At 37.8% G+C, this 144,179-nt stretch overlaps 1 protein-coding gene across 2 annotated transcripts; it reads right to left on the bottom strand.

Annotated features, from left to right (window-relative positions):
* Window positions 1-51,976: 51,976 nt before the first annotated feature.
* On the bottom strand, window positions 51,977-131,424 carry GABRG2 (gamma-aminobutyric acid type A receptor subunit gamma2). 2 transcript variants are annotated; one of them, XM_066273202.1, is made up of 10 exons: window positions 130,981-131,424; window positions 107,320-107,471; window positions 105,743-105,810; window positions 102,880-103,100; window positions 99,205-99,287; window positions 96,252-96,389; window positions 59,882-60,034; window positions 57,483-57,688; window positions 55,013-55,036; window positions 51,977-53,582 (listed from the first exon to the last, which is right to left on the bottom strand). In XM_066273202.1, the coding sequence occupies exons 1-10, from the start codon at window positions 131,085-131,087 to the stop codon at window positions 53,307-53,309; spliced, it is 1,428 nt and encodes a 475-aa protein (XP_066129299.1). In that variant the 5' UTR covers window positions 131,088-131,424; the 3' UTR covers window positions 51,977-53,306. The 2 variants fall into 2 exon arrangements, with proteins under 2 accessions (XP_066129299.1, XP_066129300.1); XM_066273203.1 differs by lacking the exon at window positions 55,013-55,036.
* Window positions 131,425-144,179: the final 12,755 nt, after the last annotated feature.

The following is a 144,179-nucleotide window of genomic DNA, read 5'->3' as shown; positions in this document are numbered from 1 at the left end:
TTTTGAGAAGAAACAAGTATGTAGAGTTGAACTAAAAGGTTGAAAATGAGTTACTTTCTCTTTGTGTCTGGGAGAAAGTAATTTGTTTAGATTGGACAAACAATAATAGTTTAAGAACATAAATGTTATCCTTAAACGCTTCTTATGGTGTTAATTTTTATAATGTGTTGACCTTGTAGTACCTAAGTTTTCTAATATGTTTTTATGTTTTTAAATCTTGTTCTAACCTGCATTTTTTTTTAAAAGGTACTTAATATTTTGTTTGTCATTTCATTGCATAGTGTTAAACAGAAAGTGATTTACCGTAATTATAAGCAACAAGTTAAGATTGACGTACATGAATATTATTTCTATTTCAATTCAAACCATTAAACCATACCTGGGCACCAACATTCTCTAGTTGTCAGCTTGACCAAATTACACTAATAGTATGCAGGAGAAAATGAACAATTGCCTTACAGGTGCCAAACTATTAAGTGATGGCAACAACCAGGATCATAGTGGTTAGGTATTTTCTTTATGAATTTCAGTGATATAAAATCTTAACAATTTTTTTCTGATTTAATTAAGTGTTGCTTATTATAAGATTTGCTTTTAATGAAAATAGGCTTGCTGTTTGGGGTGTAGGAGTCATGTTTATTAGAAACTAAACTATGGTAACAAGGAAACAAGATTGCTTTTTCTCTGCTCTTCTTTGACTCAAATATTTGGCAATGTCTTGATAACCATGTTTGGTTCCAATTTGTTAAAAGATTACAAATACCATATATCAACAAATGCAACAATCTGAATTAAACATACCTAGGAAGAACAGGGTAAAGGTCAGAATTGCATTCCTTCTAATCATTAATTAAATCTAGTTATGTGAAATTCAAGGAAACACAACTTGTCTTTCCAAGCAAAGGAGACTACGGAATGACTCCATCGGTGATGTTTCTCTGAGTGTATTTTATTCATTTTCTTTACTTGATGTCACAGGACCAGTCTGTTGTTTTTGCAGGATTTGTGAATAAGACTTGACTTGTTTGTGATTGCCCTACAATTGTTCTGTTTGTTTGTGTTTTTTTTTAAAAAAAAAACATTTTTCTTCTTTTCTTAAGCTACTCAAGTTTGACTACTGGGCTTTCGGGGTTTGATTGTTACTGTGAGCAGCACTGTAAAATAATCTGTATATATTTGTTGCAGCAGTTCAAAGTTTTTCTTCATTACCTTCCAATACTCCTTTTGTGATGCAGTTTGTACTGAAATCTCTCAGAGGGCAGAGTTAGGAAAGAATTCACAAAGGTCAGGTCTCTCCTGGGCTCGGTGGCTCAGCAGTGATGCACTGGGCACACGATGTAGAGTAGTGCTTGGCCAGCTTTGTGATCTGTTTTGCTTACTTCCAACACGGTGGGTGGAGTGTGATAAGGCCATTAAGAAAGAGACCTGATTCTATTTTATTTTTTATTTATTTATTTTTGTATTTTTCTGAAGCTGGAAACAGGGAGAGATAGTCAGACAGACTCCCGCATGCGCCCGACCGGGATCCACCCGGCACGCCCACCAGGGGCTACGCTCTGCCCACCAGGGGGCGATGCTCTGCCACTCCGGGGTGTCGCTCTGTTGCAACCAGAGCCACTCTAGCGCCTGGGGCAGAGGCCAAGGAGCCATCCCCAGCGCCAGGGGCCATCTTTGCTCCAATGGAGCCTTGGCTGCGGGAGGGGAAGAGAGAGACAGAGAGGAAGGAGAGGGGGAGGGGTGGAGAAGCAGATGGGTGCTTCTCCTGTGTGCCCTGGCTGGGAATCGAACCCGGGACTCCTGCACGCCAGGCCGGCGCTCTACCACTGAGCCAACCGGCCAAGACCGAAAGAGACCTGATTCTAGCCCGTAAATAACTTACTAAAGATAAGGTTTCCACTTTAAATCTCCTTTGAACTACATCCTTCTGAAATGTACCATTAAAGACTTCTAAAATAATCACCTTCTTAACTGCTAATAATAGTCAGTTTATTGATTGTCTTGGTGAAGAGCACAGCTTACTGGTTGTGTTTTCTGCCGCGACGGTCGTTCTTCCTGGTTAACTATAATTGAAGTTGTAAATTGTCATTTTGCCACCAGGAATAGGAGTTTAATCTCAGAGTTTATTAGGAATCAACTCCTCTAGGCCCCAGGATGCACTGAACAAGAGGCAGTGGAATCAATCATTCAATGTCTATGGAGCTGCACTTGATAACTTACCATCCACTTGAGTCTTTCTGGTTAGGAGGGTTGTGCTTAGGGATGCTCCTGTTTCCAAATCCAGCCCTTTTCCTCAAGTAGATGACCTCAAAGGCTGCCCCCTCCTCTGAAAGAACATCTTCCTGGTTTAGACATGTAATCCACCATTCAGTTGTCCCTGATTTATTGTTTCTGAGGGTCATTGTCATCGATATCCTCAAACTTTAATTTTCTCAGATTTTTACTGACAAAAATATACCATGATTGCAAAAGAAAGCTTGAGTTCAAAACATGCCTTAATTAATTGTAGTTACACAAAGTTGTCTCCTAAGAATTCCAGCAGAGTGCTCCAACTGGTAATTATCTGTACTAGCATTGTACAGTCCTATATGCAAAGTTGTGGAATACCAGTTATTCACAGAATTTTTCCCCACTGAGGATAGTAAGATGGAGTTGCTAGCCCGAAGTCACTAGGATAAGAACCCACATCCTGAAGATCTTCCACTGAACTCCAAAATAACAACCATGCCAGACTCAAACTCACCCAGTGCTGTACTTTCCACATTTATGCAGCTCATACAGATCGGGGCTGATTTGGGGTTTCTTCTTATGTCTTCTTGTGCTTAGCTTTTCTAGTCCTTATATTTCTAGCCTAGAAACTCCTCCTGCACCTAGAAAACTCGTGTTACTGATTCTAACTAGGGAAGGAAAATTAGGTTATGCATAATCTTTATCTCTCTGGGAACAGCTTAATATTCTGCCTATCTCTAAAATCCTAAAACTACTGGTTAATGATTGCCTATAAGATGAGTTAATTGGGAGTGACTTGTTCACTATGGTAGAAATAGTGCCAGTGACCTCCCAAGACAAGGGCAAGAAAGGGTTTAGAGAAGGCAGAGTATTGAAAGAAAGAAAACTCTCATTTAATTAAATAAAAAATGTTATCTGTAATTTGTATTTTTAATCGTTTTAATTATTTTTGGAAAATGAAGTGCTTTGGGCAAGTAAATTAGAGTGCTCTCAGATAATGATAAGGATGATGATCCAAACTGAATATTTAAATTGATCTTTTATTATATTTTAAGGTTTACTTATTTCCTTCCTCCCTCTCTCCCTCCCTCCTTTCCTGTTTAAATTCTGGAAGTGGGTGACATTCCAAACACTGTATGGAAAAGTGAGGGAAAATGGAATCTTAAAAATATTTTTCACTGAAGGAAATAACAACCCTGAAGATGAAAATTTCTTTATGGCAAATTTTATTGTTCTTTAGTATAAAATTGTGGGTGGAGCACAGAGCACATTCCTAGCAGCTGTGGCTGATGCAATGCTGTGAGAATACTCCAGCTCCCAGAAGCCTCCTGGGCATACCCAGGAAGGGAGCTCGCCTGCTATAAGGAAGTGACTTAGTGCCAACCACACAGCTCCCTGATCTTTTCAGCCATTGGCTATGAAGGACACGCTGTAACATCCTATTGGCTGAACCCACATATATAAGCTAGCTTACTTCCTGAATAAAATGGATCTGCATTACTGAACCTGGTCCCCTGAGTCGGGTCTTTGCGTCTCCGTCATCCTCACCCCTGGCAGGACTTGTCCACATAAAATAAAATTTAAAAAAATCAGTGAGGTCTCATAGTGATCTCATAAACTCCATTTGTAGTTAGGTAAGACCTATTAATTTGGCCTGCCATTATGCTGACTTATCTCTTGGAAGGAAAATTATCCAAAATTTAAAATAAAACAAATGTTAATTATGTGACTTCAGTATGGGACTAGATAGTTTTCTAGAAAGTGCATCTGAATAATACCTGATGCTCCCAGAAAATATTACTTTGCCCAATGGTTGGTGCTTGGATGTTGTAGAAACTGGTATAAAATGATTATTTTCCCCCTCTCCACTAGAGATGTGTTTACTGTTTGGCAAGATAGGAATTGTTTTCTAATACAGCAATCTTATTTGATTGATACCTTTCCCAATGACACATATACCCGTTTCTCAATTCCCTTTCCCACTGTCTCTTACATTATAGTGATTTTCTTATTAATAACTCAAGTACAACTTTGGTACATGCTTACATATTTATATGAAAGTTATTATGTTTAACAATTTAAAAATTATCCTTTACTATTTAATATTTTTAAATGTCTTTTTGAATACACATTATTTCTTTTTTTTATTTAAGAATATAACCAGTACATGTAAAAGACGAAGTCTGCATGTTTATACTCTTATACATTCACTTGGAATGTAAGCTATGAAAGAAGGGTTAAGCATGATTTTTTTTTAATTGTCTCAGGATATGAATTTAGTATATTGAAGAGTCTGTTTATTCAGATCTTTGGTCTTATTTGGGTATTTAGTTCAAAATTCTCCTGCTTCTAGATCACTTAGAGACAGACAACAGTACCATTACATATTGAGAAGCACACTTATCACCACCTGGCACCTTACCATAGTAGATAACTTTCAAACATTATAGGTTTTTTAAAAAAATTATGAGATAGTGGTAAAAAGTACCTATAGTATTCTTATTCTATGATCTCTCTACTATTTTAATTGTGAGAACAGTTTATTCTACTTTTAAAGTCTGCCATGAAACAAATGACTATCTCAATTTGAAGGGCGTGGAAGTCCCAGTGCTGTCGAACTGGCGGGGTCTAAGGTGTTGGGCTCACACAAAGCACTTCTTTCCGTCTTTCTTTGTCTCCCTGTACCCACATAGGCCACCTTGTTAAGTCACTTTTGCATTATGAGATAAGTGAGCTCATTAATCATCATTACACTTTCTGTGGAGAGGAGCTGTTGCTAGGCACATTCCTGTCTAAACTAACTCAAGCACTGGGATAAATAGGGTCCCTGATTACAGATACTAGATCCCAAGGGAGGAAAATCAACTAAAGCAGCACAAGTAAGCCATGGCAGCGTAGTCAGAGACAGGAAAGTTATGAAGTCAAATGGGCAATTGAGACAGAAATATTGCCATTTACCCTCCAGTCAGTTCTGCAGTTATTTGAAGGGTGTAAAGTTTTAACTTCTATTTTTAGGATTCTGTTTATTTTTAATATTGTTTTTACTTTGTTACTCAACAGTCTTTTAATTTAATGTTACAGTAATCCATCTCAAAGCAATTTAAACCAAAAATGAAATCCATGTGCCCCATTGAACAGATAGTCCAAAGTCAAGTTCATTAGACATACCCAGATTAATATGTTCAAACAGGGTCAACAGAGTTCTCTTTCTTTGTCTCTTAGCTATGCTTTTTCTACTTGTCTTTCTCATATCATATGTGATCACAGAGCACTGCAGACCCCCTTTATCTGTATGGATCCTGATCTGGAAAAGATACCATCTTTACTGATAGTGGTAGCAAAAGTTTCAGGAAGAACTCTAATTGATCCACTGTGAGATACATGGCCATTCTAGAAGCTTTAACTGTGGCCTGAGTGCTGGAACTCTTTGGAAAGCCAGAACTGTGCACCTCACCCAAAACCTACCTATGGAGAATGAAAATTTTTTTTTTCTGTATTGTTTATACAATTTGGTAAAACTGAAACATTTACTTTGAAGAACAATACAAACTAAAGAATCAAAATATTCCTTCACTGTCACTTATTATAGGCCTTGTTTTTCTAGCGTTTTTAGGAGAAGTGTTATGCTAAATGTTTCCAAGTAAACAATGTACTCTTTCAATCATAAAAGCTTACATCATTTATAAACATCTTGAGTCCTGGAAATCTATTTAAAATTTATCATTCCTTGTTTCATAGAACAGTGAATATAGAATACAATCAAGTATTTTTCCTAAAGTGTCATTTTAATAGTAATAATTAAAACTATTATTGGTTGAGGACTACTTTATGCCAGAGAGAGAGAGAGAGAGAGAGAGAGAGACTCTGAGTGAGTTTTGGAGAAAGAGAGAGAAAAACTGCACCAGAAAAATAAACAAACAGACAAAGACCCTGTAGCCCTTAGTGTTTAACAAGGTAGACCCTGGGGTCAGGGACATCCAAGTTGACGTAGGTTTACATCCACGTTCCTTCTGCTGATAATCTGACCATAGTCAGATCTCCTTCACCACTCAGACATATTTTAAGACTTGGGAGATCTAATCCATATAAAGTGCTTTAGCAGAACTCCTGGAGAACGGAATTTTAGAGAACAAACAGTCCACGCATACTGTAGTGGACACCATCAAAGAGATTTCACTAGGGCTTTAAATTTGAAAGGATAGAACATTAAATCTTCATTCAAAGACATTTTTGAGACAGCATTTTCTAGCTTAAAATAAATTTTGTATGTTACACAGACACACATATACCTCACACTACCTGGTGAATAGTAGGCATTTTTTAAAATTTCAGATTAATTTTAAAAAGGAAATTTGAAATCATGTTCTAAGTAGCAATAGCATTCTTACTCTCAGAATGAACAAGCTCTTTTACTTATTAGCTGTGTGACCTTGGATAAGTCATATAGCATCCATAAGCCACCATTTCCTCATTTGTAAAATGGAAATAATCATATCTGCCATATCTTTGTAACATGGTTGTCTTTTTCAACTGTAAATAATTTTATAAATGTTAGGTGACATTTTCTTTTTAATTTTTCAGCGTCCTGCTAATCCCTTTTAATGCCCTGAGACATTTCTATGGGGCAGAGTTGATGTTTGTAATCCTTCTTTTAAATTCATTTTTTAATCCTTTTATTTTAAAATCCTTGCTCACGTGAGACTGGATAAAGACAATAAGTTTGTGAGCACACAAACACATAGAAATGATAATAGGAGATGAAGTTTAAGAAGAAAAAAATGATTTATATTTATATAGTGTCTTATATATAGTTGTTCTGAAAAATCTCTAAGAGTTTTTCATCTTATTCTAGGGAGACTAAAGATGTTTGACTTTCTGGAAGAACCCAAGGGTCCCTGGGAAATTGAAGGGACTGAATTAAAAGGGAGATCAGAGAGAAGGGGCAGGCTGATAGCCATCTGAGCAGACTCTGCATGGACTGAAACGATGTAAGCCCTGTTTTCACACTCTCTAGACTACTTTAGGCAAGGCTGCCTCTCACATACCCAACACCCCTGTGAGGACTTGATCTGCCTCCTTAGTGCATCTGCCTTAGAAAAAGGTGCCTGCTCTTGGTTTATACAGGATCTTGAAATACAGGTTGGCCAAGGGTGTGAGGTCTGAATTTCATCCCTCATTCAGTCCCTTTGCCACGCCAGTGGTAAATCTGCAGAGTTCGTGTGAGTGTGTCTAACACAGTATTGTCTTCTTCACACTAAGGATCTACGCCTGTGGGCCCTCCTAGATATCACAGGCACACCAGAGGGGGTAGGGAAGCTGGTAATTCAACTACCACTGCGGCTTCCATATCTCTCCCTTTGTTGTTTTTCTTTCCTGATTCCTTACATTCTTCCCATTCCCCCACCTCAGGTGCCACCAGCTCTCCTGACAATGAAACCCAGCATTACCATTCATATTTGCTGTACTCAGCACAGCACTGGAAAACCAGTGTGAAATGCCAGCTGCCCTCCACTCTCTCTCTCTGCGTTTCCCACTTCTGTCTCCCTTGGCAGATCTGGGGAAAACTCTGAATTCTGGTGAGAAAAGTTTCTGGTGGAAAATGCTACTTCCCATTTCTGACTTCTAGAAGATCCTAAGTACCTAGCTCTGGAGCCACAGCAGAATAATTCCAAATGCAAAAGAATGCAACCGCACAGTTCCCTAGAGAGAAAGGGGAATATTATTATGCCTAGTCTATCATCATTATCATCACCAAGTACTGTTTGCTAAGCCTGCAGGAGCACGAGGCAGTGGGGTGGTTAAATTGGCATCTCTTCCTCCTCCCAAGAGCTTGCAGCTTAAATAGAAACAGAGCATCAAAGACAAGCACACACAAGGTCAGGCTGGGATCCACACTAACACATTACCATACTCATTAAAACAGAGTGGAGCTCATTATAATTCAATAAGAAGGGGAGGCAGTAAGATACAATATACAAAGGTGCTAAACTAGGAGCCAGGGGACTTTGCAGCCTGCTGGGTACAGGACTCTGGGCAAGTCACCTCCCCACCCTCCAGGTTAAAATGCTAGAGCAGATTTGGAGAGGGTAGTCTGGGAAGGTGAACCTAACACAGTGCCTGGAGTCCGAAAGAGCCAAGTGGGCAGACTGCTCTGCCTGGGTCTTCTTCCCTAGGCTGGGGGACCCTTGGGCTCATGCTTTAAAAAGTGTTTAATATATTCAGCAAATATTTATTAGAGCACCTACTATGTGCCAAACACACTTATGTGTACTTGGGGTCCCCTGGTGTACATGAGTGTAGGGGAAGCCCTGACAGTTGGGTTTTCTCAATTTTGTAGGGCAAGTGCCTGACTTCAGCTTTGATTTCACCCACCTCAAAGTGGTTCCACCTCACAAAAGGTCATCTTGGATAAACACGCTGCCAGCCACGTGTGACTAAAGAGCCAGGCCAGGCCAGGCATCTCCCCCTGCACTCCTACCACACACACACACACACACACACACACACACACACACATACACACATACACATACACACACATACACACACATACACACACATGCATACACACACATACACACACAAACACACACATACACACATACATACACACACATACACACATACACACATACACACATACATATACACACATACACACACATACACACATACACATACACACACACACACACACACCCCCCACCGGTATAGGTCCTTGGTTTTAAAGATCTTGGTTGGTTCCTGTAACTGACCATGTGAGCCAATTTTTGCTATTTTGTTGTTGTTGTTGCTGTTTCCAAGCTTTAAATTCATCAATAAAGAGCGAGCCCACAAAACCCAAAGCCTAACCCTTGACCCAGTAAAAGTAGAGTCCCAGCCCCACATTCCCTCTCTCTGTTTTTTATCTCTCTCTCCCTCTCTCTCCTCACAACCTTGTTATATGGCTCCAGGAATGCTGTGTAATTTCCAGGACCTGGAGGAAATAAATCTTTAGTTTTCAAAGTTCCGTGATGGCTATTGCTGAAAGGTGTCTTGCAATCGCAATAAGAACCACAAGGGCTGGTCCCAGCTAACCACACTTCTGCAGGCTGAGACAGGCACAGACAGTGAACAATAAGGGTTCCACTTTTCATGGAGCTGCTGTTTCAGGAAATGGGGAGAGAGGACGATATCCAGACCAACACACAAAAGATCAACTGCAAGAGAGTATCAAACAGAATTAAAATAGGATTCTATAATGGTGAGTTATTAGATTACTTCTTATATTCAAGAGTCGGGAACAACCTCTTTGTATATATAATACTTAAGATAAGAGCTAAATAGAGAAAGGGAGAAGTTGAAGACTTGGGAGAAATAGAAGTCAATTGGGAATAAAATCCCTGCAATAAGGGAGTTCCTCCTTTCCGCAAAGCAACAGCCCTAGAAGGTTCTTTGTTTGTGCCCCAGTATACTACACTACCTGATTGGCTAATCCATGTCTCCTTTCCAAATTAGAAAATAAAATAGTCCATTGGGTCCAATCCAGATTGGCTCCATATGGTATAGCAGGGTATAGACCATCAACACAACTATTGTAAAAAATGTGGCTTCTTACTTTTGATCTGTAACCTATCTGCACTTTGTCTAGCACTCACCTCCTAGTTAGTGAAGAGCATGGAGCCAACTAAAAGACACCATGTTAGTACAGCCAGGACAGTCTGTTTTGTGTAATGGTGGATATACAATATGTTAAATAAGAGATCCTTGTTTGTTGGACCTAGGCCCAGTTCAGCTTGAACACTAGCTATAAGAATTATGCAATATATTCATCAATAATGTGTGACATTTCCCCTCCCCAACTCCTTGAACAAATAATAGAAGTATGAATAAATAATACGAATCCTCAGGTAATTCATCTCTTGAGAAGGTCGGCATGTCCTCGAGTTAGGACTGTTCTGTTATTTCCTTTGACCACTAATTTTAAGAGATCCTCCATGCGTTACTCAAAACCCATTCCCCTCTGTGCGTGGTCACCACCTGTGATGGCTTTCTGTATCTTCGGATATCTGTGGAGATCACCATGTTTGGGGGCTGATTATGGCATGTGATCAGAAACTGTCTCTAAGGAACAGTAGGCTCAAAATTTCATCCGCCCCGTCTTAACATCAGAAGCAAAATGTTATCTATTTCTCCTTTTATTATTGTGACTCTTGTTATAATAATTTAATTCCTTACCATCAACCTGACCCTACTCTGAGATAGCTGGGTGCCTTGGACTCACCTGGGAGGGCGTCAACTGCAGGCAAATGTTAAAGAGAAACGCAAATAATATATTTTACAATGCCATCTCTCTTATAGAGTAACATTCTTATTTCTATCAGGAATGGCCTAAAATTGAGGGAAATTAGTATATAAGGTTTACTCTTCCCAGGCATTACACAAGCTGGTCTTTAATAAGAAAAGAAGACACATTTGGGGACAGCATGGTGAGCATAGGGAGGTCACTATGTATTTTTATCTAATATGGTCTAATATTAGAAAATCTATAACCCCAGAAATCATCACATCTTGTGCTAGATTTTGCTCTTAAATTTGAATTCCCACAAGAAAATGTTGTCAAACAATGAGAAAGCTGGGCTTATCCCTAATGTTTATTTATATAAAATTATATGTAATCACGAAGTTTTCAGGGCAGGATCAGTGTGGAAGGAAAAGAAGGCTTTGTTGAAAGGGGCCAGGTATCCATGAGAAGGACAGAAGCCAAACAGCTGACATTCAGACAGTTTAAGAACTTTGCTTACTTCACAATTGGGAACCAAGCCAACTCTGCAACAAACTCTGAGATTTTGAGCAGTAACCTTCCCGGTCGGTCATTGTAAAAAAGTTATCAGGAGCAAGATTCTTCCTCCCAAAGAAATTGGAGCCAAGGGACCATCAGATAAGAACTGGCGAAGGCAAGTAAGTCCCTTGGGTTAGCAGTAGCAGATCAATTAGCATCTCATTTCCTACCAGGGCTAATTAAGCTACAGCTTGCTGCATTCTGTCTCAGCACCGTTCTGTCTCAGAATCATAGTGCCCGCCTGTTGAGCCCGAGTGCCCTGTGCTTTACTCTCTGCTTCTCTTCGGCTAGAAGTCACTTTCCCCCTTGAAATTAACGACAGGGTGAGATAGGTTCCGGAAGTGCTAGGAACTTGTGTGTGAGGAAACCGTTTCCTGGGTGCTGGTTCACACAGAGGGACAGCAGTTCAACTGAGAATGGGCAAGAGGAAATGAGAAAGGCAAAGTTGATGTTTCATTTCGGGAGACCTCGTCATCCTCTGCCTCCTAACCTATCCCGCCCAGTGCTTCCTTCCGTGGCCTCCTGTGGTATGGCATGTCCATTCTCATGGGATCTTTGCACATAGCAAACTGTATGTTTTCAACAGCAGTTGTCTCATGATACCTAAATAACGCTAAACCATATATTTTAATCCTTTGAGTAGTACAAACGTTCATGTATGTCCTCATGCCTCCTGACCATCCAGAGTACAATTGTATGAAAATTCTTATTTTAAAAATGTGTAAGGCAACATTAAAAAGAGGCAAATATATTATATATGTTCTTTTTGCTTCCATAAATTGGTTATCAAGCAAACATGATTTTAGGTTAATAAAACTGTAACTGGAATTAATTGCATTAAAAAAACTCACAGGGGTCAGCAAGCATGAAAAATCTCACTACTCAAAGTGTTAAAGCAATGAGTAATTCCATTTAAGTAACAACTCTAGCTGTCTCTTCCATTTGAGTGTAGGGACCTTGAGTACAGGGACCATGTCTGTGCTAACCAAATAATGCTTAGTCAATATGTGTTGAATGAATGGATTGATTGCATATCTAAAATACACAGACACATATCCTTATTTAAAGGAACTCTGCATTTTTTAAGTTGAATAAATATATGCATGCATGTTTTATGTCCCCTAGCTTGTTCCGTACAGGTAATGGTGTGGTTATTTAAAGGTATATAAACATGCTAATTATATATATGAATGGGGGAAACATGTCCCAGAGGAAAAGGAGAATCCTGGAATTTTGGAAAATCACTAAAGCAGGTCAAAGAAAGGGTTCAAGGTTAAATGTCCTTAACTTTTTATGGAGGACAGAAAGTTACATCATATTCTATCAGCAGTCTAATGCTATTGGCGTGCTTCCTGAGGCTTCTTTTTAGTAAGGTGTGATTGTCTTTTCTCCAACAATTTGCATGCTGTGAGAAACCTCTTTGGCAAAAGGCAAGTACTGTATTCCAGATGAATCCTCAACTCAAGAAGTACCAAGGATTTTAGGAGAGGGTGGAACTGCTGTTTCTGGAGGAGCAAACAATATGGAAATAGCTTTCATACCAGTTTTTGGGAATGACCACAAGGGGATCTTTGAAATATTAGACACAAAATTCAATATGTCTTTCTCTTTATGAAACATCTGTTCTGCCGGGCTGAAAGTAATGTTGAATGAACTTATTTTGCCCAGGCTAATTCTGTTCCTTCTTTGAAGAAACTTGTACTAAATAAATATATATGTTAACACATGAATCTATCTTCGGATGTTAAAAAGAACATCCAGTTCTTTCATATATATATAATTTTAATATGTTTAATATATAACATTATATATTCAATATATATATTATTTTAAGCTAGTTATTTCCAAGAAACAAAGACTCAGGGAGAACCATTGACCTTCCCCCAACTGCTTAAAGGACTTGGATAGAGACCTGCTCTGGGAAGGGAGCTATCCTTATAGATCACTGTGCTTTAATATGAATCAGTGTGATAAGGAAGAACCTAACAGAGCTAGGATCAAAGTCCTTTCTGTGTCGTGTGGTTAAAGCTAGCCCCACAAACATTTGTTGACCAAACGCTGGCTTTTTTCCTTTCTTTGTGAATTACCTCCCTCCCCTCTGAAGTCCCACAATCACTAACACAGCCCTTTCTTCTCTGCTCAAGATGGCATATAAGCCTCAACTGCGCAATTTGTCCCCTGACTCCATATTCTTACGGAACCCCGGTACTCATGTACACAATAAAATTTGGTTATTCTCTCCTGTTGATCTGTCTCATGCCAATTTGAGTAGTAGTCCAGCCAGAAGACTAAGAGGGAGAAGAGAGGAACTTTTCCCCTTCCTTCAGGTCCACTTCTTCTAGTCAAGTCAACAACAACAGCAAAAAATCCTAGATGCATTTATGTTTTTTGTTAAGAAATTAAAATGTTTCTGAGGAAGCCAAACATATTAAAATCCATTTCTAAAAAACATCTTAAGTGCATGGGGATCATGGGGATGTTTCTATAAAATGATAAGTTTCATTTAAAATTAGATTATCTTAGATAAGGGCAGATTAGATTTGGGTAAGTAATATGATGTAGACTAGAGAAACCTATAAAGGAGGAATTCAAACAACTGTATTAACCATCTCTGCGCTATCATTAACTGTGTCATGCTGGTCACATCCAGCTCTCTGGCCTCAATTTCCCCACTTAAAAAATGGAGATGATGAAAATAATATCTGATGCATTTGGATTAAGTAAAATAATACATATACTTGAAAAATTAGATTCTAATATCAGGGGGAAAATTGTGGAAGACTTTGAATGGACCAAAAAATTATTGAGTGTCCTGTCTAGTATTCCTCTCCAGATTAAATCGAGCTTTTTATTATTTTTGAACTGTTTTTGCAGGTGTGTGCATTGTAGGAGACTGATAATTGTGCAAGGACTCCTGTCCATAACAATGCAAATTTCTCCAATGGAAGTTCAGTCGATTGAATCCCTGCGGAGACTGACCAGTGTTGCCCATTCTATGCCTATTTGAGCACTTTAAATTCAGCATTCCTATGGCCAATACAGCCACCTTCCCTTCGGATTTTTCTTTGAGAAGCTAAAGTAGCATCTTACTGCTTCTCTTTTTAATTAGTTATGTACAAGCATTGACGGGTGTTTATTTTATATCTACACGATCATACCCTGTTTTGAAAATGTATCTTTTATTTTTTTTTAATTTAATTTTATCTTTTTTACTTTTTCCGAAGCTGGAAACCGGGAGGCAGTCAGACAGACTCCCGCATGCGCCCAACCGGGATCCACCCGGCACACCCACCAGGGGGCGAGGCTCTGCCCATCCAGGGCGTTGCTCTGTTGCGACCAGAGCCACTCTAGCGCCTGGGGCAGAGGCCAAGGAGTCATCCCCAGCACCCGGGCCATCTTTTTGCCCCAATGGAGCCTCGGCTGCAGGAGGGGAGAGAGAGACAGAGGGAAAGGAGGGGGGATGGAGAAGCAGATGGGCGCCTCTCCTGTGTGCCCTGGCTGGGAATCAAACCCGGGACTTCTGCACGCCAGGCCGACGCTCTACCACTGAGCCAACCGGCAGGGCCGAAAATGTAGCTTTAAACACGAGTGCTGTAGAAAAAGAAAAGGGAACTAAGTCGCTGGAGAGGAGACTAGATAAATAACAAAGGCCTGTCCGCCAAGTGCTCATGCCTGTCTGAATGACAAACGTGGTGGAGGCGCTGGCTCTCCTAAGGCTCCACTCAGGAGTATTTCTTATTACTAGATAGTGAAGCTTTTTCATTCTTCCAAGGGAAGTTAATTATTTCCTCAAAACGGTTTCTTTTTAAAGGACTCCCTAGAGCTGAGCCCCTACATACAGTTTCGAGGCTGCAGCGGTTTCTTTGGTGCCCCTTGAATCACTTCCTTCCAACCATTTTAATAATTTCTGCAATTACCTTGCAGTTAGAGGATCCCATCTAAAAATAATAATAATAATAATAATAATAATAATAATAATATACCGCCTTATTTGCTTTGTGCACAACACCCTTAGACTTCCGCAGGTCAGGCAACAATTACCAAATCAATTCCTCCAGCACATTCATTTTGGAGATGGAGCCCAGTGGTTTTGTATCTGCTTTTCACAGAGTCTTTTAAACTGCTGTTGCATTATTGCACTCAATTGTGCTCATGAGGGCCTATGACGATCTTTAATGCTTTATGAAGTGGCGCATTATTTGTTCAATACAATTCAAAATCTGTCCTAAACAACTTTAAATCTGAGGTACCTGATTGCCTGCAACACTAACATATATATTCCTGCCCTCAGCTGGGTAAGTGGGTAGTGAGCTGGACAGCCACCTCTGGGCAGGGTAAGCTACATTTCTCTAAAATACAATGTGGTTTTGCCTTAAATGGACTCAGATAATTGAAAGAAATTAAAACTGACCAGGCTAACAGGGAGAAGTGACAGCCGAAATGACATCTTGAATACTGTAATATGTTTACTCATCAGATTCTCCATCTGTAAAGTTAGTATAACATTATGAAATTCATGAAGTTTTATAAGGATGAATTTAAATAAGGCATGGAAATACTTAACACAAGTGTTGATATATACTAAATGTACAATAAGCCCTATTTTTATTTGATGTATTAATGAAAAACTCAGATCCTAATGTCTCTGATTAGGTATCTCCATTGATTTCCAGTGCCCCATGCAATGTCTCTGCATAGTTGACAATCAGTAGTGTTTCTTGGGTGAATAAATGATTGACTCTGTTCTTGAATATCAGAATACATTTTATTCCTGAGTATAAGAGGTCAAGCACTGATGGTAAATGACATTGAAAAAGGAAAGTGAGAGAAAATGAAGCAAAGGACCCAGTAAGTCCTGGCTGTTCTGCCACTTTAAAAAGAATGAAACCTATTTTACTATAGGCTAATTGATATAAATAAGAGTTAATTTCCTATGGGTATCTCATTACTTTATGACAAAACAAGTAGGATGAAACTTTATTCGAGGACTTGCTGTACAAGTGTGAAAAGCAAAAACAACAGGTTCCTTTGGGGCCAAGGACTGAGTTTCCCAAATTATCATCTAAGCGTCATTGCATGTCAGAAAGAGTCCCTTCAAATAAAGGACATAAATGTAAGTAAGAAGTGGGCGAAAGAGACAGGAAAGAATAAAAGACAAAGCATTTCTATTGTGGAGGGTGAAACAGACAGAAAAGGATTAATTAGATAAATTATTTTGGGCTATAATTAGAGCAAACTTCATGATTTAGAAATTTGTTCATTGGGTAAATGAGTCCTACACATTTGAGCTGACAGAGTTAACAACTACCTGAAAATCCTTTTTCTGCTTTTTTGGGTTTGTTTAGTCATTGCCTTATTTTCCTATCCTCATCAGAACACACAAGTAGGACTTTAAACAGAATGTTAACGAAGTAAAAGGTGAAAAAGAAAAGAGAAAATCACTTAGATGTACAGGAATCAGAAGTTTGTGTCATGAGAAAAAGTTGATAAAAATAACAGCTATTTAGCTTGGAGAAGGAAAGACCCAAGGTGATAAAAAGTATTTGTAAATACTCAAGGTTCTTAATGAGTAAAATTTGATTGTACTTGTTCAGTGAGACTCTTGAGAGGTAATTGAGAACATGGATGCTATTTATGAACAGTTGAATTTCTTAGACTGAATGCTATTCAGCACTATAATAAATCTACTTAAGGCTTAATGGATTTCTTCCCATCAGGGAAATTCAAACAGAAGCTGGAATATCATACTTTAGGGCTGTTACAGAGTTGGAATGGAGCATCTGGGGAAGGGGCAATAGCAGAGCGAGCGACCCCTTGCTCAAGACAGCGAGCGACCTTGGGTTCAAGCCAGAGACCTTGGGCTTCAAGCCAGCGACCTTTGGGCTCAAGCCAGCAACCATGGGGTCATGTCTATGCTCCCACACTCAAGCCAGTGACTCCATGCTTAATTAAGCTGATGAACCCATGCTCAAGCTGGCAACCTTGGGGTTTTGAACCTGGGTCCTTAGCTTCCCAGTCTGACATTCTATCCACTGCTCCACTGCCTGGAATGAATAATTTTTGAAGGTCCTTTCAACTCTAAAGTTCTGTGTTCTGCGATTGCTTAGTTCTGGCAAAGGTTATCAAATTCTCAGACTCCAGGCTGATTCTGCAGACATCTGTTCAAATTTTCTTTTATTGGTTATTCAATGAAACAACAGAATGTGTGACCCCAATATATATTCTTCTCACTTGCTTCATCTTTCATGATTAAAGTCAAATTGGGAGAAATTATTTGCCTGTTACATTGTCTGGATCCTTTTTGGGAAATTCTCACCCCACTTGGATCCTTTATGAAGAGGGACAATCTTACTCTTTTTGTGAAAAACTGAATTATTCTTTCTCTGTCCACCCAGACCACAGTGATTTTGTTCCCGTAATTACTACTGGTTCTTCCAGAGAGATTCACTCGGCCTGTTCCCATGAGGCCCTTTCCATTTCCCCCATGTGTGCTGCTACTCTATTTTTATACTTTGACACATTCCACACTACATCATAGAAGTTTCTGAGCTCTGGTAACAAGAGGAAGAGGCATGAACAGATGACGAGGAACAAGAGACAAATTGAGAGCGATTGATAAAATCGGGAGTAGTAGATGCAAGAGAAAGCCCTCAGCCTAGCTATCTGAGGAAACTTCGTGCCAGACACTTCAGTTTTCAGACTTTAGCCTCTTTCTCTATTACATGGAATTATTCATTGCCTTTTCCCTGCTTGAGTAGTTTTGATGCTTAAATAAGCCAGTATATTTGAAAACTTCCTATAAAGTATACATTATTACTTTAGATGTGCTGGTCCTTTGGATTTCTCTTCTCTCTCTCTCTCTGTAAAGGGGCAGATAGTCAAACTAAGCAGCCTACTTGGTTCTCCATTATATTTCCATTGCCCATATCTGGGCCCTAGTTGAAATGCAGTTTTTATTGAATAAATGAATTGAACGACTAAAATGGCAGTGCTTTGTCTCAAAGCAGATGCTGCAACAAGCAAAACACCTGTTCCCAGGGGGCTTCGATAGCTACTATTTGTTCACAATAAGTTCAGTATTACTGAATGGAGCTTCCTGTCAGATTCTTACAATAGAAGAAAGGCACGGGGTCTACGCAAAATATTTACTACAGCCCACAAAAAAAGAAGAAAAAAAAGAGAGAGAGAGAGAGAAATTGTGAAGACTCAGAGGAAAATTTTTATCTGAAAATGATTTTCTTCAAAAATGAAAAGGGATTGTAGATGATGTCTAATCTTTGAAAATAAAGCAAGTAGATGTGTAGGGGAAATATAAAATTATAAAAATACATTTGATAAATGACATGACTACTAAATTTCAAATGAAGTAAAAGTCAAGCAAGGATTGATGACAAAACTGAGATATTTACTGAGATCCACAGGCCAAGAATAAAGTGATATAATAGTTGAAAGACATTAATAGATACAGGAGTTCCAGTATCGACGTATGAGGGTTACTTGATTTGGGGTGGGGCCAGTGTTGGAAAGAATGCACAGAGAAGGGGAAATACTCAATAAAATAGTAATTAATAGTATGAATAATAATTAAATTTATCCTAACAGGAAGATTTGAATGCTGATCAAGAAAAATTCACAAAGTTAAAAAGAATTGAGAATCAAGTATTAAATTCAAGAGTAAAGAAATGTAACCTTTACATATCAACACATGGGGGGAAGCCATATATATATATTTATATAGATAAATAGATATAGATATATATAGATATATTGATATATAGGTATATGGAAAATAGCTCTCTTAGACTTTTTCTCTATGGTATGAAACTCCAGAAAGCAATGCAATGATGTTGACAGTTTGAGGAAAAATGAATTGTAACTCAAGAAGTCTATACTGATATAAGTTGTCATATATATGCAAACATAAAGACACATATATATATGTATCAGTGTAAAGCATGTGTCTGTTTAGTTGCAGAAAGCTTAGAAATAACTAAACAAAACCCTGTATCTGTTATAAATCCTTTATAATGGAAATACACACACATGCATACACAGCTGTCTAAAAAAATGAATTAAAAAATTCAAGATTAGGTGAGAGTGTAAAATAATGGTAATGTTTAATGAAGCAGTTATTCAAAGTGTAATGTTGCAAATCTGAATCTTCTCTAGACACAACTGTTTTACACTCAGGAGGGGAACGAAGGAGGAAGCCTCATTGCAACTTCAGGCTGAAGCCACCTTCTCCAACGTTCAGGACCCCTTTGTTTACTGAGCAAGAAAGTACCGTTCCAAAGTAATAAGGTGAAATTCTATTTCTCATGTGGATAGCCATCCTTGGTTATAGTCTCTCTAATTTAACAGGTCTGGAGAGCAGGAGCTTTGAGGGTTGGCCCTCTTAACTGCAAACATGCAACTGATATGGGACTATTGCTCTTAGAAATATAGGCACTCTGTCATTATTGGATCAAGCTCCTCTCCATTTCATTTTCAATGTTAAAAATAAACCAACTTAAAAAAAAGAGCTTTAAATTATGCATTTTTAAAATGTAGCCTTCTCAGTTTCCCTGAAACTCTAGGAGCTGTGTTCTGAAACTCTTACGGTGGGCAGGAGACATTGAAAATCCTGCCTTGGCTCTGTTCTGGGAGCTCTGTGCAAAGAGAATTAGCCACAACAGGACTATAGAGAAAGGACTTCAAGCGTTTTTTTTTTAAGTAAGTGATTGCTATGAAATAGATCTTGTTCAATATACTTCTTAACGGGGACATTTGTTGCAAAACTTAGCCCAACAGCTTTTCTAAATGTTTTGCATTCGTGGTGACACCGTATCAGGCTACAGAGTCTGAGATTCCAGTCTTCCTTGGTTGTGTAAAGGAATTTTGTTTCTTTTCAAAGAGGTCAATAAACAAGGAGAGGCCTATTAATTTCAGAATCCTGAAGAAGCAATTCCTGCACAGCTTCCGGCTTGTAAGAGAATTGCTCTTTGATGAAGAAGGTAGGAAGATGCTGGGGGGAAAGGACAGAAAGAAGGAGAGGGAAAACAAAACAAAGATGTTAAGAAGATTATGACGAGTCTTGTTGGTAAAGGTGTATATCTCTTTAATGTACTACCAAGCTATGCTTGGTCAAAATCCAAAGGGAAAATTTTAAAGCTGGGTTTTACCTAACAGTATGAAAATCAAAATTTACTGTAACAGAAGCAACTAAAAATTGTGAGTGGAGGATAATTACACTTCATTTCACGTAATTAATCTTGTTAAAGGCAATCCTGAGAATCTTCTTCGTAAGTCTTCTCATAAACAAGAAGATGATAGCTTTCCAGTATTTTTTTTTTGCATCTGCTAGATTTAATTACCGTTGGGCAACACTTAACTCATTGGCAAATGATGTCGGTATATCATGTGACATATCGAATGATGATATTGACCTTCAACCTTGGAGATCCGTGAAGTTTATTCTGTGTGTGTGTATGTGCTCATGTGGTGACCTTTACAAATCACCTATTAATGGGAGCTGGTGGCCAGGAGAACCAACCATGTAATTAGAGGGTGAAAATTTTCAGTCCCTACCGTACCTCCCAGTTCTGGGGAGAGAAGATCAGGAGATTGAGTTCAATTGCCAATGGCCAATGATTTCATCAGTGGTGCCTATGTGATGAAGCTCAATTAAAAACTCAGCAGGACAGGGTTCAGAGAGCTCTGGGTTGGTGAGCACATGAAGATGTGGGGAGAGAGGTTTCCCTGTTTACCTGAAGAGGGCACAGAAGCTCCCTGCCCTCTCACCATACCTTGCCCTCTGCATCTCTTCCTTCTGGCTGTTCCTGGGTTATATCCTTTTATAATAAACTAGTAGTACAGTGTTTCTCGAGTTCTGTGAGCTGCTCGAGAAAATTAATCAAATCAGAGAAGAGAATAGAGGGGACTTTTGATTTATAGCGAATTGGTCAGAAACACAAGTGGCAAGCCTGGGCTTGCAACTGGCATCTGAACTGGGCGCGGGAGACAGGTGTGCAGCCTTGTAGGACGGAATCCTTAGCCTGTGGAATCTGATGCTACCTCTCTGTAGATAGTGTTCAAATTGAGTTGAGTCCTTGGACACTCAGCTGGTGTCCAAGAATTGTTTGGTGGTTGGGGGCAACCCCTCTCCCACATTGAAATTTAGTGATCCAGAACCTGAAAGACTCCCCAACAAAATAAAGAGAACACCCCTGACCTAGGATAAACTTTACTTACTTTATCATGGTGGGAAGAAGACACAATATGGTAAAGACATAAGAATAGAAGATGAACAGAATATGTATAAAAAGATACAAATTTGAAACTTGCTATATAATAACAATAAATAATGTTTATTTTGTGTTTATTATATGTCAAGGATAATACACTGAGCTCACCTTATGGCCTAGACAGAACTAATTCATTAGTCTGGACAATGGAAAATGTTGGCCACTTTCTATTACAGTAGCCAGAATGTACCTTCAAAGTCAGTTCTCATGATTAGTATTTCCTAGAACCAAAGGGAGATCATCTGACCTGTTTGTTGAAATCTATCAATGGCTATTTAATGTGGGACTGGCATGATGGACCTTGACATTGAACTAGGAATCAATAGATGAAGTTCAAATTTATAACCTCAGATTTATCCAATAGAAAATTGTTCCTGGCTCTACTCCTAGTATTTTTCTTGGCATCTATTATTTTTCAACCATAGAATAGCTCCATTTAAAGCTGCCTGGTTTTAGTCCTCAACATAGATTGTGAATATGTAATATCCAGCAATAATCCTAGCTGTGGTAGATCAGTTTTATAGGGCTATAAAACATTTCCTGGTGGTTAATTTTATTGTTTGGTGAAGCCTACAGTATTTTTGCTAAAACATGATAATCCTACCAGAAGAGGAGATTAAAATTGACTCAGCTCATTCAGTGATGTTCCTGGTGGTGATGAATAGGTCAACTGACAGGCCTGTAATAAATAATCAGAAGAATCAGAAAGACATAATTGAGTCCTCCTCTTGACACACACACACACACACACACACACACACACTCACACACACAAAGAACATGGAGAGTCAGAGAGTTCTTTAAAAATTGCAATCACTTCATAGCACATTTTGTAAAGAATTTCACAAGCAGCGCAGTATGAAAGGCTGGAAAATAATTAAGTGGATGCATGTGAATCAGTCCCCTTTCTGATTCATAAAGTGCATTGTGCCCAGTGGCTCTCTCATGCCCTCCGGATCGTCTTTCCCTATTGCCCTGCTCTCTGCCTCCCAAAGGCGGACCTTTGTGGATCCCTTGCCCTTCTCCATTGGGTTGACAACTGAAAAAGGAGAGACAAGTCATTCGGCTATTTATTTTCCCAGCTCAATGGTTTCTCCTTGGCCTGGCTGCATCCTTTAACTAAAGGTCAGATCTCCACTCCAGGTGGCCATCTCCACATGACTCTCTTTAAGAATGTCTATAAATGCTCTGCCTACTCACCCCTTCAGGGTACACACAGCCCTGGTGTTGACCTGACCACATCTTCGTAAATAGTCCCTTTAGTAAGCTGCCTTGAGTTAGCCTCATTTGAATGTGCCATCTGTTTCTTGCTGGCACAAGTCCAGTTCTCAAAAACTAGTAACACTAGGTAGCTTCTGGGTGAAAAAAGGTGAAGGGATTTAAAAACAACCCCACAAAAACAAACAAACAGAAAAACAACCTCATAGACACAGACAACAGTATGGTGATTAGCAGAGGGAAAGAGGGATAGGGTAGAGAAGAGAGTAAATGGGGTAAATGGTCATGGAAGGAGACTTGACTTAGGGTGGGGAACATACGATATAATATGCAGATGATATATCATAAAATTCTACACCTGACACCATTATAATCTTATTAACCAGTGTCACCCAATAAATTCAATAAAAATAAAACTGTATTTAATGTAGTTATGTGTTAAAGGATAAAAAATAAAGGCTACATTAATATGCATTTTCTTCTGGGTGAGAAAAGCACTTCATAAATAAATAGATGTATTTATGTCTCCAAAAAAAAAAAAAAGATTGAGTAGCTATGTTTGAATAATTCATCAACTCAACTGCAAGAAGTTCCCTCTGTTTCATAAGTCACAGCTAGTACAGCAAGGCTCTGCTAGAACTACTGGATTGCATCCCTAGTTGCATACTAACGTCATAGTCCCTTTATATTGGTTTTACAAGATTTCTAAAAGTACTCTTTTTGAAATGAAAAATGCTTGAATAGTCTACTTCATGGTCTTCTTATATGCCATCTGCCGGTTCCAAACACCAACCTTCACAATTTAACTTTTTCTGTTTCATAGACAGAGAGAGGGATAGATAGGACAGACAGACAAGAAGGAAGAGAGATAAGAAGTATCAGTTCTTTGTTGTGGCACCTTCGTTTTTCTTTGATTGCTTTCTCATATGTGCCTTGATCGGGAGGGCTACGGCAAACCAAGTGCCCCCTTGCTCAAGTCAAGCCAGCGACCTTGAGTTCATGCTGGTGAGCTGTGCTTTAACCAAATGAGCCTGCACTCAAGCTGGCGACCTCAGGGTTTTGAACCTGGGTTGTCTGCGTCCTAGTCTGACACTCTATCCACTGCACCACTGCCTGGTCAGGTCACAGTTTAATTTTCCTTCTTTCTCTTCTTCCTTTAGAATTGGTTTCAATATTCCCACCAATGAAAAAATCATGCCAGATAATACAATATTGAGCCCAGTGCAACTTTTCTGTGATTCTTTAATACCTGATATTTACTCTACTGCCTGGCACATAGCCGGCACTCAATATTGTGCGATGAAGCCATGAACCTAGTAAGTTTGGATTGGGTTCACCTAGCATTATGCCTACAACCCAAACTATTTCCCTCAGTTTGAGAAGACACAATGGGGATTATAGAACATCCCAACTCTTATTAAGTGACCTCTCAGACTCCTCATGCCTTATAGAATTTTCAAATATTAAACAGTGTGATGACCATGTGTGGAGGGTTCAAGGCTAATATCATGAATCCAGTGCATTGAGCTATTGTTGAAGAAACAGGGAAAGTATAAAGATTAAATAATTTTTTATAAGATGGTAATTCTGTTACTGTTCCAAAAGGTATATCAGGCTCTTGTATTTTTCCTACACCAGTATCTCATCGGGGCCATATTTTATTTTTAATCTCTTCATAAATATTAAGATATATGTACTTCTTAATGGAAGTTCTTTATTTAATGTTTATTTTATTAGTTTTAGAAAGAGGAGGGGAGAGAGTGAGCTAGAGACAGGAATACAGATCTATTCCTGTGTGTGCTCTGACTGGGAATCGAACCCATAACCTCTGTGCTTGGGGACAATGCTCTAAACAATCAAGCTATCTGGCTACAGCTGGAAGTTCTTCTTTTAATAGCTCAATAGTTCATTCAGCATGCACTTGTAAAATCTCTTTCTGTAATTTAGTTAACTTCAGGAGAGAGCAAAATAGCATGTGTTTTTAGAACAATAATATTTTACATTTAGATAATCTATTTAAAGAAATAGCACATAATTTTGACTTTGATATTACCTCACGACATAAGCCCTTATGTACCTAAGAAATACTTTAAAAATATATAAGTATATAAATTCAGTGAACCAAAACATGTAAGTGTAATGAATTAATGTATGGATGTATAAATTGAGTTTACAGGTGAAAAATTGAAGCAGCAAAACCACAATAAGTTGACATCATGTAATTTGCCAGGTCATATAGTAATAGAGTGAGACAGTAAAATGCTCTCTTCCATGAATGTTCAGATACCTCTTAAGTTGGCTAAACTATGAACTATGATAATTCCATATCTTCTAGATAGTTCCAGCTTAAGAAAAGTAACCCGAGAGAAAGCTTGAAACTTCTAGTGTTTTCTAAGATGCTAGATACTTTAACAGTGCTATATTCACATTTATAAACATTTAGTAAAGACACAGGAGTGTATCAGGCATTGTGTGATAGAAAGATAAAAAGGTACTCCTACTCTTCAAGTGGAATAATCATACCTGACACATAACAGCATTCCAGTAAGTACTTTTTGAATAAATGAATAAAATTGCAAAGAATGATCATTAATAACTAAAATGTATGAATCATACCTATGGGCATAGCATTATATATGTTTGTTTCATTTGTATTCTTAGAACTTTAAGTAGGAATTATTATTTCAGTTTCACCCTTTAGGAAGCTAGAATGAAGGAGTTTAATAATTCTATTCATGGCCTAAGGATTGGGAGCCACAATACCGTGGTTTGAACCTGGCCCATCAGAGTGCTCGAGCCTGTCTGTGGTGCTTTTTCCATGATCTAAACTGCCTCTAGGGTGCTAGAAAGGGGCCATGTAAAACTGAGAGGTTATAATACCTAGAAAAACAATAAATACACATAATTGTTATCCAAAGGACAGATTTTCTGCTATTTAACAGTTTAGTGTAATGAGTGGTCAGGGCCTCAGAGGTTTAAAAATGAGAATAATGATGAAAACCAGCTAATTGCCTCTCACTATCTTATTATCTCCAAGATATTAGGTTCGCTGATGAGAATTCAGCTTGATCACAGTTATAAAAATAGAACCAACGACGATGATCAATGCTACCCATGCTTTTCTAGCTGAGGACTGCATAGGAGATTGAGGATTAAAGGAAGAGAGTCGGCATTAATTTTAATGTGTCTTCACTTATTTTAGCAGAAACGTATCTTCCTTTCATAATACAGAGTAGTGCAAGAAGCCATCGATGTGGGTGATGCCCCAGGGCAGTTAGGTTGGCGATAGGGGGCAGATGAGTATCAGTCAGCAAGAAGGGGTCTCAGAAGGACCCCAAGATAATACTATATAGCCGAAAAATCTGCAGGAGAGGTTGTTGTTAAATGTTTTTTCTCATCTTTGTGCATTTTGCTAAGATGAATCTTTTAAAATTAAATTTATTGGGGTGACATTGGTTAATAACATATAAGTTTCAGGTGTATAATTCTCTAATATATCTTTTATACATTGCCTTGTGTGCTCACCACCCAAAGTCTAGACTCCTTGTGTCACCCCGTATCTGACCCTCTTTCCTCCCTTCACCTTACCTTCTCCATTCTTCTCCTCTGGTGTCTACCGTATTGTTGTCTGTGTCTGTGGGTTTTTATTTGGTTGGTTTGTTGCTTTCTCTTTTATATCCCAAATATGAGTGAAATTATATGATTCTTGTTCTTTTCTGTCTGATTTATTGCACTCGTCATGATACTCTTAAGATCCATGAATGTCCTCAAAAAAGGCAACGTGTCATTGTTTTTTATGACTGAGTGGTATTCCATTGTATCACACCTTTCTCCACTCATCTGCTGAAGGACACTTAGGCTGTTTCCAAGTCTTAGCTATTGTGAATTATGTTGCAATAAACTTTATTATATCTTTACAAATAAACTTCTTTGCTGAAAGCAGCTAACTAGTTTAAAAGACACAATATGGCAATCACCTTTGAATAAAAGGAGCCTTGAAGTCCTACATATATATAATGTCGAGCCAATCATGGGTACAACTGGCTAAGAAATGATTTAGGAAACTTTGGTAGGTTGCCCAGCTGGAGTTCAGGGATTGGAAGTCATTGCTGAGGTAGAACAACATTTGAGTACCTGCTGAAAAACTTAGCAGAAAAAGCTAAGTATACTTGGGAGGCATGCCTGCTGGTTGAGACTTCTTCTTACAATATCTATAGGTGGATAACAGTGCAGTAGGAGGTGTGGCAACAAAATTGCAGGTCAGAAAACTGGGTTAACGGTGTGGTGGTTATAACCTGATAATGGTGACAGTTAATATAAATGCCGATTTAATTGTATTAGAAATTGCCTTCTTAAGGGCCAAATAAATAATATTGTTGACCACTCAAGTAAGTTCTTAACATTAAACTTACCTTTTGAAAAAGTTTTAAGGTCAGTAAATTATTAGATTTGAGGATGTTCTCCTTTTTCCTGGAAAATAACATTTTGTATGTATTACCACCAATACTGCCTCTAATCAACATTAATACTTACATAGTTCTGGCCACTGTTCTGAGCATTTATTTCTATTAACAACTTTAATTCTCATATAATCCTATAGGTAAATAATATTATCTTTATTTTATACATAAACAAGCTCAGGCTCAAAGAAGTTAAGTGGTTGAGCTGGAATCTATTTGGTTTCTACTTAGAAATTAAATTTAATGGAGTGCCAGAGTGAGAATTTAAACTGAAATCTGACCCCAGAGTTTGAGTTCTTAAATATTATATGATATTACTTCTCAGTATTATCAAATTACTAAATACTTCTCTTAAGTAGGTTCACTATGCATCCATTTATTTTTTAAGTATTATTCTCTGTTATTATAAATACTAATATGTTTTCCTAATACTTCTTAAAAAAGTATTTATTGGCAGAAATTTTAAAAAATTATGCTATCTAAATACCAGCTGAGTTAGAACTAATAGAACACGTACCATGTTTTATAGTCATTTGCTTCATGGAAAACATTGGCTTCTGAATCCTAAGACCTTTTTATTCTGGATCAAAAGCACATGAATATGTATTGCCAGAATGCTAACATGCCTCCAGCAGACACCAACTAATTTGTTACAAATCTCTTTTCCAGTGAGCCCACATAAGACAGTGATTTTTTTTAAAGATTCCTAACTCTGAGAACTTACTATACCTATAATAAAATTTGTATAAAAGATGAAACATAACACCATCCACATTTTAGATCTAACTCTGCTACAATCACTATGTAACTTTAGGCTAGATTTTAAATTCTTACAGTGTCAGATTTTCCTGCTGCCCAGCGGTGTGTTTGGTTAAGCTATCGTCATTTTGGCCTCTAGAAATTTGTTCTGTATCCTTTTAGGTGATAGTCACAAGAGAGGACACAGGAGAGGCTCAGAAGTAAATAGTTTATTATACTAACAGGTCACGAAGAGATAAGATTCAATCACTGCAGGCCAAGAGGGTGACACTGGAGTAGTGTGATGGGAGGTGGCTCAACCAGTAAGGGGGAGAGCAAAGAGCAAGGACCTGTGAGCAAGTTCCTTTACTGGGTTCAGCGTGGAGAACACAAAAGCAGTCATGTGAGAATTTCATTGATGTGTTTTCATGTCAGTAGATCATGGACAGAAGAGGGTAGGAAGAGAACTCATGGCTGGGGTCAACTTTACCACACTAGTGTACCTCCTCACCTGGGCAGCATGCTCAAGCCTGTTTGTAGGGATGTGGAGGCCTCAGGAAAAATAAAAGAAAAAAATATTAATTGTACAATATATATAATCTATACTTCACCACTTTGCTTTACTAATCCCTCTCACATATTTTCCCCCAATTCTTGCCACAAATTCTGAGAAGAAAAAGGAGGCCAGATAAAATTACATCTGCAGGCCCTGGTTGGTTGGCTCAGCGGTAGAGCATTGGCTCAGTGTGTAGAAGTCCTGGTTTCAATTCCTGGCCAGGGCACAGAGGAGAAGCCCCCATCTGCTTCTCTACCCCTCCCCTTCTCCTTTCTGTCTCTCTCTTCCTCTCCCAGAGCCAAGACTCCACTGGAGCAAAGTTGGCCTGGGTGCTGAGGATGGCTCAATGGCCTCTGCCTCAGGTGCTATGGTTGCAATGGAGCAATGCCCCAAATGGGCAGAGCATTGCCCCCTAGTGGATATGTCAGGTGGATCCAGGTTGGGTGCATGTGTGAGTCTGTCTCTCTGCCTCCCCCCACATCTCACTTTGGGAAAAAATAAAATAAATAAATAAAATAAAATTACATCTGCACTGTAAAATATTAGAAGTAGATTTTAGTTTTCCACTTTCAATAGCAGAGAGCACATCCAAACAGAAGCTGAATAAGGGAATAGAGGACTTACAAAACACAATAGACAAAATGAGCCTAATAGACATAATCAGAACACTCGACCCAACAATAGCAGAATAACTACTTTTTTGTAGTGAACATGATGCTTTCTCTGGGACAAACCATGTGTTAGGCATAGAACATATCTTAACAAATTTAAGAAGATGGAAATTGTAGTAAGTATCATTTTTTATCTTAATAGAAGGAAAATTGAAATTCATCACCAAAGAAAAACTGGAAAATAGACAAATATGTAAAATTTATACACTGCATTTTTAGTCGACCATTGGGTCAAAGAATAAATTACAAGGTAAACCAGAAAATATCTTGAGACAAATGAAAATGAACACATCCCATGTTGAAATTTGTGGGATGCAGCAAAAGCAGTGGCAAGAGGGAAATTTATTTAGCTGTAATTATTTATATTAACTATGATCTCACCCTGACTGAATGGCTCAGTTAGAGTGCCATTCCGATATGCCTGGTTGCAGGTTCAATCACTGGTTAGAGCACACACAAGAATCAACCAATGAATGCATAACTATGTAAAACAATAAATAGATGTTTCTCTCTCTCTCTGTCTGTCTCTCTCCCTTTCTCTCTCTCCCTCTCCCTTCTCCTTTCTCTAAAAATAAATAAATAATAATTTTAAAAATTAATAGAAGATCTCGTATCAACAATCTGACTTTAAACGTTAAAAAGAACTAGAAAAGAATAACAAATTGAATCCCAGGCTAGCAGAAAGAAGAAAAATAAAGCTTAGAGCAGAGATGAACAAAACAGAGAACAGAAAACCAATAAAGAAAATCAATAAACCCAGAGTTGGATTTTTGAACAGATCAACAAAATTGAAAAAACTTTAGCTAAGATAACTAAGAAGAGGCAGTATTAATATTACTAAAATCAGAAATGAAAGAGATGGTGCAGTGGATAAAGCGTTGACCTGGAATGCTGAGGTTGCTGGTTCGAAACCCCAGGCTTGCTGGGGTCAAGGCACATGTGGGAGTTGATACTTCCTGCTCCTCCCCCTTTTCTCTCTCTCTCTTTCTCTCTCTCTCTCCCTTTCTTTTCCCTCTCTAAAATGAATAAATAAAAAAAATTTAAAGAAAGAGGGGAGATTACTATTGATTTTACGTATATAAAAATGATTATAAGAACCCTGGCCAGGTAGCTCAGTTGGTTAGAGCATCAACCCAATACACCAGGTTGCAGGTTTGATCCCCAGTCAGGGCACATACAAGATTCAACCGGTGAATGCATGAATAAGTGGAACAATAAATAGATGTTTGTCTCTTTCTCTCTCTCTCTCTCTTCCTTTCTTACTCTCTAAAATAAAAAAATAAAAATACTTTAAAAAGTAATATAAGAGAGTACCATCATGTTGACAAAGCCTCCCCATGAGCGTAGAGATGAAGTATTTATCACTGTTTACCAAGTATACAGTTAGTATGTATATTCTATGAAGTCTAGTTATTTATTTATAGAAGTTATAGTAGCAATTTCAGTAGTTGTCATAGATCAAGTGGTAGTGTGGTATGCAACAATTAGGAGCCTCTATCATAGACAATTAATTGGAAAAAATAGTCATTGTGGTTGTTTCAATAATAGTAATAAGGATAACTCCTATTCATTGAATGTTTATTATGTATGCCACAGTTTGGGTTCTAGGAAGCAACTCCAAGACAAGAGAGCAGTGTGCCAAACATCCGCTGGTATTAGTACTACGGAAAGGAAAACAGCATTGTGGGTAGATGAGGAAGCGGTGATACGACCTAGGTAGTCTCAGCAAATGTCTCAGCCAACCCTGGATGCCCCCTGAGAGCTGGGCTGGCCCTTTGGAGCTGCCCCTGTATTGGTTAAGGGGTTGGCCCATGTATCCTGCATTGATCAGTCACTGATGGAGTCTGCCCTCGGCTGAGACATGACCTTGGGTGAGGCAGCCTGCTTTCACTGAGCCAACCTCCCAAGAGGCCGGAAACCCCTCTTGGCTTCTCCAGTCAACAGCTGAGGGAGTAAATTCATTCTGTTCTCTTGAAGACCCGCCTCAGAGAATCTATCACACTATAGCAGGGTATGGGCCTAACCATTAATGAGCGTTTTCTCACTTACGTTCTTACAGTAAAGTAAGAGGGAGGTGCTATTTTCCCAACTTTACAAATGAAGTAATTAGAGCCTAGAGAAGTTTCATAAATTGCCCAGGAAAAACTGACCACGATTCACTTTTATACACAAATACATTTATTAAAAATAAACATATAGATGTTAAATATATATAGCAGTGATACTAGGCCTTGGAACATAGATCACTGCTTTGGCTCAGTTCTGTACATAATTTACATAGTTCTTCGTTTATCCAGATAATCCCTGTGTAGTTATTAACTAGTGTTTCGTTCACCCTGAGAAGTGTCCCAGTTTGCATGATAAAATAAATAGTCACCCTCGGTAGGGCCCGCACTGAAGACATCAGCAGGTGATACACAGATGCTGGATAGGGAGCTGGAGCCAGTGCCAGTGCCGGGTGCCAAGGCCAGAAGAGAACTCCAGGAATGGAGAAACTAAAGGAGTGGGCTAGGGCTTCTCAAGTCAGATTCCCCAACCACCAGCCTCGGCATCCCCTAAGAACCTGTCAGAAGGGCAAAGGGCTGGGCTTTCCCCACCAGCCCTGGAATCACACAGCCTGGCGCTGGGGGCCTCCCCGCCACCCTTTTGTGTTTTAAGGAGCTCTTTGGGTAATTCTATGCTCCCTTTCTCTAGTTTGAAAATTACCGGGATAGACTGATAGGCTGCTTTGATCAAAGCCTTTCTAAGGGCCCTGGCCGGTTGGCTCAGCGGTAGAGCGTCGGCCTAGCGTGCGGAGGACCCGGGTTCGATTCCCGGCCAGGGCACACAGGAGAAGCGCCCATTTGCTTCTCCACCCCTCCGCCGCACTTTCCTCTCTGTCTCTCTCTTCCCCTCCCGCAGCCAAGGCTCCACTGGAGCAAAGATGGCCCGGGCGCTGGGGATGGCTCTGTGGCCTCTGCCTCAGGCGCTAGAGTGGCTCTAGTCGCAACATGGCGACGCCCAGGATGGGCAGAGCATCGCCCCCTGGTGGGCAGAGCCTCGCCCCATGGTGGGCGTGCCGGGTGGATCCCGGTCGGGCGCATGCGGGAGTCTGTCTGACTGTCTCTCCCTGTTTCCAGCTTCAGAAAAATGAAAAAAAAAAAAAAAAAAAAAAAAAGCCTTTCTAAGTAATTTGTGTTTGCTCTGTAAAACCTTTGATGGTAGTCAAGAAGGAGTGGTTTCCCAGAAAATAGAGAAGTATCTCAGGAAGAAATGTAAGTGGGAAAGCTCAGAATTTTCCACAGCGCTATGACTCACTCACCAGGCCTAAAACATCTTCAATTTCTTCTTCTTGTTTCAAGGAGGAGCTTTGCATTCACTTGGCGAGTCAGCTGTGTGGCTTCAGAAGCCGGGGTTCAGGTACGGGCTCCCTCTGGTCATCAGGTCCCTGCCATGACATGGGAGTTGTTTTTAGTCTCTCTCTCTCTCTCCCTCTCTCTATCGCCCTACCTCTTTCCCTCCTTTCTTCCATCTTCCCACTCTCTATCCCTTAATCTCTCTCTCTGAATACTAACCTATCCTAAAAGATCTTTTCATTTGTCACTTAAATGACTTGAGTTCTCACAAAGCATCTACTTGTCCCCGTTTGTGTGGTCAATGGAAGGATTAGGACTATTTAACCTGGGCCATCCTCTTCCACGAAATTGAAATAAAATCGCATATGCAAAGTTATTTATAAACTGTGAAGAGCTATGCAATGGGAACAATGATAGTAGGGTTTGTAACTAGATTTGAGCTTCCAGAAAGCACAATTTTGCTGGGTCAACCCATGAGTCCTATTGATAGGGCGACCTCACTGAAATAACATTCTCTTTTGAATGTTTTCATATATTCAAGCAAGAGAACAACATATTGCAAAAGAGGGGGCATTCTCTTCTTATTTAATCAATTTAGTTTCCCCTCTGGCTCTGAAAACAGGAGCAGAAACTGTAACAAGTATTTAACTGGGAAAAAAGGTTTCTGGTTTCAGTTTCTTCCTGGATGCAATATCAGTTTCCTCTGGGACATCCAAACCACACCAGTTGGGAGAAGCTAGAATGAACAGATAAAGGGCTGGAAAATAATCTAATCATATTTTTTATATTGCATGAGTGTTAGTGAAACCATCCAAGAAAATGAAAAGTGATCTCTGTGGACTCTTAAATCCACCTTGGTACTCACAGGACCTTCACAGAGGTATACTCTGCCGTTGGGTATTGGGACATAGATTTCAACAACATTAACTGAGTCAGAATAGAACTGTACCCGGCCCTGGCAAGGGAATGAATAAGGGACAGTTCGTTACTGCCAGAGGCAAAACCGTGACCCCGACAATCCACCCTCCCAGAATCCAGCCCATCTATGATAGTTTAAAAATATGTTATCTATTCTAACTCATCTAGCTTGCTCATGTTATTTTGGAAACCAAAGTGTCATTTCACCCACAGCTGATCAAAGTCCGGGGCCAGCTGGAAGTGACAAAGGGAGAAAGACCACAGCATTCCAATCAGTGAAAAGTGTAGCTTCTGGGAAAATAGGCTTTTCATTTCCAAAGTGTTGTCTGCATACAGCATAGAGCAGAAAAAACTTTGACTTTTTAATATTTCCTTGACAACAAAAAGCTATTTCACAAATCATCTCGATGCTGCTTGCTCAGTCAGTCATTCGCACCGGGCAGAAATTGTGTCAGAACTTGTCACTTTTATTTAAGCAAGACCCTGGGATAGAGCAACTTTATTCTAATCATGCTCACATTCAATTTGACAGTTTCAGAATATCTTCTGTGTCTGTTGTACATGCTCAGATAGATAATTTATCACCAAACATTTCTCTTTTGGCAAATCTGATAGATTCTCACCTTCTTTTAGCTCAATTTCTGGAGAGCAAGAAAGCCTGTATTAAAAAATATCACTGTTTTCTATTTCTCTGTGGATGGTGTGAGAAGACAGAGACAAACACAATTTATTTGTTAGAAGTGGGAAAAAAAGCCAACGGGAAGTAGCATAATGTAGTACTCCCAGGGAACCGAATCCTGAACTTTTTGATTTTCACATTGAATCTAATTTATCCAAAAGAATGGATTAAATTCACCCAGTTGGTTATTTGGAGTTTACAAAACACCCTAAACTGTAATTTTAAATGTTCTATTAATAATTTTATGTAAACTGAATCTTCTAATCATACCTGGCACACTAAAAACTAAAGGTCAGAGAAGGACGTTACTGAATTGTTTGTTTAATTGGTGTTCCATGGAAAACTTTGTCATGATAATGCTATTACCACTTCTCATTTCTTACATGGGTACATGGGTACCAAGCGTTCCATTTGTTTTAGATTCGTTATTTCATACATTCCTTACATCACCCTGGGAGGCATTATCTCTCTCTGGAGAAGAGGACAATGAGCCCCAGAGAAATCAAACCTCTCTATGTGACAGTATTTGAAGATGTGGCATTGAAGTGGTGACTAGGGCATGGGAATGGAGCCCTCAAGAATGGGGCTAATGCCTTATGGCAAGCATGCCTATAAGTTGTGTTTTAACCGTACTTTACCAATGACTAACTTTGCCACTTACTTAAACCAGGTTACATAAGTCTGTGGGTTTCCATCTCTTCTTCTGTAATAAACAGACGTGATATAAGGAAGAACAAATCACAGCAGAACTCAAGGAATTAGAACTGTTTATTAGAAAAGTCACTTTGTTTCTGTGGTTCTATTTGTTCTTTACAAACAACAAATTTGCTTGGTGAGGTCACAATTACCTTAAATCTCAAAACCATTCTAGACAATTACTCCTTGCTCAATTATATAAAAACAAAACAAAGTCAAAAATTTATTTGAGAAACATGACTTTCAGTCATGTCACTATTTACATCTACTCATTGGTGACATTTACAGATCTTTCTATTGCTCCCCACCATTCACTGGAGAATTGGACACCTCACTTACACTCTTGCTCCTCATGCTACGTCCTAAAAAAAAGTCTCAGTTTCTTCAGCTGTATAAATCACACATAGTCTTAGTCCTTTGACCATATTAATTCTAATAACCTTTGACTTCAGACAATACCAATACTCGGGACCTAATGATTAATTATCTGGCTCTATTTCCTCTAATCTTTCATGTCTATGATTTTCATTTCTTTCTCAAACCTATTCATTAATGCCAACTAGGTGACTGCCTCCCAAATGCTTCTTCATGAATTCAGTCTAGTACTTTCTCTTCATAAAAATTACTTGGGAGTTTGATACAAGCACAATCTTGGGTCCGATATTCAGAGATGCTGATTCTATAGGTCTGGATCGGTGTCTGGGAATCAGTCTAAGTTAGATTCATGCTGTGACCTTTCCCTGTAATCATTTCCATCAGTATTTACTGCCTTCGCTCTCCTTCCTAGATCCATCAATTAATGCTATTTTCTTCTTGACAAACTACCTTCACATCTCATCACAGCTGCACTAATTTCTTTTTACTCCTTGAGTTATGGTAGCCGAGGCGTTTTGTCATCACCTGGGCACCGATTGCAGTCTCCTTAACAGTCTGGATCATTAGCGAAAACACCTTATTTTCTTTATCTTCACTATTTTTTTTTTCTCTGACTCCTTCCCAACTGCACTTAAACCTGTGAAATTCTCTCCCATCTTTAAAAGATAAATATTTCCCTTCACCTCTTCTAGAACTCCTGGAGCTATTTTCTTATCTCTCTTCTTTCCCTTCAATGCCAAGTGACTCAAAGGACTTGTCCACAATTATCTGCATTTTTTCACCTTCCATTTGTACTTCAGACAACTCCAGTCTGCCTCCCCCTGCCACCTTCACTTGGCCGCAGTTGCAGATAAAATCACCATTGACTTTGCTACTAAATTCAGCGGAAACTTCTCAATCCTAGTTTTAGTCACCCTTTGTGCAGAATCTGATCTGTTCATTAACTTCTCCTTGCACTGCACTCTAGTTCAGAGGAGGTGGGGGCGGGTTGTGGTGACACTGTCCCCTCCGCTGGGTCTTTCTGACCCTCCTTATTGGAATTTCCTCTTGTTTTCCTCATAGTTACATTCTCTCTCTCTCTCTCTCTCTAAACACTTCCTCCCAGTAACCCCATCCATTTTCTGATCTTCATGTACTATTTTATATCCTAATAATTGTGGGTGACAAGTAGGTTCTGAGAGTAACCGCACAGGGCGATCTGATTATAAATTCCTATAGGACTGGGCAGGTCAAGATGGGCAGTCACACCCTAGGCAAAAAGGTTCATCTTGTGAACTGTGCTATAATCTAATCCCCACCTAGCTTCCTCCCACTCCAGCTCACCTTCCTTTTGTCGCCTCCTTCATTCCAAATGTATACAAGGAGCAGCAAAACTCTTCTTCCTAGAAGCATTGGGGATCTGGCTTCCAGGTAATTTCTATCGGTTTAGCTCAAATAAAATCTTATGAAAATCCTTTACAGGTTTGGATGTTTCTTATATCAACATAATTCAGATGATATTTTCTGTCTATATTTCTCTCTTTGACCCCATGCTGAGTAGCCAAGGATCTACCGCATGTCACCACCTGGGTGGTAACAGTGCTGTTAAATGTAAGGATCGCAATCTTTGAGAAACACCTGCAGGCCAGCCTCTCTGCTAAACCCATTTCGTGAATTAGCTCAACCTTAAAAAAACAGGTTCAAATATTGTCCTCATTTGAAGAAGAGTCCACTGAGGCTTGGAGATATTTAATAAATTACTTGACACATACAACTAGAATCCAGATGTGCTTGATTCCTAATCCTCCACTGTTAACTTTGTCTAATCCCACTTCTAATGATTTACATGCAGGGGCTTCCCTACAAAAACTCAAATCCAACAGGCCCTAACCGGAAATCTTTTATTTGACTATCGCAATGCTTCTCAAATTCTGAATTAATTTGCATGTCTAGGAAAACTGGACTTTATGTCTTACAGACCATATCTAATAAATTACAAAGTTTTGTAATTTGTTACAAAATACCTTCTGCTCTGACTTCCTCAGTAACTTAAAAGTACAGCACTCTCTACCTACACCCAGTGTTCAGATACCACGAATTTTCCCTGAATCATTGCGGCTGCTTTCTGACTGCTGCCCCGCTTTGGGTCCTGACCCCTCCAATCCATTTCTTTACGATGCAGTCTGAATGATTTTCTGAAGTCACATCTGATCATGTCATTTCCTTGCTGCCTGACAGCCTGCCAATGCCATTCTCCTGCCCCCAGGATAAAGTCCAAACGCCTTTCTGGGCCATGCAAGGTCATCTGTGACCAAGCCTTTCCCCGTCTCTGCCTTCCCCCATCCAAACCACTCCTGTCACTCTCAGCTCCAGCATTGGAGAGACATTATCTGTAGCTCTCTGAGCAGGCTGTGCTTTTATTCTAGTTCTATGATTTTAAAAATTATATTGTGTCCTGCCAAATATATCTTTCTTTCCCCGCTCAGTGAGTTAACTGCACCTCATCCTTCACAATTCTGCTCAGTTGGAAGTTCCTCTTCAAAGGAAGGCATCTCACTTCCACCGGGACCCCCATGTCCTCCCAGAGCACACAGGCATCATCACTTCCTGCTCTTGATCATGAAACTCATCACACTGCATCGTCATTACCCATTTGGGGAGGTGATCTCAGTAAACACGGGATGCAGAGGAAAGAAGCGGGGGCAGGGAAGAACAGGAAGTCAGAGAAGAGCTCAAGTGCATTACCGCCATGGGACAGCGGAGCCGAATATCTCAGTGTTAATCATATTCTGTGCTTCAGCGTCACCCCCACCCCGCCCCAGGGGAGAGTTCACGTATCACACAGTACCCTGGTCCATTGAAAGTTACAGCTGGTGCCCTGGGTAACCCCTGAGTCCCAGACAAACCAGAGTAGTTAATCATCCTACCACCAGCTCTTGTCAGTTACTGGTCGGAAGCAGCTAAGGGGAGAGCAGGTGAGCGGAAGAGAGGGTATTGATTCTCTGACACTCCTAGCCTGCTGAGTAGACAGCACAGTGCACTCCGGTGACATAAAAGCCCCCAAGTAAAGAAACATAAGAGCTGGCAGCTGAAGGTTGGGCTAGTGTACACTGGGTATGACTGCCAAGTCTCCTTGGCACTTGCTACAGCCTTCTTTACTGTCCTAGACTTAATGCCTCACAGTGCCTGCTACGTAGCAGGTACTCAAAAATATTTATTAAATCAGTGATTTTTTTTTCAAAAAAAAAAAAAAAGGAAGTTTCCGCGACCTGTTCATGATTTCGTGATTTAATCCTCAGTGTGTAGCATCAATTATAGCACTTAGTAAGCTTAATAAATGTCTCGAATGAATGCATAATTAAAGAAAGTTCTCACTGAATGAAGTAGATGATTTTATGGTTCTTGTGCACTGAGATTTTATAAAATTAAAACAAATATATATGTAGTGTGTACCTTGTGTAGTGTCCTCCTGAAACATATCACTTGATAATCTTGGGGTGGGCACTGTGGAGAGCCAAGTGGGCACACTATTTAATCATCCTTAGCTTGTCCACCTTAGGGAAGACGAACGCGGCAAAATTCTTCCATCATCCGCATAGCAGAGTGGCTGTGACTAATTGGGGGAGGGCCACCATGACCCAGCTTTGGGGTCTGTCACTTGAGAAACATTTAAAAACCAACCCATGGGCTGGTGGAGCATAGATTGATAATTACCACCTGAGCTCCACTAATGACAGAAATGTAAGGAGCACTTTAGTCTCCAGATCTGTTATTCTGACACTCCCTGGGAACATCTTCTGTGTTTATAAAGATGGATAGAAAGTGAAGATCTGAGTATGGGGGAGGCTGAGTCTTCAAACAGCTTCCTGAACTGTATCGGTAACACAAGGGCTTGCAGGAGAGGACAATGGGGATGCCTTTAAACAATAGAAAGTGAATACACTCTATTTATAGTTCTTAGAACATTTCACTTTTTTTTTTTTTGGTGAATTGTGTATATGTGTGTGTGTGTGTGTGTGTGTATATATATATATATATATATATATATATTATATTTACCATTGAGGTCTGTCGTGCTGGTAGTAATTTTTTTAGGTGGAATTTCTTGTTCTTTAATTTCTTTCATATACTGACTACATATGAGGTAATTTAAAAATTCAGATTTTTATCACAGCAACTTTCTAATTTAATAACAGAAAGTTTTTCGGATTACTCAATTAATTTATGTTCACAACTGAGGGTTTTAGGAAACAATGGAAATTTTTTCAATGAAAAGCACCAATAATTTCTAATGCTCCAAGCAGCATAAATATATTAGCATTTTTCTCATATCTATCTATCTATCTATCTATCTATCTATCTTTCTATCTTTCATTCATCAAATCTATCTATGTACCAAATTTGAAATTTAGCTTTAAGGTTTTCTGATTTAAAATATACCAGGTGGCATAATTAAAATGTACTTCAGGAAGTCCAGGGTTAGACACCCAGAGAGGTGAAAGTCATGATTGGCTTCAAACATGAGTGACTTTTGTAGCTCGTTCTCAGATGGGTGGTAAAAGACTTCATGATTCTCATTGGAGAGATTTTTTTGGAAGCTTGCTTTAAAAGCAGCTGAGATCTATGCAGAGCTAGAGAGCCATGGACTCTGGTCAGGGGAGACAAGCCCAGAGGTACTGAGACTACAAACAGAGAAAACAGTCATTTCAGGTTACCTGTCAGAAGGACAATTAATTCTTATGTACCAAAATCCCACTTGGTAAATGTACATCAGGATAAGTATCATTAAGGATTTCTTTATTTGCTTAGGTTTCTCCAGCTAAGAAATGAAGGCCATTGTATGGGTATGAATGAATGAATGAATGAATATATGTATATTTTTCACAATTGGATTATTCTGTTTATACATCTTACAGAATATTTTCCTCCTACTAAAATATCTTTTTAATTTTCTCTGCTTGGTTGCATAGTTAAAACTTGTGATCAACCTACAAAAAGCATTTTGTCAAGTGAACTAGTATAAACCTAAATAAACATAATAATGGGTCTACTGATTCTCAACAAACTATATTCTCTTCATCCTTTATCAGAGGTTTGGGATGTTTATTTTATACATAGCTTATATAAGATATAAAAAATAGATAAATCTGGAGTCAATGTGGTCCAAATCCCTCATGAGAAAATTCTGAGCCTGCTGTTTCTCCCCTGAGGTTACAATGCTGGTTAGTTGCAAAAACAGAGCTAGATGAAAAGTGATTTAATTTTCTAACAACATCCTTTGTATTGTACCCCATGGCTTCACAGCCAAAGGGTGTATTTTATTCCATGGCAGATGGATAGTGTTTGTGGATAGATATAAGTGAAAATAGAACATGTATATGTGTAAATATATCCTTTGAAGGGTTTTCAAGTTTTCATTGAAAATATGTATATACTGACAAGTGCTCTGATAAAATAATTTTTACACAGTCACCTGCCCATGCTCCCAGGATCCAGGTCATGAAACAGTATTGCCATTGTCCCAGAAGCCTCTCTTGTGCCCAAGCATCCTCTCCTCCCACACCCCCAACTGCCACCCCCACACACAGAGAATCATAAGAATGCTCCCTATTCTGCACCATAGATTCATTTCTATTCTTTTTGAGTTTTCTTTGTGTGTGTGTGTGTGTGTTTCAGAGACAGAGAGTCAGAGAGAGGGACAGATAGGGACAGACAGACAGGAAGGGAGAGAGATGAGAAACATCAATTCTTTGTTGTGGTTCCTTAGTTGTTCATTGATTGATTTCTTATATGTGCCTTGACTGGGGGGCTACAGCAGACCGAGTGACCCCTTGCTCGAGCCAGCGACCTTGGGCTTAAGCTGGTGAGCCTGGCTCAAACCTGATGAGCCTGCACTCAGCTGGCAATCTTGGGGTCTTGAACCTGGGTCCTCCGCGTCTCAGTCTGACACTCTATCCACTGTGCCACCACCTGGTCAGGCTCTTTTTGAGTTTTATATACATTGAATCTTACAGATGTTCTCATTTGAGTTTGTCATTTTGCTCTGCATCACAGATGTGGATTATCCAGTTTGTTGCTGGTAGCTTTTCTGATTCCCATGAATTCTGCGGTGTGGAATATGCTGTTATAAGAATATACCACAGGTGTTTTATTATTTTTGTTTTGTATATCTGTTTTGCCATTGATAGTCATTTGAGTGGTTTCAAGATATATACTATTTAAAAAACAGAGCTTTGACAAATATTCTTCTGTCCATTTTTGTTTTGATGAACATGTTAATACTTTTAGCATCAGATAAACCTCTACAAGGGATAATTAGTTAGGGGGGAAATGGAATAATCTGGGAATGTGCAGAGATCTAAAGTATCGATGTCTGTGAAGTAAACTATGTATCAACAATGTGCATTGAAACATAGAAACACATTTTTCTTGCTCTGTAAACCTTTGTCTTTATCGTTGTTAAAGCAGGGATTTATTGAGTACCAGCTATGAGCAGCATACTGTGATTAAACTTTATGTCGTAAACAGCAGAACATTTTGAAAAATTGGGTAGTATTTTCCATTAAATACACAAATAAAAATGTAAGTGCTTAAATTATTATAATGGTAATATGAAGGTTCATGTAAATTTTAATAACAAAAAATCAAATTACAATAAACCAGAATTATTACCTTAGAATTCTACTTAAATTACTTCTAACATTAGTGGATAACAAAATGTAACATCTTTCTCTGTATTGTTATTTACTCTCTCTAGCTTGCTATTGGTCTTGTTCTTACTGTTACTCATTCAGAAGACATAAAAATGACCTATTTTTTATATTTTATGTATAGTGTATCATGTACCAGAATAATCCTTTGAAGGCTGTAGAAGTTATGTAAAATAACTGTAAAATAGTCATCTCTTTATTTTCCTATTTTTGACTAATTAGAACATTTTGTATGAAAAACAGGAAGCAGACAAAATTGACTTCATGATCACTAAAAAAAGTTAATTGAGAAAAATATAAATAATAGCTAACTAATCATAAAGGAAAGTATTTCTAGTCTTGTCCTTTGTTGGACACATTCTTCCTCACATTTAATCTAAGGGAATTCTTTTTTTATTTTTCCCCAAAACTAATTGAGTCTATTTGTTGTCATTAATGGATAATAAGTAAATAACAAATCTCATTATGCTTTCTGAAATTTTATTGCCTTTTGCTGTTGGTTTAAGGCAAAAATCTGAAAATGACTTTTGATCTCATTCAAGTGAGGGGTGTGGGAGGAGTGCCTTGCAAGATTGTGGAGATATATAAATGCAAACATAAATGTATATATAAATCTATAAATGTACGTATCCATTCTGAATAACCTGTTTAAAAACTATCATGAGTGTTTTCAGTGAAAATTTCACAAATAATAGCAAGCAGCAATCATTTTACAGATTTTGTTTTATAAACTCTCCATCTCTCAGGTGCCTGTTATGGGAAAGGACTTGGCTGGGAAGTCAAGATTCAGAGGTGAAAACCACAGCCCCCACTTTTTTTTTAAATTCTTTTTTTAGATTTTATTTAGTCATATTTAGAGAGAATGAAAGAAGAGGGGGAGGAGCAGAAAGCATCCACTCCCCTATGTGCCTTGACCAGGCAAGCTCAGGGTTTTGAACCAGCGACCTTAGCATTCCAGTTGACACTTCGTCCACTGCACCTGCAGCCCCCCCACTGTTAAGGATCTTATAGCTTTACATGAAACCTTAAGGTGCTTTATAAGAAAGCTTTACATGAGAAGCTTTTACAGAACATTATGTGTGTGTGTGTGTGTGTGTGTGTGTTAGATACACATCCGGTATTCATTTTGCAAATCTGGAGAAGGGTAAGGATTTTGTATTCAGATCTTCGCTTCTGAGTTAATAATTCTAACTTCTTACCATAGGTCAGCACAAATTGGCCAGCCCCAGCTGTCATGGTAGCAGCAGGACTTTTTTACTTTAATAATTATTACCGATTCTCCAGCACCAAACTGGGGAGGTCAGCAACTTAATGTAAAACGCTGTTCAGGGCACTTCAAGATTCTCTATTGCTTATTTCCTAAGACCCCCGCCCACCCCATGCCTGAAAACCAAAACAAATGCACGTTCGCTGTGTAACTTCCTACATAATCCAGAAGAGGATTCGTACTGTTTAAACACTGGAAAAGATTCTCTCCTTGACTAATCTTTACCCACACTCCTCCGAGCTCCTTGCTCAACGAGGGCCATACTGTGGACATCTGTACTCATCTTTGCATTGCCCAGTCTCAGCAACCATCCCGCTATCAGCTTAGCAAACCTCCCACTAGCCTTGATGAGTCCCCCTTGTATTTTTTCATCCATGCACTGACCTCCACCATGCTCTTAGCTACAAATGCCCATTTATCCCATGTTTGTAGCTGAGTCTACTCTCCCCCCTACTGCAAAACTCCCGGTGCAGTAATCCCTCTTAAATAAGATATTGCTTAATGTCTTTAACAAGCGTCATGAATAATTATATTATAGTGATATTTTTAAAATAAAAAAAAAGTATTATTAGCCTGAGCAGGTGGTGGCACAGTGGATAGAGCATCGGACTGGGACGTGGAGGATCCAGGTTCAAAACCTCAAGGTCGCCAGCTTGAGTGCAGGCTCATCTGGTTTGAGCAAGGCTCACCAGCTTGAGTCCAAGGTCGCTGGCTTGAGCAAGGGGTCACTTGGTTTGCTGTAGCCCCCATCCCCCCTGGTTAAGGCATATAGGAGAAAGCAATTAATGAGAAATTAAGGTGTCACAATGAAGAATTGATGCTTCTCATCTCTCTCTTCTGGTCTGTCTGTCCCTATCTGTCCCTCCCTTTGCCTCCCTCTGTCTCTGTCACAAAAATAAATAAATAAATAAATAAATAAATAAAGTATTATTATAGGGAAACCCAATGATCTACAAATTTCTAAGCTTTTTTTTATTTGTAAGATATAAATATATTAAAATTGATGAAAGAATGCCAGTTTAAGGCAACTTCCCTAAATATATAGGATTGGGCAGCAACTATTTTGTGATCATATCTTTACTTATTATAGCAAATAATTTACTTACGTAGTAATAATTCTCACCGCCTACTGAATTTCAAATTTAATACTTTTTTGGCATTATTTTGTAAACTCTGTAAGGGCAGGGCCTGTACCAAGAGTTTTTATCATTATATTTCTAAAGCTTAATGCAGTGGTTGGCATATGGTTGGTGCTCAGTATACTTAATTGAATGGAATCGCGTCTTCATTACCTTACAAAGGCATCAAGATTTTGAAGGGAGAAAAAAAAAAAAAAAGAAAGTGAAAGGGGAGAGACAGAGTCAGCAGAGTCATGGAAGAGGAAAGGAACTAAATTTAAGTTCCAAGTAGAATTGTCTTACTCTTCTGTTCAACAGAGTTCATTTCTGGTCCTAATGAGGACTTGGTTCTTCCTATGGCTTTTAAGGGAGTGGGGACTAGTCAATGGGAAGTTCTAGTCTTGTATTGTATTGGATTCTGGGTTCAGAGAGTTTACTGAGCTGATCTGTTCTCCAAATGGTCCAGCTATCGTTAGTTTAGGTTGTGGTACCAGTTCAGTTTTAATTGTCCCTATAGTCACTTTGGTTACAAAAACAGGACTCTGACTTTGGTATTTTTAGCCTTAAACCCGGAGCAGAATTGTACCCACAGGCTCCCACTGACTCAGAAGCCCTGTCTTTTTTTAAACTGAGAAATATTGGCTCAGAAAGTCCCCGCTTTGTTAAAAACAACTCCAGGCTGCTTTGGATTACAAATCACTAACTGACTTGGCACCCTTGCATGGGGCTCACCAGAGGGCCATGGTTATTAACCCACATTAACTCCCGGGAAGAGGTTTTCTGGAGGCAGTTGCTTGACCATTATAAAGCCGATTGGAAAGTTGTGCATGTTGACCAGAATACCGTACATGGTATAAAATATATAGTTCACTACTGTACCAATGTGATTAAACACTGCATTTTTCATGGAATAGGAATCAATGGAAAAGACCTAAATTTGACCTTTCTCATCAGAATTATGATGACTAGCATACAAATAAAGAGGCTCTGTCATGCACTACGTGTGTTAACTTTTGGAGAGATATTATTGGGTAATTTTCATCTATTTCTCTAGGTTTATTCTCTGTACTCCCCCCCCCCCATATAGTATGCTCCATGAGGCTGACCTTTCTGGCCCACACTAACTAAAGGGATTCCTTGCCCTTTAATTTCCATTTGTTTTGACCAATGGTATACTTTAGATAGGAGAAAAAAAGAATTCTTGGTACTTGGTCTCATCCTCCCTTCCTGCCTAGCCACTATTTGGCAATGGCTGTATCAACCAGCTAAAGCAGGGGTAATTTCGGGAGAGCCACACAATGACCCATGTATGTTACAAATTATCCAATAAAAATTTGGTGTTGTCTCGGAGGACAGCTGTGACTGGCTCCAGCCACCTGCAACCATGAACATGAGCAGTAGGAAATGAATGGATTATAATACATGAGAATGTTTTATATTTTTAACATTATTTTTTTTATTAAAGATTTGTCTGCGAGCCAGATGCAGCCATCAAAAGAGCCATATCTGGCTCGTGAGCTATAGGTTCCTCGACCCCTGAGCTAAGGCCACAGTTCCTTTGGGGGCGCTTCTATCTTTTGTTGTTGTTGTTGTTTTTGTCTTTTAGCAAGAGAAAGAGGGGAGGAACAGATAGGAACAGACAGACAGGAAGGAAGAGAGATGAGAAGCATCAACTTATAGTTGTGGCACTTTAGTAGTTCATTAGTTGTTTTCTCATATGTGCCTTGCCTGGGGGGGGTGCTCCAGCTGAGCCAGTGACCCTTTGCTCAAGCCAGCAACCTTGGGCTCAAGCCAGCAACCATGGGGTCATGTCTATGATCCTACGCTCAAGCCAGCGACCTTGGGGTTTTGAACTGGGTCCTCAGCATCCTAGGTCAACACTCAGTCCACTGTGCCATCACCTGATCAGGCTTCTATTGGGAGACTTCTTGTTTTACAGCATTTTCTAGATCCCAATATTGCTATTTCTTCTTGCATTTTTACCACTGGAGTGGGGTCATAAACAGAATAATGGTCCTGAAAGGTGCCCATGTTCTAATCTCTGTAACCTGTGAATATGATACCTTATTTAGTAAAGAGATTTTGTAGACATAATCAAGTTATGAATCAGGAGATGAGTTGATTATCCTGGAGTAAGTGGGTGGGCCCAATGTAATCACAAGGGTTCTTAAAAGTGGGATGCAGGAGGTCTGAGCTAGAGTTGGAGATATGAGGAAGGAAACAGGTTGCACTTTGAAGATGGAAGGGGGCCACTAGCCAAGGAATGCAGGAGGCCTCCAGGACCTGGAAAGAGAGAAGAGCCAATAGATTCTTAGAGCCACCAGAAGGGACTCAGACCTGGGGACACCTTTAGTTTAGCCAGTGGACTTTCCATTTTCAGATATGATTATAAATGTGTGCATTTCTAAGTCACTAAGTTTGTGGCAATTTGATACAGTGGCAATAGGAAGCTAGTTAGTTTATCGGACTTTCCACTGTTGCTAGACCCATGGCACTACACTGTCCCCTTATTGTCCACATCTTTGTAAATAACTCCTTCGCTAATTTTTCATTTCCTCTTTGAATCTACCATCGAATTTCTGCCAGGACTCTGTTAAATGTCTGAACCTTTTCAGTCAGCAAAGCCAGTTTTAGAGACTTATTCTATGTGTGGGGCTGGAGACATAAACAAATATTCATTGTAGCATTATTTAAACAACAGTAAGAAATAATGCCAATGTTAAAATAGGGACTGGCTAAATAAATTATGGTGTAGCTGTATGATATTATAATAGAATGCTAGAAAATATTTATATTACTATAAATATACACATATGCATTATGGTATGAAAAATCAGGCTACCAAACAGATTTATATCTGTACCTATATCTATCTATGTATCTAAATATATACAGAAAGAAAAAGGAAAAAAATAAATGATACTTTTAGTGGTAAACTTCTACTAGTGAATGAAGGATATTTTTTTTCTTTCTAGTCTTTTATTTTTAAAAAATTTCTATAAGGTTTTCATTAATAGAAAGAAGGTTTTTTTAATATTTGTTTTTTATTAATTTTTAATTTATTGTGTTTACATCGATTCAAGTGTCCCACTGAATATAACTCGTTCACCCCCCAGAAAGAAAGCTTTAAAGCAGGAATAGAAACTTTTTACATATAGTGGAAAACTTTGTGTGCCAGAAAAAAATATTTTCTGATATCACCCATGGTTAGAATGATGATTTCTTCTTCCTACAACTATTTTTATGCAGCTCCATTGTAGTATTTGTATTCTTACCTGACTCCTTTATCACATTATGGGCATTTTTAAGCACAGAATGCCCTAAAATTTATTTTGTACCTGCGTTCATAGCACCCTATGTGAGAGTTGCAATATGTGTTTATGGAAGCTTTATGTTGAATTGAATTCATAGATGGTTAATCAAAACTTCTTTGACTAGGGGCTTATTTTCTAGACCATTAAAATTACAAATAACAGAAAGAATTATGAAGCAAATTTATAAAGCCAGGAGATACACAGCAGATCGTTAAGATGCAAATGGATAGTGAATTATTTATGTCATATTCTTGTCACAGAATTCTTCATTTAAAATATGTTTACTAAGAGGACTGGATAAATGTGAGCACTTAGCTGAGGCAAACATTAGAATGAGGCTTTTCAGAAATCACATCCGGTACTGGAGGAGATGAAAGGAAATAGTCTATGGCACTTTAGTGAAAATGGAAAGTCTTCATGGACCAGGTAGAGTCTCTCATTAGTGAGTGTCTGTTCAGTGTGTTGGGCAGAGAATGGCATTCTAGGAGTTTGGCCCTCTTTTGGAGAAGACTCAAGGAGCCAACAGGACCAGTGGGTGGAGATAGCTGTGTGAAGAAGGAGCCAACAGGACAAATGGGTGAAGATAGCTGTGTGAAGAAGGAGCCAACAGGACAAGTGGGTGAAGATAGCTGTGTGAAGAAGAAGGAGCCAACAGGACAAATGGGTGGAGATAGCTGTGTGAAGAAGAGTTTTGGAGAGTCTGAATGTTAGATAATAATAACTAACATCACACCATGATAAAACAGCAAAGGGGTGATAGAATTCAGGTTTGTCAGAAGACATGACCAAATATCCTCATTTACATATGGGGATGTTTAGAGAAAGCCCCAGGTATGACTTTAATTCTCTTTCTCTGGTCCAGTGACATTATTGCTTATTTTTAATGGGTAGAGTCTTCAGTAATTATTAGTAAGGATCCTCATGGTCATTCACTAAGGATTTTGTAAACTTAGCTACAAGATTATTTATTGGCTTAGTTATATAACTAAAAAAAATACTATATTAAAATAGAACTACATATTTATTCCTAATGTTACTTATGTTTACTTAGTAATTCAACTAGGCATTTTTATATTTTTAAGGGAAATCATAATTTTTTTGTGTTAAAAAATATCTACTTTTGTATCTTCATCTGTATCCCATATACTGACTTAAATGGTACACTGTTTCACTTGGAAACAGTTACTTAGCTCTATGATTTCCTTTACATCCATGAATTTCTCAAGTATGGCATGATATCAGTCAAGATATTTATTGAAATGCACTCATACAAAATGGAAAAGTATAGTAATCAACTTCATAAATAATACTTAACCTTAAGCAAGATAGACTATGATTCTTGTGCCCTTTCTTTTCTAACACTTCATATCTGTGCTGAAGAAAATTGCAATCATCCATGCATCCCTTAGTATTAACACAGTTATTTTTTACAATAAAAACTATGGGTTATGAGACATCATTATCCCCCTTTTACAGATGAAGAAACTGAGGCAGAATAAAGTTGGATACGAGGTCCTAACAGTGCCAAGATTTGAACTTAAGTAATACAGGGCAAACACCTCTGCTTTTTTACTTTGTTATACAAACAATAACAGGGGATAACTTTTCTTTATTATCCCAAATATTGCAAAGGTAAGTTACACCTGGATTTTGTAATTAGGTTATAATTTCTAATGTCAGAACGAATGCTATACATCACTCCCCCAGTTTTCCTGAAATAACAGAAAGAATGAACCTACAGATTAACCAAAGAAAACTGTATGGTTGTCTCTTGTGTCCATCCCTGAAGGACAAAGGCCAACTCTAGTCCTGAAATTTTTCAGATATTTGGAGATCACTTCTTTTAAAGAGAATTTGGAAAGCAGTGGGTAGTATTAAATATTGGGGGGTTATTATATTAGAGAATAAAAGAAATGCAAACTCTTATCAACATATCCCTGTTACCACATATTCGAAAATCTATCTCCTTGAAATTAAAATAATTAAAGTGAAGTCAAGAGCAAAAAAGGCACCGTCCTCAAGTTTGGCAAATCCTAAAGCATTAGCAGAATGATGAAGTGTTTCAAAACTCTATTTCCATATCCTGAAACGTTGTGAGGTTCAGTAGAAAGAGCAATGCTCAGGTGGCTTTTCCAGGTTTGCCGTGAACGGGCTGTGCGACCTTTTAGAAGCTCAGCGAGCATTAAAAAAACGGAGCAGAGTCGTTGGTCTAGTAGGTCAGTCCGCCTTTCTCCTTACACACTGGAGAAAAATTCATAGCGACAAAGCATAGAGACAGCAATTTTTTTGATATAATCCCCAAAGGCCCCTTCATTTGGTTAATTTAATTTGACCTTAAACACAGAGAAAAATTGTTGCTCCTTGTCAGACTAATATTGTGACTTTAAAAGAGGGATGAGGAGTGTGAAGGCCATACAATGAATATCAACTCAGCTAAAGATAAGGGCCTACAGTAGAGAGCAGACAAGATGTAGGTGACAACTGCTTTTATGCATGTCTGGAAGGTGAGAAATAGATGTTTAAATTGGCTGCAGGAAGGAAGCCATGAACAGCCAAGAGAATGACCCACAGAGGACCTTTAGGTCAGCTGTGTTTATAAAGGGCTAAGCTACTTTTTTCTTTTGAAAATTTCAGAGGCCCCCAGGGAAACATGACACGGTTTCTGGGGTATAGCTCCCTATGTTCTTAAGTTTTGGGAGCATGCAGAGAAGGGTTCTTTGGCCTCAAAAATAACAAATGTAAAATTTCTTTTTCTAACAGGAGACTTAAATTTTCAACCTAGATTTTAAAGAAAGTTTGCAATGCACATCTCTTTAAAAATGAAACATGGTGACAGAGAATCAGTCACACTATAAGGCTGGATTCTTCAGGATGGATTGATGGGCGTACACCATCAGCAGAGCACTGCCAGCACTAGAAGTGAGAGAGGAGGCTTTCATCCCTTTGTTGAGTATCACTGAATGGGGTGGCATTATCACACCTAACATATAGCTGGTAAACTGGAGGTTTATTAAGGCAGAATTGACAATTGTCAAACAACTGATAAATGTGGAGTCGGGACCTCAATTGTGTCTGACAGTATATCCATATTCTTTTTTTTTTTTTCTTTTTGAAGTGAGAAGCGGGGAGGCAAGGAGACAGACTCCTGCCTGTGCCCGACCGGGATCCACACGGCATACCCACCAGGGGGCGATGTTCTGCCCATCTGAGTAGTTGCTCCGTTGCAACCAGAGCCATTCTAGCGCCTGAAGTGGAGGTCATGGAGTTGTCCTCAGTGCCCGGGCCAATGTTGCTCCAATGGAGCATTGGCTGCAGGAGAGGAAGAGAGAGACAGAGAGGAAGGAGAGGGGGAAGGGTGGAGAAGCAGATGGGTACCTTTCCTGTGTGCCCTGGCCAGGATTCAAACCCAGGATTTCCACACACTGGGCTGAGCCAACCGGCCAGGGACTTTATATACATATTCTTCACCACCCCTCAAGTTTTGAGGTGCAGAAGGCTTGAACTTTATTACTTCATGATGTTTCTACCTTCTGTCTGTACTGCGTACCCCAAATGGCTGTGTTAATTCTTTTGAAGTGAGGAGCATCATGACACAAAATGTGATCACACTGCTCACAAGTAAAGCCCCCAGACAGGGAAGGCAGGGCTGGGGATAAGCCAGGAAAGAAAGGTCATGATCTTTAAAACAAACGAGTCCAACCAGACCACTGCGATGCCACCGTGGATTAGAATGCAGCATTTTTATTGTAAAAGTCCACATATTAGGCAATTCCCCTTGCAAAAAAGTTTTCAAATACATAGACAAGGAGCAGCTGATCATTAAGAATTAGATTATATATTATATATATTGATATTGCCAATACTATGCACACATTGGAAAGCTAGTTTTTTATTTTTTATTTTTTTTTTAGTATCCCCATTATGGAATACATTTCAAAGTGACAATGATAGTATGTTTTTCACCATTGAAAATTTGCCAACAACTCTCCCAAAAGTCAACATTTAATATGTTAACAATTCAAAACAAGAAAATAATTTATCCTATTTACATGGGTTTGAGGTTATGTACTAGAGCACTGATATATTAAAGGTTTGCAAAAATCGGCAGCTAAATGTGTTTCAAGATTTATCCAGATGCCTTCTTGATGACCTTACATGGATTTCTATGAACAAAGTCACTGTCCCTCCTTTTCTACTTTATTTTTTTTAGGGTATCTCTAAAGTCTCACTAGCTGCGACTGAGTTCTGACTTAGAGTAACGATTGCCATAAAGAAGTACTGACAAAAGGTGCTAATTTAGAAAGAAAATAAGGATTCAGGATGAGAACACGAACACGGAGCTCTACTCCTGATGTTTCACCATCTGGGACAATCACTTCATGTGATCACAGTCTAGCTGAATGAGGCCACAGCATAGGCTCAAACTTCTTGTAAGTCATTCACTTGTTATTTCATATCTCAAATTTAATCTTCAGGGCATTAAATTTTTTTTTTCTCACAGAGTATAGAATACTATACTCTGAACACTAACTAGTCAGATGTGAATCTTGCTTATGCTTGTCATGTGTCCGCTAGCACAGTTGTGAATAGATCAAGGCTGACTCATCCCCAAGCATGGAAAAATAGTACACAATCTTTCATTCTTCCCTAGTAGACTCATTTTTGTATACAAATGTAGGGCGTGAATACTGTTTTAAAGCAGTATGGGCATTGACAAAAAAAGACATTTTCAAGCGTGAATACGAATAGCTAGAGTTCTTGGATCCTTTTGTTTATCTCTATGAGATCAAATATCACTGGACAAGGCTGATGTGAAAAGATGAGTCACTGGATTCAGACCAGCACAGAGAGAGTCACTGGAAGCACATGGGGCCAGTTCACTCCCAACACAGTAATTGTTGAGCACCAACCGAATGCCATGTACTATGCAAGGTGCTGATGACTCAAAGAGACAATGATAAAGATGTTGCCCACAAGGCACTCACGATCACTAGAAGCAGATCTTGAGATGGAGAATAAGTTCTGTTAAGATCTATAGTCCTAAAAGGAAGAAAAAAATAGCAGCAAGCACATACAATCTCTTTATATTCTATGAAATTGGGCATATTTTGAGGTGGCAAATATCGAATAGTTGATCTATATTTTATTTAGAGTGTTTTAATATGTTATACAAGGAAAAATATAAGCTGTTTCGATCTTCATGCATGAGGGAAAAGATAGTGAAAATTTTCCCTTTAATTCCAATCCCAAATCCTTATAATTATATTCATGATTCTTTTATAGCCCAAAGACACAACGAATAAAAGACAATACTTTATGATGTTAACTTTAACCCATGTATTTTGGCTCTAAAGAGATGCATGCATTAAACTTGAAGCATTCTATGTTCTTGAAATATTTACATCACTGTACATGTGATATGGAGGAAATTTTCTTGCTATCTTGGGATAGAGATATAATAGATTTCTTGTCTAGGTTCTTATATTTAAAATGAGTTGTGATTTTTCTTAAATGAGGGACTGTTCTCTTGGGATCAAATTTAACACAACTTGACCCCAAACGAACTTAGGGTACAGTTTGGGATGATTTGCATCTAATTTAATTTTGAATTGAATAAGGACACCACCACTGGTAAATAATCACTGCTTTTACTCTTTCAGTTCTGTAGCTGGAAATATTTTGTTTGGCTTCAATGTTCTCGCTCTAATTTCACTTTGCCCTGCAGGTTTTGTGACACAGAAACATTATAGTTTAAATTACATTTAACCAAAGGAGAGTTGGGCGCTGACGATATGACATGAATACAATTTACCAGGTTAGAACAGAGAGACAAAAATCAAGTCATTATAAACCACACAGAGGATAATTTAAGTGGATCTAGAAAGGACATCTTTCCGTGAGATTTAGTGCATAAGACCCATGTCAATAACACCCATACCTCTTCACAGGTAAAGGTAAGAGACCCAGTAAACCAGATTGAACAAGCAGAAGGCGGTGGGGAAGAAGATCCTGGCGTATGAGTCCATTTTGGCGATACGGATATGTATCCTCCCGTGCCGCCACGCTCCCGTTCGGCAGTCTTCAAAACAGCAGAAAAAGCTGGCGCAGTCCTTGCCGTCCAGGCACTCATACCCGTATTCTTCATCCCTCTCTTGAAGGTGCGTGGCATTGTTCATTTGAATGGTTGCTGATCTTGGGCGAATATCAATAGTAGGGGCCTGAGACAGGGGGTGGGGACAAAGGGGATCAGAGTTCGTTACACTTGATCCATCCTAGGCCATTTCTCCAACAATGTTACCAATGTGAAGGATGAATCTGAAAAATGAGTACTTGGGAAATTGCTATGACATTGTGATCTACAATGGTAAAATTGAGCTTAGAAAAGATAGCACACTTGCAGATTTCAGATGTTGAGCTTAAGCAGTGCAGCTGAAAATAATACCATCAAGCTAATAGCTAGAGCAAGAAGATTAAATGCCAAAAGAACTCAAAGTTCAAAGATTTAAATCAAACAACTACATGGAATCTTACCCTAGTAAGTATTAGATGTGCGGTTGGTTACATAAAGGCAGTTAATGGTTTTTACATGTGAGTACAGCAGAGAAATAAAAATGCATCAATTTTCAAATCAAGTTTTGTGTCATGCTTACCTAAAGGCATATAGTAAACCCCATTATACTGAGCAAATGTATTAAATGCTTTTTAATATAAAATGGTGAAGTATATATAAATATAGAAGTACCTTGAGTTTATATCACAATGGTATGGCTTATGTTTTAAAGGAATATATAATACTTGGTGTAACATTCACCCTCTAGAAGCTAAAGTTTACCTGTTTGAGAGTAAAAGTTCAGAAAAAAAAATTTTACTGCCTGTCAAACATTACTTAGCGTTGGAAGAAGAAACTATTGTCGATGAACTGAATGCTAATCTGATTTCTGCTTCAGGACAAATGATCAAATTGCTATAAGACTCAGGAGTCTATTTGTTAATTTGGATGAGTTAGTTTTAGGATAATATAAATATAAAAGCCAGTGTCTCTAAAACAGCTGTCAGCACTCAACTGGGAACAGACATTTTGTAATACTGCATGACAAAGCAGAAGGCCCTTGGATTACCACAGAAGGCAAGGAAAGATGGGTTCTGTAACAAAAGTATCTTAAAGAGGGTATTATTTTCACAGAACTGACAGTCAAGTTCAGACCATTGGCGATTATGAAATTTACGTATTGAAAAACGATTCTGCTTTGCATTAAGATTTACAGAGTTAAAATTTAAGGACATATGGGTTGAGCGTGGTGTGTGGTGGATCCAGGTAGTGAAATTGAATTTCATTTTCATCTGAGAGGGTAAGTTTTGGCTTTGATGTTTAAAGAGTCCCTCTTTGCTAATGACATCTCATAGTGCTTACAGCTTTTTAGCTTCATGTAAGGTAAAAAAAAAAAAAAAAAAAGCAAAACCTCTGTGAATTAGTGTAGGCTTGCTGAACCAACTCTAGAAATCTATAGAATTTTCTCATCTTAAATGTGTCATCTTTAGTAGAATGCCTAAATGTCTACTCATAAAAACAAAACAAAACACCATGTAAGCGTTAATACTTAAATTCAGCAGTTGCATGCAGTGAATTTCCATTCCAAAAACATTATACCTTGAAGGAAAACATCCGAAGAAGCTTTGGGTTTGTAGACAGAAAAGAGAATTGCATTGTTTTTAATTAAAAGAAGGAAAAAAAGAAAAGGAAAAAAAAGAGACAAAATAAGATAAATTAAAAATGCATTTTGAAACCATAGTAAGTGAAATGAACTAAAATTATAAACACGGAAGGACAATTCTGAACATGGAACAGAGTATACACCAGGGGGTGGAGAAGGGAATTTGGTGATTAGTTGTGAAATCTCCAGTAAATTAACCCACTGCAAAAGCCAGTGTTCTTCATTCATGAGACTCTTTCTATTATCTTATTTTCTAATTATCATGAAGAAGGTCTTAATGGGTGAATCTTGGCCTAATAAAGCAAAGGACATATTAAATGGGAAAATGAAAATTCAGTCTCTCATTCACACCTGAGGATCTTGCATTTTCTGATACATCCTCTAATTGACTGAAAAGGGGGCAGTGCATGAAATTCTCAGGTAACTTTTCTCTCCTAGTTTCTTTAATCCCTTTTCTCTTCAGCCTTCTGCTCTCCTGTCATCTTCCCGACCCTGTATGGAGGTATTCCTGTGTTTCTATTTGTGCACCCAAGTGCTCTCTGCAGGGACCTAGCTGCTGCAGAGGGCCCGAGGGCTCCGCAGACTCGTTTGAAAGCCAGTCCTCTCGGATCCTTGTTACTGTTGGCAGGTAACAAGGCTGAGAATCAACAGGCCCATCTTCTCAGGGGGAAACAAAACGGAAAACGAGGGAGAGGGAGGAAACCAAAAACCCCACGCGACAAGGAAACTGAAATAAGGACAGAGCAACTGCAAAGGCAAGGAGAGCAGACAGACCAGGAAGGGGAGGACTGCGTGAAGCGTGTCAATATTTGGAAAATGAAAGAGCAGCATTTATTGTCTTAGTAATCATCAAGACTAGTAATGCTTCTTTCTTTACCTGTTATAAATTCTCATATTCAAACAAAGATGCACCATTTAGAGCAGGGGTCCCCAAACTACGGCCCACGGGCCACATGTGGCCCCCTGAGGCCATTTATCCGGCCCCCGCCACACTTCCAGAAGGGGCACCTCTTTCATTGGTGGTCAGTGAGAGGAGCATAGTTTCCATTGAAATACTGGCCAGTTTGTTGATTTAAATTTACTTGTTCTTTATTTTAAATATTGTATTTGTTCCCATTTTGTGTTTTTACTTTAAAATAAGATATGTGCAGTATGCATAGGGATTTGTTCATAGTTTTTTTTTATAGTCCGGCCCTCCAACGGTCTGAGGGACAGTGAACTGGCCCCCTGTGTAAAAAGTTTGGGGACCCCTGATTTAGAGAATTTTACTGCTGTTCTTGGAGCTGCATCAGGATACAACTTAGACTCAGCTAGATCTCCTCGTTGTCATTCAGCCCCGCCCCCAACGTCCATGGATCAGACAGCTAGCCACTATCATAGCCCTCATGGCCCCCGGAGCGGAAGACCAGGAACGGCTATAAATTGGGTGAATTCCTTCATCAATGTCTTGGAAGTTAATGGACCTTTACTCCTGCGGGGCTTCCTATGAGCCAGACATTGTGTTTACGTGGTAAATGGGTAGCTACGTGCTCTCTTCAGCATTAATAATAAAAGACAATGGCTTTAGGCACTCAAATTTGTGCTTCATCATCTCTATTGAAAGTTTGGTGGAAAAGCGAAGTCGTTCTCCCTGTTCCCAAATCACTGAAATCAATCCAGGTTGGTGATACCTGTATAAATCATCAGCACTAATCAGCATCAACTATGTAATAATGATAAGAACATTCTTGTCTAAGGTACTATGTAATGCTTTTTACCCCTATTTCCATGTCTCTCCCAGCAGCCCCATAAGATATATTTTTTTATAATATTCATTTTATATATGAGGAAAAAAAGACATGGGGAGGCTAAATATCTTGCCCGAATAATAGATGAGATATTTCTTTTAAAACAAAAGATACATTGAATATGAAACCAATAGTCCACTGGTGGCAACACACACACACACACACACACACACACGCACAGACATATTAAATTATTTGCAGAACTATGGTGATCCTTGATATTTCAAGAATCTTGTGACTTCCTAGTAGAAAGCTTTGGATAAAAACATTTAAATTCAAAACACTAATAATTTAAAAATATTATAGTAAAGATCAGAGAAGTGAAAATCAATGAAACCTAGAATAATAGCACCTAGAAAATAAATGGATTTCTTAGCAATGGTTATACTCCCCATGAAATAAAGAGAGCAAGATTCTGCCTTAAGAAATAGGTCTCTGTACACAAATGACCATAATGAATCCTTATGTCCTAGTCAACATCACTCATTCAGTTTCCATCTTGGAGCCCACGGTGTTGAGGCTTACCATGCAAGTCGGCTAAGCAAGACAAAACCACAACAAAACCAAATGCTCTTTCTGCTTAAAAATTTTAGTGGTCCCAGTGGGACACGATACCTACAGGGTTTTTCTTCTTTTTGTCTTTGTCCTTGCTGGGTTTCCGGTTGCTGACAAAATAGTGCAGGGTGCCATATTCCACCAAAGCCGAGAAGACAAATATGAAGCAGACGGATACAAAGAGATCCATTGCTGTGACATAGGAGACCTTGGGGAGTGACTTCCGGGCAATGGTGCTGAGGGTTGTCATTGTCAGGACGGTCGTGATACCTGAAGAGAGGCACGGCAAGAAAGGTCAGCTGACCACATCCTCAAGGATGTGGGTGACTTAGTCACTTCTGAAGCTAAACTGGCTTTGTGACTTCTGATAAGCAACTTCGGCAACGGAAAAGGAAGGATCATTGGAATCAATCCCTGTGCCCACAAATTATTATTATTGCCTTAAATGGCATTTAGCCTTGCAGCATTTCTGCTTCCTTAGCTCTAATTTTTAAAAATCATTGTAACAACTTCTACACGCTGGAGTTGTAAAGAGTGGAAAAGGCCTGGGGACCATATTGAACACAGCTGACTCGCAGTCAGTGATTAGCAAACAGGACATGCACCTGCTGTTTGCTCTGGGATCTCTCCCTTCTTCCCCATTGCTCAGCTCACTCACCTTGATCCCTTTTCCTACCATGTCTGTCAATGAGCCCGCATTTAATGAGTGGCTCCAATGGAAACCGGAGTGGCTATTAGAGGGCTTTTAACCAGCAGAAGTTGACTTCAAAAGAAGTGGATTTGAAAACTTCTTGAAATATTTGTGAGATGGATAAATTAGAATGTACCAGTCCATGGTTCCATATATTCATTAGTGCACATACCTTACTGAAACAATCATTGAGCCACCAGCTACATGCTAGGCACAATACTGGGAATAAAAAAGATATTTATGTGCTGGTGTGAAAGACCAACATAGCATGTCACACAACACATTTCACTCACAGTGACAATTAGTCATCCTCAAGTAATAGGCTCAACATATTTTGGGTTTGTTTCAGCATGTAGCATTGTGCACTATAATTGTTGAATAGGACTTATGACATAAAGTAACACATATTACAGGAAAAATAAAAATAACTTTATTTTGAAACAGATGAGAAACTAAATTAAGTTTGGAAGAGGACAACTATGCAAATGATACCTTTAAAGAAAAAAATTTTTTTTCCCAGTAATCACTTCTGCCCACTGGTTTAGTAGCCTGGCACAGATCATTTTGTCAGAAAATGATGGTAGTTGGTAACACTTCTAAAGTCTTATTATGGTTTATGCTCTTTGTGTGGAATACTTTGTTTAAACTAATAGAACCGCACAAGTTAGGTAAAGGAAATGACATGCGTTTTGCATGGGAAGAAACTGTGATTTATAAGAATTAAAGGGCATTCACAAGGCCGTGCTGTAATTGCAGGTTGAAATTCAGATTTGTACTGCAAAACCCCAGCTCTTATCTATTGCAGGATACTGCATCTCTAGAACATTCTAAGCAAATGACGTGGTTCTAACTTTCATATAGCTGATGAAAGGGATTATATTTAATTATTTAGCTTTCATTAGCTTTATTATTAAGTCTTTAGGGCATTTTATATAGTATGAACATTTTATTCACGGTCCTAGACTCCAATGTCCTTGTGAGTCTATGGCTTTGTTATAATCTCTGCACACCTTCTTCTGTATGTGAGAAAAATGATATGAAAATCTGAGACACCATTATATTTATCACCATTGTACAGCAGATTGAGCAAACTGTAAATAATCTTAAAAGTGGGGCGATGGGGTTTCCGAAATGTCACAGGTGATTGTGTTTTCCTAAAAACCATCTCTTTAGTGACTCTACTGTAAGTAGCCAATGAATATGCTTGTATGTCTTTAAATATCATCATAATTATACACATTGGAACTAATCAGTAGCCAGAGATGTACTGGTAGAGGTGTAACAAATGACTCTAGAAAAGAAATGAATGGCATAGTTATTAGAGTTTGCCTTTTTCTGTGGCAGTAATACTTTCTCCTTGGCTGATGGCCAGCTGCCAACATGGCATCCTTGGACACACCATTGGGAAAGGATGGGTGATCAACTCTCATGAGCTGATGTGTGTAGCTCCAGAATATAGAACTACCCAGAGACCAAAACAAAAAATCTATTGAAATAAGAAGGTTCTTTTTTTCTAGTTAACTAACATTTATTATGATAATTTACTAAAACAAAAGCCTATTAAGGTTATTAAAGAAAACAGAATGAGGAAACTTTAAACACTTTTTTCTTTTTAATACACTAGTTTTCTTTAAAATGAAACAAAATAGCCTTTCCATGTAATTGCTGACTGAATTAAAAGCATATCAACTTAGAAAGAGGACTACAGATTGCTTGCATTGGGTACTTGCCTTGGGTAAGGACTACAATACAACGTACGGAATGTATCTCACCTAATGACGTTCTGGCCGGAACAGCATCCTTATTGATCCAGAAAGACACCCAGGAGAGGACAACAATGAGTGTGCAGGGGATGTAGGTCTGGATGGTGAAGTATCCCATTCTTCTGCTCAGGTCAAAGTAGACAGACATGACCACGTAATCTCCTGGAACAGAACAAAGGCAGCACCGTGCCAACCCTGATCAAAATCTAGACAGCATTAGGAGAAAAAGCATTTGTTCAGTTCTCACACATTGAAACGTAGGGTTCTAGACAAGGGTATGTTGAAAGCCATCTTCTACCTACTTGGGTTCAATTAAAAAATAAAAACAAAAACAAAAAGCAAAATCCAAATGAAACTGAAAGCTGATTCTTTTAGAAGCAATATGACTATAAGATGGAAGGAAACATTTTTTTTTTAGCATATTGATCATATTTTCTTCTCTCAAGTGATTTTTGGTGATGCCTTTTCTGCCTACCTGATGCACACAATGTACATTTTACTCTTTTGGTTTGGTGGGGGGGGGGGGGAACAGTGTTTTTACATTGTGCCTCTCTTGTCTAAAATGAAGCCAAAGATTTGAAACAATTTCCTCCTGTTTTCAGGATCCATCTGCATCTGCGTACAAACCAGAGAGTATTGTGCTGGTGATTCACACTAGTGAATGACTAGTTGGTTTATGTTGTAATGGCGTTCCTATACTGAGACATTTTTCTCATGTTTTCATTGACACATATGGTTTTTCTTCACCACAGTCACTTCAATTTGTAATTTCTCATTTATGTGTGTGTTTATTTTTGTAATGTCTGTCTCCCCTGTCAGAGTATATCTGCGTGAGTCCACAAACTGCCTGTTTTAGCCCATCATTGCACTAGTAGTAATTAGCATCCTGCTTGATTCTAAATAGGCATTTCATAACATTTGTTGAATAAATGATCCAGTGAGTGAATACACTCATAAATTTAAACATAAAGAAAAAAAATAAGAATTCAAGAGGCTGTATTTTGAAACATTTGGGTTTTTTAAAAAAGGGAGTTTATGTAAATAATCCAGGGTAGAGCAATGAAGGGACCAAGGAATAGCCATATATTTATAGCTCTGCATGGCAACAATTTAATATGACACAATTTGAGGTCTCTGATCGTTGACAGCGAAGATCCATGCATTGCTTTCAGAATTGCATGTCCTTCATTTTGTTATGGTTCCAAGTGAGATTTGGGGAATTTTAATTTTTGAATTTAGAAAATGTACTATGGTGACAACTCCCAGTGATTATATATTTATACTTCTGTGTTCTTTATACTCTTAGAGAACATCAGTTTCAAAGACCATGTCTGCTCTCGCAACGGGAGGTGAATGCATGAGAGACCAGTTTTCAAATATTGCTTCTTTTCTTTTTCTTTACTAAATTGTAATCTGTTCTAAAATGCGCGGAGAATGGACTCTAAATCGTACGCTTCATTTGAATGATTTGGCTCTCTGCCCGTGTTTCTGTGCTTGCGTGGCTGCTTTAGACCTGGCTTGAAAACAGCGTACTTCAGAAGCATCATGCAGGGAAGACTGACTTAGCAGGGTGAGATATTTTGATTCAGTCCAGTCCTTCTGCCCGCTCTCAAGCTTTACTCTGCACCCTTCCAGGCTGCGGAGACAGAAAACCCTCCCTGGCTCCTCTTCAAGGAAGTAAAGACTTTCCCAAAAAATGTTCCCTAAGGGTGTTTCTGAGTAACTTTTATCACTGCCCTTTGGTAGGTTAATGTACTAATTCTTGTCTGAGTTGGTCTTGGAGAAGGCTGTGACAATGGATTGGACACTGGGGAATGTGGCTCCCATTGCAACATCAGTTCCCTCTCAGAGATCAATAAGCAACAGTTATTTAATGTTTATCTCTCAAAACTTGAAGGTACGAATTTCTTATTGATGTTAACTAGATATTGTTTAGTTCCCTGAGGTTATGTTTCTCTGTGTTGATTTATCTGGACTTAAACTCTTTAACGTCAAAGCAATTTATAAATTAGTTAGGCCTCTGCTTTTGTTTTAATTTAGAATATAATATACATAGGCTGTGATTGAGGATTAAAGACATTTAATTTGAGGTCGTCCCTACTAAACGCGTTTTTATTTCCTGTTTCTCTGATTTGAATTACCAGAGGCAAATGCAAGCTAGAAGAACACAGAGAGGTTTTCTTTTAAAATGATAATATTCAAGGGTTACTTTTTCTCCGTTTTCCAAGTCCTTGAGAGCTTTCTGCCTATTTTAAATGTACTACATGACACTTTACAAATTATAATATTTCCATAAATCTGGACAATTTTAGTAACTTCCTCTTACTCCTTATCATGGAAATGAATGAGAATCTATACTTTGGCATTAATGATCTGACTCTCTTAAAGGTGAACTTTAATTTTGCCTCAAGTTAACAAGATAATTATCTTGATTCAATTCTCTTCATCCCTTTAGGTCAGATTCTAAACTTCCATAGCTTTTAATCTATCGATTTCTATTTTAAGATAATAGCATCTGAGTATCTTTCATCTTTACCCACAAATACAAAGCGCTTTTACCACTAGAATTCAGATTCAAACTTGGGAACGGGACATTGTAAAGCAAAACAGCTTCACAGTGACAGCCTGCGCTGGTCTTATCTCTAAAATCATATCGCTTTTTGTATTTTTAAAAACTCTTGGGCCGAGGAGCCGCTGAAATTAATTCCCCTGAAGGTGCCGCATCAGTGATTCCCTGAGCCCAAAGGGTTCAATGTCAACCCAGTCAAAGGTGGTTATTTCAGCTACTTCAAGTTTATTCTTTCTATGGACTTATTTTAAGATAAATATTTAAAGTCACAGTATTTTATAAGTTAATTTGTGCCCTGCTTTTGTCCAAATCTGGAACATAATAGAGAGGCTGTGATTGAGGGAAGAAAACATAAGACTTGAATAACACCCATTTTTTGTTTTTTTTCTTGTAAGTTCCTTATGTGTAGTTTCAGGAAAAGACTATCAACATTAGTGAACAATGACCTCGACTTATTATTTCTTTAGTGTGATGTCAATCATATGAAAGCTATAAAATTCTTATAATTTTAGAGCCTTCAGGCTCCATTTCATGCATAAAACTCTCCTCTTAAAAATTTGAGGATTCCATCATAGAGAAGTTTGCCTCTCCATTGAACATTCAAAATTATAAAATAATTACCTTTTAATTACCAGAAATGTGGCCCTACTATTTGTGCAGGCATTGGTTTGTATATATTATCTCTAAGCATCCTAATCATTTTGTCAGAATGGTAAAGTAAAAACAAAAGAAAACAAAAACTAAGACTTCACTTTGGTCCTCTCTCATTCTTTCATGATTTTCCTCCGCTTAAATATAGTGACTAGGGCATATATGATCCTACCAGCCTAACTTTGAAGGCATAATACTGTTAGGTTTTTCTTTATGTTCCTTTCTCTAGTCTTATCTTTAAGTCAACAAACTTTTCATCTCTGCTATGCATAGAGCACTGTATTAGGTAATGTGGAGATCAAGAGCTCAAGAATCTCAGAGCTAATTCTAAATTAAATGAGAACAAAGTTATTTTCTCTCTGATTACAACTCAGACAGAGAGATATGCTGAGACAATGCATTCTGTCCATCTGTAGTATTCCTTACTGAACTCTTGAATGTGAGCATAATTCCTTGAGGTTCATTTTGACCGCAGGCAAGCGGGATAAGTGATTGGTTGTTTTTCCATTTGGGGAAATGGTTCTCTAAAATTAGATCTTTACCTCACCTAACACACACACACAATTTAAAATGGACTAAAGACCCAAATGTAACTGTGACTATAAGGACTACGTTTGGGGAAAATGTAGGAACGTAGCTGTATAGTATTAGTGTGGAAAAGGCTTTGTCAAGCACACAAAATATAAAGGTTCAAAGGGGGAAAAAATTACAGGTTCACCATGTAAAACTTAGAACTTCTGCATTATAAATAATTCACTTTAAATAATTTTAGAAGGTAGACTACCACACTTGAATAAAGTACTTTGAAAATAAATAAAATATCAAAGGTTAATGTTACTGATCTATAAAGAATTCTCATTAATTATTGAGGAAAAAAAGCCCACATTTTTAAGTAGGCTAAACTTTATAAACAATTCAGGGGTAGAAAGCCTAAGAAAAGAGTCTAACCTTCTGTAAGGATCTGTCAGATAATATGTTAGTGTTTCATTTTTGGCCTATCTGATTGGGGGTGCATAAACTGGTCATTTTCAGCACTGACAAGATATGGACCAGGAGGAGAACTACACCCTCTTGGTAGTGGTATGCACTCATGTAAACTTTTCAGATGGTAATCTGAAAATATATTAAAAAAAGACAACATATTTTACTCCTAGATATCTGGACTAAACACTGCAGAAAAACAAACAGGAAACACTTTTCTAAAATACTGCCTTTCAATAGCCACCAAGCTTTTTAAAAAAGTTTGCTCTATGCCCAAAAGAAAGGGTAGAACATCCAGTCCTTAGGCAGAGTCCTGGTCCCCAAGCTTAAGGACTAAGTAGCTGTCCCTACTTGGCTCACTGATTTTACTGTCAATGCCTAGTACAGTGCCCGATACAGAGGAGGAATTCAGTCATTCTGTATTTAATGTGTTAAAAGAATATATTTAGCTAAGAAAGCCATGAAGAAAATCCTGGGGGAACGATGCACCAAAAGCATTTAAGACCAAGGCAGGGAAACAACATGGATTTTTAAAATATTAATCTTTTACTTTAGAAATTATTGCTTCTGGAAATAATTTTACTGGATACTTTGCCGAAACCTGGAGTAGGGGATTAAGGTCACAGAGAGCTTTTAGCGAACTGAACTAACTGCTTGCCAAGAAGAGAAAAAGGGACGAGAAATCAGCTGCATCAGAGTGGCTGCATTATGCTGATGAAAGAATCGATGGGCGATTTCAGCTTCTCAGCCAGATCCAATTAGTGAGAGACAGGAACAAGGGCTTGGCCGCTGAGACAGAACCATCCGTCTGCCACGTCCAGCCTAATGGGTGTTTGCATCCCTCAACTGCGCCATGTCTGTTTCATCTGTTGACTGTTTAAGCTCATTTGGGAAAAAGAACAAAATAATAATTGGGGAAAATACAGTGAAAAATAAAAAAAGTATACTTTTTACACATACAGTATTTTTTCCCACATTAAATCTATCCTCAGTGAGAAAAGAGGACATAGAATTGTGAAAATCAGGGGCTACTTCAGGTTAGATTTCCTAGAACAGGGCTGGAGTCTAGAACTCTTGGATCACTTGTGGGGTTGATCTGTCAGAAAAAGGGGATATGTTCATACATAGAATGTGCTTGGTATCATTTCTGACTTGTAGTAACAGGTCCATTTATGTCAATTATTAAAAAAGTGTAACCTATGTAATATAATTAACATCATGCTGGTATATAAGCGTAGAAGAAATGTTACTAAACTTTCAAAATAAAACTAGAGTTAACCCCTGGCTGGTTGGCTCAGTGGTAGAGCATCGGCCTGGTGTGCAGGAGTCCCAGGTTCAATTCCCGGCAAGGGCACACAGGAGAAGCGCCCATCTGCTTCTCCACCCCTCCCCCTCTCCTTCCTCTCTATCTCTCTCTTCCCCTCCCACAGCCAAGGCTCCATTGGAGCAAAGTTGACCCGGGCGCTGAGGATGGCTTTATGGCCTCTGCCTCAGGCACTAGAATGGCTCTGGTTGCAACAGAGCAACGCCCCTGATGAGCATGCCGGGTGGATTCCAGTCGGGCACATGTGGGAGTCTGTCTGACTGCCTCCCTGTTTCCATCTTCAGAAAAAAAAAACACACAAAAAACCCCCAAAAAAACTAGAGTCAAAAGGATCCTGGAATCTACCCATATTGACCAATTCTATCCTCTTAAAGATTAAGCCATTGAGATTCACCAAAGAAGATGGGTGTTTTATCTTAGGAGAGGAAGCTGTCTAGTGCAGACCCAGGAACCCTGCCTCGCACACCAGTAAACCTGCTCCAGTAAACAACCTGTGCTTTTTGATCTAGCGGTCAGGATCATAGACATAAAGCCAAACAGCGCAAAGAAGAGTAATTATTAAATGTGGTTAATACAGAAAGCTGGTTTGAAGAACTGGGAACCCCCATCCTAAAGAGAGAAATTCCTTTTATTTCTTCTTGGACCTTACATAACAGAAATAGTACTTTTCGGAGGACGAAGACTCATTTGTCTGGAATACCAGCCTGTCTGACTCAACAAACCAGCCTAGGGTTGTTCTCTGGGAGAACAGCTTTAGACAAAAGGGAGCTCAGCTCGGCCTGTAGTGCCTCCTGTGATAGGTGCTTTCCTCTAGGTTCACATGGCGGACCTCCGTATTTGCTAATATCTCAGTTCTCTTCACTGTTTCTATAAAATTTATGAGTGCAATAGCACCTCTTCCTTGCCCTCTGAAAAAAGCCATCACAGATTCAGTGTGGCCTTCTGTAATGCAATTCATTATTTTGAACCCATCATCAAATTCCAACAATGCAATGAATTAACTCACCTTGGGACTTACATAAACAAAAAAACTGCAGCTCTGAAGTCTGAAGTTGAAAATAAAAATGAATGAATGCATTTTCCACTTTGATCCATCCAAAGATAAGGCGATTTCCCAGCAAATTAAGTCTTATCCCTACAAACATCTGACTAGATACTAAAACAGGTTTTTACATAAATGCAGAATAGTTCATGGTTGCAGAAAATACATAGAATTCAGACCGAGGATTCAAGTACTAGTGAAATTAGTAAAGGGCAAAGACTTGGGTAAGATATTTAAATTATACAAATAAGTAGGGATATCATACCTATTGCTTAGGCTACTGTGAAAACCATGTTTGCTAATCATAGAGAAAGTGTTTTGTAATCTTTCACAGACAATGTATAGATGAGGTGGTACTTGCAGATTCCTAGGGACAGTTGATTGCAAAAGAATTTCCATGACATTAATGCTTTTTGTTGAGCGATTCTTTTTAACCTTTTTAAAAGGCTACCTGCGACAATTAGTAACAATAGTAAAGCAGTCAATCTTGTTCTTGTTTATATGAACATCAATGTATCCATGAAAACCATTAATACCACCGTTTTAATGTAGTTCATAGATTAGGTCACAAAAATTATATATTTTCTGTTCAACTTGGGCTCTGAAGCACAGGAAAATTACATATGAAAATGGATTGGTAGTCAAAAACAATAAAGTACCTTTTTCTGTGCGGTTAATTTCTGTTTAGAGTATTAATGTGACAGCAGCAGATCTCCTAAGTTACCTTTCTCAAATGTCCCCTTTCAGGAGAAATTTTAAGATGTGAATTCATTCACTCTTAGCTCTCATGGAAGAAATGAGTAAAAATCCTATTTATGACCCACCAAAGGAAGCAAATTTCCCACTGAGAAAGACATGGTGCACAGGTCTGCAAAGATTCCTTGAAAATGTCATCTTTAGCTATGGGCAGCCACAGTTCCCTTTGTCTTTCCTCATTTTTTTTTTCTGTCCTATTAAACAGTAATCTCCACCCTTTAGAAGTACTGGAAAGAAAATATTTCATTCTGGCTTCCTCCTACTTTATTCATTCTGTGTTATCTGACTGGCAAAATGTAGGACACTTGGCCACTCAGGTGTTTTCTTACTGGATGGATCTAATAACTTCTTGCATCTGTTATGCATTTGGTAAGTTCTTCTGAGCCACGGCATGGATTCATTTTTAGAAGTTAATTACTATAGACATTTGTCTCACTCTGTTGTCACTTTAGGTACTCAGTAGGTGCCAGCAAGCTAGGCTGAGCAAGTATATTGGCCTTGCACACTCACCTGTCCTTTGAATTTTACTAGTACCAAAGATTAGATTTGGATGAGGAAGAGTAAGAATCCCATCTGTGACTACAGACTTATCTTCCAAACCAACACTACTAGAAATAAAGATGGTATTTCAACTCAACCTGTTGAATTTATAAATATACCTCACAGAAGATTCCAAAACCAAAAGCAATGTTGTTAATGTTTATAAATCAAAACCCAGAAACCTCTTCTGGATAAATAACCTTATTAATCGAAACACTTTATTATCATCTTATTTTTACCCTGCTGATGGGCTTAGCATAACTTTGTGTATAAAGCAAGACCTGGATAATCTAGCTCAGGCATTGCTATTTTCTTAAAGAAAAGACTCCACAGAGCTTGAGAAACCTAATGTTATCGGAACACCCAAGTTTCTAAAAAGACTTTGAAAGCAGCTGGAAGATGTTTTCAATTCAGTCAACTGCAGGCAATGGTTGCAAAAGGTCAAATCGCAAAATGTTCCCTGAGATGTGAAATCACTCCTGGGGATACTCTGCAAAATTATAGGCTTAAAAACTTGACCTCACTTGGTCTTTGCTCTATGCCCAAGCACTCAATTTTAAGTGTGTGTGTGTGTGTGTGTGTGTGTGTGTGTGTGTTGGTTGTTTTTCCCTGCTGAAATTAATTATCTCACCCAGGAAGTTTTGCATTTTGTGATTTTTAAGGTAATTTTTAAGATATCTGTCAAAAATCACTAGTATTGTAAAAAAACATTTGTAAAGTATATCATATTGCATAGAGTTGGTTCCCAAAAAGCTCACCTTCTCTAAATAAACGTTCCTTGTTGATGAGGAAAGGACTGGACTCGAGTCAGCAGACGTGGGTTCCGACACCTGCCTGGCTTGATCTTGCGTGATTTTGGGTAAAGCGTTTCTCTTCTCTGGTTCTCCTTATTTCTTTTTTTAGAAGAAATAACTAATTCAGCTAGATAATAGATCTTGAGAAAAGCAGGCAACTACATCCATTTTCCAGTTACAGGTAGGATTCCAACCTCGAGGCTCTGTGTTGGCTTTCAATTTGTGTGCCAAAGAATGAATGCTAGGATCAGCCTGTTGGCTCCGTAGAGTGTTGGGTTGGTTACAATTTATAAAGGACCGTCTAGATCAGGGGGTTGATGCTCAGCATTCTCTGTCCACAGGGAGAATGAGGACAGTGTTTTTTGAGCAAAATGGGCCTCTGGGAGCAGCTACTTTAAGAGAAGGAACATGTGAACCAATGTATGTGGTATCTGACTCGTATCTGGCTTCTGCCATTGCAGGATTAGTAGGAGATTATCAGAAGCCCTCCAAATCCTTTTTTTTTTTTTTTTTTTTGAGTTGGCACTTGCCGTATTTTCACAGATGGCATTCCATGTCTAATCAGCATCAAGAACAATGGGTGTAACACTCTGCTCACTAAAACCGAAACTGCCTTTGGATTCATTAGACAGGAAGTTTCCAGTGCTTTTATTGATGAAGTAGAGTTTGGAGTTTGATTTTAGGTGTCAGAGCTGGAAGGGAGTTTAGAGATCAGAGTTTCTTTCTTTTACAGATGAGAAAGCAGAGTGCAGAGGAGCATAGGACCTTGCCAGAGGTCACCGCCCATGCCATCGAACCCATGGCAGAAGCCAGGTCTTTCAGTCTACCATGGAGGGCTCTATTGTTTCCATCACTGCCATCACTTACATAGCTAACCAGTGAATTGTAAAGTTGAACTATGGTTTTATGCACTAAATAGTTAATTAGATTTTCTCTCTCCTTTCCCATGCTTGAGTTCCCGAATAAGCTTCAAAGTTAATCAATCCTTGCTATGGAGTAAAGTGCTCTTATGATTTGCAAAGAATAAGATGAAGAAATAATGATAATCTTTTAATTATAAAGAGCTATGTTATTAACTAAAGTACTATTGTTCTCTCAGCACTGAGACAAGCTCTCGGCCAGCTGATCAGGAGAGATTTCTCAAGGAGGGTTTGACATTGGCACTAATGAAATTGTAGCCCACTTGGAATCAGTGGTGTTTGTATAGTTTAAAAATTGAAGTCTTTTTCTGCCACTCTATCACCATCCTTGAGGGGAAAAAAGAAATCTGAGTCTCTTTTCAAGCAGTTTCTATAGGATGTGCACTTGGTAGAATTTATTAACACTAATGTATAGTTCCTTCATCGGGAAAGATTTGTAAAAACTGGCTAGCAAGCTATAGGACATTGTAGAATGGAATATAGCTGCGTTTAGTAAAATATTAATAGCTTCCATTTCTTCATGATAAAGAAGATGCTCTTGGCGATGTTTTCAGATTTGTGTTCTGAGAAAGGAGAAGCCCCTTCTTTTCTTGTTTGCCATGGGTCAGCTTTGGTGGAAAACCTGTAATTCGTGCCATGACAAACTCCCCACGCTTATGTAGAGCCCATCTTTGGAAGAGCGGCAAAGAAAACTCCAGTGGCGTAAACATTCCCCACAAGCTCTCACTGCCTTCCTACATAGCCTGGCCCTTGTTCTCACTAACAGGAAAAATGACAAATAAATAAAGAATAGACTATAAACAGACTCCTTTTGTTCTTATTTCTAAAATCATTCCTTTAACCACTATCATTTTAGAATAAATAAAGTATATATATGTGTAATATATATATGTATATATATATTATATATATTATATATATATAGTAGTAGGACAAGAGAAAGCATATTGTTTAACTAGAATTAGAAGGGATCTCAAAAATCACCTAATTCCCGCTGAAACGGAAACTCAGAGAGTTAAAAGTATATGCCCCGGGCCACACCATTAGTTAATATTAAGTACAAAATATAAAATTCCAATAGTTTGGTTCTTCTAAAATTTTGAAATTGTTGGAAATTTGAAAATTTCTCATACTGACTTTCCAATAAAAGCATGAATAGACAACAGTGTGGTGATTATAGGGGGGAAGGGAGAGAGGGAAGTGAAGGAGGGTGGGGATAGGAGGGATACATGGTGATGGACAGAGACTTGATTTGGGGTCGTGAACACAGTACAGTGTACAGATGACATGTTGTAGAATTGTGTGCCTGAACCCTGTATAATTTAGTTAACCAATAAATTCAATGAAAAAGGAAAAAAAAAACAGCTCGGACAGATTTTTTTGGTTCGTGCCACGGAAATACTAACACAGCAACATAAGCACAGAGTATGCAGTTTTAGCCGTCAGTTTGTCAGATTCTTTCATCCTAGAACTGAGGGAACTGAGTCCGAAGGGAGGCTTCTCACTCCCCATCCTTCCTTCAAGAGAACTGAGAGCTGTCGGCGTCCTTGTCATAGGCCACCGTGTGTAATGTGGCAGAGGAGAGTGAGCAGCAGAGAAAGAGGAGCGCGGCATTGGGGACAATTAATGACCTGCATGATGCGAACTGAGCTGGGAGCGGCAGCAACTGACAAGCGCTGATGTTTCCCTTCTATGTGTCACGGGACGGGAGGCCACGGCTGTTGCGAGCATCGTTCTTTGAAGAGCTCTGGCGTCCTGTTATGTAAAACAAGCCCAGACATGGAAAAGGGATGCCAACAGTCTCACCATCCTTCGTCCACTGCCCTCCAGCCCTCCAGGGAGCGGCTGGCAGTGTCTCTGCCTGTGGGAGTGAAAGAACGCCACTTGCTGAATGCAGGTTGAATGACCCAGATGAAAATCTGAGCTGGAATCAATACACCTCCTCACTGTATCTCAGCCAAGGGGGAGAACTTGGGGTAGCTAAGCACAAGGGCGACTGGGCTTGGCATGGAGCTCACTTTTAATCAGCGGGACAGGGAGGGTGTTCAGGAAACCCGGCAAATAGAACAAAAATTAATCAAAGAAGAGAAACAAGACTTTTCCTTTTTCTGGTTAATTTTGAGGTTCATTGTAAGCATGGTAAAGGCTGAATTTCTATCTCATGGTTTCCCTTTCTCTGCTCTTTTGCCTCCTGGTACTCTCTGCCCTACGTGACCAACCATTTCCTCTCCACCCCCTGCCTTACTCCACACAGGGCTCTGTGCTCAACTTATGTTTATGCAGAGAAAACAGTGTAGGCTTTGAGATCAAATCTGGATGTGCAGCTTGGCCCTAGTCCACATATCTATGCCTTTGGGTAGGTTACGCAGCTCCTTGGAGCGTGAGTTTATTCCTATCTACATTCAGCTCTCCTCTGTGACCCATTCCCTCCCTCTGGCGTGGCCTCCCTGGTTAATCCCAGACTTCTAGGCTGAGCTGACCTTCTTCTTGTTCCTTAGACAGCCCAGGCATGCTCTCACCTTAGTGAGTTGGAGGTAATCAACAGTCAGCGTCTTAGGAACGTGGGGATCCTCACTTTCCAGAATGGCAGATAGGTTCGCAACACACCTTATAGGCCCGAAAGGGTAGCTGCTAGGTATGTTTGCCCAGAGACTTCTTCAGTGTCTGTGTCACCCACAGTCTTGGTGAGAAGTGGCTGGGTCACCAGACCCCAGACGCTCACTGACTATTTTATACCTTAACAGGAAAATCTAAAATGATCTGTAAAAACAGACACCAGTGACCAAAAGGATACATGAGGAGACAGCAAGATAACACTGAATACCCAAAGGATTGACTGCGACTATACAGTGGGGACCAGATATAGCTGGTTCAAAGATTCAACTGGAAAGCAATAGATATAAATTCTAGGACTTAAACAAAAAATAATACAGGCAATCGATGCCTGTTGTTGTTTCTCTACCAAAAAGCACAAGTGTCTGACATCTCAGGATACAGCATATTTATCCCAAGGTCGTACCTTTTCAGATTTATTTATTCAAACTGTTGAACACACACTTATATCCTTCTATTGCAAAAGGAACGGAGAAGAATGCATCTTCCTTATTTCAAGACTGTTCTTACATTTAGGAAATGCCCTTTCTGGGTGACTTATAGCTCTCTTGAGCGATTTTGCAGTGAAGTCTTTCATTTCTATTTTCACTGTTATTGGGAGTCTTTACGAAGAGCTAGGAAAGTAGAACTGGATCTCAAGTGACAAGCGAAGATTAGGACTAGAGTTAAAGCAATTCCCAGTACAGGCACAGAGATACACGCTCAACCAGAGAAGGAAGGAGGACCAGGCTTATCCAAGCGATTGTGAACGTTGCATTTCATTTCAGAAGTCCAACAGAGTTTGCAAATAGCCAGCTGGATAAACAGTTGTATGCCTCTAAGTTCACAGTCATTTCCCCTTTATCATTCCTGTTCTCACTGACACCCACAGAGGTCATTCATCAATACCCACAGTTCAACGGTTTTGTTCTCCGGGGGCTAGTGACTCCCATGTGTGCCGTGTCTGAGGATGCTCCTGAGTGCATTTTAGTTTTCTTATCTGATGTTTTCCCAAGAAAATAACCCAATCCTAGAATGGGTTGAAGGTAGTCTTTCAGTAAATAAAATACAGAATGTCAAGGACTGTATTTTGCACTCTACTTACTTAGTCCAAGTAAAGCTCGAGGTACATATGTTCTCCATTTGATAGATGAAATGTCCGTTCAAAAACAGATGACACGAATGACTCACTACACTGGTCCATTGCGGGCTTGTGAATCTAAACTTCAATTTTTCCAACTACTGAATCACGTCTTCCCCATGATTGTTTGAAGAAGCGTGGCCTGTCTAAAGTTAATGACTCTAAGGTAACAACTTAATGTCTGTTTAGATGCTTGCCTTTGAAACACATAAAGCTCGTTAGGATTATTTGACCTTAGAGACACTGCTTCATCACCACATACCTCTTAATAACTGGTCGGGTGTTGCAGTAAGAAAGAAACCACAGCTTTGGTTACATTCCTGTCACTTCTAGAAGAGCACAAGGTGGCAACCACTGGCAATAAGAAGGGTACAGTTAAGTATGCCAGGAGCTTAAAACGTGTAAAATAGGATAGACTTCAAGCGATACCTCTATAGACCGAGGAATACAGAATGCATCGCACAGTGTTATATGAGCAGAAATTTGTTGTGGTGAGTCCCAATCACTTATGCAAGAGGAGGTAAAAAGACCGTCTTATCCTTAATATCTGAGGCAGCACTTCTCAAAGTTTAGTGCGCCTAACAATCACCTTGGGATCTGGTTTCAAATGCTGATTCTAAGGCCACACTTCTGGAGATTCTAATTTTACAGGGTGAGGTGGGGGCTGGAAATCTACATTTTGAATAAGAAACAGGAATGATGCTGAAGTGCTCACCACGTACTAGGAGAAATCATGCCCTAAAAACGTCAGAGGGATGGAGGACCAATGAACAAAGGTTTGGAATGAAACCGCAGCGGAGGGATTCCAATGCTACCTCTTTTTTTATTTCAAAGCCCGCCAATGCCGTAATGGGGACGAGAGTCAATGGTCCCTGTAAGTCATTTTAACGACTGACACGAGTAGATAACACAATCGTCCGGATCAGTCGCAGAGATTTCAGTAAAGACATAAAAGTCTTTATTCCATACCTCCTGGGGATAGATGTGTTTTTGAAGCCCTTTTAAAAAATGATTTTAAAATAGTAACACTATGCATATGGCACGGGTTATGGAACAATTCAGAAGAGTCTGGGACAGTAGCCATAATGAAACATGTTAATGTTTCTGCAGGAAATGTATGAATATTCATACTAAATGGCATGGAGTCTATAACAAGCTTCGTGTCTTTCTGGGTCAGCTCTTTCTGCCAAGTGAGTTAAGATCAAGTCGTGCCACTTTTATGACAACGAAACAGAAGCTTTAATTTTCAGATCCATACTAGGGCTCAAATTGAATACTATGGATAAGACATTATGATTTTTTTAATAGCTACAGCTTACTGAATACTTAATATTTGCCTGACATTGTATTGTGTTTCACATATGATTTTTTGTGGTTGTTTTCACAATATCCCTATGGAGAAAAAGAATGTCTTACTGCCCCCGTGTTAAAGGTGAGGAAACACTCTCCTTTCTCTCTGGACCATGGTAGAAAAGCACTCATTCATTGCTCTTGGAGTTAGGCATGGCCATGTGATGGCTACTGTGACACAATCCTGACGGTTGTAGCGTTCACTGACCTGCTGTTACTTGGTTTTACTGCTTTGTGTCTATATCATTAGCTCCAGTTCCCAATTCTAATCGATAAAATGGCCAAAGTAAACATCAATTAATAATGTTGTGTAATAGTTCTGCTGTTGACATTACCATTGTTTTCTACCCTGGGCCATTTCCACCAACCATATATTTTTAAAGGAATTCAAGCAAATATAGTCTGATATATTTTGGTCTGATGCCAAATATTGTTCTGAACATCGAGGCTTACCATAAAATGTCAAGAAGAGGTAAAATTGATGTTAACCTATTTTTAAACTGAGTTTTCTTATTTATTTTTTTTCTTTTTATTAGTGAGATTATTCTATTCTAATCTTCTCTAGCATTAAGAAAAAGAGCACCATTTAATGGGTGTTTACTGGTCATTTACTCAGTCTCTTATCCCTCCTTCTTCTTTGCCCAGAATGCCCTCATTTCCCTTTGGGAATTCACCTTTCTTCTTTCTCTGCCCCTGAGTTTTGGGTAGTCATCTCACTCCAGATCTTAGGGTCAGGGTGAAGATGCAGATCCTACCACCATGGCTAGAGCGCTGAAGTCAAGGATGTGAACCAGACCAAGTTTAGAGCCAGTAAAGAGACATTGCGGAACACCAAGGGGAGGTTCTCTCTGACAGTGTGGTGGGAAGCTATGAGGGGTGTTCTCCCTGCGGCCATGCCATTCTTCTACCACAATCTGAGCAGTGGGATCTCCATGGTGGCACTGAGTAGAGTCTGAGGATGAAGCCAAAACCATGGATACAAGATGAAAGACAGAGATTAGAAGCCAGATCTTTGGTAAACTTTTTTTTTTTTTTTGAGTTACTGAACCTGATACTCATGACTTAAATAATCCTGTCTGGCACATTATCTTGATTCTAAAAGTACATTCTGCCTAGACTACATTGAGACAAAGGGAACATAAGTACCTTTACATATAAAGTGGAAAGTGTGGCTGTTCTCTCTTGAGTAGAATTAGCGACCCACTAGGCTTTAGAACAGTGGTTCTCAACCTTTCTAATGCCGTGATCCTGCAATACAGTTCCTCATGTTGCGGTGACAACAAACCAAAAAATAATTTTGGTGGCTACTTCATAACAGTAATTTTGCTACAGTTATGATTCGGAATGTAAATGCCTGATATGCATTATGTATTTTCCGATGGCTTTAGGCGACCCCACCGGGGTCGCGACCCACAGGTTGAGAACCGCTGCTTTAGAACTTCCCCAAGTACGCACTGAACTGCCCTCAACATCGTGCCGCAAGGTGGTGGTCATTGAATACACCTGTTTTTAGTGAATTTACAGTCTATTTTGGAGAGATGAGGAACATGTGTACAATAATTAAGAAACCCAAAGTGCTGGGCTGCTTGGCAGTGACTGTAAGTCCAATAAAAATGTTAAAGATAGCATTATATGAAACAAGAGTGAGGAAAAATGTCATGCGCACAGCGTCACTGGAACTTGGGTTTGAAGGGTTGTGTCTGATTTGACCACATTTAAAGGGGCTGAATATTTTAAGGAGGGGGAATAGGAGTGTAGTGGGTTGGTAGTGGAGAAACTGACAACACTTCATCATTCACTTGGTCAGCTGTGGGGCAAGGCCCGTTTCTTACAGTGTTACCCTTGGCATCTCATGGTAATCCTACGACAGTATTAACTCTGTTTTCTGAAAGAGTTATCCAGTTGGCTTAGTTTTGGTTTGGTTTGGTTTTTACAGGTACAACATTGCACTAGAGATCTAAATCTTATAGTCATTAAGATACAAGATCTATGATTTGCACTTAAATATTCAACTCCCTGCTTCATCTTAATCAATGCAACTTTCTTTTAACTTTGTAGAATTCAAAATTACTTCAAAATATGTCAGTACATTTTTTATCAGATTTAAAAATAAGCTTATGTGTGTGTGTGTGTGTATGTGTGTATGTATGTGTGTATGCCTTATAAAGCCAATAAAATATTTCAAGCTTTAGGATAGTGGAATAGGAAATATATATATTAAATTCATCTCATCAATTCCACAAATTCCATTATGCTTCTTTGTATAATTTAAAGTTAAGAACTTCCTAAAACCCGATGTTTGTCCTCAGTAATGATAAGACGCTGCAAAGCGAGTGAAAACATTAATTTATTCATGCATGCATGGTTCTACGTGACCCTTAAATTTCAGCCCTTCCACATTTTACAGGAACAGACATTCAAATGCCAAACTAAGATCTTTCATCAAAAACAGGAATTAATTTTCCTGATGTCATACTCCCAGCCTCTGTTGAAGGCCAAAAACTGTGAGAGGTACAAACCCAGAATTTTTAATCATTTTCTGAGCTATGCCTGCAAATCTTCAATTCCATTAAGCAATAATCCCTTGCTCTCAGGAAGACACACTGATGTTCTTTCTGCTCTGCCCACATCTCTATCAGACCCACTCTCTCCCTGTTTTCAAGATTCGGCAAATGTTTCTGTATCTATGATTCCTTCTTTCCGTTTTCTTCCTTTAATTCTACAACAGACTGTTTATGGGCCATCTGCTCAGTGCCAGGTCCTCTGCTAACTGCCCGGGAGACACCAAGGAAGTCAGCCTTAACCTGGTATTTTATCTGTATTCAGCCTTGTAAAGGGGAAGCCCTGTCATCACATACGAAGAGTCTGGGGAAGGTCAGTTAATAAGAAGTGATCTTTCATCAGGGTTTTTTTTGTTTTGTTTTTTGGTTTTTTTTTACAGATACAGAGAGAGAGTCAAAGAGAGGGATAGATAGGCACAGACAGACAGGAACAGAGAGATGAGAAGCATCAATCATCAGTTTTTTGTTGTGAAATCTTGGTTGTTCATTGATTGCTTTCTCATATGTGCCTTCAGCAGACCGAGTAACCCCTTGCTCAAGCCAGTGACCTTGGGTTCAAGCTGGTGAGCTTTTGCTCAAACCAGATGAGCCCGTGCTCAAGCTGGCGACCTCCACATCCCTGTCCAACACTCTATCCACTGCGCCTCCACCTGGTCAGGCTCATCAGGTATTAATAAATATGATTTACGCAATGTTTTAAAATGCATTTTAACTTCAAAACCTACAAAATATATACTTTTCCACATTTAAAAAAAGAACAGACCCAAAGCTTTTTGTCCTTTGAATAAGAGTCTTAAATTTGCTATCAGTGTTACTTTTCATACACATGATATCAAAATTCATCTACTTTCAAAAAAATATTAAGTGTAAAATTTGTTTGACTGTTTAGTATTTTATAATAATTTATAATTAGTCCACAACTAAACATATGACTTTGTGTAGTATTAAATGCATAATTTAAATAGTTCAACCTTTATAAACAGGTATGGTCAGAAATTTCATGGGCACTGGATAAATATTAAATTCAACAGAATTATAAGGTCACATAATCCATAGAGGAACCTGTTAGCCTCAAATGCTCTCATTGCCTTGAGTATCTGACAGTACTTTCCACAGAGGTAATGGTGAAATAGCTGTGTAGAGTAGTTTGAAGCGATTTAAGTACAAAGACTAAAGGGTACTTCTACTTCTACAGTTTGCTAAGTACTACTTGAATAGCTACCTTAGCTAGTTTTTAAACTTTTTGAAAGCCAGATACATGCCTCATATTACTATTACCCTGTTATCTCTCGGCTCAGCGTTTGTTTATCATGTGTGCTCAGGGAGTACCAAATGAATGAAGAACAACTCACTGAAAAATAGGCTGGTTAATAAAAGCAAGGGTAGATTTTTCTACCGTGTTTAATAGGAATTCTTCATGTAAACTGGCTAGATTCCTTGTATAGCGGTGTAGAAATGATCCTAGAGAGTTATATGTAGTAGTGCTCTGCAATGACAAAGCCATTTCCCATACTTTCATCTCCTTTCATTACTGTACAGGTTTTATATATGGTTGACTGCAAAGAATATTTCAGTCCTCATTTAGAAGTATGGAAACTAGCTCGGAACCTTGCCCAAGTCCACGCAGTTTGCCTAGGCGGCGTTAGAGCGCTGCGTAGCTGACTTACCCAGAATTCTCCCCATCCCCACTCCCACCCCGCCATCTACCTGTTTGCCTAGAAAGATGCATTATTCTGGTAAATGCTACAGTGTTGGAGCGCTGATTGCAGCTGCCCGATGTGATGTCACCACTGTACAGAGAATTCTGGCAGGTAACGTTTCATGTGCGACATGAGATGTCCGAGTGATGGATGTTCTGGAGGCTCAATGCTCTCCTTGGCTGTGATCAATTACATTTCCCCAGGCCACACAGAGGACTCCTGAGGGGCGGAGCTGAATTGCAAGGCTGACATGTAACCAGCATGTCAAGTTGACCATGATATCTAGAGGTACAGACAGATCAGATTTGTGTGGATTCAAAGCTCATGCTACTGGCCCTGGTCCCTCCACGGGCCAAGAAACTGAATGTAAAAGGCAGGGAAGGCAAGCAGAAACATTGTAGCGTCTCAGTCACTCGGCATTTTGCTGGCACAGCTACGGAAACACTTCCTTGGCCGAGTTTTTTTGCGAAGGCTCCCCAAGCTGGGACTCCAGTTCTAGGGTTCTGGGCTGGCAGTTGGTCTGTGCTGACGCCTCTCCCCCACCCGCTTCTGTCTGGGTGGTGCCAGGCACTGCAGGCTTGGGGGCAAGCATCCCTACCACCAGGAAGAGGGGTGGGTGGAGGGACACAAGTCACAAAAAGAAGCCCAGGAGCAGTCACCATTAAGAACTACAATAGCTCAGCACTGGCCGGTTGGCTCAGCGGTAGAGTGTCAGCCTAGCGTGCGGAGGACCCGGGTTCGATTCCCGGCCAGGGCACACAGGAGAAGCGCTCATTTGCTTCTCCACCCCTCCACCGCGCTTTCCTCTCTGTCTCTCTCTTCCCCTCACGCAGGCAAGGCTCCATTGGAGCAAAGATGGCCCGGGCGCTGGGGATGGCTCTGTGGCCTCTGCCTCAGGCGCTAGAGTGGCTCTGGTCGCAACATGGCAACGCCCAGGATGGGCAGAGCATCGCCCCCTGGTGGGCAGACCGTCGCCCCTGGTGGGCGCATGCGGGAGTCTGTCTGACTGTCTCTCCCTGTTTCCAGCTTCAGAAAAATGAAAATAAAAAGAACAACAACAAAAAAAGAACTACAATAGTTCTTAAACTGGGTAATGATTGTACCGATACTTTCCAATTATATCCTAAAGATATAACTAAGGTTTGTTTTTGTTTTTTTTTTTTAATTTTTTATTTATTCATTTTAGAGGAGAGGGAGAGACAGAGAAGAGAGACCAAGAGAGAGAAGGGGGGAGGAGCTGGAAGCATCAACTCCCATATGTGCCTTGACCAGGCAAACCCAGGGTTTCGAACCGGCGACCTCAGCATTTCCAGGTCAACGCTTTATCCACTGCGCCACCACAGGTCAGGCATAACTAAGGTCTTTTAAACATTTGAGCTATTTTTAGGATAATAGTTTCTTCACTGAGGAAAGAAAGGGGACGAGGATGTGACATACTCTTGAGGCAGGCTTGCATTATTGTGCTCTGCTGCAGTAGAAAGTAAGGATTGCCGAGAGTGAGCTCCGTTAGGCTTGTCACATAGGGAGTCGTGTAGAAATTATTTAAAATTCAGTTAGATACAGCTCACTGTCGTTCCATTTGACTGTGGGATGCTCAAGGGCAGGAACCATGTCTAATTTATCGTCCTGAACCCTACTAATGGGGCTTGAAACAGAGGAGCCCCTGAATGAATCACCAATGAAGTGGGCTTGGCTGACATCAAAGAGAGGAGTTAACCAGGGCTTTTGACAGCTCTTGGTAGAGCCCAGCAGCGGAGCACAGATGTAGACAGGCAGCCTTTGCACTCTGAACTGAGTCTGAATCTGGGATGTTCCACTCATTAGTCAGACGACCTTGGGCAACTCACTCATTCCCTCTGAGCTTCTGTTTTATCATTTGTAAAATGGCTGTATGGGGTGATTGAGATACTTAAATAATATTGGTACTATTATTTCAATAGCAAAAAAAAAAAGTCTACGGGGAATTATTTTTAACAATATGAGTTACATTTTCTTTTCTTTTTTGGGGGGAGGAGGAATTTTTTTCTGAAGTTGGAAATGGGGAGGCAGTCAGACAGACTCCCGCATGTGCCCGACTGGGATCCACCAGGCATGCCCACCAGGGGGCGATGCTCTGCTCATCTGGGGCGTCGCTCTGTTGCAACCAGAGCCATTCTAGTGCCTGAGGCAGAGGCCATGGAGCCGTCCCCAGTGCCTGGACCAACTTTGCTCCAATGGAGCCTCAGCTGCGGGAGGGGAAGAGAGAGACAGAGAGGAAGGAGAGAGGGAGGGGTGGAGAAGCCGATCGGCGCTTGTCCTGTGTGCTCTGGTCGGGAATCGAACCCGGGACTCCTGCACACCAGGCCGACGCTCTACCACTGAGCCAACAGGCCAGGGCCTACATTTTCTTTAAAGCAATAAAAACCCTGAGCCAGTTAAAAGAAACCAACAAAGAAAGCATGTTGTTTCTGTCCAATATGTTCCGAGTGGGTTGATCCACGAATTTGCATGCACTCCTAATCTCTATGGAGCTTCTGACGATTCTGAGAGCTGGCGAATTCAGCAGTAAATAAGCTTCTAAGGGGAAAGGAAACTGACACATTCAGGTGCCTGTGAAGTGACCTTTAGATATTTTTCTTTTCATTAGTTAACATATGGTGAGGGAACACAATTGAGAAGCTAGGTCTCTATTGAACCTGCCTTGGGCAAAATCTGTAGCATTTTGGCATGTATTGTACCTTCTAAGCTTCCTGGTCTCAGATTACGGTGGTTTCTAAAATAAATTTTAAGTGCAGAATTATTTTTCCCCTACCTTTTCATCTTCTGTCCCTCGCCAGAGCATTCTCCTAAGGAATCCTATAATGCAGAATGTTTAAGAACCTGGTTCGATCTGATTTCAAATCCTTTATTTCTCTTAGTGAATGCCAGAGCTTGGACTACTTACCTAATTTCCTTGAGTTACAGTTTTTATTATTTTTTTTATTTTTATCTTTAAAAGAAGGGCAGTAATCATAGCTCCTTGGAGGTTTGTATGGGGATTAAAAGATACACTTTCTAGAAATTGCCATGGGCAGTCTGTTACACAATATGTTTGCAAGAAATTATGTTATTAATTATTACAACATTGGATAACTATAAGATCTTAAAAATAAACAGCAATTATCCTTAGAGAAATTTTCAACAAGGGCATTAGTTTTAAAAAGCTAAGTAATTTGTTGTCCTCAGTGCCAACCACAACGGAGACCAGCACTAATACAGACTTGTGTCATTTTTATTGTATCCTGTCCCCATTTGGAGGCCAGAGACTACGCCAAAGGTGTTCAAGTGAGAGCGTAATTCTCTTCAAATTTGTTTCTAAAGTTTTACATGAATTTTCTCTTCAAGATGTTTTCCGCCCTAAGTCCTTATCTAAAAGTTCAACTTTCTAGTCCCAGAGTGGTTAGAAAACTGAGCTTCGGCCTGCTCAGCTCTCTCACAAACCCTCAGGAACTTCAAAACTGTCACATGCTACGGGTCCCTTATTGGCTTTAGGTGAAAATGCATTATGGCTATGAACCATCCAAATTCCATTCTTCTGTTTCTGAGTGCAACTTCCTTCATTCTTTCATTTCCAAATTTAACCTTAATTTTTAATAGCAATCCTCTCCCCTAAGAATAGCAAAAAAAAAAAAAAAAGAAAGAAAATGAATCAGAAATTTGCCTTTTGAGTTACTTTAATAATAGCCTTGATTGTTATCAGATTGTTATTTTCATTAAGTGAGAATGACAGAATCTGATCACAGGAACCTTAGGGTGAGAGGCAGGGACCTGAGTCACACTCCCAGGCTTGCTCCTTCTGGAGCTGGGATAACTGATTCATTTTTTTTATGTCTTTTTCTTACTGGCACAAAGCTATATATATATCTGACTCCAAGGCATGGCTTTAGAACACAGATCTCCAGGGTGTCTCAAAGCAATGATGTATATGAGCTGCGCTCCCAACATGTTCTAAGAAAGCATTTTCACATCCATTGTTTCATTCGGCTCTCTACATGTCTCTGAGAAAAAATGCCTGCTAATGTCGTGTATGTATTCCTTACTGATGAGAAACTGGAGCACAACAGGATAAAATAATTTTATCAAGGTAATGCCAACAAGTTAGAGGCAGTCCCAGGAGTAGATCCCGGGTTATAAGACTTACTAAAGTTTTTCTTTCACCATTCCATGATATTGTAACTGATAATTTAAATATAGAAGCACTATTAAAAAATGCTAAGGCACACATCGTTTAATCTTCAAGAGAGCATTGAATACCGAGATCTTATAGGAAACACCGAAGTAGACATACATCATCTTTTTAACTCAGTGATTCTTCTCTCTTGTCTTTATTCCATTTTTCCTCAATACCTGATGTAAGACAGAGGACCTGCCAAAGTCAACTGTTGAGTTTTAGAACTTAGCAGGGAGGCTTAGAAGAGGTCTGTTGGAATGAGATTGGAAAATCAATTATTAGAGGCATTATTTTCTGTGCTATTATCTGGGAGACTGTAGACAATCCATTTCACTTCTCTGAACTTCATTTTTTCTATCTAAGCAATAACAAGATTTGCCTAAGTAAGTCCAGAATCTGTGACTTGTGTGTTCTGTTTTATTATATAACTATGGCATAAAGTAGTGTTAGTAGTGTGGAATGGAAAATAATGCATCTAGGAAGCTTCTGTGTGTGTGTGTTAGTCATAATCAGTCAACAGGTTGACTTAATATTTCTTTCCCAAATCCTCAAGCACTTTCCTTGCAAAACCACTTTTTGGGACAGCTATTAAAAGAGCACTTCATGCACACTTCTGCTGTTTTTGGAAACAGTTTCATTTTCTTCCCCTTCATTAGTCTAAATGGAAGGGTCACAGCAAGCAGGAGTGAGTCTTTGCCTCGATCACTAACTTCTACAGACTCACAGGAAATTATAAATCCCTTTGCTTTTCTCAAAACCATTAGATATGCTTGGAATTTTCATGCAGAAATCTTTTTTTATTTTTTAATTTCAAGGATTAGAGAAAAGGATGAGAAAGAGGTGAAAATATATTATGATCACATTTTCATCTATTTCCACAGCTTTTCATAATTTTCTAAACATTTTCTGATACTTACCTCAGTTAAGTTCCTTAGAAACCCTGACCAGGCAATTATAATTCTTGCATTTTACAAATAAGCAAGGTGAGGTCCTAGAGGTTGAATGACTTGTCTAGATGTATACACCAATTACCTTCAGCTAAGACTTAAGGACAGATCTCATTGCTAGCTCAGTATTCTTTCTTTTCAAATTTTATTAAAAGTGATGTTTTATTAATATAGTAGGACCCATGTAATTTTATCCAGAGTTTTCCTTTGAGTAATAAATAATACTTCTAGTAATAGGAAGCATTTTAACTAGCATTGTTTAAGACACTCCTATTACTTCCTTATTCTTATCTTTGTAAAAAGAAAACTGGAAATATCAAATTAGAGTCAATTATCAACACTGTGATATTGACAACAATTTGAATAACCAAACTTATTAGGTTATTACAGTGTACAAGAAGTATGAGGTGCTTTGCAAATATGCATTCTTTATTTTGTATTACACAAAAACACACACATACCCCTATTCATATAAACAGCCTTTTTCCTTAATGAAATCACTGCTTCTTACAAATCAGACTCAATAAGAACACTATGGTCCCCTCTCAGAGCACAGGTTCAAATCTTGGCTCTGCCATTTTCCATCTACAGTGGTCCCTTGTTTATCACGGGGGTTAGGTTCCAGAACCCTCCCCCCCACAATAGGCAAAAATCTGCAAAGGAGCGACTTTATAGTTATTTTATTATTTATATATATTTTAAGGCGTCCCCACATTCTTCTAAATCTTTCCCACACTGTTATTAACCTTTCCCACATCTATTTGGCTTATTTTACCGTAAAAATAATTAAAATAATAAATACATACGAATACCTATTTTTTTTTTCACAAAATCCCACAATATAGAGAAAAATCCACGATACAAAATTAGACATATACAATTTAAAAATCTGCGATACAGAGACACCATGAAAAGTGAACTGCGATATGGCGAGGGACATCTGTATTTAACTGTGGCAATAAAACTAAGATCTACCTTCTAAAGCAGCTGCATGTTTACATGAATCTTGTAAAGTGCCTAACATAGTGCCTCACATATGTGAGATGCCCAATAAAAGGCGAAAAGATGGCTTTAAAATCTATATTATCATCATCATCATCTCATTATCAATCTGACTTATCCATGTATAGATTCATAGTGGAAAATTTCTAGAACCAAAATATCCCCTACTACTTACTTACTTATTCATTGTCAGCCAGTGAAATAGAAATTCCTCTTTATATTAGATTTATCTTAGGTAGTAGCAGTAGCAACGAAACAGTGGCTTAGGGACATAGATGTTTGTTGATTTCTAGTTCTACTAATAACTAGACTCATGAAAATGTTTGGAATTATTGATAGATAAAGTACTTCATGTACTTTACAAAACAGAGAAACAATTTTAAGAATTTTTATAGAGGAAAGGGTTAAAATTTTAGCTCATTGTTATAATTAAATAAAATAAAACATTTTAAGTTTTAATTGTACCTACTCTATTTGTATTCTTTTCTTACACAGGAATGTTAAAGACATTAAAGACATTAAGGATTTTTTTTTCCCTTGCAGAAAGTAACAGCAATCAAGACAGCCTGACCTTTTTATTCTTTTATGGTCATTCTTTATTAAATCGTGTTCAATTACTTTCTCCTGCGGACGAGAGGATGATTCTGGTTTATTGTTTCTTAATTCGTCACCTCTGCCTGTTATCTGTAAAATTGAATTTAGTACGGGACCAATATTTATGGACTGTGTTTTTTTGTTGTTGTAATTAATAGAGCTGTCCCACCCGAGGAAATCCTGCCCGTGTTTATAAAACCTGACAGTTCTCATCACCCTACAGTCATTTTCATGTTGATATTGTATCTTCTCTCCTGCTCCTTCTGAAGCCCATTTTACATAAATAGGAAATCATGGCTCTAGGTCATTGACAAAGTAAACAGGCTTACCCCAACAGAGTCCTTTTTTTTTTTTTAAGAGGATAATTCTCAGAGTGAGAGACATTTTATACCGGGGCTCTGCTTTCCGTGAGAATAAGTCATTTCTTTTCTTTGCTGGGGACCACATTCTGACTTGTCATCTCACACTGCACTTACTTAGCATGGCCAGGTAGGTGGGTCATGTATAGCATAAAGGATTATACTGACAGTAAATTTTTGTTATAATTTTGTAGTTCAAAATATTTGCTCTCTCCTATACCAAGTCCATATCTACAAAGGCCTTCCCTGGTGGCCCTTTGTATAAGAGAAACATGCGTCCCATCCCATGAGTGTTAGGCTAGCCCATGTGACTTGCCTCAGCAAAGGGAATGTGGGCCAAGTGACTCATACCTATCTCTTAGAATCACTTTATATTTTTACTATTAGAAACTCTTAAAATCACTTTATATTTTTACTAATATTTCCCCCTTTGGAGAGCCGCAGAATGAAGAGGCAGAGGAAGAAGAGCAATACATTGTACATGATCAGTTTTAAACCTCTGAGATGTGAGGGCTATTTGCTCTCAGTTGACCAATAGAATCTAATTCTGCCATACTTGTATACAATCAACTTTAGATAGACGATAGGTAGATGATAGATAATAGATGATAGATAGATGTCATATCCATAAAGAGAAAATAAATCACACTCTAGATTAAAAAAAAAACATAGACAACAGGATGGTGATTACCAGAGGGAAAGGGATTGGGGGGAGATAGAAGAGGGTAGGGGGGTCAATGGTGATGGACGGAGACTTGACTTGGGATGGTGAACACACAATGCAAGATACAGATGAGTATCATAGAATTATATTCCTGAAACCTGTACAACTTTATTAATCCATCTCACCCCAACAAGTTCAGTACAAAATTTAAAAAGAAAAAAGAAAAATGTCCAAGGGAAAGCCTTTCTAAAAACATAAATACAGAAACAGCCCTAGTTTTCGAGTCATCACCAGCTTGGAAAATCAACTGTCCATCAGGAAACCTGGGTGTTTGTTTAGTAAACCCCTCTATGGTTTTGAGCAAGATCCTTACCATCGCTGGATAGGGTTCCTACTAGGTTGGTTGTACTCGATAATCTCACTTGGAAAGGGAGCATCACATGACAGAATTACTGTAAAAAGTGAACGAGGTGATGTAGACATAAAGGACTGGCAAATGCTAGAACATCACATTCTTATTATTGTGGAAGTGAGCTATTTCAACAACTGCCAATTCACAGTACTATTTACTTCAGCCAAATTTAGATAACTAAGTGATTAAAAATAAACAATATGCTATGCTGTCCTGTTTGGGATCGAAATTATTCTTGCTATTTAAGGTCACTGAGTGTCTGTTCTTTCTCCTCTCTGAGAGCTGTGTCATAGCCATCGTCCTATCCTCACCCTCTTCCAATTTCTCGCTCACAGTAAATTCAGTTGACATCCACACCTCTGACACCCACAGTGGGATAGTTAGTGAAGAGGATCTTCCAGTTCCATCTAGTCTGATTTTTTATTATGAGATGAAGGAACTGAGGGATGAAAGAGAAAATCCCTTACTCAGGGTCATTCACCTATATGGTGGCATAACCACAAAAGCAACCCTCAAACAGCAGTCTTGGTGTTTTGCTCTATATTCAGCTGTCTCATTTCATCAAAGAAAATAAGAACAAGGCTTTATTACAGAACAATGGCGGTATTCATCTTCAGAAAAGTACAACAGGAAGAAGTGTTAATTGGCTATGCAAGATGGCTAATCAGTAATGCACAGGAAAAAACGCAACAAAGCTTTTAGCTGCTTGAATGTGAGCTGAAAAAAGAAAAACGCAGAGAAGACTAGACGCACAGATGTTTATACAAGACGCTTTAGAACTTTATGTTTAGTTAAAGTCCATCTTCCAGGAAAGTGGATGGTAGAGATAAACTGAATAAGCTTAAAAATCAGTTTGAATGGTCTATACTAGATATTTATGAGAAATAAGCCCAATTCTAGAATGTAAAACTTAAGTGAGACTTAAGTAAGACAGGTTTTAGCCCTTCTCTGTAACTCACTGTATATTCTCAGGCAAACTTTGGTTAAATACTAGTGTTCATGTTCATCTCTTAGAGTGCTGTTTTGTGATAGAAACTCTTTTTGCCTATTAAGGGTAACAGAATATTTATTTCCACAGACACATATGTTCTGTCATTTGGTCTATATTAGCTTTTATTTCCCCTATTTTTTTTTAGGTAGAGATATAAAGGCACATGGTTTTCCAAAATAAAAAAATACAGTTATTTAAGAAGACATATAATCCTGAAAAAGCAACAGGCAGTGGTAGGGACTCTGGTAAATGGAAGATTGTGCCTCAATTATTGTGACAGGTGACAAGTCATTCTGTATCCAGTCAGTTTCAAACACAAATGAAGACCCAGATGTTGTAGATGAAAAGATGTTTAAGATTTTATATGAAATTTCTCAGTTGTTCAATGTTGACTAAAATCAATAAAATTTAACTCTGTCCTTGTTCATTAATTATCCATCACCTAGGCTGGAGTTAGTCAACTGGCTAAAACTGACTTTACTTCTCTCATGTAATTTCTCTACAAGTAAAATTAAAATTGGGTTTGATCTTCAAGAGTTAGCCCCCAAATTGTATTTCTCTATCAGTCTAATTTTACTCCCTGTCACTAATACTGGTAACAAGAAATCACCAACTAAGAAAATGTGATTATTAGGTGGTTACAATTGCCGTCCATGATTGCATTATCTCATCTCCTCAACAAGCAGCTATTTCATAGCTTGTGAGTTACACACTGTCTTTCATAGTACATAGCTCTTCACCACTTAGCAGTGAGCAATGGTTAGAATGATGAAAATCAATGGGTGTAGTGCTCTAAGTAATGTGAGTATAGACAAATTAAAAATCATGTTTGGTAATTACTCCAATAAATTCAGTTTTCTAAATCAAAGCTTTCATATTACCAGCAATATCACTTCTTGTATATCAATATTCATAAATAAATATATATATTGATGCTAGAAGTGTACTTATGGGTAAAACAATTAGGTGTGTGACGAGGCTGGCGGAACTGTAATTTTTAAAAACAATATTTGTTAGTATTTCTTTTTTTGTCATAATTCTGACAGATGCCTTAGAGTAAAGAGTATTTAGTTTGGGGGGGGTAGATAATTTGGAAGACAAATATGAAAAAAAATTAAGACATTTATGATGTGTTTTATATGTTAAATGTGAAGCGTTGTCAATTTCTTCAACAGCAGGGACACCCATATATCAAAGTAAACAAAAAATAACACACGAGGTCATGTTTAACATATTTGTCAATTCTCTTTTCCTCAAGCTTTTCTGCCCTTATTGAATGTACTAATGGATTTTCCTAAAGGAAACAGATTACAGGAGTGACAGGTGAGAGAGGTAAACACTTTCTGGTCCCTCTCAGCTTGTACGCCCAGCAAATCCTTCTCCAGGCTGGTAAGCACTGCTTATGTGCTGTCATCCTCATAATATCCTCCTTCTGAAGAAAGAAAGTTAAATTTAAAAACACCAAGTCATTATTTCCCTTATTGCTATTTGCTGCCCATTTCAGTCTCTGACATGCATACATTTGCGTATCTGCAATGCTGAATAGCATTATTATCTGAAAATGTAAAAATGAGATACATTTTTCAATGGCCTCAAGAAGAGTGAAAAGAACCTTCAGTGGGTTTGAGTGTACAGCATGATGTTCAGAGCCTCGGTCCCATTATCTCACTCACATTTCTATATTTTTAAAAAGTATTTAGTGTTTTCCGTTTGTTTTGGGGCAGCATCTATACAGAAAGGCTCGATTAGTTATATCAGTCATACTGATGAATGTGTTTTTTTAAACATAGCAAAATAGAATTTTCAAATGAGTGAAGAAACACCAAAAACTTGGGTAAACATTAGTGCTATTTTGATCTGCTGCGTTTGGATAGACTGTCAACATAAGATACTAAATCTCAAAAGTACTAAAAATAGTAGTTGTGCCAACCTTTCATGTCTTTTTTCTGATGACATTTTTCTGTGAGGAACAATTTTATACAAATACAGTGAATCTAACAGTTTCCTAAGGCCAGATTTGGGTCATAAATCACAGGTCCACTTAGCAAGCGAATGATACTATCTCACAGACAATAAATATGTTTCTGAGAAATGAAAGGGTATCACTGCTAAATCATTTGTCACTTGATATTATTGCTACCTGTGAATATAACTGCTGTTCGGGATGGTTACCATTTTGTTGCTGCATGTACGTGGCTATCCTATTTGAGGGCTATTCCTTCATTTCATTGTCTCTGTCAGGTTAACTATTATAAAACTATTATAACTTTTAATTAACTCACCTTTCTACTGAACATGCGCATAAGGGTACCGGGACAAATATTTGATATATGTATCTATATATATAACAATATATATAGCATGTGTAATATATGTGTATATATATATAGTTATATGTGGTTATATATATAAATATATATAGTTATATATATGGAATGAGAGCATCATTTCCCTAAATTAAAAACCTAAAGGAGTTTTTTTGCACTTGACTTGCTTTAAAAAAACATGTTGAAAGCTTAATGAAGGAAAACGTCCTAGGAGAACATTAATTCACAAAGGAAGCTGCTCCCACATGAGACGTGTGTCGTGCAACCTTGGTTACATCAGAGGTTATGGATGGGTTTTAGGACAAGGATTTGAAAGGAGTGTCTAGTCAAATGCAAATGTTTTGTAAGTAAGAGCCTTCATCCCAGCATCACCCCCCTCCCACTGCTCATGGCCTGGCTCTCTTGATGCCGTTCATACATTTTCCTCTCTTGAAGCCAAAGTTAATTTTTCTAAAAGGGAAGCTTAAAGAAAGTGAAAAAAATCTATTACTGTGCAGTTTTCCACTGATTTATTTTTAAGATAATATGTTGCCTCAAGTAGTGTGGAAGTCTACTGTTGACTAAGATGAGCTCACAACTTACTGTGGTGAGAGACGGCAGGATTGATGCTGTAGTTATTTTTCTCTTACCATCTAGATTTCTAGGTATTCTTTTCTTTCTTTCAACCTCTTTAATGAAAAAAATATTGCCATTAACTTATATCTTTTTTTTTTAATTTTCTTTTTCTTTTCTCCAAAGTTTACCTCAATGATGAATAAAAATCATCCTAATTAAAACAGCCTACTAAGTGGGAGCTTTTCTCTCTCTCTCTATTTGGAAAGTTATTTGAATTTTGTACACTGATATATGCAGAGAAGTTTGGACTTGAGTTTGGTGTTAAATGAGGAAAACTGGGCACACTGACATGAAGTCCAGCCTGCCCACAAACCCTCAGGGAAAACAGAAGACATGGTGGAAGAACAATGAACAAGGCTTAGAGGTGTCTGTGGTGTCGGGGGGATTATGCATATTTTAGTGACCATGCAATAAACAGGGACTTAATCTATGAAGCTGACTTTTCTAGAATTGTAGGCTGCTTGTCACCATGGAAAGTAAGATTAATTTAGCGGTATGCGAACTTTTTACTTAATATTTATGCATCGTGGAAATCAGGAAAATATAACTAGGACATGGATTATCTATGCCTAAAAGATGTTAACAACAAAAAGAAAATAAATAATAGTTGATGTATATGGGTTTGTCAAAAAAATTATCAAGATATTTCATAAAAATTTGTTTCAAAAAAAAGATATTTTATGAGACATGGATGATTTAACTGCTAAAGACAATATGGGAGTTTTGGTGGTATTCTAATATAGGAAGAATGGGATATATTATTTTTTAATCAAAATTATAGCATTTGGATCCCAAGACTATAGGTTTCCCTAAGAAAATAATTCCCACTTTCCTAGCCCACATTTAACATTGAAAACATGAACAAACAAAGTTCTGGTGAATATTAAGAACTGGGCAGGTAATTTGGTAAACCTTAAATGGAGCATGATCAGAAAGAACAAAATCTACTTTAGAATAGCAATGAGTGATGAAAAAATGCATACTAAGATATTGCATTACAGCGATGGCTTGAATGAGCAAGTTGGCCCTGGGTGCTGAGGATGGCTCCATGGCCTTGCCTCAGGTCCTAAAATAGCTCAGTTGCCGAGCAATGGAGCAGTGGCCCCAGGGGGCAGAACATCAACTTCAGATGATGGTTGCTGGGTGGATCCCAGTCAGGGCACATGTAGGAGTCTGTCTTTCTGCCTCCCTGTCCTCACTTGATTAAAAAAAAAAAAAAGATACTGCATTGCTTATTAAATTGAGGGAAAATGTGTAGTTTTATCAATATAATTGCCATAATCACCTCTACAGTTACTTACTAATGAACAATTCTTAGCAAGCCACTATGGTAATAGCATCACAGATACAAAGATGATTATTGAAAGGCTTCTGTTGTGAAGTTTTAATTTATTGGAGAGAGGAGGCAGAGAAGGAGAAAAGCGAATGCCCAAGCAACATGAGGCAGAAATAATGTTTCCACAAGGTGGGTGAAAATGCTGTGAGGGAAATTAATGAAATAATGATTACAATAATATAATAGATATATATATTGTGTGTGACAGAGACAGAGAGAGGGACAGATAGGAACAGACTGACAGGAAGGGAGAGAGATGAGAACCATCAACTCATGATTGTGGCACCTTAGTTGTTCATTGATTACTTTCCCATACGTGCCTTGACCAGGGGGCTACAGCAGAGTGAGTGACTCCTTGCTCAAGCCAGCAACCTTGGGCTCAAGCTGGTGAGCCTTGCTCAAACCAGATGAGCCCACGCTCAAGCTGGCGACCTTGGGGTTTCAAACCTGGGTCCTCCACATCCTAGTCCAATTCTCTATCCGCAGCACCACCGCCTGATCGGGTAATGTGATAATATTTAAGCCTTTATGTACTGAGTCTTTTCTATGTGGAAGACCAAGTTTGAAGCATTTTAAGGGAGTCCTTGATTTAATCCTCAGAGCAACCCAGCGGTCTTAGTTAATGACACTGAAATTAGACATATCATTTGTGCAAGCCGGTATTCAAATGTGAACTGCCCGACTCCAAGAGTGCCCATTCTTAATTGTTTGGATTTGTTTCAGTGATCAGGTCAAGGAAGGCCTCATTGAGGATGTGCTGCTTATTTAAACCTGAAAGTCCTGAAGAAGAAGGGGGTCAGTGGAGAAACCATCCACAAGGGAAAGGGGACTGAGCCTCCAGGTGTGCACGGGACTGGCTTGTCATATGCAGGAAAACATAGCGGGTTATCACATGCTGGGGAATTGCGGAGAACAAGGCTGGAGAGGTCCTGAGATCAGGTGCTACCATAGAAGGAGCAAATATCCTGTGCTCTGTGGAAGGCACTGGATTCGTGAGTCCTGATGAAGCTGTGATTCAGAAAGATGTGCTGGGCCACCATGGGAATAGTATAGTATCGTGGTTGAGAGCCTAAGTCTGCAAGCAAGCCTCTTGAGTTTGTAACCCAGCTCTCATAACCATCCCTGCTGGCACATGAACCCCTAGAAGTCTTGGTTTCTTCATCCACAGAGATCCCCTCGATGCTGATGACAGCAAATATGACTATGATTGTGAGATTCAAAGGGGGTCCTTTATGTGAAATGCTTGCTATGGTGCAGGTAGACAGTTCTCAGTAAGTACTCGCTTTGTGGTTAACACGTCAAAGGTAGACTGTAGAAGAGAGAGACTGACAGCAGGGACATGACTTAACAGGCTACCAACACAGTCTGGATGGCAACAGACAAACTCGTGAACTGGGACAGCGGTGATGGCAACTGAAAAGAGGACAGTTACACAAGACAATTTCAGAGACATAAGTGCCTTTGTGATTCATGAGATGTGGGAGGCAGAGACCTGGCTCTCTGTGTTCATGCCTGGCTCACTCCCAGATATAGAACAGTCGGGAAGACACGATGGTCTGGAGGAGAAATTATGGCTCCAGAATCTGTTTTGATGCCCTGCCTACGGATTAAAAGTAGTCTTCACGTTTTGTCACTCTGCCACCAAGGCAATATTTTCCCCAAGTGTCATACAGATAGAACTGTTGGTAATGGGATGATCCGGGTGGCCGATACAAGGATTATCAAATAGCATGAAATTCCATGGTGAGAAAATCCCCTCCTGGGAAATGCTCCCTCTGTCCTGTTTACATCAGGAACCTTTTTTAAATTTTATATTAGACGTACTTTTTTCATTTTTCTAATACCTCTCTTTCTCCCTCTTTCTTTTTCAACATACAGTCTGGGGAATACACATATATATGTACTTAAAATTTAAAAGTGTTTTTTAAAAATTTAAGAACATTGGTTTTTAAATAAAATTTTTTATAATTATGATCCTAATATGAACTTTTCTTCAAATTCTTTTCTGTTTTATTGAATTTATTTAGGGGACACTGGTTAAAAAAAAACTGTACAGGTTTCAGGTGCAACTTCTACAACACATATGTACACTGTATTGTGTGTTCCCCACCCCAAGTTAAGTCTCTGTCCATCACCAGTTATCTCCCCTGTACCCTCCTTCACCTCCTCCACATCCCCCACCCCACCCCAGTAATCACAAAATACTAAGGAACCAGCAGTACAGTCACTTGGATTTAACAAAGTCAGGAGAGGTGGGTTTGCATGGCTGAAGGTTCAAAATCTCCTGCAGTAAGCTAGGCAACATTTTAAGCTTGTCTCACCAGATTTCCACAGAGGCTTCTTAAAGGAATACACTTACCACTAAAAATGTAATATTTTTTAACAATTTCCCAAGAAAGTTGTTAACATAACTTCTTTGTTGCTATGAACTAATTATGGAGCTATACCTGAAGATTAGGAACAGCACCAGGAACCAAACAAAAGACCATGCAGAAACTTCCGGTCATTACGACATCAACTATCAAAAGAATCAGGCTGCCTCTCAGCACTGGCGTTGAGTTTCTGTTCAGCCCTCTTCACAGAGACAACTGAAATAGTACTACGCACAAGATACAAACAGCAAGAGCAGCAGGTGGACAGGGAGCCCAATGTGAAGGCTAACTACCATATTAAAATTCAAAGGGAGTTAGTTGATACATCAATTAGAGAATGCTACTTAGTATCAAATCTGATATCATTGCAGTTTTGCTTTTCTTTCTCTAGGAAGATTAAATACTTTATGACACCTTGGTGATCTTTCTTGTCATGCTTTACGTGAGTGGATCATTTATTTCTGGAAGTATCTCTTAACAGATTGTGAATACTCTAGTTCATTCTCAATGTGAAACAGTGGGAAGGGTATGATGTTTAATCCTGTGATGTAAGCCAACCCTTCCCTCATTAACATTTGGTTTTAATGCTACTCTGCACTCAAATGACTGGACAGAAGATTGGCTAGTCATGAATTTGTGGCTTCTGTTTTAGGATGCTGGGATAATTATAGAAATAAGAATAACAACAGAACTTGATGTCCAACTTCTCATTCTGGAAGCATGCAGACTTGGAGATTATTTTTACACATGTTCTTCTTTTCACAGATGGAAGACTACTTCTAAGGCAATCCTGAATTTTTTTTTTTTTGACACCAAATTAAACACTGTTCTAGTACTTGATGGTCAGGACTTCTAGTCAATAAGGTAGCAGAAAGACACTTTAAAAACATGTTTAATTGTATACCCATTATCCAACATAATTAAATGTCAAAATGACCTGGAGATGTTTTCTCTGAATCTATGTACTCCAATTGATCAATGTCACCCTGTTAAAATTAATTGTGTGTGTGTGTGTGTGTGTGTGTGTGTGTGTGTGTGTGTGTGTATATATATATATATATATATATATATATATATATATATATATCTGAGCATTTCTTTGACCTTCTTTCAGGTTCTTTTTTCAAAATAAAAGAATCTTTAGGAGAAATATGCAAATGCCAAAAACCATGTTAGGGCTAGATAGCTCTTTGAATTAGAGCATAGTTTTTATGAAGGTATAATCTTAAATTTCCATCTTTGTATAGGTCCTAAGTTTACTTTTCTCTGTACAAAAGATGAAGGTCTTATTCTAATTAGTCAATTTCAAATTTCAATATATTATGAAACATAGTACTTAAAAGAAATATTATACTTATTCCTAATAAAATAGTTTCTTCTTTTTAAATAATTGCTACTTGTTTTGCTTAAGGAAATTAAACAAATAATGTACTAATCCAATTTGAATCCAGTTTACTTCAAATGGATGGAAAATCTATTTACATTTATCTATTATACTGGAATATCAAATATAATATTCTCTGGTCAATTAAAACATTTTAATATTTTAAATATCACTTGTAGACACATATTAAAAAGCCCACTGAATCGCATACACCAGAATTTTATCTCTTAAAGGGTCACTCAGAATTCTGTTTCAGTGTATCTTACCGGAAGTTGTCTTCACTACTTCAGTGGTGTTTCTCAGTCCAACAAATGAAAATTGATAAAGCCTCCAAGATCTTGTGTCACCCACTTCAACAGAACTACGCTTCCATTGATAGATAATTTCTTCCCGTGGATAACCGTCTGCCATGAGATGGGAAAGCTCACACTTAAAATGATTATAAATGAACACATGTAGCAACCACCTTCTAGGAACAAGACACTGAGGAAGGGACTGAGATAGGTAAAGTTATAGTTAGGCTTGAAAATTACGAGGTCAAAATCACCTTTGAAAGTCATTTAAATAGCAAAGAAGTATAGCATATATGGTTTAATACATAACACATACATGCTTTACATTGCCTGGGCTAAGATATAAACAGTGATCAGTATAAAATAAGTAGTATATGTGTAAGACATTGTTTCATGGTGAAGGGCAGTCTACCAGCACAGGATTGGGAGAGTCATGCAGCAACAGAAAATATTGGGAGGGCAGACTCAAATTCCTCTCCAGAGCATGCATTTGGCATGGAAGGTGGTTGGGAAAAATGACCTCAACTATGTACATTATTCTCTCTCTTCAATTTGTCGAGACATCATTTTAATATACACAGAAATCTATAATGAAAGCAGTAAGTGGAAAGGTCAAGGGGAAGATACCAATGAGCAAGTGGTCAGTCTTATTCCACCAAGAGAACAGCCTTCAGAAGACCTTCAGGAAAGAGATAGGGCACTGATAATGCAGTGACTCTCAGCATCCTTTCCTAGACCAATACCCTAGACAAGTGTCTTAGTCTTTTTCTAAATTATTTGTTGCCTTGTGATGATGATGATAACACTTATTTCATGAAACTGATGGTCAATGTATATTTAATGGATAAACATTCCTAATAAGTAAAATGTAGACTAAACTTAAGTAGAAACAGATAAACAGAGAGAAGGATTTAAAAAAAAAAAACTAGAAATCATCTCAACTGTTTGTCTATTAATAATACTATGAAAAGATAAGTTTTGATTGTGGAAGCTGATTCACTACTTAAAATAAAATCTCTTCTGTTTCTTCCTTCTCCTTATTTTCTTTTCTTTTGATCCAATGCTTTGTCTGTTATATATTTATTAATTAAGGAGAAGGAGAAGAGAAAGCAGGATTCCCCAATTGTTGTCGGGAGGCAGGATGTGTTGAAACTGAGGAAAAGAATGATGATATTAGGGAACTCCATATGGAGGATGTAATTGTGATTCAATTCTTATTGAATCTATTGGACTAATAAAATCATATATGTTCCAGGTGCACAATTCTATAACACGTCATCTGTATATTGTGTTGTGTGCTCACCACCCCAAGTCAAGTCTCCCTCCACCACCATTTAACCCTCCATATCCTCTTCTGCCTCCCCCACCCTGATTTAATTTTTACTAGCAAGAAATACTAACTTCTGTTTGGGTTCAGACGACAGTTGTCAATCAGTGACCTGACAGCTCAGAATTCACCAGTTCTTAAGTTTTAGCTGACTCAAAAGAGGAAATTTAAAGAAATTAAAAGAATATAAATCTAGTCTCTTAAAGCTTGGGGAAGATTTCACTTAAGAATATTCCATTCTTGGATAAAGTAAAACATATGAAATAACTTTTGTAATGGAACCTTTTCTAAATACAGCGTTGGGAAAAAGTAGGTTTACAGGGGTGAGTACACAAAACAGTTTATTCTTGTATAATTACTTATTAATTATTGCATTTTTTCCCATATGAACAACTGTAAACCTCTCTTTGCCCCTCCCTGTATAATGATAAACAGTGATATTTTTCCTTTAGTTCTCTTTGGAATTAATGTAATGATAAAGCAATGATCATTTCTCTCATCATTGATTTCTCTTAAGTATGGTTATTATGATTTAATTGGCTCTTAGGAGTTTCCCTCACTCCCTGGCTGGGAAATTATATTTATGAAAATAAAAACTTAAAATGCATAATCAGTACTCATTGCTGGTATGCACAAGTGGCGGCACAAAGATAAGGAGAAGATGGGCAACCTGCATGTGTGTGGAAGAAATAATGAGGCAGACAGTTGGGGGAAACTGAGGCTTGTTTTGGATTCAGTCAGGAAATATCTGTGAAGGTTACTAAAGCTTAATGTAATCTGGGCTACAATCATCATGGCTCTTCTTCCTACAGTCTATTATCTGATGATAAAAATAATTAAGAATAGTAGAGCTTTTTATTGAATCTTTTGTGTTGAGGTAGCATACCAAGAATTATATATCTCTATATATTATAACAATAAAACAATATTGTGATGGGGCAGGTTCTATCATCTCTGTTGGGTAGCTGGTAATACAGGCTCACTGAGAGATTAATTTGCTCCAGTCTGCAGTGACAGAGTTGGAATTTGAACTAGACCCATACGATGCCACAAATCAGTCTTTTACTCATGGGTGGATAATTAGTTCTAGGTATTATTAGAACTCCAGTAGGAGGAGATAATGATCAATTTTGTTATTTTTAACAGGTATACAAAATTGGAATGCGCAAACAACACAGTTGGGTCTCTGTGCATCCTGACAGGCAAGGGAGAGAATAAGTAGCAAATGCCCGTCACACTCTCCTCCTGGGTCCACGGAGGGAGGAGGCCATATGATCCACCATTACTCCTTTCTATTCAGTCCAGGCCTGGCTTTACAATTCTTCTCAACAAAGTGCTCCAGGCAACCATGGCCAATGTATTAAGTGTATTCCTCACTAAAGCATATTTGTAATTCCTGATGAATTAGATCCCTTTTTGCAAGAATCACTCTAATAGGGACAAGCTAGTGATATAATAAAAGATACTGTTAAAAATCTTCAAAGTCAACCATATTGCTCCATGGAATTTTGCATCCTCTGTGAATCTCCCAGTTAATTGACATTGCGATTAGACTATTTGGTGAGAGGGGATATGGAGCCCAGAACGAGTATTACTTACAACTGGAGAACTCCAAGGGGCAAGAGTGTTCATCCATTGGGAAATTGTGCAACTGTAATTGGCACTCTGCATCAATTGTCAACCTAAATAGAAAGATATAAAGCATAGGTAGGAAGATTTTAGACTAGTTTTCAAAATGTTTGTTAGCACAATTTCTAGTGACCATTCTGCATATTTATTCCTGGGGATACATTCTTACTGATAACAGAAGGTAATTCTCACTGAAAAAAAAATTTACCAAGTCCAGGAGAAAACTATTTAACACTTAAGGTTGGTCTATGCATTTTCACAGACCAGGCAATAAGTTCTCATTGACCCCAACTCCATATTTTCAAAACTTAGGATTACACAATTTTTTTTTCCAGCAAATTAATTGCACACATGAGATTGCTCAGTGAATATATTTAACTTAACAAAATAAACCGTTTTAAGAACTTCAGCCCATTAGCTGTTTGCATGTAAATGAATACTGATAAATTTCAGATTTGTCCACTAATTAAAGCAAAATCTTCTGTTTGTAAGTACTTGTTAGATGTTAGCTTTAAATTACTATATATGTAAGTTTAAAAAATAACTGTTTTGTAATGGAGTATTATGCATTCTCACAATGGAACACTATGAAACTATTAATTTCATGGATGTTATAGGATGTTCAAGGATGTTATAAATAGAAAAATATTTAATGGCAAACAGAAAATGTTAGATGGAAACACACAGAGACATACTAGAAATACGTTTGCCAGTGAGTCTCAAATAGTTTATATCTAAGATGCTGATTAAACATACAGGTTTTCTGAATCCCAATGGGCTTAGACTCTAGGAGGAGGGAATTTAAAGGCATTCAGATGGCTCGATCACCTTTGTAGAAGTGTGAACATATTCTAGAATTATATTGGTGATAGACTGTTGATTTTTTAAATTTCATATGTGTCAACTCTATTTCTTACAATGATATCAGTCTTAAAGTAATGAAAATATTATTTTGTGAACATTTGTTTATTTTAAAATATTTTGCAATTTAACATACTTTTTAATTGGGGAGATTTTATTTCTTGATAGTAAAATAGAGAAATTACTGATCTTCATTTATAACTAATAATCATTGAGCTGTTAATCATTTATGTGGCATTGGGTAAGGGTGAATTGTTCTCTTATTGAATAAGTGTTAAATTTAATAATTGTGGCTTTATTGTATTTGAATCTGTGCAAAGTCACAAAGTTGGTAGCACAATTGAGATCTGGACCCAAGATTAAGTGTCTCCATAGCTGGAGGTTTTACCATTGTCACTCAATAATTATATACTCTTCCAAAGAAAAGATTAGTTTTATTCATAGGTGAAATTATAATTGAATTTGATATTTTTAGTTTTAGCTCTCCAAATTAAACTGTAATTGTTAAAATAAAAAAATTATGCAGTTTGCAGAAACAAAGATAGATACATACATATATATCTATCTATACACACATTCATAACTCATTATAGATAAGAATAAGAATAAAATAATCTTTCAGCATAGATTGGCAACTCATTCAGACTTTGATTGAATTTTATGGTGACATTTTTGAGGCTGTTTCCATAATTAAATATTGAATAGTGATTCTACAAATCACCAGCAGTGAAAAACTATTATGTTAGAAAATGTTATGAGAACATAAAGGAACTTGAGATATTGTGACTGACTTAATATTTCAAAAGGTAGACTGAACTCTGACTTATCAGACAAACTTCAATTTTCACTAGATTCTGATTTCAGTCATTATCTTATCTTTAAGTTAATAAAGCCCACAATGAGTTCCAACTATACGCAATGACTTTCTTCTATAATTGTAGACATTTTCCCTAGTCACTGATATAATCCTGCTTAACTAATATAAAGGTTTATTATTTTGTATGCTGAATATTATATAAGGCATTAGGTATATGTCACAAGGGCATTTACATGAATCATTTTGAAGCTAAAAATTCCAGGATACTAAGACCTAGAGGAATCATATTTATATCTTTTACTGAAAATATACATGAATAAATTTTGTATCTGTTTGCTTACTAGATATTAGGGTCTCAGCACTTTACATATCACCCTATTTAATCCTTATAACAACTCTGTAAGATAAGAATCATTGGCTTTAGTTTATAAAAATTAATGTAAGCTAAGAGTTTAGCTTAGTTGGCTGGGTGGTGTTTTTTTGTTTTTTTGTGGGTTTTTTTTGTATTTTTCTGAAGCTGGAAACGGGGATAGACAGTCAGACAGACTCCTGCATGCGCCCGACCGGGATCCACCCGGCACGCCCACCAGGGGGCGATGCTCTGCCCACCAGGGGGCGATGCTCTGCCCCTCCGGGGCGTCGCTCTGTTGCGACCAGAGCCACTCTAGCGCCTGGGGCAGAGGCCAAGGAGCCATCCCCAGCACCCAGGCCATCTTTTGCTCCAATGGAGCCTCGCTGGCTGCAGGAGAAGAGAGACAGAGAGGAAGGAGAGGGGGAGGGGTGGAGAAGCAGATGGGCGCTTCTCCTGTGTGCCCTGGCCCGGAAGGGTGGTGTTTTATGGGGTGGTTGTGCCTTCTTTCTCAATAATCCCTATCCATTTCTACCTGATTACTCTAAATAAAAATATAACCAAGTAAAAACATCAAGCTTACTATAACAATAAAGCTTTGAGATATGTCTTCTAGCACTAAGACCCCTGCTACCAGATAGCTGCCCCACTTCCTATATGTAGAAATTCTGGAGAGTTGCCCCTAATACATATGAATAGTATGACATAGAGCTAAGAACTTTATATAGAGCCAGATTTGTTTTATTCTTAAGTCTATGTGCTTATGTATTATGTTGTTTAATAATATATGCTCACCAATGAAAATCTTCAGCATAAAAATATTTTCACTGTATCTAAGAATAAAGTGCTATGATAATGGCATAAAAATAAAGTAAAAAAACTCCCAAATATTACTTACTATTTAAGTTCAGAAAATAAAAAATAGCTTCAAGTTTTCCCCCAAATGGGTATCTTTCCAAAAGAGCCAATAAACTAATTCAAACAGCCTATCAGTGTAGTAGGGAGTGCATGCTGGGAGGCGGAATTCATTCTGGTTGCTTGCATTGTGTAGCTAAAAAGAGAAGGACATTCTGGAGACTTGCACATCGAAAAATCTCCTTTTGCAGCAGTTTCCTTGGAAACGGAGACATTTCCACGCATAACAACTGGTTGTCCCAAGGATGACTAACTATGTTTTAGTTTTCACATTTTAAAGTAGCAGGACATGCACACAAAGCCAAGACTGGTGCAAAGATCAGGTGGTCTTAAAAAGGCAAGGGAAATTGCATGTGCTTGGGAGAAAAGCATTCTCACATCAGTCATAGAAAATAAGTTTTAGCTATTCCTAGTTTTTTGCTAAAGCTCATTGACAACATAGAGAAACACAGATAGTGTACTGTCACTTATTTTCATCAAACATGCCAACTCTGATGTTAGCTTAAGATTTCTTTTTCCTCTTTCTTGTCTTTCTTTCTTTCTTTCTTTCTTTCTTTCTTTCTTTCTTCCTTCCTTCCTTCCTTCCTTCCTTCCTTCCTTTCTTTCTTTCTCTCTCTCTCTCTCTCTCTCTCCCCTGGCTTAAGAGGGTGTGGTTGTTCTTTGATTCCCAGCAATTACTTTTTTTCTTCTTACAAAAGAATACCTTAAGGTGTAGAGTACTCGACCATCATTCCAAATTCTCAGCATCCTATTGGGGGTGGTTATCCAGTGTGCATCAGCCTTCTTAGAATTTCTGAAGAAAGTGTCTGGAATCCAGATTTTCCCCACCATGTTGCTGTTCAATCGGAGGACTTTAATGGTGCTATTAAATTTCAAACGTCTGTCATACCATGTTTGGGCAAAAAATATATCTATTGTATATTCCTGTTATAAAGAAAAAAGATGAAACACAACATTTGTAATACAGTAGGGTTATATTGTAGAGCATTTTTTTTCTTTTAGGAACATACGTCATTTATGTTCTCATTCCCATTATGAGCTACTTTGGCTTTGAATAGTTTGAAATAAAGCAAAGGCTTTCTAAGGAGACTCACTCATCTCTGGTAGATTGGTTGATATTTTCCTGAAAAAAAAAATAGACTGGTCTAAATGAATTCTGACAAATGATCGTAGCTCTGATACAATTGTTTGCATTTGGTATCTGTAAGACAGAGTTTCTTATGATATTTTGGGCTAGCTAATTTGTTGTTGTGGGGACTGTCTTGTGTATTTGAAGATGCTTAGTAGCCTTCCTATCCTCTACTCATTAGACCTCATCCCTCCAGTGTGACAACTAAAACAATTCCGGTAGACATTGCTAAATGTCTCGAGGGAAACAGTCCCCTGGGCTGAGAACCGCTGCTGTAAAGGGAAAGTCCAGAATACTAAATAAAAGCAGCCCTAAACGGGAGCTGTGCCGCCTCAGTCCCCTCGTGAGAAAATAGCGACCCTGAAGAACCTATCTTGCCGGGTACTGGGATGTTAGAACACGAGAATTCACAGGGAGTGCTTTGCATTGTGTCTGGCAGATATAGCAAACACCAATACAATGTAGAAGGTCACCGTTTATTTAAAAGAAGAAAACGATTTTAGTTGTCTTTTCCTCCAAACAAGAGGAAAATAAACCAACTGACAAATAATTTTTAATACCTTTCTAATCTCTATCACAAAGCATGTCCTGAAAATGTCAGAGTGCCATGGTGATAAATTACTCTGTAAAGATGACCCTCAAGGATTTACCACTACAGTGGCAGGCGATTGACTCTAACCAAAGAGAAGCAAGGAGGACGTGAATTCATACTGTTAGGGTTGCATCAGAACACCTGAGTTATAGTTTGACTATCATATTTAACTACGATTTAGCATTATTTATAATTTGATTTGAATCATGCCTATAAATGAGAAAATTTTAAAAATAATAACCTTCAGCATCCAATTTCCTTAACCCACCACCAATGTATGATGGAAACACAGAAAGTATTTGCCCGAGAATACACAGCCCTTCAGGATCAGACTAGACTCTCACTGCTTCGCCTCATTTGGACAGTCCTGTGTTACTACTCCCTTGCCCCTCCTGCTGCCGTGTCTCATTGCATTGGACTACATTTCCCATGGGGGGAATCAAGCTACTTGGCTCACCATTTCATTCCATCTTTGCAGTCTATGCATAAAGAGAAGGGAACCGATCTTGTGAAATTCTTTGTCAACTAAGAAATGATGGGCCAGTATATAGAGTAATTAAATAATTTCTGATGTACATATTGCCAAAACACACACATAAAGAAGGAAACATAAAAGCTTTAAGATGATTTAAACCGGCATTTCATAGGCTATGATCCTGGGACAGTAGTTCTTGGAACTACTATTCTAGAAATTAAAAGTTCTATGCTTTAAATAAACTACATATATATTATAGTTTTTTTCTTCTTGGGTGTTGACAGTTAGCATCAGAATGCTAAGTGTTCTGAGAATTGGGGTTGTAAAGAAGAAACATGTTGGCATTTGTTTAATGGGTAAACAAACAAACTTATTTTCACAAACTATGCAGGTGGTGCCATGCTTTTAATCACCACAGTTGAGAGCTACTAAAGTTTTTCATATCTCTGACTTAACAGAGTGTCCTTATTGCTAGCTTGGTAAACACTATTTTTTTTTCTTCTTTACCAAGTAAGAGGAGGGAAAATAAACAGATTCCTGCATGCTCCCCTACCGAGATTCACCCAGCAAACCTCATCTGGGGCTGATGCTTTGCCCACCTGGGGCATGCTTACAACCAAGCTATTTTTAGTGTCTAAAGTGGAGGCTCCATGGAGCCATCCTTAGCGCCTGGGGTCTATGCACTCAAACCAATCGAGCCATGGCTGCAGGAGGGGAAGAGAGAGGGAGAGAAAGAAGCAAGAGGGGGAGGGATGGAGAAGCAGATGGTTACTTGTCCTGTGTGCCCTGACTGGGAATCGAACCTGAGACATCCACACTCCAGGATGATGCTCTACCATTGAGCCAACCAGCCAGGGCAGTAACACTATTATAAAGTTATGTTATGTTATGTTATGTTATGTTATCTTCCACTCTGTTCTATATTATAGACTCCAATCTAGTTTATTATTTCAGATTTGGATAGAAAATGTTATACCATAAAAAGTTACATGTATTGTTGCTTCTAATAATTACTTTCTCTGAGAAACAATTCTCATTCGAAGCAAACTATGCCTTCTCCATACTGTCAATATTCTATAAAGTAGAAGAATCCTATATTTTATTTTATACTAAGAAGTACTTACCAAGTAAGCAATTATTGTTGAATTTTGAGTATAGCATTTTTACACAAATTAATTGTTTACATAGGATCACATTTAATTTTTATAACAATCATTAAAATGTATCATCATATTGTAAGAGAGGAAAAAGAGATCTGAAAGATTCACTCTCCCTTCTGAATTTTTTGTTGTCATATTTCTTGCTATGTTCATCGTACCACATATACCCTTTAGTATGTTAATAACATAGACAAACTATTAGAAACTTACCATATTTATAGCATTCACTGGACCGATGCTATTCACATACATGTCTGTGTGAATTATTGTTGGTTTCACTGTAGAGAGAACCAGAGATATATGTGTAAAGAGATGCACAGCATTTTAATCTATGTTATTCTCGAAATACATTTATTTTGCCATTTGAGAAGTGATTTATTTATAACTAATTTGGTTCTAGTGACTAATTCAGTTCTTTTAGACAACTATTTTAAAAGAAGTGTCTCTGTTTAGTGTGTAAATGTTATGACTAAGAATAGTAGAGTTTTGAAAATGATTATTCTTTTGAGACTATGTAAAGATGAACAAATAAGAAAAAGTCCTCAAATTCCCCTGCCTTCTCTCAGATATCCTGAATTTTACCATTTTTCCTCCGAGCTCTGAAATCTATTTGGACATTGTAACCTTACTTGCCCCATAGAGAAAAAAAACAGCTACTTCATGACCTAGAAAAATATGCCCAAGATATTTAGATATAAAAAGCAACAAGTATTGTGAATTGTTTTGGAACAGTTGAACCTGTTGATTTCTTTTATGAGCACATCATCCACATATGCCTCTAGCCAATGCCACATCAGTCTTCCTCAGGGACTTCGTGGATTCTCTGACTCATCAACCAATACGAAGAAACCATATGGGAACCCAACACACACCTATTTGTCAAGGAGGCCTGATGTTAACAACCGCGTAGTGTTACATCCATGAGCAAATGCAGGTGCTCCATTCTCCTTTCACATTAAATGAACAAGGATTCGTAATATCATTCTGGGCTTCAGTTCAACATTTGACTCATCTTTATCCACTTCCCTGGAAACGGTCATGCCCCAGTTCTCTGTGGTGGATTGACTTCTTTACAACTCCCAGTATCTACGACCTCGCTGTCACCTCAGGCAAGCTACCTCTGTCCTGTGAACATTGGGCTTGACTATTTGACTTGCTTTGGTTAAGACTGGATGGACAGAAGTGGGTGTGCTAGTTCCGACTACAAGCTTTAAGCCTGATGAACTTCTAGTTTCTCTCTTGGTCTTGGCTGTTATCATGAGAAAGATACTCCTAGCTGGTCTGCTCATCCCAGAAGTAGAATGAGAGTCCAGCTTCCTTAATGAACAGCCTCAGCTTGGCTTAGATTAAATCACCACCCCAGCAAGTGCTAAGGAAATGCCTACCATTATTTGCCCCTGGGATTTTGTGGTTGATTGTTACACAGCAGTAGGTAACAAGTATATCCTTTCTTTATCATTATTTACTTACCTGTTTCTGATGTTACTTCATAAAGAAATTGTCACTTTTTCCTGACAGCCTTTGTCTGGGGGGATAACTAGCAAAAATGATATTTCTAGTTCTCAAGTCTCACTCGAAAATCATCTTTCTTCATTTGAACTTATCACTGTCCCTCCTATCCTCAGGCTAGAATGCTATTTTTATATTCTTTACCTATTTTTGTAACATATAAAGAAACTATCATTTAAATAGTTCTGGTTTTTGAAATATGCTAACGTTTTCTTCTAATGCATTTGGCACGCTTATGGGTTCCTGTCTGGCCCACCCTACAACGGGCTTCAGCATACCTCCTATATCGGGCCGAAGTTTATTGTCATATCCTTCCAGGAGGTTGTTTAAGATAACAGTGACATCACCCTCAGGAACTTTCGGTGTCAGGACCCATGTTTTGTTAGAGGCATAATCTTCATAGTCATCATCAGATTTTTGGCTAGTGAGGCTAAGAAAACAAAAATATTGGTTAAGAAACATAGAGTCTTCATCCAACTTAACTTTCCTGTTTGGACCACTGGTGAAAATGGAGAAATGAAGCTGGATTGCGGAATAAATGGAAACGGATTGGCATGATCGTTCTCACCCGAGGATTAGTATAGACAATAATACCACGCAGTTGTGGATTACAACGTGTAAGAGTGTACTCTCCATTTCTTTTCCGTGTGCTCTGCCCTCCCATCTATAAGCAGACTGTGTTTTAACAGTGATTTCTTTTTTGGCCTTTTCCAGAGCTGATGTTCTTTTTTGCCCATCTGTCCAGTCTCATGAAGGGCCTATAAAAAACTCTCATTTTATTTTATTTGGTGAATGGGAAGCGTAAATGATCATAATGCCGTCTAAGCATTCAGGCATAATGTCTACTTCCCTTCCCTGTGAGAAGTTAACTCACTCCCACCTGTTACTGAAAGGGAGAGACTGATAATGAGATTCACTCCCACAAACCCCCAGATGGGCCTCTCCCTCCGCAGTGGAATACCAGGAGAGCTCCCTCTTGCTGCCTTTCCTTCCCCCAGGGCGTGTGTTTGTGTGTTTTTCCTCCTCACTTGCGCTGAAGGCCAGGGCGGTTCATTTATCTTAGACTGTTAAGAACCTGGTACTATGAAGAAAAATGGAGCTGCACTGCTCTTTACTAGAGCAAAAAAGTTCCTAAGCTGGAAACTCGTACTGGTGCTCAATGTACGACAATAATAGACATGAAGTTACCTATTCGGAGTGATCAGAAAGCCACATAATATCCTGTGATTCCATTTTCTATGCCCAAGCCTCTCAGTAAGGCTCCCATGGTTGTGCCAGGAGGTAAGGCTACCTTTGGAAAGATATAATAATTTCTGTAACCTGCCTTGCCCCCGCCCCAAGCTCCATTCCATCCCCCCCCCCACAACATAATTATATTTTTCCAATCCAGGAGTAATGAAGAACCTTGCAAAAGCTGCCACTTTTGTCCTTATCAGCACTCCATGAATATTGGTTACTTTTGTCATTTATGGTAAATAAAAATTATAAATGTAAAAGTTTCCATCCCATCCCCAGTTTATTTTTCTAAATAAATGATGTAGACTGGATCTTGTCAGAAATCAAATCACCGCCACGGTAACCTGAATGAATATGTATATGATACTCAATATGAAATATATATTTATTTCTTGGTCCTGGACAGTTGGCTCAGTAGATTGAGTGTGAGCCACGTATGGATATCCTGGGTTTGATTCCCACTCAGGGGACACAGGAGAAGTGACCATCTGCTTCTCTGCCCCTCCTTTTCTCCCTTCTCTTCCACTTCCCCTCCCGCAGCCAGTGGCTCGATTGGTTCAAGTTGGTCTAGGTGCTGAGGATAGCTTGGTTGGTCTGAGCATCAGACCCAGACAAGGGTTGCCAGGTGGATACTGGCCTAGGCACATGAGGGAGTCTGTCTCTCTATCTTCCCTCCTCTCACTTAAAATATATATATATATATATATATATATATATATATTATATATATAATATATATATATTTCTCAAACCATTATTTTATTACCTTTCTCCAGTCATAATCATAGATATGGTTCTGTTTTATATGCATAGTTTGGAGAAGGATAGATAGATAGATAGATAGATAATTAAGTATGATAGAATAAAGCTGATAAGTGATTAATCTGGATTGAGAATGAGTAAGGGACATGAAGTTTTAAGAGCAATCACTGGCGTGAATTAATTTAGTAAGGATGTAATATCTCTTTATATTCCTTGGAGACTTTCTGAAAAGGAAACATGAACTGAGCAACACATCTGCACACCTACCGTAGCCGGCATTTTACATCTTCCACTTCAGTAGCAAAAGAACTTGAAACAAAATGTGAATTTCATAGCTCACCTATCAAGCTACAGAGGGTGGGCGAGCTGTAACCCGCAGTGACAAGTTCTCTGCTGGGAAAATCCCCCTTGGGCCTCAATCCATTATTCCTCCACCAGAGCACTGTGAACTCTGCCTAATGGAACTCTAATCCTATGACCCAAATCTTACTAATTTAAGGAGAAAAAAAAATATCTCTTGCTAAGATATTTTTAAACCCTTCCAATAATTCATTGAGGAAAACAAAATGCTTTTGCTCCATTGGATGTCATCATATTGGAATTTTACTACTGTTTAATTTGGTCTTACAAAAGGGCCTTTTCAAAAAAAAACTTGATTCTTCTTTTTTCCCCTTTCTCCTGTGTTTATTTGTTTCTCTGTATTTCTCTCGTAAAATTTCTTCAAGGGAAGTTCAGATATATTAAGTGGTTTGGTTGGCTTGTTTATAGCACTTCCTCATACTAAGAAATAAATGATCCCAGCCTCATGGTGCTGTGTTACTGACATAACTATTATCTGGAGAATTAGGAGAATAAATGGAAAGAAAAGGGATACTTGCTTAGAAGGTAGGTTACTTTCCAAAATTGCACCAGTAATTCTCTTTATAGCATCACCTATTGGATGCCAGAATGATAATCAAATTGATTCCACTTAATTGTCAGTGATGGATGTTTTCATCCATAGTCATAGAGAGATTAAATGGAGTGAAGAAGTTAAAGGCATATATTTGGGAGTCAGAAATTACCCGGTTTGTGTGCTAGATTTGTGTTTTTCTTCTATCACAATTTTATATGAATTTGAGCAAATTATTTAACCTGGCTAAACTTCAACATTCTCATTTTTTTAAAAAAAGTTAATACTAGTGTTCATATCACATTTTTTGTGTGTGTAAGTTTAAGGCAATACTTATTCAATGCTTAGTATAGTTTTGAAAATAGGTTTATATTATAATTATTGTTATAGAGAGACCACTGCTAAGTTTATAAGAACAGCTCCGATCATGTAACTAAAACCTGTTTCTACAGATGCTGCCTCTAGGCTTTTATTTAATATGGGCTAAGAAGGACTAACAACAGATGTTTTCCAGGAAGAAAAATAAATGAAGGTTTTATTCTTTAGATCTTTCCCAGCTGAGGTCTAAATTAATAGGGCTGATACACACTCTAGGATTGTGTCCAGATTTGTCTTTAGGGAAAGAAAAACGAGCCTTTCTCATTCCATGTTGGCTGTTTCTTTCTGTATAATTCTTTGGAGTCAAGAACATCCACATTTATAGGTGAACAGTCAAAAGATAAAGTCTGACCATTCGATAAGGCATTCTATAGTATTGTAAACTCCATGAGGATGCCTGGGTAGAAATAGATTGATAAAGATTCAAGAAAATTGAGTTAACAGTTGAGTGGGCCAAGAGCAAACGCGAATTCGGACTTTTAGCTCAAGGCACCTATTAAAAAAATAGCTTTTAGAATTGATTATTGCTTCTTGGATCCCTTGGTTTCAAAAATGATCTTATAAAGGGAAGAATTAACATGGAAATTACTCTTAAATTAAGTTATTATAATGGAATTTTTTTTTATAGTTTGAGTGTTCATTTCTGAGAGACAGTGCCAGAAAATGTTGTAAAGCTTTTATTTTTGGTAGCTTTCAAAAAATTGTTAGAAAACCACTTGACCGAGAGCTTCGGACAGAAAAATGGGCATTTCCTAGGAAACTACCAGAAATGCAGAACCCTGGCCACCTGGACTCCTGAATCAGAATCTTTAATTTAATATAATCTTCAAGAGATTGATTCATATGCACATATTGATATTTGAGACTCTCAGTCATACCATCTTTAAATTGGTGGTTCTGACTCTGGTGTGTGAGTGTAGACACATACACCCACGCACGGGGGGGGGGGAGCTTTTTTATATAAATACAAACTTCCAGGTTTCTACTTAGATCTGGCTCTGAATTGCCTTGCTGTGAGCTAGGTTATTGATTTTTATTTTCACCTTTACTGTTTTATACATGATTTAAATTTATACATGATTACAAACATGTAATGAATTCATGTTGATAATCAGAACCAAAAAAAAAAAGAGAGATTTTATTTAGGAAGAATAAGTGGCTTAGAAAAACACAATGAATACTGGATAGACATAATTTAATCAGAGATTGTTCTCATTAATATAGAAGATTCTAAATATCTAAATTTTGGTGTATATTCAACACCTTTGCCACAGTGAATATTAATCATGCAATTTATTGAATTTTATATTTTAATCCAGGTATTTCAGATCCTCATAGATTCAATAAAGCTTTAAGTTTTGTGAGGGGAAAAAAATCTAGTCATTATATTAGATCCCAGGTTAGCACAACAGCGAACATTTGGGTGAGATAGAAATACATTTTATTCAGGTACCTTTAAAACCATTGTTTGGCTTCATAAAAACAATATTATATAAATGTATATATATTCATATATAATCTGACATAGATAGATAAACAGTTGAATAAACAGAATACTCATTTATTTTTGTACTTAAAAAAAACTTTTTTTTCAGAGACAGAGAGAGAGTCAGAGAGAGGGACAGACAAACAGGAAGGGAGAGGATGAGAAGCATCAATCATCAGTTTTTCGTTGCAACACCTTAGTTGTTCATTGACTGCTTTTTCATATGTGCCTTGACCGTGGGGCTACAGCAGACCAAGTAACCCCTTGCTCAAGCCAGCGACCTTGTGCTCAAACTAGTGAGCCTTGTTCAAACCAGATGAGCCCGCGCTCAAACTGGTGACCTCAGGGTCTCGAACCTGGGTCCTCCGCCTCCCAGTCGGACGCTCTATCCACTGCGCCACCACCCAGTCAGGCTGGTACAGGTTTTGGCTTCCTTTTATTTTGTTGGTATAATAAGTCAAATGCCAAGTATCTCAGATGTCAAAACAAGTCTCCCAAGACACATATGTTAGCAAAGTGAAAACTTTTGGAACTTTTCTATTAAAAATTCCTGTGCATTGGACTTTCTGCTCTGTCAGTTTTACCTGTATTGTCCATCTTCACTATATAACATAAAATCTATTGCTTGCTTTTCCTGCTCTCTTAGGGATTCTCCTGCTCCCTTTAATTCCCATTCAGCTCTCAGATGCAGTCGGCAGTCTCACAGTCCTCAAGCATCAGCAACAAGAGAATGTGATGCTCCTCACATCATGCTGTCACTTGAGAGTTTGTTGAGTCTCAGAAGCATGAGCATACATTGTCCTTTCTGCTGACAATTGTTCCTTCTCTACACCTTCCAGAATAATACTTGCCCTGGCTTATTCTTTGTACCCTTCCAATTTTCAACACAAACATCACCTTCTCATGGAGGCCATACTTTACTGTGTATCTACTTCTGTCATCTACGCCATCTTCGTATGTTCTATTCAGTTCCTTATTTCTTGATTGGTTTATTGTCTGTCTCCAGTACTAGACTATACATTCCATGAGTGCCTGCTTAATTAGGGCTTATGGAAAGAATTTCTTTTTTTTTTCTTTCTTTTTTGGCTAAATAGTTTTCCTAAGGTAAATAATAAAATCAACAATGCCTACTGTTAAATATTCCTTGTGTTCTAAGAATAACTTTTGGGCCTTCATATACATTCTCCCACTTAATCCTATATCTGAGAAACATACATAATCTGTCTTCTTGATGCCAAATACCAATGGATTTGAAGAGAAACAATGATATTTATCAGGAGTCACTTCAGATTGCCAAAACCAAAATGTTAAACCAATATGCTACCAGGCTTTGAAACAGGAATCCGGGCCGGCAAATCCACCACCGTACATCCATCAAACACTAGAATCCACCAAAATAAATGGTCGCTCAAGTTCATTGTCCCTTCGGACAATAAATTAGCTTATGCTCGAGCGCAATAAAAGTATGGCACCTTCAGCACAGCGCTAATAACATTCCAATTCCGTAAGATTGCCAGTGCAGAGGCCAATGATTTTATTTCCCCACGCCGAGGCAGAAAAGTGAAGCTCACTATTTAAATTAATGGATGTAGTAAGCTGCCTCACTTAAACCATTTCTGGAAAGTGGAAAGCCGTGCAAGCAATGCACACTGCAGGAGCAAGGCATGTAGCTATGTAAGCAAGGTCGTTTCATAAGATTCCTCCAGCCACTGCAAAAGGTGCGCTTTGACAGGAAGTGGAGGAACAGCTGTGTAAGGTGAGCACATATCATCAGAGGTCAGAAGGGACTAAATCTGATCACGGGAGGAGGGGATTCTGTCTCTGCTGTCTGGAGGACAGGGAGCTCTGGAGAGACGTTGTGATGGTGTTCAGTGAACAGAAGCACGGGGACACCCATTGCTCTTCCCTATAGGGCCTTTTGTGGCCTTTGGGGTTCCATGTTGCCCAGTAAGGACATGTATACAGTGAGCAGAGCCTGCTGGGAAGGGTGCTCTATGCACAAGTGTGTAGAGACGAGTGTAGACATGCAAATACAGTAGAGATAGGGCAAGAAAGTAGCAATTCTGATACTAAGGATCAATTCTTATAGTGAACTGGCCTACTTTTAATACCTTCTTTAATTCATACCTAATTTATTTTTTTGTGATATTCAGATAACAGCTGTTGACAAGTGTGTTAATTAGTATTTGTCCATTATCAGAACTAACTATTTCAATATGGAAATGCAGACTGTTTATTTTATTAGCAATCACCAATGACCCATATCCAATAGATGTGTGGGGCTTCATTTGCTAAGATGAATTTTATTGCAAGCATCAGAACATTCAAACTAAATTGGGAGGCACTAGCACACATAATTATATAAAGCCTGAGTCTCATTTTGTCTATCATTAGCCTGTATACTTTGAAAACACTATCCGTGGCTACAGAACGGGACTAGGGTCATTATTTTAGTCTAATTTTATGTCCCTCCACTAGTATCAAAGCTGAAATCAGCTCCCCAAAGAGCCTGTGGGTTTCACAAATACCAAATGAAAACTGGGATAGTTAAGAAGGCAAGGAAGGAAAGTGAGGAGAGGTTAACTACAGCGTTCACTGGAGTACAGGGCTGTAAGCAGAAGAATGCCATCAATGCTAGGTCATCTTCTAAGGTTATCACCAACATCAATTTTCTCCAGGTCAGCTCCCTTATCATAGTTTTGTTGCTGTTGTCTTATCAGGTTAACCCTTTTAAAATAAAAGTGGCAAAATGTGAAATAGCTAGGACTCATATGCTGCTGGAGAGACAGCATTTTGCCTTTTCTGTTCATGATGAGCACTCCAGTATCCTATAACTCAGATTGGACATCCTTAGATATATTCCGAAAAGAAATGCGTGCAGGTGTCTTCTCAGAGACATGCACAAGGATGTTCATAGTTGCATTATTGGTTATAGAAATGAATGGAACCCAAATCAACAAAAGAAAAGATAGATACACTGAAATATTATATGGCAAAACAAACTAATGAACTACTGCTATAAGCAGCAAAATAAATCTGAAAACTAAAAATTTGAGCAAAAGATGCTACACATACACACACATAGGGTAGGCATCTGTTTTTGTAAAGTTTAATAACAAGTGAAATTCAACCATACACCTCAAAGTCAGAACAATGATTACTTTGAGTGAAGAGATAGAGGCAAGGAATTAAGATGGGCATGAGAGTGTTGGCTGGGCTGTTGGCTATAACTGATTTCCAGGTGTGTTTGGTGGTTATGTGGGTATTTATTTCAATTTGTGAGAATTTGTTGAGCCATATTTATGCCTCGTCTACTTTTTACACCTTTTCCCCCACAATAGCAACAACAAAGCATTTTTAAAAATTAGGTTTAGGTGTGAGCATTAAAAGTAGAATATTGTTATGTTCCTAAGGGCAAGAAGTGTTTCAGTCTTCAACAGTGTTGTTTTTCAAACTTTTGCAAGTGCCTGGCACTTGATAAAATATCAAATGAATGCTTTTCAAAATATTAAATCAGTGAGGGTATGGGTTATTTTTAAAGATTACATGTTTGTGACAATTACCATGGTAAAAGTCACTCTTTTCAAATAAACATATAGAGAATTGTAGCTGATATTAAAATAAGTATGCCGTCCATGTAGTTGAAATCAATATTTATGTCCTATTAAGATTGCCCCATAGTAGTGTTCCCCAAAGCTAAGGATACCTGACCTTTTGTTCCTAAGACAAAGTGTCGCATAGGCATAGTATGAAAAGACATGAAAACATATTCATAGAAAACTTTTTCCTTTTTAATTTCTTTTTTCAGTACATCCAATTATAATGACAAAGTCTCATTTTATTTGTAATTTGTCTTAAGCACATTTTACAGTTTTGCTTTCCTAATTTCTAGGCAGAGCAATATTGAGTTCTGCACTTCTGGTAGAAAACAATATATAATTATGACATAATAATATTATTCTGGTTTCATGACATTTACTTTGTATTTGTCTTCTGTTATGAAAAGTAAAACTGATTTTCCAGGTTTTATTGCCTTTATTAAGTGTATTAAATAAATATATTCAAAAGATACTAGTTTTAATATAACTGGGGGAAAAAAGTAACCAGATGTCACTTAGATATGACAAAAACTGTGAAGGTGGCTGAATTTGGGAAACAGTTCCTCATAGATTTAGATTTCTTGATCTTTCAGTTAATCACATGTATTTTAGACTTTTGTGCAAGGCACAGTCTCAGATGGAAAGAAGTGCAAACTTTAGTGTTAATATCAAAACATTTACCTAACCAGGTGGTGGCACAGTGGATAGAGCATCGGACTGGGATGCCAAGGACCCAGGTTCGAGACCCCAAGGTTGCCAGCTTGAGCGCGGGCTCATCTGGTTTGAGCAAAAGCTCACCAGCTTGGACCCAAGGTCGCTGGCTCTAGCAAGGAGTTAACTTGGTCTGCTGAAGGCCCGCAGTCAAGGCACATATGAGAACGCAATCAGTGAACAACTAAGGTGTCGCAATGCGCAACAAAAAAACTAATGATTGATGCTTCTCATCTCTTCATTCCTGTCTGTCTATCCCTATCTATCTGACTTTCTCTCTCTGTCTCTGTAAAACAAAACAAACAAAACAAAACAAAAATTAAAACACTTCTCGTCTGTTTGTGTATTTGAGGAGACAAATACCTGAACAGCTAAAAAAAAATGCAACAGTTAAATAACAATACAAGACAATAATAAAAAAACATTGTCACAGGGCAGGATCTGACTAATCTCTCTATCGACCAGCATTTCCAGCTTGATATTCCAGTTATTTCTATCAGAGCATCTCTGTCCTCACTTCCAAATTTTAATTTCTGAAGTAACAATATTGATCTCTAAAACATAAAACATTTGGGGGAAATACTAAAATTTTTGGTACCTTCTTCTAGCAAAGAGAAGGTATATCAGCATGCAAATACTTTATTTATTTATAAGATCACAGGTGGATAGGAGAATCTCTGTATAATTCTCATGGTTCATGAACAAAAGGTTTAGGACCTAGATTTAGGATAGTTTAAAGGTCACTGAGAGCTGGTGTGGCTATTTAAAACTATCTATAACTATATATAAAACCATATCTATATAATACCATATATAACTCTAAGAAAGCTAAAAGTCAGTCATTAATTTCCAAGCAATTGAACATTGGTAGGTAAATTGAAACCCTAATTTGTTTCCCAAATCAGAGACATACTTCTTCCTTAAGAGGAAAACCGATGATATTTTATAAGAATTATTTCTCCTGATCCAAACCCCTTGGTGGAATACAGTTCAAATTCTTGACTGCGGCTGCAAGACCGTGCGATAGGAAACAGCTTTCTGCCTCCCAAACCCTCTCTCCTGACTTCTGCATTCTTAATCACTGTCCTCCAGCCATTGGTGCCCTCTCTTAGTTCCTTCCCCAAACCTGGTTCTGAATGCGTTCAGGGTCCTTGCACCTACTCTTACCAATGACAAGAAAGGTCTTCCCCTCAGTCTTCTCATGGCTGAATGCTTTCATCCCCTTGTAATCTCAACATCTTATCCATTACCCAAGAGTCTCTCCTGGTCATCAATCTAAAGTACATCTTTTCTTGGTTTCCTTCATGTCTCCACACGTTTTTAGTTATTTCTTCAACATTTGTCATGATCAGAACTGTCTTTGTTTACTGTCTGCCTGTCTCCATACAGCAAGGTCTAAGGGGATTAAGAAGACGTCTGGTTTTTTTTCTCCCTGTTTTATCTCCAGTACAATGTAAAACAAGTACTAGGAATCCAATAAATATTTATGGCAAGGAGGCCAGAGGCATGAAGAGAGAAATTTGTCCACTTTGCGTTTATTTTTTATTCCACATTTAACAAAGCAATTTAGAGCTCAACAAGAATCAAACGATATCTTATGTTAGCCTATTTCAAGCAGCAAAAGGACAGAATCATGTAAATTTGCGGGTTTAAAAAAATGGTTGGCTGAAAAATATGTATCTGGTTATACAACTTACTTAAATCAGAGGCAGTAACTGAAACAAATCGATATAAAGGTAGAACGCTGTTGCTAAGTAGAAGTATGGTTACGTTACATAATATATTGCTATGATACAGTGTTGTGTTTTTAAAAGCATGTTTTTATTCTAGAATATAAGTTCCACAGGAACAAGGGCTATGTTTGGCTTTTGCAATGCAGTATCTTCAATATCGGGTGTAGTACCAGGAACATAGTGGATAATGGTTAAACAAAATGTGATGCACAAAACAAATAATAATTAAAACGGTCACTTCAGATCACCAAAGTCAGAGGGTGCCGTCCCCATCTCCAATCTTCTGCTTTACATGCATCTGCATTTTTCTGATCAATTTCATCCATTAAGCATCTATTAAGAATCTGCTTGGGGGATTACTTAGAGTCTGAAGTAAAGAAGAATAAAATTAAATGAGGAAATGTCTCCCTCCCCACACGATTCTCTGCAGAATTTACTGTAATGATCATTCATTAGAGAAATTGATCTGCAAAATGCAAATAGCATCAGGTCTACAAAAAAGAGATCCCACCATGGACCATGGAAACTTTGTTAATGGCCTGTTGACCACATAGGTACCTGGCAAATTATAATCACTGTGATGGATGTTTAAGGCAGTGTTTGAGTACCAACATATCCTTGGTCTTGCGGCACTGAGCTGATTTTATTTGCTGTTTATTGTATTTTATAATATAGTTTGGGTGAAGTGACTAGTAAAAATTTTTTAATCTATTCAGAGTCACTTTTTTTAATGACTATTTTTTCATACTTTCAAATATATTAGCTTAGTTAAACTTATTCACTATGATCTCTCCTTTTTAACCACAGATAGAAAAGATTTATAGTAAAAATATCTCACAGATTCTAAAACAGAACCCAGGTGAAGATTTGGTATGAAAGACTAAAAGGTTTAAAAGGAAATAGAAGAGGGGTAAGAAGCCCTGAAAAGCATACATGAGAAGGAGGTAGGAAAATAAGACTGCTGTTTTTCAGAATCTCATGAACTACTTTGTGGCAGTTGAACTTGTGTCTGATAGAGGGCAGGAACTGATGCTGAAGAGAGAAGTTATCAGGGATCACATCACAGAGGACCATATTGAGTGATCATATGCCCAGTTTGCCTGGGCAAGTTCCAGTTGGCACCTGTGGTTCTGACATAATTATTCATAATTATGCCCTCTTTCACTCTACAAGTGTCTCCATTGTGCACAATAAAATTGATTATAAATATGATTATATTGCCTCCAACTCTAGGTAAGACAACTGTATGTTATCTTATGGGAGAAAGGATAGTTATTGCAAAGCTGTAATATAACAATACATATAACATTACCAGATTTATGTTTTAAGAAGTTGTTCTCAAGTGAAATTATCTTCATTTGCAGATGACAATGTTATATTTAAATATCATAAAGGATCTACAAAAATATTACAAGGAATGACTAGAACTAATATCACAGGTATGCATTAATATACAAAATAAATTGCTTTTGTATAATAATGATAAAAATTTGGAGAATAAATATTAAAATAGAATTAAAATATGCAACATACTTAAGAATAAACTCAAGAAAAATGTTCAAGATATCAACACTGAAATATCCAGTGAGTGAGAAGAATTAAAGAAAACCCAAAAAATAATGATAGGCAGAGTGTATTTATACATTGAAGGACTTAAGATTGTCAAAAATGTCAACACTTTCTAAATTGATGTCTATTCAACACCATTTCTATGAAGATACAATGGAAATTTTTGTTTTGTTTTGGTATAAATTGGCAAATTTTCTAAAGCATATCAGGACACGAAAGATTTAAAATAGACAAATTGGTTTTACAAAAGAAGAACACATACGAATGTGTTTCACACTTACTACCTGATTTTATGATTTATTGGAAAGGTACAATGATCCAATTCATATAGTGCTGACATAATCATCAATAAGGAAATCAATGGAATGGAATACAGATGTCAGAAATAAACCCAGATATATATGCTAATAACATTTTGGCAAAGTTACTAAAGTTTCTCAATAGAAAAAAGAAAATCATTTCAAAAATGCGTCTGAAACAATTGCATGGGGGGAATAAATATTAACTTATAACATGTATTAAATAAAAATAATAATTTTGATGGATCATAGAGCTATAACTGTAAAGTTTCTAAAACCAGATGCAAATATCTTTGCAACTTTAGAGGAGGCAGCAATTACTTAGAGAAAACAAAACAAACAAAAAAATACCCAAATTAAAAAAAAAGACAATTTTTACTTTATAGCCAGTAAATAATTAAATAAGTAAATTACCCAAAGACAGGAAAAACATTTTACTACATATATCTGACATGAATTTCTACTTAGAATTCATGCAGTATTTCTTTAAGTCAATAATAAAATAAAATATAATAAAACAAAACCAAAAACCTGATAGATCCAACCAACTTCAGCCTTACTCTATTGGCTCAAATGCTTTAATTAAATATCCAAAAGTTGTGGATTTGTGAGAGTTGATGAGGATAGTATACCTTGCTTTTAAATTGTGATTATTTATAAGGAACTAAATATAATAGTTACTTGCTTCTTCTATTAGAATAAGATGAAGGAGGATGCTGGAAGAAACTAGTTAAATAGATTTTAAGAAGTAGTTGGTAATTTATTAGCATATAATTACTATGATCTATAGATATAATCTTACCAAAGATTATAATGTGTCAATATTGAAAATTAAAAGTTTTTGCTCAGCAAGAGAAACTGATATCAAAATAAACAGACAGCCAACTATATGGGAACTGATATTTTCAAACAACAGCTCAGATAAGGGCCTAATATCCAAAATTTACAAAGAACTCATAAAACTCAACAACAAACAAACAAACAATCCAATAAAAAAATGGGAAGAGGACATGAACAGACACTTCTCCCAGGAAGAGATACAAATGGCCAACAGATATATGAAAAGATGCTCAGCTTCATTAGTTATTAGAGAAATGCAAATCAAAACTACAATGAGATACCACCTCACTCCTGTTAGATTAGCTATTATCAACAAGACGGGTAATAGCAAATGTTGGAGAGGCTGTGGAGAAAAAGGAACCCTCATTCACTGTTGATGGGACTGTAAAGTAGTACAACCATTATGGAGGAAAGTATGGTGGTTCCTCAAAAAACTGCAAATAGAACTACCTTATGACCCAGCAATCCCTCTACTGGGTATATACCCCAAAACCTCAGAAACATTGATACGTGAAGACACATGTAGCCCCATGTTCATTGCAGCACTGTTCACAGTGGCCAAGACATGGAAACAACCAAAAAGCCCTTCAATAGAAGACTGGATAAAGAAGATGTGGCACATATACACTATGGAATACTACTCAGCCATAAGAAATGATGACATCAGATCATTTACAGCAAAATGGTGGGGTCTTGATAACATTATAAGGAGTGAAATAAGCAAATCAGAAAAAAGCAAGAACTACATGATTCCATACATTGGTGGAACATAAAAGTGAGACTAAGAGACATGGACAAGAGTGTGGTGGTTACCAAGGGTGGGGGGGGAGGGAGGACATGGGAGGGAGGGAGGGAGAGATTTAGGGGGAGGGGGAGGGGCACAGAGAACTAGATGGAGGGTGACGGAGGACAATCTGACTTTGGGCGAGGGGTTTGCAACATAATTTGATGACAAAATAACCTAGACATGTTTTCTTTGAATACATGTACCCTGATTTATTAATGTCATCCCATTACCATTAATAAAAATTTATTAAAAAAAAAAAAAAAGAAAAATCACTGACATTTTGTTCTGTATGTATATTTATAGGCCACACACAGGGTATTTTGCACTTAACTCAAAAAGCTTCAAAATATACACTGTTTCTTGATCCTGTTACATCCAAGTTTTCATGCTCTAATATTTCTGAAATTAATTGAAGTTCACAACTGGTGTGTATATTTAAGGTGGTTAAGTTTTGTTTTGTTTTCTTTCCCACTATTTGACTGTATTTGACTACTTATTTTGGATTGACAACTCAGTGAAGGCAAATCAGTTGCAAGTAATGGTAGGAATAACCATTTTTATGACTGTAGCTTGAAAACCTATAGGACAGGGAGTAAGTGGAGCAAAAACCTGTCAACTGGCCATTGATTTGTAAATTTAGTCTATGTTTAATGTCATATGTGGACATGTTGTTGCTTTATTTAATTTTATTTAATATGGTTTTTGTTTATTACATAGATCATTTTTTAGAATACTAAAGAAAACTAATTTTCAAAACATTAAAAACACTTTTTTATTGATTGATGTTAAAGTGATAGATCGATTTGTTGTTCCATTTACTTATGCATTCATGGGTTAATTCTTAGAAGTTTCCTGACCGGGGATTGAACCTGCAACCTTGGCATGTCAGGATGAGGCTACCAGGTCAGGGCCTCAAGACATTTTTTTCCTTTTAATTTGTACCACTTTCCCCCTCAAAAAAAAAAAATACCATTCATTTCCAGGATAAAAACCTCTCCGATTGAGGGCAAAAAAAATTCCACAAAAACTGTTATGACCAAGAAAAGTGTTGGAATATAAAAGTCAACCAATTAGGTGATTGTCGATCAGTTTCAGCTGGATGGTCAATCTCAGTTTATGTCCTTGGCTTTCACTAAAGCTAGACAGCTGTTCTAGTCTCTCATAGCACCATGTGACTTTCTTGGGTAGCAGTTATCCAAGATAAAATTTAATAATTATGTGTACAGCTCCTTGATCATTGCTATCTCATGAGATTGAAACTCCACAATGGCAGACATCATGGCTTCTGCTGCTCCATAATTGCACATCTGGCTCCTAGCATAGAACTAGCTAAAACAGTTTACCTAAATATCAATATATTTTGTATCTACAAATAGTTTCTCTCAATTATGTATTTCAAATGTGTTTTCAAAAGCAATTTATAAAAAAGGACTGACATAAGGTGAAGAGATTAAGGAAAAAACATATGTATATAACACATAGCCCAGACAACAGTGTGGTAATAGCGAGAGGGCAAGGGGGTGATGGGTTGGTAGAAGTGGGCAAATGGGGGGATGTGGACATATAAGACTTTCCTTGGGGAGACAGGTGTATGATGCACTGTGCAGATGATATTTTATTGAGTTGCACACCTAAACCTGTACCCCAATAAAGTTATTAAGTTATTATATTATTAATATAATAACAGAAAAAAGGACTGATCACCTTCAAAAACAACATAAATAAGAGTCAGTCATTTATTGCTTTCTACCAAGATTATATTGACAAGTTATATTCAGTTTATTTTGGCCATTTTATCTAAATGTGTCCCAAAAAATTGCAGAACTCAGTATATATTTGTCTCACTATATAAACTTGAGTAGTGCAACTAAAATTGAGTTTATAGTAGGGTTTCCATGATTACAAAGGATCTTTCCTTGTTTTCCCCACTATTATGTTATTTGGTATTCTTAATGGTTTTCTTTATGAATGGGTGGAGAGTGTAATACCAGTACTGCTTAGCATTTACATGGCACTTTATAGAGTTATACAATGAGTTTTATAATAATATAGAATTATTACCATATTTTGCACCCATATAATGCTAGAGATTTAATATGATTTGAAGTTAAATTTTATTTTTAACCTAATGTGTAAAATAAAAGAACTTTTTATTTTCTTTTAAAGGACATTTATTTTCTAGAATAAGAAGGAAATGAATAGCAAATTACACTCCCACTAAAACAAACTGAAGGGGCCTTTTATATCTTGAAACAATCCAATTATTTTCTTAGTTTTAGAAAGGAAAGGGGTGACTATACTTGTGTCATGTGGCGTATAGACTAAAATGAGACTAGGAGAGGCTAAATCCTCTTTTACAGATAAGATTCAAAGAGCGGTGGATGAGTCCCTTAAGCTCTTTCTATCTGATTTTTTTTATAGTTAACAGAAGAAGAAAATATCTTCATCTAACTTACAAGGCTATAAAGAGAATAAGAACAAGCACACAAACATTCTAAGAAAAAAACTAAAGATCCAGTTTCTAGAAAGTATCTTCTTATTCCTCTAGAAATTAAACTTGATATTGAGTAATCACATGCCAAAGTTATTCAAGAAGTGGCATATATAATTGAGGTTATTAAAAATGTCAACCTTGGGTACCTACATATTGAAGATATAAATATCCAGATATTAAAGTGGTAATAGTATGTCAATTTTAATATTCAGTATAGTTGCCTTGATTTTTCTTTTATTTTTCATGTATTTTTGCAGAAAAAAAAGCAGCAAATTACTCTGTAAATTTGCTCAATGGAAGAGCAAGTTCTCTTCTTTGAAAATGAAATGACATGCAGAAGCTAAATTTCTGGATAATGATTGAACTGCAGATTAAGCTATGCTTTATATATACAGACATATAACTATTAAGAAAATGTATTTTCTAAGCATAATTTGGTCCAGGAACTAAATAATACCATTTAACATGTTTTAAACTCATAAAACAACCAAATAGAAGATTATTTCTAAGCTTTTCTTTCTACCAAAATCATATTGACAAATGATATTCAGTTTGTTTTGGCCTTTTATTTAAATATGTCCAAATAAATTACGGAACTCAATATATATTTGTCTCACTATATGAACTTGGGTTGTGCAACTAAATGAGTTCATGGCAGGGTTTCAGGGATTACAAAGGATCTTTACTTAAGAAGAATTCTTTGTTTTCCCCACTATTATGTTATTTGTTATTCATAATGGTGTTCTTTGTGAATGGGTGAAGAGCTTTCAATACAAAAAAGAAGACAAATTTAAGAACAGTGTGATTGATGGAGGCTGAAGATTTCAAAACATGCTACTATATAGATTATTTTAATTTGTTCATTGGTCTCTTTGGAAGTAAGGTGTCTGTTTTAGATTCTATTGTCTGAAGATAGAATCAAATAATTATAAAAATTATAGCTTATAAACATAGATAATCTAGACCAGTTAACTCCTGTTGTAAGAAAATAGTGTTGATGGGGTATAACTGGTCAAAAATTTCATAAATTAGTGACAGATCTAAAATATAACCAATTCTCATAATCGTTAGTGTATATCTATTTAAATATTTTTTGAGTGACAACTTCAATCTATCTTTTATTTATACACACAAAAGGCATATATAGAAAAGGGCATACTAAAGTCAGAGTGGCTCTGGCTCTGGCAGGACTTCTGAGGCCCCAGTGGAGGAGAAGGAAGGGGTCTGGGTACAACGGTGAGAAGTACTGGGTAAGGGAGAGGTGGGGGCCACTGAAAGAAGAGACTTCAGTTGGATCAGCACTCTTGATAGGTCAGGGGTGGGATTCACAGTGACCTTGCTGATCACTATTTTGGGGGACCCAGTCAGTGATGCCGACTGGAGTGAGAGGTGCCTCCTGGTTCCTGGAGGGCATCCACTGAGGGACACAGGACAGGAAGCCCAGCATGTAATACACACATATACACTTATATTATATATGTGTATATGTTTATCATTATATATCTATAGCTATCTCTATCCTCATCTATTTTACTTTATTGCTTTATTTATAAAGCATATATTTTATACCTCTGTTGCTTTTAAGCAGGTCATTTAATCTGTATAATCTTGATTTTTCTAATCTGTCAAATGTGGTTGACAACTACTTGATAGATTTTAGCAAAAATTAACATATATTAATTCATTAACTATATTTATACATTTAAAATATATAATTGATATATTAAAATATACATTATATATTACTATTTACATGTAAAATTTTGCTTTAGCATATGTATGTGCATGACACAGATATATATATGAAAGTGTGAAGTTAATAATATGTTGTGACTATTTAGTTTCTGATGTAGGGGTCCAGGATATGTCACCCCAAGATGTGCTTCTGTGCTTTGTGGGTTATTCTGAGCTGGAGGAAATGGAGACCAATGGGCTCAACAGAAATTTCTGTCCCTCCCCATCCTCAACTACCTAATATAATTTGAATTAGAGGCTTTGCCCATAATAAGAAATTATCAGAAATAACCTATTGTGACCAATCTATGTGGCAGGAAAAGCTGTATCAATTAATGAATGTCTGCTTTTCTTAACACTCTGAAGCCCCAAGGGGCCTTCTCTCATCCTTGGGTCAGAATACCAATGTATATATCACATTTTCCCTTTTTGTCTCTGAAGCTGTCATGTATGTGAGGTTGCCATGTGTACATAAGTAATAAAATAAGGTTATTTTCTTTTCTTAATCTGTCACATATAGATTTAACTCTTAAACCAGCTGAAAGAACTTAGGACAGTGGAGGAAAAGTTCATTGCCTGCACTCACTTTGAAGATGTCACATAGATCTCTCATAACCCGGTAATAGAGGGATGAATTCTTCTCTTCGCATCTATCCGAATAAATTATCATATCTGGAATGCCCACCCCAATTGAAATCCTGAATGTTTAAGCACTTAACTTGTGCTGACACCCATAGTGGCCAAACTATTCCTGAACTGTGCTAATTATAGCTTTTAACCAATCTTCTGCGATCTGTGAATTAAGCAGAAGTACTTTGGTGAACCATGCAGGGGAGAAAACATAATTTTCTCTCTAACTTTTTAGGTTCTTGGCTGTAAAAAAAAAGACAGAGTAAGAGGAGAAAAACAAACAGAAGCTTAATAATATGTATAACCTCCTGTACACTTGGGCGAGACCCAAGAAAACTGAGTAACTCTCTGTAATACCCAACCCACTACCTTAAATACCATCTCCTGCTAAAACCAATAGGGCACAGTAAACGGGAGGTATAGTTATTATGAAGATTTAAGTCCATGCCTTCTCTATTGACAAGTTTCTACAGATTTAGTCATCTTTCTCTTCCAGGTAGTGGGAGGGAGATACCCTTACAAATGGAGATTTCCCCAAATATCTCTTCCAAAAGGGTAACTTCTACTGGCTTTCAGAGTTTCTCCTGTGTCTGCTGTTTCCTAAAAATAATCAGCCTAAAATAGTGCTTATGCCAAAGAGACTTTATTTTGAGATGGCAGATTCTTCTCCCTTTCAACTAGAAGTATGTGTCATTCCAGGAGAACTTTCTTGTGCTTAAACTGTGGCAAGTCTGTTTCGGAATGGCTAGGAAATTGTAACAGAGAGAAAAAGGTATAATGTAATTATTTACAACAAAGACAAAGTCTCTTAAAGTTAGCCTTAACTTTATTTCACTCTGAGCAGAAATTCTTGAAAGAAGCACATTTTAAAATATGTAGAACAGAGACTACAATAATTGAATATTCTATAATTCAATTATTTTGAGGAGAGTAGATCTTAATTCTTCTAAACTGAATCTATCAAGCAGACATTTATGTAACTAATGATTTAAATTAAAAGCCAATTTAAAAACTGCTGCCTGTGATCTAGGTGTTTTGTCTAGATGGTAGTGGGCAGCTGGATTCTGGGAAATATTTGATGAGTAAGTTTTTTTTTTCTTTATTTTTTTCAGGTAGATGTTTGCCTCAGTGTAAACTAGTTACAATATTATGTCTACAACTAAGCAATTGAATATGCTGAAGAAATAATTCTTTTTCTAAATAAAAGCTGGTGGAAAATTAGGAAAGAATAAGCTTGTCTGTAGAGATTAATTCTAAACAAACAGGGTTATAGTGAAGTCACAATACTCCCTTGCATGCATGGGCATACCTGCTAAAGTTAAAAACTCTGACAAAGGTAGTTATGGGGTAAACAACTTTATCTGCCCATAAGAAAAGTCACCACCTGAAATAGTATTGTTCAGGCAGGGCCTAAGAACAGAATGTGTTTACAAATATTTAACTGGAAGTATTTTTTAAATTAAGTGCTAGCTCTTCAAAGTAAGGGTTAGATCATCACACATTTAATTAAATTAACCTCTGTTCAATCCATCCTTGAAAATAAATTCTTTTTTACTTGAAGCATACTATAAAACTTTATTCTAAGGAAAAAAAATAACATTTTAATTCACTTAGATAATTTTCTTCTGCATCCCTATTTCTTTCTTCCTTTTAAGATATTTTTACTCTAAGATAAATGTAGTTACTTCAAAAGAGTTTATAAAATTGGGAAAATTGTTTTAAAACCTCTGTGTATGAATATGTATACATAAAGTATATATAGTTTGAAAATGCAATTATGTACACATGCATACATACCTTTAAATGAGAGAGGTCTCTGTTTATTTTCCAACCAGTGTTTTTTCTCATATATGAGGTGGGTTTATTAAAATTCTTTATAGGTATTCCTCACCTTTATGGTTTGTATACTAAATTTAATAATTTACACACAAATAAAAAATTCTGAGGCAAAATTGACTCATTGTGCTCAGCTGATTAGTGAAATGGCAACAACCAAAGCAATTATAACCACTAAATATGGTGATGAACTAACTTTGGAAATCAGCCATGCATATACCACATTGCTTCAATGTGCGGTCTAGGGAACTTGTTGAAAACAAATATTCTGGAGCTCCCCACCCCAGACATAATGATTCAGAATCTTCTAGAGTGTGGCCCAGGAATCTCCATTTTAGCAAGTTTTCTGGGAGATGTTTGTGACAGCACTGTGTACAAGAAAGTGACCGTTTAGATAAATTTTAGTTTTAGAAATTGACTATTTTACACATAAGAAGAGATATTAGCTATTAATATTCTCACTTCAATGCTTTCTGTTTCATATTGTTTTCCTTTTTTGTCAACACAACCTAATGAATTTAGTCAATCTAATGAAGGGGAGGGGGGACATATTCTTTAGAGTTATGTAAGTAAAAAAGTCAACTAAATGTTTCTTTTTCCCTTCAACTTGGTAGGTGGCTGTACTATCACGCTTTTCTCCACAGCCGCTTTCAGATTGTCTCCCAGGGTCCCACATTTTCCAGGAACTTATGGTTCTTCTCTAGGATCACTTCCAGATCAAAGCTTCCGTTTCCATCCAGCCCGATTCAGCCATTTAAATGGCCTTCTTATGGGTTTGCAGCAAACTGAAGCTCTGATCACATTCTCTGCACCAGACTGCAAGGACTTGTTTCTCTAATTATTGAGAAAACGTGGAAATCCTCCTATTGGAGAGTTTACATGACATATAACTCCCATTATTTTGAGCTATTTCAAATGCTCATCTAGGCTACTATGGTAAGAATTGAAAATTAAAATGTATTTCTATATTTTACTTTTTATAGGATACTGGGAAAAAAGTGGAACTGTTGCAAAAACATAAAACATCTTAGATATGATACTATTATGAAAAAGGAATAAAATTACACTTTTTTTCTGGTTAAAGTAAGACCATTAGAGATAAAATACATAAGAATGTCCTTATCGATTTAGTTACACATGTGTTCACTGAGATGGATATAAGATGAGGAGGAAGGAAAGACCTCTTTCCCTATATCTTGTCTAGATTTTAATCCACAGGTTTTGTAAATGGTAGGAATATGAGAATTACATATTTTATCCGTATGCAACTATCAACTCTCTAATAGGTGAAACAAGTTAAGAACTACACACAGTAGACAGAAAAGAAAGTGTCTGTAAATTTTGAATACCAAAGTGTTTTTTTCAGGACCTCACTAAAATGGACTTGCACATTAGCCATTTCTGGTAGAAGGGCCTCTACTCATCTAAGAAAATGACTTAATCTTATATTTATAATGAAAACGCACCCTATTTTTATAGTGAAGAAGGAAAGTATGAAAAACTCTGGAGAAATTAAGCAGACCCTCTCTCTACTTAGAAACTCCAACTGAGGCTCTCACTCCCTGTTTGCCTACGTCTCTTCCTCTTCAGAAATCTTCTTCCACTACCTCCCTTAAAGAATGATCAGAGTTAACTAGTTATTTAAAAATCAACTAACTGTTTAACCCCCGTATCTTTTATCTCCCATTGTTATAACTACTCCAGAAGAGTGACAACTTTCACAAAAACCTTAGGGCCATACTGAATAGATCTTATCACTGGTTTTTCTTTTCTTGGGGTGGAGGTGGATTTACCCTAAATACAGAGTTTTATTTCAAACATGACAGAATAGCAGAGTTCAAGTAATGTAAATCTCTAACCTGCCTTCAGTTCTTGCTGGAAATCCTGAGGTGTGTTTTGAGGTTGGGAGATGATTAGGTGGATAGACAAATGGAGGAATATTTCTTTGGTACTTTTGGTGCAAGGAAGTTCAAAAAAAAATTCAGGTGAAAGCACTTCAGATCACACAACTGCTGAGGGTTTTTGGATTCCATCCCCTCTTCCCACCTTTTCTATTCAGTGAAGCAAGTCTCTAGGAAATGAATGCATACTTTACAATGGGCCATCACATTCCCCTGGTTCAGCATATTTTTCAACGCTGCAGCAAGGCCAGCTTTTCCCCCAGACATTTATTCCTCCATGCTTTCATCAACTGAGTTCTCCCATGCCCCAACGTCCCCTCCCATCTGAAGGAGTCAGTAGGGATAATCAGAGTGGGGTCCCGGACGTCATTAGTTCTCCTTGGCTCTGCTGGCCTTTTGTCTGCACTGTATGGATGTCCTGTGTAAATTTAGGGGTGTCCTATCCGGTTAAACAAGCCGCTTTCCATTTGGCCCTAAGCGGGACTGCTGTCCCTGGTGCTGAACCAGGTTTGCGCGTCAGGGAGCCAGCTGCCGGGTCATTGAGGCTGGATAGAAAACCTGGCTGAATGATCTTAAGAGTGCCGAAGTGTAGGAGCAAGTAATACTTCGATGCACAAGAACAGAACCCCTCCCCCAAACACACATCTCCCGGGGGTGCGCCGGGACTTCATCTGCAGTTTTCTCCTCCAGACCCCCGCCCCAAACGCCTCCAACATGGCCTCAAATGCCGGCATGTATCAGTGCAGCCCGCCTAGATATCATTTTGCAACAATCCCAAAAGGCTACTATTCAAACACAAAGTCTTTGTGACGTTAGGTTTTTCACTCTGAAACAAAACAAATCAATGTAATACGTTAAAAAATAAACGAAAGTGACCTTTCTCTTCCCTCTCTGCTTTTCCTTCCCCACACGTTGACAACCCCCTAAATTACAAAGCCCCACATTCTGGGGGAGTGTTTTAAATCTAGGTGGTCTCCGTGTAATGGCACATCCCCACCCCTTCCCCCCACCTCCCTGGAACAAAACGAAGCCGAGAAAAAGGCATATCTTACCCTGGGTAGAGCATTAGCAGGAGCAGCATCCACACCGTCATTTTCTGTGAAGATTCAGGAGTCCAGTACACTGAGGTTCCTGTGCTCCATATATTTGGCAAACTCATCGCTTTTTTTTTTCCCTCTTCTGCTTCTCGCCTGCCTCTTGGTTGCAGAAGAATCCCTCCCCTTTGTATTATTATTATGCTTATGATCTGATTGTGGCTCCCCCCACCTGCCTCTAGCGGGTCCCACCACCGGGGAGATGTATCGCTACCAGTTTAGGAAATTAAAATTCGGGGGGGGGGGAGGCAGAAATAAGATCAGCACACAGGCTTGCAGATACCATCAAAGCGTCAGCTCTGGGAGCTGCTTCCAAGTCTGGGGGAATAATATAATTGAGACAGGGGGGAGGGTGCAGGGAGAGACACCCAGGGACAAATCAGGGGGAGAGAAAGGCGTGCACAGGGGTACACATACTCACACCCCTCACACTCACACATACTCCTCCGGCTTCAGCGTTATAGTTGTTTTTTTGTTTTTAATTTGCTTTGTTTTCATTTTTTTCTTTTACAGTGGGCAGGGGTGATGTGTGTGTGTGTGTGTGTGCGTGTGTGTGTGTGTTTAAAAGAAACAGAAAAATCACGAGAATCTCTGCGTGATCAGCTGTCACGCAGATTAACTAGGAGGTCAAGGTGGAAGAGCCCAACGCTGCTGCAGCTTGAGTTAACACATGCGTGGTGTCTCTCTGGCACGTGTTAACCCTTTACTGCACACACACACAGGCAAGGACTGGCTTACATCCCCAGGAGAGCCAGGGGATGCTTTAGCTGGGTCGTGAACAGAAGGGTTGTCTTCTCAGATCTGCCAAAAATCCTTATTTAAAATCCATAGTCTCAGAAATCATGATTGCGTTGTGGGGAGGGGGGTGAGGGGAGCAGAGTGCAGGGGAAGGAAAGGCTGTCTCTCTGCAAATTGTCCTGTTTGAAAACCGACTGGATGGCTTTTCAATTTGACTGAAGGGAGAAAACATTGCTTGATTTCAAAGACAGGAAGAAACTGTGCTCCCCAGGATGCGTTTCTACCCTTTTTTACCTCCCTCCCCAGTGAACAGGTAAAGTCCCAAACTACTGGATGGTTGAAGAATATTAGCCTGAGTATGAAATATAAACCACAAAACAGAAGGGACTTTTTGAAGGGAAGTAAGACAAAGGGAGAGGGTCAAAAGGGCACTTAACAGTATAAAGGGATTTCTATTTGTTATGCATTGTTGACTTTTTAAAATTTATTTATTATTTTGCTTCATGACTATCCTGAGCATTTCTGGGGTGAATGAGTGGTGTTGGCTGGTGTTAGCATGCTTCCTTCTTGCATTGTATATCACCATGGATAGTGATCCAGGAGAGACATCCCTTTAAGAGAACTAGTTCATACATCACAGAGGGAACTCCATTCATTGATCACGGAGAAGAAAGTGGAAGAGTGTTTCAAGGTTCCTGTAGAGTTGAGACCACAGCAGAGATGTTCATGTAGAGATGCAGTTGAAGAGAACCAATTGGACCTCTTCCTGGCACATAGCAAGGGATTATATCAAAACCAGTGCCTTTTCTATATAAGCTAAGGCTTCCCAGGGAGGCAGCACGAATAAGGAGTTAAGGAGTCATAGGAATAGAACCTCAGGTCAGGTCCACACTCCATCTCCAACCCTAAGATATACCCACAGAAAGCAGAGAGAATTACTGATGGCTTCTGCTCATGACAGAGACGGAGGAGGCACAGGCAGAATAGGGAGAAAAAAGGCCTAACAGACACACCTGGACACCTGCAGCCTTTAGAATTCTGCCTTCTTCAGTTATTTTATGGGATTAGGGAATAATCCAATTAAAGCTACAGCGTTCACTGCCATAGTCAATTGACTTCTTTCTGTTACAATTGAATTTGAGGCAAAGCACAGGTAAACCCCTTTTTTGGTAATTCTCTTGTTCCTTGCTACACTGCAAGAAACTTCAGCCCTCTTTATATTTATATATATATATTTTTTTGCAAAAATGCCCAGGTCACTTATAGGTGAACACTTGTTTTTAGTGAAGATATTTGATCATATTTTTGTAGGTCCAGGTTTATGTACTCAGATGCCTACAAAGACCAAGTAAGTGAGATAACTTAAAGAAACAGGCTGATTGGAATCAGGGAAGTGATTCTATTCCAGTCAGAGGAAATAAAAATCAAATTATGAGCAATGTCCTGATATTTAAAACACAGGAGAGGCCAAACCAAGTACGTGTGCAGGCCATTAGGTTGTAAATATTTTTATACCATGCAAAAAGAACAATCTATGTGACAATGCTATCTTCTACCATCCAGAACATTTTCAGTCTTTCCAACGGAAGTTTCTTTTCCTTGAGTTTAATGACAAACACATGGAAGTTGGGAGAATAAATGATATCACCTTCACAAAGTAGTCATTGATATACTGGCCCCTTGTCAGTATCCTAATGATCGCTATGAGTTATAATCAATTTTAATAACAAAATACCTCCAGGCATATTAGAGAATTCATAGAGGACAGTTACTATTTATAGTATCTGGGTCCAATGTTAACAGTGCCTTTCCTGGCTAGTAAGCCTCATTCAGTTTGCCTATTGTGGGTCTTTCCCATCTGGTGGCTGTGCTCTGTAAAAAGGTTATTTTCATATATTTTCTAAGATTTTCCAACACATACAGGGTGGGGCAAAGGTAGGTATACAATTGTTCGTATAGAAAAATTATATGATAATTAATAGGTAATAATATAAGAATGAACTCTGTGTTCCACATACTCACAACAGCAAACCTACTCTTGCTGCACCCTGTATTATATTCGCTGTTATTTGTAAGAGGCCTCATCTAGTAATTTATTTTATGATCACCTTCCAGCTATATTTATTCTTAGATTTTATTTATATTACATTTATCAAATAAATTACCATTCTTTGATAAATATGATATTTATTTTCATTGTAAATAATAGATGTATATATTTATTTATATAATTTTTTTTAAAATATGAAAAAATAGAAAGAAGAAAACTGCCACTTATAGCCACTCATACAATTAGTGTCAATGTGTTGGAGAATTGTTTAGCAGGTTATTTTTCTGAATAAAAATATGTATTTTTAATTTTAATTTGACACTGTATTATTATTATCATTATCATTATTAATACTATACCCAGAAGTGAATTATGCCATCTAAAGTTTGATCAGTTTAGGGCCCTGGCCAGTTGGCTTAAAGGACAGAGCATTGTACTGGAGTGCCGAGGTCATGGGTTTAATCCCCAGTCAGGGCATGGATGAGAAGCAATCAATGAGTGCACAAGTACATGGAACAACTAAAGTGGTACAAGTTGATGCTTCTCTCTCTCTTTTCTCTCCCCCTACATCAATGGAAAATCATTCTGAAGATAATAGTTATAACTGATGGACAAAATGTTAAATACCTAAAATACTAGAAAGTTACCAAAAGCATACAGAAAGTAATTGGATGAGATCTAAGATCTTTTGTAGCTTTTCCCATGACAACACCTAAAGGAATACCAGTTTTTTTCCCAGTTTGCCTAAAACTTTCCTGGCTTTAGTATGAAAAGTCGAACATGCCAGTAGCATGCTCAGTACCAGAGAGCGGAATGGCTAGAATCTACAAAAGGCACATCTTTAAAGTGCCATCTTTTTTTTTTATAAATAGTTTTATTTAGACAATTAGTTTTAACGGGGTGACATTGGTCAACTAGAGCACATAGATTTAGAGAAAACATCTCCAGGTTATTTTGACATTTGATTATGTTGTATACCCATCGCCCAAAGTCAAATTATCCTCTGTCACCCTTCATTTGGTTTTCTTTATGCCCCCCCTCTCACCACCCCCTCCTTCTCTTCCCTTCCCCTCCCCCCGGTAACCACTGCACTTTTATCTATGTCCATAAGTCTCAATTTTGTGTCCCACCTATGTATGGAATCATACAGTTATTAGTTTTTTCTGATTTATTTATTTCACTCATAATGTTATCAAGGTCCATCCATGTTGTTGTAAATGATCCGATGTCATCATTTCTTATGGCTGAGTAGTATTCCATAGTATATATGTACCACATCTTCTTTATCCAGTCCTCTATTGAGGGGCACTTTGGTTGTTTCCATTTCTTGTCCACCATGAACAATAGTACGATGAACCATTGGTTTGCATTTGAAGAGAGCGTGGGGCTGCCAGAGAAGCTCAAACTGAGGGAAAATCACAGAAACAAAGTAACAACAAAGACTTAAAACTCCAAATTTACACAGAAGCTTAAAGGTGAATACGGCACTCCTTAAAGTGCCATTAAAATGATATAAAATATATAGTTAATAATTATTAAAGAAATTAACATCAAATACTTAAAATAGTTCATAAATGCAAAATAAAGTAGAAAATACAGAACCGAAGAAGACAATCATGGGACAAACAGAACACAAATATCAAAATGGTGGCTGAAAATAGACACAAATAGAGGAGTAAGTATTAAAAGAGATAATCCTCGTTATAAGAGGGAAAAGAAAGCAAAAACTGAAATACTGGACAATCTGAGCCAACATTTCAGCCCTCACTCATTGCAGGCAACAGTGAGGTGGAGTTCGAATCCCACCAGAGGGTCTTGAGAAGCACTTCAGAGTTTCCTTTAAAACCCCGGAAGGACCATAAATAACCCTTCTATGTTCTAGAATTAAGAATTTGTTGGAAGCCTAAAGGCAAAACTGAAAGTGGAATAAAACTCATCCTGCACAAGATTAATGGTATTTGTCAATTATTTAACTCCTGCCACAGTAAATATTGGCATTCTTGAGAACAGTATTAAAATTTGGAATGTCGATAATATCCAACCTGTTTGATACATGGAAACAAATATTGAGGCGTACAAAGTACAGCATAAGAAGACACATTAAAAAATAGCAGTTCATATAAACCAACCGAACTTGACAGGCAATCAGCAAATAAAGACATTGGAAGACGGAAAGGAAAAATGGTCATGATGTTCATATAATCAGTGAGTGTGCAGTAGGGGAGCTCAGCAAATAAATGAAACCTACTGTATTTCCCCATGTAGAAGACACACCCTTTTTCAAAAAATTTGAGGGTCTAAAAATTGGATGTGTCTTATACAGTGGTTGTGGCATTTCAAATGCCAGAGATGGCACTGAGGATGAGGCAACATATGAAGACAGTGATTCATCATCAGACACAGATGACGTCAAAATAATGTATGGGAGTTTTGACAGTGATGAGGAGTTGTATGAATTTTATGGTGAATAAAACTTGAGTTCCAACCAGGCAGTGGCGCAGTGGATAGAGTGTCAGACTGGAATGTGGAGGACCCAGGTTCGAGACCTGGAGGTCGCCAGCTTGAGCGCGGGCTCATCTGGTTTAAGCAAGACTCACCAGCTTGGACCCAAGGTCGCTGGCTCGAGCAAGGGGTTACTCGGTCTGCTGAGGGCCCGTGGTCAAGGCACATATGAGAAAGCAATCAATGAACAACTAAGGTGTTGCAACGAAAAGCTCATGATTGATGCTTCTCATCTCTCTCCATTCCTCTCTGTCTGTCCCTATCTATCCCTCTTTCTGACTCTCTCTCTGTCTCTGTAAAAAAACAACAACAACAACAAAAAACAAACAAACAAAAAAAGCTTGAGTTCAATAACTTATACAATACACCTTTTTTCAAATTTTGGGCCCCAAAATAATGTGTGTCTTATACTAGGGAATGTCTTATACATGGGGAAATATGTATTTTTAGAAAGCAAAACAGAATTCAAGAACTGAAATTTATAATGCCTGAAAGGAAAATTTTGTGCATTGGTTTTATTTTAACTTTCTAGTGTTTTTAAAATTACAGTTGACATTCAATATTATACTAATTTTATGTGTACAGCATAGTGGTTAGCTATTTATATAACTTACAAAATGACCCCCTTGATATTTTCAGTACGCACCTAACACCGTCCATGATTATTATAATATTACTGACACTGTTTCCAATGCTGTACTTTACGTCTCCGTGACGATTTTATATTTACCAATCTGTGCTTCTTAATCCTGTCACCTGTTTCATCCTACTCATCAATGTCCTCTTTCAACTTGCAACAATCAATTTGTTGTTTGTATCTATGATTGTTTCTGTTTTGTTTATCTTATTTTGTTTTTTATATTCCACATGTAAGTGAAATCATATGGGATTTGCCTTTCTTTGCCTGACTTGTTTCACTTAGCATAAAATCCAGATGATTTAATAGAAGATTGGCAATGACAAAATAGCAGGAGGAAAAAAAGATCATTAAATTAGAAGACATATCAACAAAAATGATCCAATGTAAAAATTGCACAGAAAAATATTTTTAAAAAAAATTCAAAGAGCTACTGGAAACTGAGATAATAGCAAGCCTTTTATTAAAGTAGTGTGTAAAGGAGAAACATATCTAAAGTAATAATGGCCAGAAATTTTCCCAAAGTTGGTGAAAGATATTGCATATAAATTCAAAAATCTCAATAGAATCAGAGGAAAAAAAACACATTGAAAACTGTAGAATCACACATCTAGAAACTAAAGATTAAGAAAATTTTATAAGTATGTGGAAAAGAAGAGAACATAACAGTTGCTGGAAGCTAATACTACAATGGTGGCTGACTTACTAAAATAGTTGATGCCAGGAAACAGTGGATGACATCTTTAAAGTACTGACAGGAAATGTACACATGAAGTTCTATATTCAGTACATAGATTCTTCAAAATGAAAGCAAAGTAAACATATTTTCAAACAAATGGAGGCTGAGAGAATTTTTCACCAGCAAAGCTGAGATAAAAATAATACTAAACTAAATTCTTCAGGCTGAGGAAAAGTGATACCAGATGGAAATCCAGATCTATGATGAGTGAAGAGCATTGAAAATGGTTAATATGTGAGAAAAGAAAAAATATATATTTTTATCTTGATTCTTTTAAAAAGACACCTGACTTCTAAATGCAAAAATTATAATAGTGCATTTTGGTGTTTATATTGTAACACATATAAGTGTAAAACAAACATCAATAATAGCACGAAGTAGCTCAGAGTTGGGCACAAAATTATGCAGTTGCAATTTTTAAATCTATTTTATAAAATGATATGGCAGCAGCTAGAAATAGAGTTTGATAACTTAAAGGTGAATACGGCACTCCTTAAAGTGCCATTAAAATGATATGAAAATATATAGTTAAGAATTATTAAAGAAATTAACATCAAATACTTAAAAATAGTTCATAAATGCAAAATGAAGTAGAAAATACAGAACAGAAGAGGGCAATCATGGGATAAATAGAACACAAATATCAAAATGGTGGCTGAAAATAGACACAAATAGAGGAATAAGTATCAAAGGAGATAATCCTCTTGTCATTTTTTAAAAAATCAAGGCAAGAGGAGCAACTCATCAAAAAAACAGAATCATCATAGAATTTTACATACTTGATAATAGAACTTTAAAATAAATAGAAGCAAAAACTTACAGAACGGGAGAAATAAGTAAATCCCACAATCGCATTCGATATTAAAAGTTTTTGGAGTTAACATTGATTGACTATATATTCAGTAATTGCTGATCAAGTCGAAAAATTTACATTTCTTTCAAGTGTTCAACAAATAAGCCGCCAGAGATCAAGATTTTGGAAACCCGCAGTGTAAAATTCTAGTAAATCTTACCACAACTTAATTTAACCAGAAATCAATAATATAAAATAAGTAGAAAATTTCCCCAGAATTTTGAAAATTAAACAACATACTTCTAAATAAGACATGGTTCAAAGAAGAAAGCACAAGGAAAGTTGTAAATGTTTCAAAACAAATGAAAATGAAAATACATCAGAACATTTTTTTTTGTGGAGATACGGGGCTCAGAGAAAAATTTGTAACTGTCAGTACATAGAAAAGAAGAAAGGTTAAAATCAATGAGCTTAGCTGCTGGCTTTAGAAGCTAGAAAAGAAATAAACATTCCTACATATATTTGTTCACTTAACTTTCAATAGAGGTGAGTCATTTCAAAAGGAAGAGCTTAATATTTTAAAACAATAATGTTGAAACGAGTAGGTAAATTGTATTTAAAAATAACCTTTGCTTCTTATTTTCATCTCACATGCAAAAGTTTATGAATTTTTAGAAGGAAACTATGTCTTTATGACTTTGGGGTAGGCAAAAATTTGTGAGACAAAGCATGAACAGTATTAAGTATAAAATATATTAATAAATTGGACTTTATAAAAGTAAAAACCCCTGTTAATCAAAATGTTCTACTAAAAAAATTAAAAGGCAAGTCATATACAGAGAAAAAAATATTCACAATAAAAATAGCTAACAAAGGACTTATATCTAGTATACATAAAGAAATCCTACATCTCAATCATGGAAATGTGAACAACTCAATAAAATGGTTGAAATAGCTGCACAGACTATGTAAAAAGTGATACGTGTATATAATTAGTACACAATAAGGTTCTTATCATCAGTATTCATTAAGGAAATACAAATTAGAACCCCAGTTCTACCTTTTCATATGCACTATAATGGCTAAAATTAACAAAATTGACAATGCCAGACTTTTTGAGGGTATTGAGGAAACAAAACTCATGCATTTTTTGGCGAGAATGTAAAATAGTACAGCTACTTGCAAAAGATTTTAGCAGTTTCTTACAATGTTAAACATTCATTTACCATATGACCAACTGATTATTCCTTCAGATATTTATCAAAGAAAATAAAAACATGTGCCCCAAGGAAAGCCTGGAGCAAGAATTCTGTAGATTTATTCAAATTTGCAACAACCCAAATATCATCAATCAGAAAATAGAGAATTAGACCAGGGTATTTTGAGAAAGTGGAAAAACATATTATTCAGCAATAATGTTATGAATAATTTACTATATAAATATATGCACACATATAAACATATAATATGCATACATACATACATACATATCTACATTCAACATGGTCAAATTTCAAAAGTACTATATTAAGCAAAAGAAGCCAGGCAAAAACCAGTACATACTGTATGATGATGCTATTTATATCAGTATTTTTCTACCACTGGTCTGTGGACCAGTGTGAGTCTTTCAGAAATTTTGTGCCAGTATGTGAGAGAGTTAACCACCTTGATGTTGTATGAAGATTAGACCCAATGTTCTTGGTCAAATTCATGTATTCTCAGGGTGATTGCTGCTTTAGTGGTCCCCCAAATCACTCTTATTTTCACCATTCCCCATGTATAAAAAGGTTGTAAACCACTGATCTATATTATCTTTAAGGGCAGCGAAAGTATTTGAGGTGATTAAAATAATAACAGATTTTGCCTATCCTAGTTGAGGCACAAGAGAAATTTCTGGGGTAAATTCAGTATTCTCTATCTTAATTAGGAAAGTTATTACACAGTTATACACTTATGATAAAACTTATGAAATTACACACTTAAGATATGAACATTTCACTGTGTTAATGTATTCTTAATAAAAAGTCTATTGATAAAATAAATATTATCCTTATCAATAATTAGAATCTGTGTCAGGCACAGTATCATGCGGCAGGCCTTATTGGATCTTCATTAAAAAACTACAAGCTGGGTGCTGTTAATATCAACATTTTACACCTTGGAATATTAAAGTTTCGAAAAAGCCTACATTACTTGCCCAATATAATCTATAGAGTTCATTATATAGTTCACGGCAGAGAAGATTTTATATCCAGACAATCTGATAGAAAAAATTGAACCTTAAGCATTGTTGTAAACCATTTCTCAATAACATGATTCTGGTAATAAATAACATAGTTATTAATTCACTTCTTTAATCATCAGCTATAATAAAACTTTAGAGTCAACATGATGTAATACAAAGAGCATACAGTTCAGAGTCAGAAATCTTGGCTTTGTCATTAACTCTGTGACTTTGGGGAAATTACTTCATTTCTCTATGTCTTATTTTCTCATCAATAAAATGATGAATGATGCAGGTGATAGACATGGAACTTTTCAGTTTCAATATTCAGTGACTATAATTTGAATAGCATTTCCTTGTGAGTGACATGGGAAGAAATATCCATAGCTCTTTCAAGTAAGTTATCTTCTTTATTCTTTTTTTTAAATTGATTTTTAGAGATAGAAGAAGGGAGGCTGAAAGAGAGAGAGAGAGAGAGATTTGTTCTACTTATTCATGCCATCATTGGTTGATTCTTGTTTGTGCCCTGATGGGGTTTGAACCTGCAACCTCACCATGTTGGGATGATCTCTAACCAATGGAACCACCTGGCCAGGGCCTTCTTTGATCTCAGCATGACATTACAGGGATCAGTATTCATGTTATTGCACTTAAACTGATAAAAAAATAGTTTGTCTTAGTTATATTCATCTTAATCTTCTTAAACCTCATGGAAGCATGAAAGTACCTCATTGCTCAGAGGATACCAGATGATCCAGATGTAGCGGTGGGGTCTGTCTTCCTAAGCTTGAATTGGGACTGGCCTTACAATTTGCTTTGTCCAATAGAATATATATATGTATGAGCTCTGAAGTTTGAGCCTCGAAAGACATCCCCACTTCCATCTTCATCCTCTTGTAATTTCCTGCCATCATGTAAGGACATCAGTTCTCCACAACACAGAGCATTTACTTGCCTTATCGATTGCACTTTCCCCAGCACCTTAAAAGAAGACCTGAATCATAGTCTGAGCTCACTGAAAAGTTGTTGAAATCTAAAAGTTAAATCATATAAGATATCTTCTAGGAGTGTGTCAGTGCACATTTACAGTGACAATGTATGGACCCCGAGATGGCCAATCTTTGAAATCACTGTTTATAATTTCTTTAAAAAAATTTTTTAAGTGAGAACCAGGGAGGCAGAGAGACAGTCTCCCGCATACACCCTGACCAGGATCCACCCAGCAAACCCCCTACCAGGTGATGCTCTGCCCATCCGGGACCATTGCTCCATTGCTCAGCAGCCAAGCTTTAGTGCCTGAGGTGAGGCCATGGAGCCACCCTCAGTGCCCAGGGCCAACTCACTCCAAGTGAGTCATTGCTGAGGGAGGATAAGAGAGAGATAGAGAGAGAAGGGAGAGGAGATGGGTGGAGGAACAGATGGTCACTTCTCCTGTATACCCTGACCTGGAATCAAACCCAGGACTTCCACACACCAGACAGTTCTCTATACCTGTGCCAACTGGCCAGGGCCTAATTTATTTTTTAATGTAAAATTGTGATCTGAAAATCACAGGCATTCTCAACATTTACACATGATGTAAGAACTTGATCAAGGCTGTGAATTGTCCTGTAATGATTCTCTGATGTTCTAGGCCATCAAGACACAGTGAAGCCAACTTTCCCCAGGCAAGTGTCTCTCGTAGCTACTAGTATGCCTCCCAGGGACTTTCTTTTAGACTTTGCAGTCACAGGAGTGTCATTTAGTGTGACACTGTGAGTGGATGGGACTGGTGGGACAGATAGGTCTGGAACTGTAATATAAATTTCCGTCCCTGCCAGCTTCAGAATCCCTTCAAGTACTTCATAAAAGAGGATTTTTAAACTGCAGGGTAAAATAAAGGACACGTGAAAGTGACAGCAAATTATTATAGTGACAATTTGTAATATTCCTGGAATACATTTAAAATAATTTCCTTTATGTGTGGTTTAGTTGAAAGGTAAATCAGTTTTTAAATGATTGATTTTATTTAAAAATTTTTCATTATGATAAAAAAAACACGATTGTATTTAAAGTAATTATTGCAACCATTACAATTTATTTGATACAGCTTGCATGAGTAGAAAACAAATGTGAAAACAGAAAATACCAAACAGTAGGAAGACTTTCAGTTTAAAATCATCAGACCATTTTATTGAGGAAATGAATGTCAGCACTTAAAATTAATAATGTAAAGAAAACAGGGCTTCTCTAAATTTACAGAAAATATATTAAAAAGTTCTACTGCCTTTGACAAAAAACTAAGAGGTTTCAACAGGAAAGCTGATTCAACTTTTTAAGTCTTACCAGAAATTTTACTGTCATATCTGAGTCACAACTGATAAAGATTTTTTGTATTTGTCTCATGTACAGATAGCCTAATAATAACATTGAGCTCATAGAGCTCTGTGGATTGAATGAATTAAATAATTTTTAATATTTCTGGCCCATACTAAATATTCAAAACATGATATAATTTATTATTATTATTGTTCTATTATTTAACACCATTCAGCAGAATTTATTAGTTCTTAATTTTTATCGGGCATCCATCTAAGCATCATTTTAAGTTTCATTTAACATATTACTTGGCCTTGATGAGATAATAGTTTAGTGATAACAAGTAAAAGAGAGAATTCCTTCTTCATTGAGTCAATTCCTATTAGTAAGGCATCTACCACAATTTTTTTCTTTATAGAGTTTATTCCTACTTGATTGAATCCTGTTTTAATTGACATCCTTTTGAACTTAATCTCTAGAAAATTAGGCAAACCGGATCAAGTCTATTTATCAATTTCTTCATTCATTCATTTAACACATTAACACATACTGCTAATTATCGACGACGATGTCAGATGCTGTGCTAGGCACGGGGGACAGAAAAGTGATTAAGGCAAGATTTGTGTCCTCAAGCCTCACATAGTTTCAATGCAGAAGGCCACCTGTGTCCACTTTGAAGTGACACTATATGCACATTTTGGAAAAAAAATTAAGACGGTGAAATATTCTTGGTATTTTTAAAGATTCCACATGGTTGGTTGTGGGATTTGAGATTGAGTAGAATACCAACTAAAATTTTGGGAAATTACTATCGTTCATGGATGTGATATTTGTGAAATTAGATACTTCCATACTTTTGTTCTTCTCCCCACATTTCCATTAATATCAAAAAGTTACTCAGCAAAAAAAAAAAATGTTATAGACCTGATATTGACTTGAGAAAATATTTGACCAAAGGTTCTATTTATACGAAAAAGAGAATTTAGGGCCAGAGAGGTTTAATGACTGATCCCAAGTTCCTAGCAGAGCTAGGATTGGAAAGGCAGACTTTCTGTTAGCTAGCTGTCCTCTGCCCTTCTCTTTCCTGCACCCCCGTCCCCATGAAAACAACTTCAATCCGTAGTTTAAAAAACAGAGGTGAAGATCATCACCATAAAGTGTTTATGATTCAGTTTT

This window comes from Saccopteryx bilineata, chromosome 4, assembly GCF_036850765.1.
Source record: "Saccopteryx bilineata isolate mSacBil1 chromosome 4, mSacBil1_pri_phased_curated, whole genome shotgun sequence".
Classification (NCBI taxonomy): Eukaryota; Metazoa; Chordata; class Mammalia; order Chiroptera; family Emballonuridae; genus Saccopteryx; species Saccopteryx bilineata.
Note: the sequence above shows the minus strand (reverse complement) of the source record. Positions and strands in the feature narration are given on the sequence as shown.

Bases quoted from the DNA above. Each gene is read 5' to 3' on its own strand.
- GABRG2 (XM_066273202.1), bottom strand. From the start codon at position 131,087: ATGAGTTTGCCAAATATATGGAGCACAGGAACCTCAGTGTACTGGACT. The intron at 105,811-107,319 runs GTATGCTGAAGC...TTCTCTCTACAG, and splicing joins ACTTCGGCCCGATATAGGAG to TGAAACCAACAATAATTCAC. The intron at 99,288-102,879 runs GTATTCTTTTGT...CTTTCTATTTAG, and splicing joins CGAGTACTCTACACCTTAAG to GTTGACAATTGATGCAGAGT.